Source organism: Episyrphus balteatus, chromosome 1 (assembly GCF_945859705.1).
Source record: "Episyrphus balteatus chromosome 1, idEpiBalt1.1, whole genome shotgun sequence".
Classification (NCBI taxonomy): domain Eukaryota; kingdom Metazoa; phylum Arthropoda; class Insecta; order Diptera; family Syrphidae; genus Episyrphus; species Episyrphus balteatus.
In genome coordinates this window covers 83,201,501-83,345,679 of record NC_079134.1, presented here as the reverse complement: position 1 = coordinate 83,345,679, position 144,179 = coordinate 83,201,501, and the positions used below count along the sequence as shown (strand labels likewise).

The window sequence follows — 144,179 nt, the reverse complement described above, 5'->3', positions numbered from 1 at the left end:
CTGATTAATACCTGAAAACGGACGAATTCCAAAATATCGCCAAAATTATTTTTTTTGTCTTTACTATTTTAATAGAGGTATTTTAAATTCCCATACAATTTTAAAACAAAATTTAAAAAAAAATATATTTTCAATGCAATTTTTTTTACAAAACTTTGCAATTCGTTTGCCTGAGGTTAGGAAGACTTAATTCAAAAGTTATTAAGTAAAAACGATTTTTATTTTAACTTTCTGGATTAGCGGAAAACAATGAACAGTTGTTTTAAGGCAAATTATTCAATCGAAGTACTCGTACAGTACATTTTATTTTTAGGAGAGGATAGCCTCAATTGGTCAAAATTAAAGCCTAGTGCGCTGCTGATAAGAAACGAAAAATCCCATACAAAAATGAAACAACGAAATGGTAAACCAAAAATTTCGTTCAACTTTTCGTTCTGTAGTACGCTGTTCGGCACAACGAAATTGAAAGTCTAAACTTCTTTTTCGCACACAAACAATTGCCGGGGACATTCATTGTGTGTGGAAAAATGACATTTTGAGTTTTTACTTGCTCTATAGGGCAAGTATTGGTTTCGTGTCGAAAAAAAAATTTGAGGTTTTAATCAAAACCAACATTACGATGATGGAGAATTCCACAAAAGTGGGTCTCGCCATTCCGTCCGTGCTTCTGTACGTCTGTGCGTCTGTGCGTCCGTGCGTCCGTGCGTCCGTGCGTCCATCTGTACACATTTCCACAGCCTAAACGGGTGGACGGTTTTTTTTCAAATTTGGTACAGACGATTTTTATGGAATTCTGAAAGTTGGTTTTTTTTTTGTTTTTTTGTATCTCCCTTAGAAAGTGTACCTCCCATAAAAATTTTTCAATTCAAACCAAATAACTCGAAAACGGCTCTAACGATTTTGATTAAACTTTGCAGACGTAATATTCGAAGCAATTGCAACAAAACTGCATTTTTAGTTTTTCTCAAAAAAGTCAAAAAATTGTACCTCCCATACAAATTTTTCAATTCAAACCAAATAACTCGAAACCGCCTCTAACGATTTTGATTAAACTTTGCAGACGTAATATTCAAAGCAATTGCTATAAAACTGCATTTTTAGTTTTTCTCAAAAAAGTCAAAAAAGGTACACAAGTTTTTCAAATTGTACCAAATAACTCGAAAACGGCTCTAACGATTTTGATTAAACTTTGCAAACGTAATATTCAAAGCAATTGCAATAAAACTGCATCTCTATTTTTTTTTTTTTTTTCAAAAAAGTCAAATAAAAAAAACATTTTTTTTTTCATTTAACAAAATTTTGCCCTAAATGTCGGCTCTTCCCCAACGTCAACAAAATTTCTTTAATTTTATATAGAGGCAGCTTTTAAAATCTACAAGTAAACCAACATAAAAGTGTTTTAAACTGCAAGAGCAAGTACGTGCGACCCCAGTCGTGCATTTTATTTTGTTTGTTTTTGTTGTTCATTTTGTCATTGCATGTCTTTCTGCGATGCGTGTTTGCTTTTTTTCATTTATGTTTTGCAATTTTTGAGTATTTTTCGGTCCAGATTTCGCAAGCATTTCGTTGTCCTCATGGAGACCGACGAAAAATTTCGTTTCACATCAGCAGCGTTCTAGGCTTTAAGGTTTAACGCTAAACTTAAACGAATCTTATACCGTTTTTGTTTGGTTATTTTTAGAACTATACATTCGGAACTTTTCGATTCGAAATGCAAGACGCACAAATTTTAATGTTTATTAATTCAAAAAGCCCATTTTCAGGTTTATGCTTGCTATCAAAACTTTTGATAAAAAAAAATTGGCATGACTCCCCCCAAGAAGCAAACCTGTATACGCCCCTGGTGTCAGCAACAATGTAATGTGATAATACTATTGGTCATATGGTTACTTAAAATGTTATTTAAAATGTTTACTTAACAAGGTATGTTACGGAAGTGGTAGATTCGAGGATTTGAAGGTAAGCGTTTACGGGAAAAAGACTGGCATTTGTTAACATTAAGCTTCAGAAAATTTTTGCTACACCAGGTAAGAAAAGAATCAAGTTCAAGTTGAAGCAGTGAAGCATCATGAGGGGATGTGATAACTTGAATGATTTTAATGTCATCTGCGTAGATAGATAGGTCAGAGAAAGAAATGCTTTCACTGACGTCGTTTATGGCAAGGACGAATAAAAGTGGACCGACGTTTCTCGAGGTAAGATTCGATCCACTTGATGAACGAAGGTGGAAAACCATAGGCTTTTAACTTTGTGTTGATAATTTGATGAATGATTTTGTCGAATGCTTTACTCAAATCAGTAGTTATGACTAGAGATGCCGCGAACATTCGGCCACTATTCGGTATTCGGCCTATTTTTCTGGTATTCGGCCGAATAGTTTAACTAGACATAAATTATTATACATGTGTGTTTTATTAAAATATTGTAATTTTAGTACTTATAATCTAATAAGGCAGTTATGGTGAATGAAAACTATTTGTTCCGCATTTGTTGGTAGTAAACGATTACGTTTATCTTCGTAGACTATTCCTCCTTCGGAAAATAGTCTTTTACTGTAAACACTTGTCCCAGGTGACGAAAGGTAGACTTTAGCAAATGTTGTCAAAATTGGAAATTTTGTAGTATGTGTTGACCACCACTTGTATGGGTCCATGGTATAAAAAGAGAAGTTATGATCATTAGAAAAAACTCTGTATCGAGAACTGTCAAAACTTGAAAATGGCTACTTAAGTTTTTGAAATTGTTATTGTAAACATATTTGTCTTGGAAATTGTTGTTGCTTTTGACTTTGCCAAATTAAACGTCAAAAACTTATAACTCCATTTTGTAAAATGGCGACTCTAAGGCCGTGTGTGAATTGTGTTAAATAGTTAACACCGTGTTAAATTCTTGACACTATTGAGGTGAATAAAAAAAGTTTACGTGCTAAAAATTTAATGGGCTCTGGGACCTGGTTAAATTAGGTTAATTTTTTTTGCAGATGGTTTTGTTTTGATTTTTTTTTTAGTAAAAAGGAGTTTCATGGCAAAAAAGAGGCAGAGAAAAATACTAAACAGTAAGCCATACAGCTGAAATTTGTTTGTTCACCTCAATAGTGTAAAAAATTTTACACGGTGTTAACTATTTAACGCAATTCACACACGGCCTAAATGATTATACCTTGTCTTCTTATACCATGGTATGGGTCCGCCGTTCGACCTTGGCGAACAGTCTTCATATACAATTCGATTTCAGATGTCTACCTTTGCAGTAGTAGGTAGTGTGTTCAGACATTTATCTTAAAAGTAGTTCAGTTATTCATCGTTACAATACGATGTTGTTGGGAATTTTTTAAGCCACATATTTTCTTATACAAAGTATGCCTACAGTTTTTGATATTACCAACGTTTTTTTCTGAGTGTCCTTGGCCGAATATTCGGCGGCCGAATATTCGGTATTTGGCCGAGGAGCGTGGCCGAATATTCGGTATTCGGCCAAACCAATGTTCGCGGCATCACTAGTTATGACATCAACATCGTAACCTTTTTCCATTGCTTAGAGTGTCGTGGAGACAAACTGGGTAAGATTACCCTTTAAAAACCCGTGTTGAAGCGGAGAAACAATTGATTAAGAGTGGAAATAAAGGGAATCATACACTATACATTCAAAAAGCTTGGGGATAACGGAGAGCCTAGCAATCGGTCGATATTTTGAAACTTGGTTCTTACAACCCTTTTTGAAAATTCGAAAAATAAAGAATTCTTTCCAAAGATAAGGAAAGACAGACTGCGAAACCGAGAGTTGGAAAAGATTAGTGAGGGGTTCGTAGAGTGCAATAGCGCATTTCTTAAGGAAGATTGCGGGGATACCGTCGGGGCCAGGAGAAAAGTCATCATTCAGTGAGTCAGTGCCGGTTTTGTGAAATATTATGCAGGTTCCCAAAAGAAGAATGTTCTTAATAAAAAGAATATTTATAATAATATAAACAGGAACAATGTTTATTGAGCAAAAGTATTTGATTGAATGAAAAAATATTAATTACAAAATTAATAAAACATAATTATCAGAAACACTATACATAAATTTAGTACAGTAAATATATCAAAGTAAATAATTATTGTAAACGTATATATTGTTAAAGACCAATATTTAACACGCCCTCTCAATACAAACGTTAACAATAATGAAATTAACTTAGTTTTCTTAACCCAAGTGCTTCAGTACATTTCGAGTGAACTTCACGACTCAACGCACTGTGGGCTAGAAAGCTATTTTAGCTGGAATTAATTAAAAATGTCAACTTCTTCCAAAATTGATAATTTTGGTCTCATTCGATAGATAAATGTACTAGCTATAATTTCTCATTCAAAGTTGAGGTCAAAACATTCATTGGCTACATAAAAAACACAATCGAAAGCCATTTTTCGAAAAAAAAACCAAAAAAGGCCACATTTTCCTCTATCCAGATATTCGTTTACTAAGTTTGTTTTAACGGATTGATTGTGAAAATTTTGCTAGTTTATGAATGAGTGATGTGTCCAAATATAGTATTTGCTAATAAATTGTTATTATATTTAACTTTTGTATATAAATCTTAAAGTAAAGTATGTTACTAGCACCGATTTTATATAAAACGAATGTTCCTAAGCTTTAAAAAAAAGGCACGCGTAGGCACACTCTAAAAATAATTTTAAAAAGTAGCTAGTCTATATGGCTTTATGTTTTATATAAAACTATGTCCTACAAGAGCAAACTTTTTTCGCTGTAACTCCGAAAGTATAGGGAGCAAAATATTCAGAAAACCCACTTAAGATTAAAAGAAAACGAGTTGAATGTTATCATATAACGGTTTTTTTATTTGCATTAACATTTTACATTCCATATCAAGTAAAAACAACTTTTGTTCAATGACACCATTTTCAAATTTGGTGCGTTCAAACTAAGACCCCATTTTTTTTGTTATTTTAGACCAAAAATATGTGTTGTAAATTTGAAAAGCTTATTTTACATCATAATTCGTTTTTTTTTTGTTGTTCTTCTTATCATTAGTGTCTGTTGTGCCATAAAATTATCATTATAATATCATTCGACATCATTTTAATGCCTTTAATTGCAATTTTAGACTATTTCGAGAATTTCTATAATTAATTCCAGCTAAAATAGCGTTCTAGCCCACAGTGCAACGGCTTGATAAGAATATCTGCAGTCATCTGATCAGTTGGTATATGTTGCAACACAAACATCCCAGCAACAACAGACTCTCGAACAAAGTGATGTTTGATGTCGATATGCTTAGTGCGTGCATGAAAAACATGATCATTTGCCAAACGCAGTGCACCACGATTATCAACAAAAATTTTTGTTTTAGCAAAGTCCAAAAATCCAAGCTCCAGCAATATACTTCTCAAGTAAATTGCTTCCTTCGAAGCTTCAGATAAACTTACGTATTCAGCCTCTGTAGTGGAAAGGGCCACAGTTCTTTGTTTTGTTGATTTCCAAGAAATTGCTGCACCACTGAGTAAGAACACATACCCAGTATACGATCGACGATCTATGAGACAATTTCCCCAATCAGCATCAGTGTATCCACATAAGGCTTCTTTCTTTTTTGTATACACAAGCCCAAGACTTGCACTTCCAGCCAGATACCTTAGCACACGTTTCGCTGCTAACCAATGACATTTATTTGAATTGCAAGTAAATTGTCCCAATCTTGAGACAGTATTTGCAATATCTGGCCTTGTCGCCACAGAAAGATACATCAAGGCACCAATAAGCTCTCGATAAGGAAATGTTTCCTGTGAATCATTAACTGGTGGATTGTCAAAACTTACATTCTTTTCGGAAGGTGTCGCAACTGGATTGCACTTCTCCATTCCATATTGTTTGAGAAGACTAAGTGTATATCCCTTTTGACACAGTTCAATTTTCCCAGCTTCTTCTTGATTGATTTCCAGACCGAGACAATATTTCGCCAAACCAAGATCTTTAATTTCGAAATCTTTTTCCAAAAATTTCTTAAGTTGTGATGATCTTTTGGCATCTTTCGAAGCAACTAATATGTCGTCAACATATATTAGTACGAAGATTCTTTCGCCCTCAGAATCATCTTGAAAAAGACACGGCTCATTGACTGTAGGCTTCAATCCAAAACTCAGTAACTTTTCTGTGAGTTTGAGATACCATTGACGACCAGCCTGTTTAAGTCCATAAATAGCCTTTTTCAACCTACAAGCATTGCCTCCATTTTGAAAACGGTTCAGCATCTTCTTCGCTTGCTCTCCAAAGTTCGATTTTTCCCCTTGTTTAGAAATAATTCTTTGCAATATCTCATGCAACATTTCAGGTATGCCGTCACAACATCAAATTGCCATACTTTTAGATCAAACTGTACAGCAAGAGCCAATAGCAAACGTAAAGTTTCTAGTCTTGCAACTGGAGCAAATGTTTGATGGTAGTTTACTCCATGCTTCTGACTATATCCTTTCGCTACGAGTCGAGCTTTTCGTCTTTCGACCTGACCATCAGAGTTATGTTTGTTGGTCAAAACCCAACGGCACCCAACGACATCACTTTTCTTGTTGACCTCAACTATTTCCATGGTATCATTCTTGAGCCAACTCATCACTTCGGACTCCATGGCATCCATCCATTCCACGCTTTCATCACTGCTCATAGCATCAGCGACACTGATCTCAACAACACCAGCGAACTCTTCACTTTCGATTTCTGTTTCAGCTAGTATTTGAAGGTTTTCTTCTTCGTTTTCTTCCTTCGATTCTGTTGTTTGAAAAAGTTTTCTTGGACGCCCTCTGCTTCCAGTGCGAAGTAAACGTGGCCTTCCAGGAGCTCTTTTAAGATCAGTAAGTGAATTTGGTTCATTTGATTCAGGTTTTTCTTCAGAAATAATTTCATCTATCAATTGACTCTGCTCTGCCTCAACTTGACTTCGTTCGGGCTTTCCATTTTGCCACAAAATGAACAACTCATCTACTTCAGCAGGACAATCATTCGGAAGTTCTTGTGATTTCTCTTCAACGAATTTCAGATCACGACTATGCACAATTTGACGTTTACTCGGTACCCATACGCGATATCCTTTACTTTCTCGCGGATACCCAACAAAAATTCCTTCAACAGATCTTGCCGCTAGCTTATCCTTGCCTGGAGTTTTGTTCAAAATGTGCACCTTCGAACCAAATGTCTTCAGATATTTTAATCGAGGAATCTCTTTATTCCACTTAGCAAAAGGAATTTCACCATTAAGACCACTAGTAGGACAACGATTTCGGATATGAGTTGCTGTTGCTACTGCTTCGGACCAAAATCCAGCACTCAGACCAGACTGTATCATCAAGCATCTAGCCATGTCCATGAGCGTTCGGTTCATCCTCTCGGCTAAACCATTTTGTTGTGGAGTATGAGGAATCGTCAACCTTCTTTTTATGCCTTTATCTGAAAGATATTTACACTTCAGAAATTTCCGATGTAGTGAGCTTAGAGCAAGCTGCAATCTACAATCAGAGGCTCATCATAAGTGCATGTGTTAGTGGTTAGTAAATAACACATGCACAAAAATATATACTACGATACAAAGCTAACAATTAACATATATTACATTATAAAATTAATACAGACATTGAAAAACAATTACGATAGTGGTGCACTGGTCCGAAAACTTGTTTTCAATCCCACCTTACTTATATTAAAGTCGATATAAGATGTGTTTAAGTTAAAAAGTTTACACATACGATTAAGAGGTTCATGTATGCCATAGTTTGTTCTATGAAAGTCAACGTGTAAAAGTTCAAATCTTCGAAGGTGGTGAGACCCTCCGCGATAATTAATCCCGATACAGGCTAACAAGGTTGGAGCATCAATGTATCCATTAAGAAGTTGATGGAGAAATATTAGGTCATTATTAACTCGTCTTTGATATAGAGTTTGAATCTGAAGAAGTTGGATCCTTTGTTCATATGGAGGCAGGTTATAAGGATCAGACCAAGGAAGTCCCTTTAGAGCAAATCTTATGAAATTATGTTGAATTGATTCAATACGGCTTTTGTGAATTTCATAAAATGGAGTCCAAACTTGCGAAGCATATTCGAGATGGGGTCGAACGTAACAATTATATAAGGAAAGTGTAACATAGGGGTCATTAAATTCCTTTGCCCAACGTTTAATAAAACCGAGCATAGAGTTAGCTTTATTTATAATGTAATTGATGTGTTCAGTGAATTCTAAATTTGAGCTAAAGTGAACACCCAAGTCCCTGAAACGGTCAACTCGACAAAGTTGCTGTTGCAAAATGCAATAATCAAAAACACTCGGAAATCGTTTCCTAGAAAAAGTAATTGTCTGGCATTTAACTGGGTTAAGTGTTAGACCATTTTTTTCACACCAAACACTAAAACTATTAATATCGTTCTGTAAAAGAACGTGATCATCGTTAGATTTAATTATTTTGAATATCTTCATGTCGTCAGCAAATATTAAAATTTCACTCGAACGCGTGCATGATGTTACATCATTTATAGCGAGAATGAATAAAAAAGGGCCCAGGTGGCTTCCTTGAGGAACACCTGAGTGAGCAATGAAAGAATCTGAAAGACAGTTTCTAAATTTTACCTGATAGGACCTATTAATAAGTTATGATTCTACCCACGCTATGAAAAATGGCGGAAACCCAAAAGCTTTAAGTTTAAAAATGATGACTTTATGACTAAGCTGATCAAATGCCTTTGAGAAGTCTGTGTATACGCAGTCTAATGTCTTATCACCTTTTTTAAAAATTGGAGTTAGAAATGATTTCTTCCATAGACACGGAAATTTCCCTGATTTGAGGGACAGCTCGAACAAAAAGAGAAGGGGCTGAACTAATGTGTTCCTACACTTTTTTAAAAGAATTGGGGGAATGGCATCTGGACCAGATGAATAATCATCTTTTAGCGATGAAAGAAGATCTAAAACTGTGTCATGCTGCACAGGAATATTGTTACAACTCGTTTGGGCATAGGTATGTAGACATTTAAAATAATCTTCATCAACATCAAAATATCGATCAAAATTAGCATTACAATACTCACCACCATTATCTGATTGTAGATATTTTATTTTTGCACCAGTTTGCCTTTCAACATAATTTTGATACATTTTGAATGCATCAAAAACGCCACTTTTTTGTTTCAGAAAGTAAGCCTCGCACCATCTAGTACTTTCATCGATAAATGTGACAAAATATTTTGCACCACAGATTGATTCCTTTCGAAATGGACCAACAACATCAGAATGTACTACTTTTAAAATCTCTTCGCAAGATTCTCGAGATTTTGGAAATGGTGTTGCCACCATCTTTCCTTTAAAGCACACATCGCACTCAAGTTTTGCATGGTTTTTCGTATTAAAAGCAGGAATTCCACCGATTTGAATCAGCTTTAAAATGTCTTTGCTGTTCAAATGACCCAACCTTTCATGCCACTTCAACAGTTCGGAGCAATCAGGTCGGACAACCACTTTTGCGCAATTGAGCTGTTCTCTTACTATGTAAAGATCACCTCTTCTATCGGCAATCATAGAAATTGTACCATCTTTAGCTTGAACAATAGCTAATTCCTTACCAAACTTTACTTCATGTCCCTTATTAGTAAGTCTTGCTACTGAAATTAAATTTGTTCGCAACTCCGGGACAAATAAAGTGTCCTTGAACTCAATCAAGCGAGGACCTTTATCGCTAGCCACAGTTATATGCACAATACCTCTGCCTTTGACTTCGGCTGTTGCATTGCTAGCAAGGTTCAGCTTTACCTTAGGTGATTCATGTAAGGATTGGAAAAGAACTTCATCACCGCACAAATGAGATGTGCAACCACTGTCAAGAATCCATTCCCTATTCGTCCTTGCATAGCACATATTACTTTCGTGAGCATTCGTAAGATAATTTACAGCAAACGAATCATCTGTATTATGCGCATATTGCTTTGACTTCTTTTTGGGAAATTCAGACCTCTTAGTTTGACACACATTCGCCTTGTGACCTGTAATACCACATTTAAAACATTTTACCTTTTTATCGAGAGGTTTCTGCGATAATTCTCCAGACCTATGTTGAGTCTTAAACGAACCTCTTGAATTCTTTACTGGCATTGCAATAACTGCACTCTCAGTTGATTGCTTTCTTGCTTCGCATTCTTCAATAATTTTGACTTTCAATGCTTCAGCAGAAGGAACATCATCGCGAGATTCGATCGCACATCGGAAATTTTCGAAAGAAGGCGGAAGGCTATACAAAAGCATTATTGACAATAAATCACCATTTATGGTCACTTTCATGCTTTCAAGCTTATCCACCGCATCGAAAAAATTTGCCACATGCTCCCTCACATCACCGCTATCATCTAGCTTTTGAAGCATTAACTGTTTCAACAGCGATGCTTCCCTAGCAAGACCTTTAGAAGCGTAAATTGACTCTAACTTGAGCCATACACTTCGTGATGTTTCGCATCCACGAATCTGCTTAAGTTCCAATGGATGAATGGACAAAATCAGGTCAGCTCTGGCCTTTCGATCTTGTTTACACCATTCTTGAACTGCAGCAGGAGGTTCAGTTGGCTTTACAGATGCCCCCGAGACATATTCCCACAAATCATTTTTTGTAAGGAGTGCTTCAGCTTGCATGCTCCACGTATCATAATTTTCTTTTGAAAGTAATTCCAGCCTTGAGGAACTATATGTGGGAACATTGCCAGCCATTTCAATTGTATGTGGATTTTCAAATTCAAATTAAAATAATTGAAAATTCTTGCCCTTAAAATATTCTTCAATTGGAAATAATCGCAATAATTTTATTTCTATGGAACTCTTGGTCCTGGGCCCATAACCTGTGAAATATTATGCAGGTTCCCAAAAGAAGAATGTTCTTAATAAAAAGAATATTTATAATTATATAAACAGGAACAATGTTTATTGAGCAAAAGTATTTGATTGAATGAAAAAATATTAATTACAAAATTAATAAAACATAATTATCAGAAACACTATACAAAAATTTAGTACAGTAAATACAGGGTGGCTGATGAATATCGCTACATTAAAAAATTCAAATAACTTTTTTTTCAGTGTATGAAATTTATTTTTCTTTTATTCATGTTAAAGCGCATTCAATTTTATTAAATATAGCTTTATTAGTTTTAAAAATAATGGATTTTAAATGCCTCCCCTGGTCGTTAATGCATGTGGGGTGCCTTAAAAAAAGTTGTTTTTTGAAGATTTGAGACAGGAACAAATGCAAATATTTCTCGATTGGATTGTTTTCTTTCATTCAAATTTGTTGATTCTGCTTTGCGGCCTTCCTGTTTACAATAAATTCAAAAGAAAAAGTCGGATGCAGTAAGTGAAAGCGATTTGGGATTTTGACGGAATGGTAAAATCGTGCATATGAGCTTATCGGAAAATTTTCGTAGGAATTCTACGAAAACATTATCCATTTTCTATTATGCATTTTTGTTAAATCTAAAAACCAATCTGTAAAATAAAAAAAAAATTAACCAGATTCATTAAGTAGAAAAAAAGTTATTAAAGTTTTTTTTGGTAGCGGCTTTCATCAGCCACCCTGTATGTATATCAAAGTAAATAATTATTGTAAACGTATATATTGTTAAAGACCAATATTTAACAGGTTTAAGCACTACAGGCGCACGGTTGTCCAAAATGACTTATCTCGTTGCAAAAAAAATAACTTTTGAGCGGATTGAGGTAGCTTTACGCTTTTTTTTTAATTTGAAGGAAATTTCCAGGACTGTTACACCAATGAATTTCAAGAAAATTGTTTCACAGGGTGTTTAGGAATCATCGGCCGAAAACAGATTTTCTTAAAAAAAAATGTTTAAATTAAAATTGGTATGCCATTTTGTAGAAATCACTAAACCACATCTAAAAACAAAATTTCAAAAAACTACAGTGTCCCGTTATACAAAATTTTATTTTTCAAAAAAAATTTTCAAATTTTTTTTAAAAATCCAATAAATTATTTGTTTTTGAAATTTTATTTTTGGTTTATATTTGAATTACATAAGTGCTTCTTCACAAAAAGATTCGTTGAAATCGAATAAGCCGTATCGGATTTTAAAAAAACCGTTCTATGGCAGGTACCGTTAATAATGATTTTCAAAAAAAAAAATTTTTCATTTAAAAATAGACCTCGTTTTAAAACTTACATTTGAATTTTTTAAACAAAATCGTTGGAGCCATTTTTGAGCAATTACAACTTTACTGAAATTGGTGTATGACAAGTACCTACCGTTATTTTTGGCCAAAAAAAAAATTAATTCCAAAAACCCCTCTGGAGAGTGTCCAAAAAATGCTACATACCAAATTTGAAGTCAATCGGTCCATCCGTTTAGGCTGTAGATCCTTATACAGACAGACAGACAGACGGACTTCCGGGACCAACTCTTTTGGCATTCTCTACTATCGTAATATCATGGAAAAATGTTATCTCAACTTTTTTGTTTGTTGGAGTGCATAACTTGATATACACTCCGCTTCAACTGGATGTGCAGACAAATTTTCAAAGATATTTTGTCCATTTTTTCCTAAGATTGAGCATTCATGAATCATTTGATGATGCTTACCGTTAGCTTGTGATGTTGAGAAAACAAATCAGAAAGGATATTCACAAAGTACCGCTATTTTTTTTCGTGTTCTCTTACAAAGCGTCCCATATGGAAAAAAGCAGTTTTTTTTTGCGTCAGCTGAATAGACACACGGTCATTAAAGGTCAATATCTTCGTTGTTTGTGAGAGTTTTGTAGTGATTGGCATACCAAATCAAAGGTTGAAATGTTCTTAGTATACTGAGATTTTGTCATTTAATTAAAATTTAAAAAAAAGTAGTAGATTAAAAGCTTTGAATACTGTCGACAGATCTAAAATTAATTTGTTAAAAGAACAAGTACTAACCGGGTCTGCTATAGCTACCAAAATTGATCGGAGTTTTAGTGTGTTGCCTATTCATACCTCAGAAATAAAAGTTCGTACAGGAAAAATATGAATTGAGGTAAAAAACGGCAAAAATAGCAGTTAATCGACGAGAAAATTTGAGATCTGCCTCCAATTCATTTGACTCTGGGCAAAAATCAAACAAAAAGCTGGTGTTACTGCAAGTGTTTCAACACTCCGGAGAGTAATAAACCGCACGGATCATTTTAACCCATTAAAAGTTAAAAAACAACCACCTCTAAGCAAGCAACGAAAAGGTTTTCGTTTTGAATTTTCTAGGGTTCATATGAGCTGTGAAAATGAGTGGCGCAAAGTGGTTTTTCTGATGAAAAAAGTTCAATTTTGATGGCCCGGGCCAGAGTCAAATGAATTGGAGGCAGATCTCAAAATTTCTCGTCCATTAACTGCTATTTTTGACGTTTTTTACCTCAATTCATATTTTTCCTGTACGAACTTATATATCTGAGGTATGAATAGGCAACACACTAAAACTCCGATCAATTTTGTTAGCTATAGCAGACCCGGTTTTTTTAGATCTGTCGACAGTATTCAAAGCTTTTAATCTACTACTTTTTTTTTAAATTTTAATTAAATGACAAAGTCTCACTAAGAACATTTCAACCTTTGATTTGGTATGCCAATCACTTCCAAACTCTCACAAACAACGAAGATATTGACCTTTAATGACCGTATGTCTATTCAGCTAACGCAAAAATAAAAAAATGCATCTTTCAAACAAGTGGATCTGATGATATGGACAGCATATTAAATAAATCTTCATTTTGTGTTCAAATTTGTCAAAAATTATCACGGACAAGAACAACGGAACATCCTTCAAAAAATAATATCTGACCAATAAAAATAGATAAAAAAAATTGTAAACGCAGTTACAATGGATAATATTTCTTCTAAAAACTAAAACCTGAAAACCGTTGCTACCATTACTATTAACAGAGATCTAAGCGCTTACGTGGGTCAAGGTATGCAGTGCCGGATTAGCCTCAAGGCAAACTAGGCAGTGGCCTAGGGGCCCCACTTCAGCTAGGGGCCCCTCACCCTGACAACGAACAAACAAAATTTCTTGGAAAAGTACCTTCAACAAAAACAGCATTACATTTGTATTTGAAAAAATAAGAAAAAAGAACAACAAAAAAAATATATCACGTTTTAATACCAAAAGTTCTTTTTACAAAATCAAAATTCATCATATTTATACAAATATATAACAAATTAAAAAAAAATACTTCCTCCCATGTGCTTCAACCTTAATATTTAAACTGTATTACTATAACTAGTGTGTTCGAATATTATTCCAACGACATCGAACCACAGTTTAGTAACGAGATGGTACCATTCAAGATCTTCATGTTGCAATCAGAGAATACGTCAGCCGCACGCGACTAAAGTGACAATCCCCATACTAGAGTCCTAGTCGACTTTAGCCGTGAGACATATCATGTGGCTAAAATCGACTCGTGAAAGGTCGGCATATTAATGTTTTCTAATAACTTATCGTTAATCGAAATTATCTGTGAAGCATCAAGCTTAGACTAGGCCAAAAAAATAAAATATTTTTTTTTTTGAAAGTTACTTCGAAAATCTTGTTCAGGATGATGAAAAAAAAATTTGGTGAAAATTTGAGCCGTTAAAAAAAATTTTAAGAGGTCTATCATCGGTGTTTTTTATTTTTATACATGATATGATGTTTTACAACAGAACTGCTAGACGATCAAAGTAAAAAAAAATTCTGTTCATTTTTTCTTATATAAAATTAAATTTCCTACAAAAAAGATCTAATTGAAAATTTTCGTCAGACGAGCCGTATTCGAGCAATTAAGCTTTTTAAATCGAAGTGTTTTTTCAATTTGCCTGTTTCACTTTGGAATTTTGTGATGAGCTAATAAGTGAATAGAAAAATAAAACCACGACAGATTCTTATAGGAAATTTAATTCTCTACAAAAAAGGTCTCGTAGTAATTTTCCCTAAATTGAGTTTTGAAGAAGTTATTCACGATTTAAATCGAGAAAAAAATTAAAAAATCAATTTTCAATTTCAAAATTTTCTAATTCACTGAAAATTCAATATTTTTAAATTAGCAAGATGTTTTCTTGTAGGGAATTAAACGTTCTATAAAAAGTTCCTTGGCAGCAAATTAATTGCTTTAACCGTTTAGAAGATAATCGTATTCAAATCGCAAATGCATACTTGTCATAAGAAAACTATTGAAATCAGTGGGCATTGGTTTTGATACGAATGTTAATGGAAAAAACGAGATCGGGAAGGCTCCGAAAAATGCACATTTTCGCAAAAATTCAGATTTTTTAAATTGTATAAAATCCCACCCAGAACAAATTTCTTTTACAACTTGTTTGTATTTGCTATATTTGTGAGAACCTCATTGAACCTTATAAGCTATGGAGCACTCAAACTGAGAACTTTTCTGTAATATTGACGTCATTTATGGGGGATTTAAGAAAATGCTACTTTGACATCCCCTGACCCATTTCAATAGAATTTTAAACTCTAATACTACACTTAAAACTTCGTTAATAAATTTAATTTTTATATATAACACTAACCTTTGTAACTGCGTTTAATTTATGTCGATATCTTAGTTCAATCCATAGATATTTGACATTTAGGTGTTTCCATAATTCTTGCCTATACTATTTTCTTGCCCATGCTAAATTTTTATTTCGAAGTCAAAATGGCGTAATAATTATACCGTTTAACGATTTATTTTTATGAATTTAACAATATTAGAAACAAAAGTTTGTGGAAAACAAAAGATTGTATGGTATTTAAGAAAACCGTCTGCAGGTAAAGTTAAAAAAAAATTAAGCATGGGCAAGAATTATGGAAACACCTAAATGTCAAATATCTAAGGATTGAACTAAGATATCGACATAAATTAAACGCAGTTACAAAGGTTAGTGTTATATATAAAAATTAAATTTATTAACGAAGTTTTAAGTGTAGTATTAGAGTTTAAAATTCTATTGAAATGGGTCAGGGGATGTCAAAGTAGCATTTTCTTAAATCCCCCATAAATGACGTCAATATTACAGAAAAGTTCTCAGTTTGAGTGCTCCATAGCTTATAAGGTTCAATGAGGTTCTCACAAATATAGCAAATACAAACAAGTTGTAAAAGAAATTTGTTCTGGGTGGGATTTTATACAATTTAAAAAATCTGAATTTTTGCGAAAATGTGCATTTTTCGGAGCCTTCCCGATTTCGTTTTTTCCATTAACGACTCAAAATAGGGGTTCAGATCTGGTACTAGAGATCACTCAGCATAAGTTATGAGCAGTTGGTAGTGAAATGAAAAAGATTAAGTCAATTCAGATGGGTTCTAACGCCTCATAAAATATCGATTTTCGTGAAATACGAGCAATCTTCAGAGGCTTCCCGATTTTTATTTTTCCATTGTCGAATAAAAAAAAAGTTTCAGAATATGTTCAGAAGAGCACAAGGCATAAACCATGAGTTGCACGCAGTGATCTGAAAGAAAAGTCCAAAACGGTCCACTCTAGTACACATATGTACCCTATTCGGCTGAATGCATGAACTCGAATGGATTATTAACGGTACCTGCCATAGAACCGTTTTTTTTTTAAATCCGATATTCTCCGAAACGGCTCATTCGATTTCAACGAAACTTTTTGTGAAGAAGCACTTATATAACTCAAATATAAGCCAAAAATAAAATTTCAAAAAAATAATTTTTGGATTTTTAAAAAAATTTTGAAAATATTTTTTGAAAAATAAAATTTTCGAAAACGGGACATTGTATTTTTTTGAAATTTTGTTTTTAGATGTAGATTAGTGATTTCTACGAAGTGGCATACCAATATAAATTTAAACATTTTTTTTTTAGAAAATCTGTTTTCGGCCGAAGATTCCTAAACACCCTGTGAAACAATTTTCTTAAAATTCATTGGTGTAACAGCCCTAGAAATTTCCTTCAAAATAAAAAAAAAACTGTACCGCTACCTCAATTCGTTCAAAAGTTATGATTTTTGCAACGAGATAAGTCATTTTGGACAACCGTGCGGCGCCCCTGGGCAAGATTGCAAGTGGCGCCCCTTCATTTGAAAACAATTTTTTTTAAATCACGAAAAAAAGCAATAGCAGATTATGCCTTACCTCTCATATACTTGTTAATGCATTTATTAACAATGTGCTTGTGCAGTTTATTAAAGTACATAAGGTTAAATCAAAGATTATAGAATACAAAGATGTCGCATCCCATAGAAGTTATCGAAACCAAAAAGGACCATGGGCATTTTGGGCCCACTTACAACATTGCTCAACAGTGATGAAACGCATATCAAATGAAAGGTCTTGAAGAGTACTTTAATTTATTATATGGGTGTAAAGTCGAAATCGAGCGCAAAAGTGGTGTTTTTGACCATTTTATAAAATAGCACTTAAAATGAAAAAAAAATATATTAAAAAAAGTGGCAACACTAACTATGAAGTGTTTCACCTTTTTCAAAAGCTAGACATCCCACCTTTAATCTAGTATTAAAATAAAGTTTTTTCTATTATTAGTTTTCGAAAAAAATGATTTATTAATAAAAAAATGTAAAAAATAAGGTAAAATCGAAATATTTAGTACTACTTTTTTTCACTTTTTGTGAAATAAAGCTCTAAAATGACTTTTTTAATTCACTGCAATATCAATTAATCAAACACTGAAAACCAAATAGTTTTATCTCTTCTAGTTTTTGAGAAAATCGAAAATTACTAAAACTTCATTTTTTTCCATACGATTTTTTATGCTGAGTATTTACGCTTACTTATCTTGAAGTTAACGAAAGAAGAATATATTAAGTTTGAATAAGTGACACCGAAGTCTTCTAGTTTGTTCAATTATTCAATCTGTGAAAATAGACCCAATCCTAATACTTACGGTGATAAAATCAATGGCATATGGTTTGTTCTAGTGCCAGTATCAATAATATCGTTTCTCGTTACTTTCGTATGTTTCGTATTTTTAGTATATTTGGAGCTTTTAGTTTTGGTATGGTACGATGTACGTTTGGTAGGTACTTAAAATATTTTATTTTATTTTATTTTATTTAGTTATTTTTGCATAGTTTGGACTAGAATTATAATGGAATGAAAACAGTAAAACACAGCCCAGATTTCTTAAATATCTTGAGGACAACGAATAGGTATATCGACGGTTAAACTGCAAAACCTCGTGAGTCGTTTTTGACTCTTTGTTTAAAAATCGAAAAACAATTAAAAACATGAAGAAAATAAAATAATTGTTTATTTAATTACTCAAATCAACTATTTTTTTAGTTCTTTAATTTTTTTTAAATTGTTTAAGAGGATTTTTTCGATTTCTAAACAAAGAGACAAAAACGACTCACGAGGTTTTGCAGTTTAACCGTCGATATACCTATTCGTTGTCCTCAAGATATTTAAGAAATCTGGGCTGTGTTTTACTGTTTTCATTCCATTATAATTCTAGTCCAAACTATGCAAAAATAACTAAATAAAATAAAATAAAATAAAATATTTTAAGTACCTACCAAACGTACATCGTACCATACCAAAACTAAAAGCTCCAAATATACTAAAAATACGAAACATACGAAAGTAACGAGAAACGATATTATTGATACTGGCACTAGAACAAACCATATGCCATTGATTTTATCACCGTAAGTATTAGGATTGGGTCTATTTCACAGATTGAATAATTGAACAAACTAGAAGACTTCGGTGTCACTTATTCAAACTTAATATATTCTTCTTTCGTTAACTTCAAGATAAGTAAGCGTAAATACTCAGCATAAAAAATCGTATGGAAAAAAATGAAGTTTTAGTAATTTTCGATTTTCTCAAAAACTAGAAGAGATAAAACTATTTGGTTTTCAGTGTTTGATTAATTGATATTGCAGTGAATTAAAAAAGTCATTTTAGAGCTTTATTTCACAAAAAGTGAAAAAAAGTAGTACTAAATATTTCGATTTTACCTTATTTTTTACATTTTTTTATTAATAAATCATTTTTTTCGAAAACTAATAATAGAAAAAACTTTATTTTAATACTAGATTAAAGGTGGGATTTCTAGCTTTTGAAAAAGGTGAAACACTTTATAGTTAGTGTTGCCACTTTTTTTTAATATATTTTTTTTTCATTTTAAGTACTATTTTATAAAATGGTCAAAAACACCACTTTTGCGCTCGATTTCGACTTTACCCCCATATAATAAATTAAGGTACTCTTCAAGACCTTTCATTTAATATACGTTTCATCACTGTTGAGCAATGTTGTAAGTGGGCCCAAAGTCCATACAAAAGTGCCCATGGTCCTTTGAAGTGTCGTATGTGATCAACATGTTGCTAGCTGCAAAATGTTGCGAGAGCGAGGGAATTCCTTAAAAAAATGGAATCTCTTTCGTTGTATTTCTTCTGTTTTTTTATTTTGTTTTGCTTCTTACGGCAACGGTGCCGATGACGATCACTGTGGTGGAGTTTTTTTTTTTCTTACTTTTTGCCAGTTCGTCTACCCAGATCTTCCCTCTTGTGAAAGGATTTTTTGCATTCCCGTTTTTTCCTTTTTTTAGATTATTTTTTTTTTAATATGAAGACTTTAAGAATTATATATTTTGTAGAATATTTTTAAGCCGAGGGTGGTTTCTGCTTCTTATTTTTTTGTTCTCTTTTTTATAAGATGACAACGCACAGGTGCATTGGTTTCAGGTGTGTCTGTGTATGTATCTTTTTTTCGTTTGCTAAGGCAATCGTCCTTGAAATTGTTTTTTTTTTGTGGTGGAGGATAATTATATAAATTTTTGTTCTTGTTTGATTGCGTCTGGCAAAATCTTTTCTTTTGTAAGGATTTTCTTCATTCCAGTTTTTTTTCCTTTTTTAGATATTTGTATATTTTTCGTGTTGAAGATTTTGTGGAATATTTTTTTGCCAAGGGTAGGTTTTGTTTTTATTTTTTGAGCTCTTTTAGTGCTATTGCACAGATGCATTGCTTTCAGGTGTACACACATAGACTAGCTCAAAAATTTAAAGGAACAACAAAAAAAAAAGTGATTTTTTAGTGATTTTCGATAGGCTGTATTTCAGTAAAAAATTATCGTAGGTATTATGACAAAACAAAAACATGTGAAAGCTATATTCTTCTTGTTTAGGGATTTTAGTACCTACCAAATGTTTTATTTCAAAAGGTAAAATAGCTAAATCATAGGAACTGTGTAAAAACCAAAATTTTTCAATTTTTTTTGTTTTTTTTTCTAAGAAAGTGGGAACATTTTTATTTATAAAATGATTTATTACTATTACAGGTAAAATAAGTTTTAAAAAAAAATTGTTACACTCATGAAACTTTGCAAAAAGTTTGCTTTTGGGATAAGGACCAAGGACAAAAAAAGTCTATAAAAAAAGTTGGGTGGAAGGGTGTTTTTTCGCGGACAAAAGGAAGGTCAAAAAAATACTGAACAAAAATTTTTGTCGAATATGTATCATCATATTTATTAAATATTTAAAATGAAAATAGATTTACTGTTTGTTTTAATAAATTTAATATTTTATTTTTATTTTTATTTTTAAAAATATGTCTTGCATTGAATTTTAGGTTAAAATTTATGATAAAAAAGTAGCGGAAAGGTGCGAACAGTCAGACATTTATTTTTTAATTGTAATGTTTCAGAAAGCTTCTAAGCTATCTTAACCAAACTTTGAAGACATTTTAAGACATATTTTATCATTATATTGCAACGAAAGTTATAATTATAGAATGAATGAGAGCATCACATTAAACTAAAATGTAGAAAAGGTCAAAACGTCTCACTGTTTGCAAAAGGTGTGATCAGTGAGATAGGCTAAGACGAACAGTGAGACGGACGAATAAAACAGAAACAAATCTCCCAAAACGTCAAATAAGTAAGTAAACTTATATAACTATGTTGTTTTAACCCATTTCTTCAAAAAAGTTACAAGAAAACAGAAAAAATTAACAAAAGGAAAAACACTACAAAATCAAACTGAAACCTTTTTCATTTCATAGATTTCTGTAAATGTACATACATATGTCTCACATAGCTTAATCATTTTAACTGTTCAAAAACCAAAATTTTACATTTTTTTTATTTTATTTTTCTCTTAAAAATTGGGGATTTGTTTTCTGATAAAATGATGATTAATTTTACAAAGACTATTTATTTAGCTTCAAGATTCTTTTTGTTTCAAACTTTTAAGATATTTTTTAGACTGCAAAATAAGTCATCAAACCAAAAGCCAACTCTTGACTTTTACTATCTATACCTCAGCAACGGATCACTTTACAGAAAATTCAAGTATACATTTAAAAACTTTATTCAATTTTCTACTTTATTTTTTATTTAAAATTATAACTGTTTTTGGATAGTTTTCCTTATTTTGAAAATTATTGATTTCTCATTGGTTTATGTAGAGTTTAAACCTTAAACGATATTTATTAATACAAAAAAAAACAATATTTCCATTATTGTCATTTAATTTATTGTAACAAGATAATTTTCTTCAAAATCTATGGATTAGTTATAAGGACATGACCATTTTTGTAACGATCAATATTTTCGACTGTTTTTGTTACTTTTTTGTTCTTGCCTGAAACTTGAAAAGCAAATCGAATTTGAAAATTTTTATTGAGTAGTTTTTTGTAGATAGTTAAATTTCTATCGATATGCATCCTTTTAAAAACTTTTACAATTAAAACATTGTAAAATACTTAAGAAAAACTATTCAAAGAAGAGATAAAAAACATTTTTGACGTTTTTACTGAATAGTAGGTATATTTTTATGCTTTGAGCATTTAAAGAGATTGAACATGTAAAGGAGAAAAGAAGGTACTTTCTTTTTCGACACAATGGTCACAAAAATTTAATACAGCTAAAATCAAATACTTCCAAAATCTAGTATTTTTGGTCTTTTGACTAGTGAATTGAACAAGGCAATCGAATTTTTCTGCCTTGTTCGATTTCACTAGTCAAAAAGTTTTTGTTAAAGAAATCAATGTATATTTTTCTAATGTTTTTTTGTGCGCTGGGCTCGAATCTGAAGTCACAAAAACTCTATAACATCATGTTTTAGAGATATTACCATTACAAAACATCACAAAAATAGTGTTTTGGGCGTTCAAAATTCAATATCTCAAAAACTTTGCACGTAGAGCTATTTTAATGCTAGATTCAAATTAAGAGTGTCTAAGGCCATTAGAAGAATATAGTTTGGTTTCTATGGAATTTTATTTTACGCCAATATTACTGTCATTTACGGAAAAATCGATCTTAAAAATTTTTTTTTTTCAACTTTTCTCAATATTTTCTAAAACAAAAGTTTAATTTTCCCACACAATCTTAAATAAAAGGTTTTTATCTAAATGACTGCATTCCAAACTTTTTAAAAAGTATAGAATTTTTTCGCATTTTTTTCAATATTTTTGAGGCTATATAAAAAAATGGTTGGAGTAAAAGTTTTAGACACTTTTACAATCTACCTACAACTTTTGCATTTAACTTTTTTAGATAGGAGGCCTACTTTTGACCGAAATCGTAAAAACACGATTTTTGGCACCCACCCCACTTTTTGGCCCACCCACCCTCTTTCCCCAAATTTGTTTGTGAGCAATTTATTTTTCCCCTTTTATACATATACCATTTATCCTTAATTTTCCAACCACCCATGTGCTGCTAATAATTTTTTTATTTTCAAGATTTACTACTACTTTCACAAAAAAATCATAGAAAAATTTCCATTTTGGTACCTACCTACGTACATTAAATAATTTTTGATACCTTTCCTACCCTTACCACCCGCACTTAAAAACTTTTTAATACCTTTCCTACCCATACCATCCGCACTAAATACTTTTTTAAACCTTTCCTACCCTTACGATCCGCACTAAATAATTCCTTCAATACCTTTTCTTCCCTTCCAAAGTAAAAATACCAAAGCTCACAACAAACCAACAAAATATGTATACCTATTTCAACAAAAAAAATTCAGCTTGCAATTCCAAGGAAGATTGCCGTAGCAAACGAAAAAAAAAATACCTATGTATTATGTGTGTACACCTGAAAGCGATGCGCCTGTGCATCACGATCATGCAGAAAGAGAAAACAAAATTGTAAATAAAAATTAAAACAGAAAACTACCCTCGACTTTTGTAAAAAGTCTTCAACGCAAAGTTTACAAAAAAAATCAAAACAAGGGAAAAAACTACAAAATAAATAAAATCCTTAGAATAGGAAATACTTCAGCAGAAGAACAGAAAAAAGACAAAAAAATACCATCACCTCTGCCACAAGGAGCATTCGCTTCTTCATAAAACAACACATAAGAACAAAAAAAGAAATAAACCGAAGAAGGTCAAACGTCAAAGTAATTTTTTTAAGAGATTCCAGTTTTTTAAGGAATTCCCTTGCTCTCGCAACATTTTCGTACTAGCAACATGTTGTGGTACGCCATATCACGTACCACCCGAAAAATTTGGGGTTCCGATAATTTGTATGGGATGCGACATCTTTGTATTCTATAATCTTTGCTTTTATAGAACAAATTTAAACCTTACTGAAAAAATAAATAAATTGTTTGCTTTTAGTAGGTACTAAGTTGTATGGAGAACAAAATTTTAAAACGCGTTTTTCTCGAAATGAGTTGGAATGGACTAGTGTTGTTATTCCCCTGGACCCTTCAAATATTTTATAAAAGAGAAGAACGGAACAAACTTGAGAGTTTGCTTCAGGTTTTTTTCAATTTTTCTGTCAAAATTTTGTTTGCAGTTAGATATTGTGTTAACGAATTAATATTCCAAAGCAAATAAAAATCGAAAAAGCAAACAAAAACCGAAAAATAAAACACAAAATAGTGTACAAATATGCCATCGATGTGACAGATTCAAATTTTAATTTAAATAAATGACAGTTTTTGTTTCATATTTCATAAACTTCCCAGGGATATTTTTCAAACTTGAAGTTGACCAACTTTAGATCTTCAACTGGAGAGTTGAGAAAATAATTAGTGAATAAAAAGAAATTGCAACTTGCGTTTGAACTCTCGAGTTAAAGTCAACTCTCAAGTTGGCAAAAGTTTGCTTGAAGTTGAGCAATAGTGAAAAAGTGGCCCTTAGTCTAGTCATCTTATGTATATATTTTAAACCCCAATCTGCGGAAAAGTTCCTGGTGGGCTGAATTTTGGTACCTATGTATATATATACAGTAAGCACCTTTATTACGGCACCGTAATGAAGATGTGAAAAATCGACATTGATATCGTGTCGGCTAAATAATTATAAGGGTCAAATGGTCACGGAAATCAGTTTTTCACAGATATCTCACGACGTATTGCTCGGAGGTCATCAGAGAAAGTTTAACATTTCTTTGTAAAATAAACCGTTTTGGGTTTAGAGCACAGAGAAGTTGAACTAGATTGCACTCACTATGTTGTTCAATTTTTGAGGTTCTTATCGAAGCAGCTTACATTTTTTTGGTCTCACTTATACTTTTGATTATTATATGGATGGTCTAAAAGAAAGTGCAATAATGTAGAATTCCACTTTTAAGTCAGCCAAATTGTGTGATGAGTAAAATAGCTAACTTCATTATTCCCAAAGAATTCCTGCTAAATCCATCAAAACTTCTTAAATCAACAGTTATCTCATTAATAAGGATTGGGGACAAAATCGCGATTACCGAAATCCCGAAAACCCAAAATCCCGAAAAAGCAAAATCCCGAAAACCCAAAATCCCGAAAACCCGAAAACCCAAAATCCAGAATGGGATCCCGAAATCCCGAAAAATTATATAAAATGAAAAATTTGCGCAAATTTTTCATTTTATATAATTTTTCGGGATTTCGGTTTCGAAAACAATCCTAAGTGTGAAATTAGGGTGTTATTACGTAAAAAAACAATATAAGTTTATGATTTCATTAAAATCTCTTTTTTACATGATTTCAAGTTCTTATTGTGATTTCAGCAGTGTTTTGTAATAATTGAGTTAAGTTGGAAAATCGTTGAACTAAAATCAAAAGAATTATGAGTTTTAATATTTAACTTATAATAATTGTATGTTTAAATTGTTTTTAATTGGTTTTAATTTTAAGTTTCAGTTAAAATTTCAGTGAAACACAGTTTTGAAGAGTTTTTTATTTTTTCTGTTTTTTTTTTCGGGATTTCGGCCTTTCTGGATTTTGGATTTTCGGGATTTTGGTTTTTCGGGATTCTGGGTTTTCGGGATTTAGGGTTTTCGGGATTTTGGGTTTTCGGGATTTTGGGTTTTTGGGATCTTGGGTTTTCGGGATTTTGGGTTTTCGGGATTTAGGGTTTTCTGGATTTTGGTCTTTCTGGATTTTGGATTTCGGGATTCTGTCCGTCTCCCCATTAATAAATATGAAATAAGAGTACCTATTCTCATAATATGTAAGAACAACTGCATTCTTGATTACATCTTTGATCGTTGGCCTTCAAATCACCTGAAGTTAACATGAAGCTGAGAGAGATGATGAAAAAAAAACCAATGCAAAAAAGTCCGTCTGAATAAGTACCACATTATGTACCCAGTTTTTAAGAAATTGAGTATATTGATATCTAGACTCGAAATTTGAATTACTATTGTTAGCTGAAATTGGTTGATTATAAGTTTGAGGGTATGGTTATTGAATTCAAAATAAGTATAAAACTATTTTTTGGAAATTTTTCTTACGTTTTCTAAGGAAATGAGTATATTGATATCTAGATGTTGATTTCAACTTAAGATTTATTGAAGAAGAAAAAAGATATTAACAAGATTTAAACGGATTTAGAAAGACAAAACTTAGTTCTTTTATAAACCGCTTTAAATTTAATTTTAAAAAATTAACAAACGCTAATAATGGTTTTGGTTTTGAAAACAGAAAACAAAGGTACATACTCAAATTTTATTCAAGAAACAGCTTATTTTTCTATGATTTTCTTCAAACAGATCGAACACACCCATCTTTGTATCCATTACCAAAAAAGAGGACATGGACTACACATTTGTTTAAAAACAAAGAACTCCAGAAAAGTAGCCACAGGATCGTTGACGGTACCAAATTTTGCGGCGTGCTTGACATCAGCATACTTTTTCATTTAACACATCCCACATTGATATGTAAAATGACCATCAACATCCAAAGTTAAGTTAAATTAAGTTCCGAAGTGCTTAAGCAATTTTAATCAATAAGTTAAAACAAACAAACAAACAAAAATAAAAAACAACAAATCATTGAATCCAATATCAGAAAAACGAGTTATAGTTTATTTATTTTTCGAAGTAATGTTGTCAAAAAAACAAATAAAATTAAATGAAAAAATGGTGGCGGCACCAGACTAGTCCTATTTCGTCCGTCCGTCCTTCAGTCTGCATCAACCTTGAAGCTCTTTTCTTAAAACTTTGTAGTTATGACCTTTGTTAAAATTCCTGTAGGAAATGGTGAAACTCCCTAAAGAACAGAAACAGTTCTTATAAAAACCGTTACGATTGATGTTTAAAAAAATTTATCCGACATCGATCGATACTCGAGTATCGAATATGTTTGACATTTCTAGCAAAACAAAAAACTCTGTTTATCAATTTTGTTCACTGAAATTGTTTTTTTTTTATTTAAATGTTTTTTAGAACAAGAAATTACAATAAATACAATATTAAAATAAATATTAAATAAAATAAAATTTTTTATCTGTTGTTGCTCCTGTTGTTTGTGCACTTTTGGATGTCCAGTATTCCCTCCACTTAGTGAATTTCAGTCTCATCGACTGCTTACCCCCACACACAATATGCATTGAGTTTTCATCAATTTTAATTATCGTATCTTCACTTGGTATGCTTATCGTTAATACACCTCCAATTCGTTCTGATATCTGTTATTCCATCTTGGGCCAATATGGAATCTATATCGACTCCTCCATATTCATATTTAACTTTCTTTAGAACTTCTTCACGTTTAGGTGGATGTAGAGTTGTGCCAGCACTTGTATTTGCTTTACTATCCGATTCATCATCACATGGAGCAATATTATGTACTTTATCTTTGACTTCAAGAATTTGACAAACAACGACACGAGCCCTTCAAGCAAACAGGTTCGACCTCGGTCCGAATCCGCTCCGCCTGAGGCGGAGCTGAGTCCGATTTCAGATCAGAAACTGGTCCGAAGGCGACTCAAATTAGTATGGAAATTATAATCACCGCGAAGTCGATTGCATATGTATTAGTGTGGTGAAAATCTCCATTCCGAGAAATCGGAGCCGAAGTCGGAACAAATGACGTCCGGCATTTTGACATCGATCGATACTCGAGTATCGAATATGTTTGACATTCCTAGCAAAACAAAAAACTCTGTTTATCAATTTTGTTTACTGAAATTGTTTTTTTTTATTTTAATATTTTTTAGAACAAGAAATTACAATAAATACAATTAAAATAAATATTAAATAAAATAAATCTTTTTATTTGTTGTTGCTGCTGTTGTTTGTGCACTTTTGGATGTCCAGTATTCCCACCAATTAGTGAATACACGGTGGATTCCTTTGTTGATATCTCCTGCTGATTCGTTATGCTCTAGAAAAATATTGATTTAAAAATAAATGATCAGGAGATATATTAATGTTATTAAATACCTGCTGTCGATTCCCAGTCATTCGCATCACATCCGGATGCATTGGTGTACCTTCGGGTAAAGGGGTTGTTTTTTTTCCCAATGTAAATTGGGTTTGCATGTGGTGCACTCGGCCGGGTGGTTTTTGAGAATGTGCAGATTGTTGCTGCACATTCTATCCGATTCTATTTACTATCCGATTCATCATCACATGGAGCAATATTATGTACTTTATCTTTGACTTCAAGAATTTGACAAACAACGACACGAGACACGACGCGACCAAACACTTCAACAAAAAATAACAAAATGACGCTTTGGCTCTTGTTGGCCTTGTCTTTCTTTTCCTTTTCTCATTTTTCACCACAATTCTCGTTCGACTTTTGTGTTCATACACAAAAAGTTGCAAGTGTGTGAGTGCAACCCCGATTTTCGCGGTCTGAGTTTCTTTGTTGAACTCAGTTTTCTTGCTTGAAGGGAAACACGACGCGACCAAACACTTCAACAAAAAATAACAAAATGACGCTTTGGCTCTTGTTGGCCTTAAGGCAATTGTCTTTCTTTTCCTTTTCTCATTTTTCACCACGATTCTCGTTCGACTTTTGTGTTCATACACAAAAAGTTGCAAGTGTGTGAGTGCAACCCCGATTTTCGCGGTCTGAGGTCGGAGTTTCTTTGTTGAACTCAGTTTTCTTGCTTGAAGGGACGCTATCCTGCACTATAAAAGTGATATATGTACACTAGGGCGTTCGTTATTTTTAGATCAAGTTCCTAAGTGGAAAAACTGTTTCTAAATACAAAAAAAAACGACCCATAAATTTTTTCAGATTTTTATTTTGACACTAGATGGCGCCCCAAGAGGGTTAAAGTTTTTTAACATTTGAAATAGGTATGGTATAGAAAAAGGTATAGATCATTTTTCTAGGACCAGGGGTTTAGTCAGGGCATGCATTTGGATTTATAAAACCAAGCATATTTTACGAAAACAAGCATATGAGTAGCATGAAAAATAATATAAAATCCAACAAAGCCATGCATGCCCTGACTAAACCCCTGGTCCTAGAAAAATGATCTATACCTTTTTGAAAACGTTGTTTAACGTAGACAAGGACCTCATCAAAAAATTTTGATTAAAGTCTATATCTAAAAAAAATACCTATACCATACCTATTTCAAATGTTAAAAAACTTTAACCCTCTTGGGGCGCCATCTAGTGTCAAAATAAAAATCTGAAAAATTTATGGGTCTTTTTTTTTTGTATTTAGAAACAGTTTTTCCACTTAGGAACTTGATTCTCGAAAAAAACCTAAATAACGAACGCCCTAATGTACACCCATTCCTGTACTTCTTATTCTTAGACTTTTCTTATCGAAAATTTTAATTTCAGAGAAAAAAAAATAGAACTGTCAAAATAAAAGAAACTCACCTCGTTTTTCACCTCATCACTTTGTTGTTGCTTTTCACATTTATTCACAGACACGGTTCAAATTACAAAAACAATTTTAGGAAAATGGGTTTTGGGGGGTAAAACGTACTAAAGTTTCCCATCTCCTTTGTGTATTTCTGCTAAGAGACCAAGTGTTTATGGATAGAGTTACAGTACTGTTTCACGGATACCAATCCGATAATCAGAATCCTTTATTCCATTTGTGTGTGGTGCTTAGTCTAGTAATTTTTCATTTAATTTGAAAATTTGTGACGGAAAAAGTTTTTCAAATTAAGGGGTAATAACACCTTGTAAACCATGAAATCGAGCGTCATATTCATCAGCGTATAAAACAAAGAAGAAATATTATTTTCTTTTGGTGTTTGTTTAGTTTAATTAAGTATATTAATAGGTAACAGAATAGGCTAATGTTAAATTTTTTAATGATGTGAAATTTTTTAAATGGCGGTGTAGTTCAGCATGATAGTAAAATCCTGTGCTCCCATCGGGCGACCTACTAACTCCTACAGTTTTTAACCGATTGGGCTGAACTAGAGAATAGTTATTGTGGAGCTTACAATAACTATTCTCTAGTGAAGTACGTAGGATTTTTTTGAAATATTAAAATTTAACGATTTTATGGTCTTTTTTTCAACGAATTTTGTTTTTGGAATGAAATAATTTTTTCAAACTAATGCCATTTCTTTAAAAATTAATATTTCAAAAAAATCCTACGTACTTCACTAGAGAATAGTATTTTTAAGCTCCACACAAAGTTTCAGCCCAATCGGTTAAAAACTGTAGGAGTTAGTAGGTCGCCCGATGGGAGCACAGGATTTTACTATCATGCTGAACTACACCGCCATTTAAAAAATTTCACATCATTAAAAAATTTAACATTTGCCTATTCTGTTACCTATTAATATACTCAATTAAACTAAACAAATACCAAAAGAAAATAATATTTCTTCTTTGTTTTATACGCTGATGAATATGACGCTTGATTTCATGGTTTACAAGGTGTTATTACCCCTTAAATAAAAAATTACTAGACTAAGCACACACACAATAAAGGAATAAACGAGTCTGATGATCGGATTGGTATAGTACTGTAACTCTAGCCATAAACACTTGGTGGTAGCACCTTCAAGATTTTGTTGTTGTTCAAAAAACTATAATTTTTTTGTTAAATTTTTTTTTATGTTAAAAATTTTTTTCTTGTTTTTTTTTATTTTACTTACTGAATTTAATGTTTTTTTAGTGAGCCCAAATGCAATAGGTTCGACAAAAAAATTTTTTGAAAATCTTAACAAACATTTAAAATAAGCATAACTTTAAAATTAGTACGAAATTACCCCCAAAATGTGGAATACTTAAATATTTCAAAAAATAGAGCTCCTAGAAATAAATGAATGTGATTTTTAAATTAACTGACCCTTAATATTAATACATTAAGGTTAATATAAATTTTTCTGGAAAATTCGAATAAACGCTCAAAATAAGGAAAACTGAAAAATTAGTACCTACCTATGAATATTCCCCAAATATGAAAAAATTAAAAATTTAAAAAACTAGAGCTGCTAGGAAGAAACCAATATAATTTGATCTATAAAATTAATATTGTAATGTTTTATTCCGGGTTCAAAATAAAACTTATTTTTGTTTATTTAATTTCCACTTATCTTTCCGTTCAAATAAGAACACACTTTATTTCAACTCAATTAACTTTTATTATTCGCTCAAAGAAACACACTTTTAAATCACTTTATTTACTACTAACAATTTCCAACATTTTATTTCACTTTGTACTGCACTCTTTCACTTTATAAATCAAACTGTATCCGGTCGGTGTCTACGTTGCCCTTTTATACCGGAATCTCGAGACTCGAGAACGTCCTCGAAGGCTCTCGTCCCTGCCTCTCGAAACTTCCTTTCCAGGAAGGGCACTTCATACTTCCAGTCTAGTGGGATATTTTTAGATGTGTTCAGTGGGATATTTTTAGATGTGTTCAGTGGGATATTTTGAGATGTGTTCAGTGGGATATTTTCTTAATTACTAAAGGTCCGTTCACATTTCTACCTTTGCAGTAGTAGGTAGTGTGTTCAGACTTTTATCTTAAAAGTAGTTCAGTAATTCATCGTTACAATATAAATCTTTCTGGAAAATTTTGAAAAGTTGCAAATTTATGGCCAGTGTTATTTATTCTTCTTTTATAATGGAATTATTAACCCCTTGTAGCCCCATGTGACATTTCTGTAACAAACCGAAAAAGATCGCCCAAAAGCTGTGAAAAACATATTTTTATTCTTTTAAAGCTTCTTACATAATCTTTAAGAATTGCTTTATCGAAATAATGCACCATATTTCTAATAAATAGCACCAATAGTTTTTAATTGGCAGTTAATGTTGAAAGTTTGGCTTTTTTGGAAAACAAGCAAATTTATGTAAAAACTACGAAATTCAGAAAAAATATTTTTCGTGCATAAACTAACGGGGTTTTATTTTTGGATTTTAGGAATGCGCCTAAAAATAAATATTAGATAGCTTTTTGTTTGAATTTTTGCATTTATATACAAAAATAAATTATTTAAACTTTTTTTTTTACTGCGTAAATTTCGAAATAACTAAGCAAATAATGAGTTTATTGAATTTTTAAAAAATACACGTTTTATTATAGCTAAAGCTCTTTCGATTGACATTATTAATTTTAAAATTTACGATGTTGGGTTACAAGGGGTTAAAAGCTTGAAGTAGGTAAGTGTAATAATAAGAATCAAAACGAAAAGTAAATTTTTTAAAGCGAATTTGTTGTTTGTGGTATTCTTGCAAATAATTAAAACGCAATTGGCTGTATTTTTACTAGAGATGCCGCGATCATTTATTTGGCCGAATACCGAATATTCGGCCACGCTCCTCGGCCGAATACCAAATATTCGGCCGCCGAATATTCGGCCAAGGACACTCAGAAAAAAACATTGGTAATTTCAAAAATTTTATACTTTGTCTCAAGAATAGATGTGACTTAAAAAAATCCCAACAACATCGTATTGTAACGATGAATAACTGAACTACTTTTAAGATAAATGTCTGAACACACTACCTACTACTGCAAAGAAGGTAGACATCTAAAATCGAATTGTATATGAGGACTAGAGTGACCGCAAGAAATCGATTTTCGAAATTTGGTAGGGGGAACCCCATAAAATGTTCCGCCTTTGCAGATTTTTAGATAGCCAAAATTTCAGCTTGATTGGATAAAGCCTTAACTACAGTGGCTCAAAAAGTGAAAAAGTACAAAAGTGAAAATTTTCAAACGCATTTCCGTATAGTTTTTCGGGATGAACAATTAAAATAAATGATGCAGAAAGCTTATTTTTTTTCTCTAAAAAACAATTTGTACACTCTTTATCAAAAAACAATTGCGATAGCTAGAATAAAAATCTTTACACTTTTTTACTTTTTCAAAAAGTGGTGTATGTAGTTATGCCTTAAGTCTAAATGGTGCCGACACTCGCTCAAAGTATCAAAAATCTCTGTTTTTTCACTGTTTTTCGAAGAAAATTAGCTCTAGCTCCCAAACAGATGGGGTTATTTTCACTTTTTATATATTAAATTAAGGGTAGTGTTGTTACACATAATTCAGATGCTTAATTTGTTTAGTTTTACTAAAAAAAAAAGATATTGTCATCAATTTAAATTTTTAGTACTTACTTCAAAAAGAGCAAACTCGATTTAAAATGACATTTTTTTTTTACTGTTAAAAAAATACGAAACATCCAACAGATTTTTTAAAAAACAAAATATTTAACATCTTGTTACATTTGTTATACATAATTAATGAAGTAAATACTAAAAAAATTTCAAGAGATTTACTTAAAGTAGTTTTATAAGCATCAGGATACAATTCTCGGCACTCACTGACTGGTAAAGTTGGGTCAAAGAACGCCAGACCTAGCAGCTCTGAACTCAAATACCATAAATTGTTTGAGAATTAAGCAAGAGTCTTCTCTAAAATGTCTTTGTCAATCTTGCGGTATTCAATGCAAGATCAAAATTTTGTTTAGGAGCCACATAAGCTCTTCGGGCATTAAACCAAGCCTTGCAGTAAATTTTTACGATGAAAACGCAGATATCACCGAGAGAATTTCGTTCCTCGTTACTTATTTTAAACTGGCTTCAAAACATGAATATTTTTAAACTATAAATAGCTTTGGCCATCCACCTAGCATGATGAGTGGCTCCTGGTGTTCTGAATCCAACTACGCTTCCATCTAGAACTCCAACAAAAACCAAAACCAACTGAAGAAATTCCTTATAATCATTTCTAGGCTGACATTCTTGTAGTTTTTCCTTTAATTCACCTGATATCTGGGTTATAACTTCAGGGGTTAGGTGTTTATTTACATTTTTATCACTGATACCCGTGTGATATATTTTTGAATCTATTTTTGACCATTCATTTTGAAACCTTTTAAAAATATCTGGTTGAGGTCCAGTTGAACCCAACTTACAATGAAAAATACCTCTTAGCAAAACTTCAAGAATATGGTGACGACAGGCCAGGTACAGCAACTCTTCATCCAACATTTAATGCAAAATGTTGCAAGATCCTTTCACTCTTCCAGTGTTTGAAGCAGTGGTGTCAAAACACATTGCTTTTACAGCATTCGAAACTCCCCATTGTTCCATCATTTCATACACAGCTGCTGCCTGCTCTTCATCAGTACTATTTTCTATAACTAGTACTACTAGAAGTTTGTCTTGTCAATTTGTCAATTTTACTCTGTGATTCTATTGTTGATATAATTATTATACAGGGTGTCCGGTAGAAAATGGATAAGCCTGAAATGGTTGATAGGTGCACTTTTTACTGTTCTGAAACCGAATAGAAAAAGTTTCTATCGCAACCAGTTTAGAAAATATTAGCTTTTTTTCGTTCAGTGTACTTTAAATTTCATCATCTTACGTTTTATTTAACCACAACCACGAATGAATGAATTTTATAAATTTCTTATTTTTATAATTTTCTACAACAATTGGCTCACTACATAAGAAGTTAAAAAATTTTAAAACTATTGCATCTTTTCTTTAAAAAAATTTTGAAATTTGTTTTTCAATGCAAAATGTGAATAAAAATTTTTATGAAAATTTTCAAACACCTGTGGTATAAAAAAAATCCATAGGAACGTAGGTGGCCAACTTTTTTAAAAATATGCGCGTCCAAGGGGGATTGCAGAATGGTAAAATTTTTTATCAAACCTAGAGTTACTAGGAAGTTATTAGTACCTAAGTGCAAAAAAAGCCTATTAATTTAATAAATTATTTTAACTGTAAGATCTTAAGTTTTTCACATTGCTGCCACAAATGCATGGATTCCATCAGTTTTTTTAATCAGTCATATTTTACAATAATTCTTCTTACACATAACTATTAAAAAAGCGTTAGAACCGTTGAACAATGGCTACAAAAAAATAATTTAACTTTTTTTTAATGCAAAGTAGAAAAAAATATTTGTTTGTTAATTTGCTAATAACCAGTTTAAAAGATAAAATAAGAAGTGGCTCACAATATTAACTGTAAATTAAATTGCATCTAACAAATATTGGACGTTTTTCGTAGCCCAATAAGATTGGGAATTGAACACAAATTCGAAAACATTGCAACATTTTTAATGAGGTTGCATTGGGCCGAAAATCTCAATTTTTCTTTAAAACGAGATCATTAAGAAGTCAAAACTCAAAACAAGCTGTCCCGATGCACAATTGCATTCCCATGCTCAAACTGAGCAAACAAATATTTTTTTCTACCTCGCATTAAAAAAAAAGTTAAATTATTTTTTTTATAGCCATTGTCCAACGGTTATAACGCTTTTTTAATAGTTATGTGTAAGAAGAATTATTGTAAAATATGACTGATTAAAAAAACTGATGGAATCCATGCATTTGTGGCAGCAATGTGAAAAACTTAAGATCTTACAGTTAAAATAATTTATTAAATTAATAAGCTATTTTTGCACTTTGGTACCAATAACTTCCTAGTAACTCTAGATTTGATAAAAAATTTTAACCATTCTGCAATCCTCCTTGGACGTGCATATTTTTAAAAAAGTTGGCCACCTACGTTCCTATGGATTTTTTTTATACCACAGGTGTTTGAAAATTTTCATAAAAATTTTTTTTTCACATTTTGCATTGAAAAACAAATTTCAAAAATTTTTTAAAGAAAAGATGCAACAGTTTTAAAATTTTTTAACTTCTTATGTAGTGAGCCAATTGTTGTAGAAAATTATAAAAATAAGAAATTTATAAAATTCATTCATTCGTGGTTGTGGTTAAATAAAACGTAAGATGATGAAATTTAAAGTACACTGAACGAAAAAAAGCTAATATTTTCTAAACTGGTTGCGATAGAAACTTTTTCTATTCGGTTTCAGAACAGTAAAAAGTGCACCTATCAACCATTTCAGGCTTATCCATTTTCTACCGGACACCCTGTATATTTTTATATATTATACGACAAGCATTTCGATTAGGTACCTTACATCAATCTATAACATAGAAAGTTTCATTTTAAATCGAGTTTGCACTTCAGCGCTTTTTGAGGTAAGTACTGAAAATTTAAATTGATGACAATATTTTTTTTCTTTAGTGAAACTAAACAAATTTAGCGTCTGAATTATGTGTAACAACACATAATTTAATATATAATATATAAAAATATATAAAAAGTGAAAATAACCCCATCTGTTTGGGAGCTAGAGCTAATTTTCTTCGAAAAACAGTGAAAAAACAGAGATTTTTGATACTTTGAGCGAGTGTCGGCACCATTTAGACCTATCCAATCGAGCTGAAATTTTGGCTATCTAAAAATCTGCAAAGGCAGAACATTTTATGGGGTTCCCCCGAAAAAAATTCGACAAAAATTTTTTTCTATGGGAGTTGCGGTCACTCTTATTAGGCCTGTTCGCCAAGATCGAACGGCGAACCCATACAAGTGGTGGTCAACACATACTACAAAATTTCATATTTTGACAACATTTGCTAAAGTCTACCTTTCTTCTCCTGGGAAAAGTGTTTACAGCGAAAGACTATTTTTCGAAGCAGGAATAGTCTACGAAAATAAACGTAATCGTTTACTACCAACAAATGCGGAACAAATAGTTTTCATTCACCACAACTTGCCTTTAGTAGATTATAGGTAAGTACTAAAATTATAATTTTTTAATAAAACACACATTTTGGTATAATAGGTGTGTTTTTTATTACAACCGGTGTTAATTGGACAAAAAAAACGTAGTCTGGGCTAAACAATTTACATGTTAAATACAACAACACCTTAGCCCCTTGGGCTTAGTTGTTTAGCCCGGAGATTTCTCTGGGCTTAACTTTTTGAACAGTTTTAAATCTGTGCTACCAAAGAAATTTTTTCATAAATTGTTTAGAATTTGTTAACAAACGTGAAAAATGACTTTCGAAATGACAAAATGTATTTAACTAGTTAACATTTTTGTATCTCTTTGTCAAACAAACATGAAAAATACAAGAAAAACCCGAAAGCGAAAAATATGACAACTCTTAGTTTTTGTTGTGTCTGCTGTTTTCGGAACATTCAATGGACAGTGCTGCCAAGATTTTAGGTTAAGCCCCGATGCGTTTTTTTTGTCCAGTTAAGCCCGGTGGTAATAAAAAACACACCTAATAATAATTTATGACTTTTTTCTCCTCCATTTGGTATTCGGTATTCGGCCGAATAGTTAAACTATTCGGCCGAATACCAGAAAAATAGGCCGAATACCGAATAGTGGCCGAATGTTCGCGGCATCTCTAATTTTTACTGTATAGAAGGCAAATTAATCAATCAATTTGCAAACTTTCTCATAAAAAGGTTCTGTGTCATTTTTTTAAAATGCTTATAAAATCCTTTTTTGTGGTGAAATTAATGTTTTTTCATGGTTTTATGACTTTTTTAGGGTCATTTATAAGATTGCATCAATACTTTACTGCCATGTAACTATTTTATCCAAAAACCAGCCTTAAAAAACTTTGAAATCGATTTTCTCAAAAAACAAAGGGGAGTTGACATAAAACCCTATAATTCTCAGCCAGCGAAAAACAAGAAATGAAAAATATTAAAAACTGTTGTTATTGAAACACTTTTTTTATTATTTTGTTTATAAAATATTAATTTTTTTTGAGTATTACACCACTAAACGAAATAAATAAAAAAAAAACAAGAAAAAAACCACATCGCCATGTTGAAAAAAGTAGAAATATTTCTGTTTTAGGCAGTACCCAAACAGACCTATTCTTTGCTCTTAGTAAAAGCAGACACACAATTACGCTTTTCCAGACGCGTCGTCGCGTTACGTTGAGAAATCCTCCCCTTCAAGCAAACGAGTCCGACCTCGGTCAGAATCCGCTCTGCCTCAGGCGGAGCTGAGTTCCACTCCGACTACGAAACGGGTCCTAAGGCGGCTCAAATTAGTATGGAAATTATAATAACCGCGGAGCCGATTTTATATGTATTGGTTTTTTCACCACGATTTCTCCTTCGACTTTGTGTTCATACACAAAAAGTTTGCAAGTGTGTGAGTGCAACCCCGTTTTTCTCGGTCGGGGGTGTCTTTTCTGAACTCCGTTTTCTTGCTTGAAAGGCTATGTCTGATGAAAGTCAGAAAGCGAGCAAAAGTTGAGTCTGGTTGAACTTTTGCTCGCTTTCTTACGTTTGTCAAAAAAGCGAACGTAGAAAAAGCTTCATTGTGAGAGGTTAGACAGATTTCGTATGGTTGAAACTTTGGCAGTTTTCAAAATCGACGGCAAAGCGTGATTGTGTTTCTGCTTTAAAGTGATCATCAAAACCATACAAGTGCAGAGATTTCGATGAGTATTCGACTCACACGTCACATGGGGAAGACCGAGGTTCGATCCCAACCGGTGCCAAAAAAAAACAATTTTGTTTTTTTTTTTTTTTTTTCTTACGTTTGTCAAAAAAGCGAACGTAGAAAAAGCTTCATTGTGAGAGGTTAGACAGATTTCGTATGGTTGAAACTTTGGCAGTTTTCAAAATCGACGGCAAAGCGTGATTGTGTTTCTGCTTTGAAGTGATCATCAAAACCATACAAGTGCAGAGATTTCGATGAGTATTCGACTCACACGTCACATGGGGAAGACCGAGGTTCGATCCCAACCGGTGCCAAAAAAAACCAATTTTGTTTTTTTTTTTATTTATTTATTTCTTAATAAATATTAAATATTTTATATTTTCTCTTCACAAGAAACCATATTTTACTCAACGAACTAAAATGTTGGTATTATTTTTTAATATAATGGAGTTCGCCTTTGAGGATTGCAATACAAATAGAAAGTGACACATAAATACCTGTCACCCACAGTCCATAACAAAAAGTTGATCGTCACTTTGATAATCACCTTACGTGGAGCAAAAGTACTTATTGTGATGATCAACAATCACCTTAGCCGATTCCACCCTGAAAAGCTTTTAAAAATTGCAAAATTGTATGTTTCGACTATACATTAAATCATATGACAAAAAAAAGGCTTTACAAGTTAACAATTTGAAGAAAGTGGCGTTTTTTATTTAATTCTTTTATAGTACTTTTACAAGATATTTTACTAAACATTAAAAAAATACAAATATATTGAATCTCTAAGAGAACATCATAAAACAGGTTTGAATAATTAAAATCACATTGTGAAAGTATAAAATTGAGTACAATCAAAATAAAAATAATAAGTGCTTGTTTCTGAATTAATGATTTCCTTTCAAGTAGTTTAATTTGAAGTTAATTTCAACAAGAAAAAACAACAAAAACAAATTTTTTTTGTAGCTTAAAGCATTAGCAATCACGCTTTGCCAGACGCGTCGTCGCGTTACGTTGAGAAATCCTCAAGGCGCGCTACTGTCACTTTGACTTCGAACAGGTGATTGAAACATGAAATCCGCTGTCACATAAAAAAACACAGTCACTTACAAATTATTGGGCCAAGTCTTTATCTTGATTTAAATATGGAAAAATGAAGAAGGATATTATTGTGTTTAAAAAATACGAAGAAATTTGTTTATTCTTTAATCCTATAGTTATAAAAACAAAACCAATCAAAATAAATTGGTTTTTAAACAGAACAAACATTAAAACTCTGTCTAAAACATCATTAAATTATTGTTGTTTTTAATACGTAAATAGAGAAACAAAAAAACACACCTAGTTTTGTAATAATTTATTTTTTTTTATTCACATTTGGCCCAATAATTATGTGGGTGACTGTTACTATGTTTGATGAATGTCACACCTCATGGTATAAAAAGACAAGCTATGATCATTAGAGCCGCCATCTTACAAAATGGGGTAATAAGGTTTTGACGTTTGGCATTTGGCAAAGTCAAAAGCAACAGCAATTTCCAAGACAAATTTGTTTACAACAACAATTTCAATAGACTGGGCTGTCAAAACCTTAAGTAGCCATAAGTTTTGACATTTCTCGATACTGAGTTTTTTGTAATGATCATACCTTCTCTTTTTATACCATGGTCACACCCCGCCTCCACAGGAGATATTTTTCTCTAACTCAATGTCTAACATCTACAACATAACCATTTTTTTTTCTTGGCTGGGCAAATTTTGTTCGGACAGTTCATTTCATATGCTTCGTTCGCCAGAGGATGATGTATGTTTTTTTGCGGACAAAATTTATTTTATATGGGGTAAAGGCACCAGTATCCGGACAGTGTTAGTATCCGGACACTTTGTGATATTTTTGCGTATAATAGGTAAATCATCCTAAAAACTTCAAATATAACCACAAATATACTTTCTCTGATGTATTTCACATATAAATGCAAAGTTTCAAGCAGATTACCTGACGGGTTTAAGAGATATACTTCAGTTAAGTGTCCGACATCAGGGTTGAGATTGTGAAAATGATTTTTTGTAAGAAAAAATTAGTGGAAGCATTTGCAAAAACTAAGAAAACTCGGACATGTTTATTAATTTTATTATAAAAGGAAATTGTTTGTTTTGAGTAAATATGATACATTTTGATAATTTATTAATAAAATAGTCAAAAAGTTTTTTTATTATTATATTTTTTAGTGTCCGGATACTAAAACTAATATTTAAGACTTTTTTTAGTTCCCGGACACAGTGTCCGGATACTGAAAATATAAGGAAAAAGGAAAAATCGCTTATTTAGGCTTTTAAATTGTAGTTTCGAACATATTTTGGGTTTTAATGCAAAAGAATTGCATTTCTCTCTCAATGTTTCAGTATTCCGACAGGGTTTCCTAAGTTAAAATATGTGTGTCCGGATACTGAAAAACTAGATTCAGTTTCCGGACACCCTTGTTTTTAATGTAATTTTAAGTGTTTTTGTACTTTTAAACTTGCTATCTTATAAGGAATTAATTCAAAAAACATATCAAAGACCATAGAGGATACAAGGATTTATATAAATCCAATTCTAGCTTTGAGAGAAGCTGAAAACATTAGTAGGCAAGGAACAGCAGTTTTTAGACAAGAGAGCATTATAAAATAGTTTGAATAGCTCTAAAATTATTTGAAAAGTATTGACCAGGAACATATTTCCATTTATGACTCGAGTATGATATTAAATGGCGATGAAACCAGTTTTTGTGTCTATCCAAAGACTAGCAAAATTATATCACGGAGAAAACATAACGCCAGGGAAAACTTTAATTCTGGTTTATTTAATCATAATATAGTTAATTATATTAGAAACTAGTTAAATGTACCAGAAATAAAGTTAAATATACCAGAAATAAAGTTAAATATACCAGAAGTTAAGTTATCCCTTCGTTATTTTCTCTGTGTAGCCTCCTTAGGCTGAGTAGCGAAACCTTTTTCAATTATGTTGCAAACTGCGGACACAAACGCTTGCTTGATGAAAAAGTGGAACATCGTGTGATGGACATAAGTCACATTTAACACTAAAGTTGGGTGAATTTTGTTCCAAAAATCTAGTTTTTTTGTACGCATTGCCACCGAACACAACTCACATCATGCTGTCAATGTTAGTGTCTTTAAACCCCCCCTAATCTGTTTGAGAGATAACAATAATTCATGATTGGATTTAGTTCAAGCACTTCCGAACTGAATTTTTCACCACTTTCACCAAATGAAGCAATGTGATGTTATTGAGGAATTAGGACCCCTAAATTTTGTTGTCACCTTCAGTAAATATGAATTCTGGAAATATTTGTTCCGTGCTTCAATCTATCTCCAAGCCTACCAATTTTGACAATTCCTTCGGTTCCGAACGAAGTTTCAATTTCATCCCAAGAACCTCGTTTTAACATAAACGTCCTTATTTATAATTGTTTTAACGAAAAGTTTATAAAGAAAAGTGGATTGTTACCCTTATTATAAGAACTAATTTTCGTTTGTTTTGTAGGTACCCAATAAAAAAAGTTCTTATAGGATTTTTTTTTAAACTAAAATGAATTATTAATTCTTTTAACAAATATAAGCTGTAAGTGTATCCTTTTTGTTGATTTCTTAGTGATAACTTTTATTAAAAACAATTTTACTCTTTAAAAGTACCTACCAAACAGTTTTCTTTCAACAATTAATTTGTTTAATAAATTTTTTTGTATATTAAAGTTATATGTTCATATTTTTTTCAAAAACAAAAGATGTTTTATTTCATAAAAAAGAAAAAAGAACCATAAATTCATACAAAATTATCGTGTCCGGATACTGAAATAAATTTGTCCGGAAACTAAATTTTGCGTCCGGACACTAGTGCAAATCGAACTTTTTTTTTTTATTTTTATTTTTAAATATTAAAATGTTTTATTTAAAAATTATGTGAATGTAACATTATTACAAAAATGCCAAACTTTAAGAAAATACCAAAATATTTGCTATAGCTTGAACAGCAATAAAACTATTCGACGTCAAAGTTCAAAAGTACCTTAACTGTCCGGATACTAGTGCCTTTACTGGTCAATTTTGTATGAATACTTCTTTTTTTTAATTTTTTTAAATTTATACATGTACCCATTGCTTGGTGTGTTTTTTATTTGCCTTCCAAAAAATTAACAATTTATTTTTATAAAAATCAAATAAATTCAACATAAATAAATAAATTCAAAAAGTATATACCATTTCATGAAATCTAATTCATTTCAACATAAAACATGCAAAAATTCGCAAAACAAACAAATATATTTTGTCGTCCGCTACTACGGAGACAACCTTCTTCATGAGAGGACAAAAAATAATGAAAAAACTGCAGTTCCAAAAGAAAAAAACACATCTGTCAAATTCAATGTTAGACAATCGTGTTCAGACAAAATCGAAGACACGGTTGTCTAACATTGAATCATAACAAGAAATGGCGAGCCTCCACAAGACATTTCTTGTTAAGACACGTCAACATGACAAAAATTATCTCTTGTGGAGGCGGCCTGTCAGAAAGCGAGCAAAAGTTGAGTCTGGTTGAACTTTTGCTTGCTTTCTTTAAAGACCGCCTCCACAGGAGATAATTTTTGTCATGTTGACGTGTCTTAGCAAGGAATGTCTTGTGGAGGCTCGCCATAAAGGCCGCCTCCACAGGAGATAATTTTTGTCATGTTGACGTGTCTTAACAAGGAATGTCTTGTGGAGGCTCGCCATTTCTTGTTATGATTCAATGTTATGTCGTTTTCTATTGACGAATCTCAGAATGAGATTTGTGAATTTGACAGCTGAAAGGTCAAAAGTCAATAGAAAACGACATAATGTCGTTTTTGTGTAAAATTCTCAGATTTTCCACTGCAAATAGAATATGAAATCTAGTTTTGTAATTGTGTGCGAAATCTGTGCGTATAAAAAAAATAAAACAACAACAAATGTTCAGACAAATGTCAAACAGAGGAGTGTGTGTGAAAGTGCGTGTGTTTGTATGCGTGAATCTTGATAAAAATCCAGAATCAGATTCTTGAATCTCAGATTCATTTTTTTGTCTTTTTTTTGGAATCTCAAGACGCAAATAGATCATGAAATCTGAGATTTGTCCACTATTTCCCCTCTTCACCCCCCCCCCCCCTTTCAGCTGTCAAATTCAAAAATCTCATTCTGAGATTCGTCAATAGAAAACGACATTAGACAACCGTGTCTTCGATTTTGTCTGAACACGATTGTCTAACATTGAATTTGACAGATGTGTTTTTTTTCTTTTGGAAGTGCAGTTTTTTCATTATTTTTTGTCCTCTCATGAAGAAGGTTGTCTCCGTAGTAGCGGACGACAAAATATATTGGCTTACTTTGAGAATTTTGCATGTTTTATGTTGAATTGAATTAGATTTCATGAAATTGTATTATACTTTTTGAATTTATTTATTTATTGTAAATTTATTTAACAGGTATTATAATTGATTTTGTAAAATAAAGCTTGTTTATTTCCTAGAATGAAAGAAAAAAACAAACCAAGCTATAGGTACATGCATAGTTTGTCGATGAGTGCATGTATAAACTGAAAAAAATTGACAAAAAGAAGTATTTATACAAAATTGACGGCATATAAAATAAATTTTGTAGGCAAAAAATCATACATCATCATCTGGCGAACGAGGCATATGAAATGAAATGTCCGAACAAAATTTGCCCAGCCAAGAAAATGAAAATTGTTATGTTGTAGATTGAGTTAGAGAAAAATTTCTACTGTGGAGGCGGCCTGTTACGTTTGTCAAAAAAAGCGAACGTAGAAAAAGCGTCATTGTGAGAGGTTAGACAGATTTCGTATGGTTGAAACTTTGGCAGTTTTCAAAATCGACGGCAAAGCGTGATTGTGTTTCTGCTTTAAAGTGATCACCAAAACCATACAAGTGCAGATATTTCGATGAGTATTCGACTCACACGTCACACGGGGAAGACCGAGGTTCGATCCCTACCGGTGCCCAATTTTTTTTTTTTTTTTTTTTATTTCTTAATAAATATTAAATATTTTATATTTTTTCTTCACAAGAAACCATATTTTACTCAACGGACTAAAATGTTGTTATTATTTTATTACGTCTTCGGTTATAACTTATTAAGCATTAAACAGCACTAAAAAAGGTAAGTTTTAAAAATTTTTCAGAAGGCAATTGGAGAGCGATGAATGAAATGGGAGTACACATACTTCCTGATACCAATATATTTATATTAATAAATTGAAGAGCCTAATAGAAAAACGGCGAGTCCCCTTTTTATAGTTCTCCAAGTATTTATTGAGTATTTATTGATGACATTCCAACCTTTGAAAATTACTGGCCGTTTCAACGCAAACCATCTGAACTTAATATATTTCTCCTTCACTCCACTGAAATTGCTGTTTTACATATGGAGGGCTAAGAGCTGAATTGAACCAAGTCACAAAAAGTGAATTAAGGGCCCAACCCATAGAATCCGTTGCGTCCGTTCCGTCGAAGTTTTCAACTGACAGCTCCATAAAATACACACGTTCTTATGAGAAGCGACCCATAAGCGACGGATCGGACGGAGACGGACGTATTCGACGGAAGAAGTTGCCCAACTTTCTACTTTTTCATCCGTCGTATGCTTTGACATTGGTTGTCAACAATAGATCTGTTCAATTTTCTGTTTTAAAGTGCACACCGGGGAATTTCAGAACTAAGAACTGTGTTCTTTTCTTCTCCGATTTCATGAATTGTGAACTTTAATAGTTTATTTGTGAAGAAAATGTAATAAAAGTAACATTTAATGATATATCTAATAAATTATATCAATTAAATACTATAATTCTGTTGTCGAGTTCAATTTTACTATGCCAAAGTCATATCTACAAATGATAATCTGTTATTAAAAATTTCTTGCATCAGAGCTTCCTTAGTGCACATTCAGCGATAAAATATCGAACACACCTCGGAATTTAAAGTGAGCTGTCAAAAAGCAAGCCGTCGTACGAAGTATCCTATGGGTCACCCCTTTCTGTCCCAAACTTCAACTTCAACGGATGGATTGGCGGAACGGACGCAACGGATTCTATGGGTTGGGGCCTTTAGAAGTTAAAGTAAATACGCTACCATTGAACAAAAAATGACAATTTGAAACGAAACACTTTTTGACCAAACTTATGACTGATTTTAATAGAGTTAAACCTTGCGCAAGTTTTGGTACTACATTTGATTTTTTTAATTTTTTTTATTTGGTCCGGTACAGCTATGAGACCTCCATATATTATTTTCACCTTTTAAGGTTATGGGTCCGGTCCTTTTGACTCATGAATTCTTTTAAAGCGATTTTAAGGGAACGCACTTTGAACGGAATCAATGCAATTCCGATATACTTGTTTGGAAGAACACGGGTAGATCTAGCAATAAATGTTTTGAATATTCTAATTCTATTTGTTTTCTTCATCCAATGAAACGTGGCTATTAGTAACTTATATTTGGAATCAAATTTATATTTAGGTTTTAGTGGACTTATGCTGTTTTCCCTAGTTAAATGTTAATAAAATGTCTCAATTACTATTTTTCTATTGTTTAAATTGCTTGATTTAAATTGTTGCAGGTAGTAGAAATTGAAAGAGCTTCTGAATTATCAACCAAATTTGCGTTGTAAGGGGGTGGCTCTAGTTGGGAAATGGAAATACATGCATTGACAGGTGTGCCAACAGCATTATTGCTTTCATTTTGTGTAAAATTCTCGTAAATGTTAGATATGGCTACCTGATAAGAGGGTGGTGGTACTTGTTTAATATACTGGGCGATTGCCTCATCATAGTTTGGCAAAATAGTTGTGTAAGCAGCTTCACCGACATCCATATTGGCAGATACATCATGCATAACACATGGCATTAAAGATCCCATAGTATGTTGTCTCAAAGTCAAGTATTTATAGCAACGCCATACAATTCCAATTGCGTATGCTTTTATAAAAACAATGCTAACAAAAGTTACAAAAACCAGCAAAATAAGAGAATTTGGCGACAGTTCCAAAAGTTTCTCCCTCCATGGAAGGCGGTGGCTTTCAGCAATAAGACGATGTACGGATTGCAAATAACATAAATAGCCAGCTGCCGTGAGGCTGAAAGAAAATAAAAAAAATGTATAATGTGTTTTGCAAAATGTACCAATAGTCCCGTTACTTTGGAGTTGGTTAACTACTCTTGAGTACGTTATAAGCGATTTTAAATGGAACGCACATTCAACGGAATCAATAAGATGCATTAGATGTGTAAGCAAAAGATCCACTCGATGAGTAATTTACAACCTACAATGGAACGAGACTATTGACATTCAGTCAATGGTGTTTGATTAGTTTGAAATGGAAAGAAACGAGAATTAATGGCTGAATAAAATGGTGCAAATGTAGCTGTCCCTTCAAGCAAACGAGTCCGACCTCGGTCCGAATCGGCGTTGAAGTGAGTCAGAGCTCGACTACCAAACGGGTCCCACGGCGGCTCAAATTAGTATGGAAATTATAATCACCGCGGAGCCGATTGCATATGTATTGGTATTTTCACCACGATTTTGTGTTCATACACAAAAAGTTGAGAGCTCCGTTTTCTTTCTTCAAGGGGTCCCTTCAAGCAAACAAGTCGGACCTCGGTCCGAATCCGCTCCGCCTCGGGCGGAGCTGAGTCCCACTTCGGCCCAGAAACGGGTCCGAAGGCGGCTCAAATCAGTATGGAAATTATAATCACCGCGGAGCCGATTTTATATGTATTGGTTTTTTCACCACGATTTCTCCTTCGACTTTGTGTTCATACACAAAAAGTTGCAAGTGTGTGAGTGTAACCCCGCTTTTCTCGGGCGGAGGTCGGAGTGTCTTTTCTGAACTCCGTTTTCTTGCTTGAAGGGGTTGCTTTTAGTATACTGTCAAAATTTGATTGAGGAAAAATATAAAAGTAGGCTGACTTTAAAAGCGAATGAAACAGAATTAACAATAACAAACTTTACCCTTCAAGCAAACGAGTCCGACCTCGGTCCGAATCCGCTCCGCCTCAGGCGACCTCGACCTCGGCTCAGAAACGGGTCCGAAGGCGGCTCAAGTTAGTATGGAAATTATAATCACCGCGAAGCCGATTTTATATGTATTGGTTTTTTCACCACGATTTCTCCTTCGACAAAAAGTTGCAAGTGTGTGAGTGCAACCCCGTTTTTCTCGGTCGGAGTGTCTTTTCTAAACTCCGTTTTCTTGCTTGAAGGGTAGTAGTCTAGTGAAAAAGCTAGCCGGTTCAAGTTAATTAGATAAATAAGAAAATTGTTTAAGAATTTATCAAGTGACAGCGTGGGTTCAACTCGTAGTGCGTCGACCGCCTAATCGCTAGGTGATTTGCTCAAATCCAGCTTATGTGTGGAATTTTTTCAAGTTAATTGAACAAAAAACGGCATAGTACAATTAAAAAGGAGTCTGATGATCAGGTTGCCCCGTTAAATAACTATAACATCAGACCGTAAACTTGTTGGTTATATACACAATTTGTTGTTCGTTCACAACCTACAAAAACAAAATAATTTGACAATCATGTAAAGAGTAAATGGCCGTTGTATGACCAATCTTTTACTTTTACGAACAAAAAAATCTCCATAAAGAAAAATCTAAAAACAAGTAAGAAACAACCTTTGACAGTTGGTAGTCTGAAATAGTAAAAAATATGTTAATACAGTTTAACTTTATCTTACGTTGTTATGGCGAAATCGAAAAGTTGTAAGCAAAAGAATGGTAATATCTGGGAAGGTTTACTTTTTAATGTGCCGTATATCATCATTAATGTTATCGTGATCATACACAGGCAAACCAAACCACCCATATCAAAGTTTTCTGGAAAAAAAATTATGTGAACGTTAATGAAAAGTTATAGTAAAATACAAAAAAAAAGTTAAAGCGCATTCATTTCAAACTTACGATAATTTAATGAGTGATCTCGATAAGGATATGGGGAGTCTATCTTGCTTAATGGTGTCGGCAACGCTGGGGCGTTCAAGTCAATAGAATAATCATAACTGTTTTCAAGCTCTTCAACCATTTTCGGATTGTGCCATATTACAGCCAAAAAGCTTAGAGCAAGAAAGTTTAGAAACTAGAAAAAAAACTTGTGGTTAATACATTTTGTTACAAACAAGAATTGTTTATAAGTTTAAGTTAATGGTTTATGTTTATTATATTAATTTGCATATCAAAATAGCTGCACGGGTGGTTGTTGTTGAAATCGTGTAGTTACTGACCGGAAACGTGGTGACACTAATTGGTGACCACAACCTTTTCTCACTGATCTCTATAATACATTGAATAGTATATACACTACACTCGATTAGAAAATGGTTTACAGTAAAAATTTTATTTATTAAACTCGAAATAACATTTTTATTAAAATATTTTTATTTGAAATACAACATTTTTTAATGCAAGTATTTTTTATTTCAACAGCAATTTTTGATAACGTGACGTTATCTCCCCTTCCGTCCGAAATTTTTAACAGTGTGACATAAGTTGCAATTAAAAATAAAATACTAGAGATACAAAAATCTTCTATATCTTATTTGAAAGGTTATAACCTAAAAAAAACGGTATTGCAAAAAATGTGGCTATTTTCTAAACACGTAGTTAAAGAGAGTTGATTTTTTTTAAATCGATAGATAAATTAATTTATAGGCTGACAAAGGTATTGTAGGGTAGGGGAAATTTGTTAGAGAAATTTGAGTTATACCTGAATAATTCTCAAACGAAATAGCAAAACACAAAACAAAACATTCCATTCTGAATATAAGAAACGAAATGTTTTATTGATGTAAATTTAAACTACATTACAGCTATGTCTTATGTCTAACGTACTTCTACAGATAAGAATATGTACATAACATCCCTATGGTCATAAAATATTATCTATATTTAAACTTTAGTATAATGATGTATAAATAGATAATTAAACATACTCCCGCCATTGACATCATTATAAATGTGTCAATAAAAATGGTGTTCGGGTTATGCTGACCTGCAGAAATGTCGTCGTTGGAGATTGGCAAAAGTGTTGTGGTAGGTTCCATAAAACTGATGAGTGGTAGCTATGATCGTAACTTTTTAAATCCTTTGTACCATAGTGTAGGCAGCTATTGAATTGTACACTCTGGAGTCCATGTTATTTCGAAGACCCATTAGTTAACGCTCTATGTATGTGTGGATCGTTGGAGATTCATAGTGAATTTTTGATCTTTATAAAGAGACGAAAATCAATTTTCAATAATTTGCTGCTAAGACGAATTTTATTGCAAGATGCACGGTAAAATGAAACTCTCATTTTCCTGGATAAAACGCAGCTTCGAGTTATAAAAAGAAAAACAGCTTGGCTTCATACTTTTTCTTTGTCATTGATCAGACCAATATTTCTTCCATCAGTCAGTGTTTAAGACTTAAAATTATTTAATATTTGTTGTAATAATGTTGCTTTTGTTCATAATTTAAATTGTCCTTATTTTGTTTTTTTTTGCTTTTGTTACTCTTATACTCTTTTGTTTTATTCTTGTTTACAATACTGTAATATAATTTTCTGCATGATTTATAATATTTATTTGTAATGGTAAAAGGTGTGGTGAGTTTCTTAAATTACTTTCTCGCTGCAAATTTCTGCATAATCTCTGCAACAACAGCGATGATAAGAGATTATGCAGTCATGAACAAGATTTTTCTTATCAATCGTTCATTTGGATCGAGACCACACCATCAACCACACCTTTGGCCAGCAGCTCAACCGTACATTGGATAAGTACCAATAAAATTATTTGTACATTGATTAAACCTGGTATATTTATTTGTGTGATTTATAAATGATTTTTTTTTGATGACTTTTGTTTGTGGTACGATCTCAAACATATTTGGTCCTTCGAATCGCCGTATTCTAATTGAATTAAGCGAAAATTAATATTTATTGACTGTGGGAATAACTATTGAAAAAGAAAAAAAATTGTCCAATCGTGTTTTTTTTGTGACTTTGGAATATTGAAAAAACCTCGTGTGAAAACCAATTAATTGTGCGGTACTTTGTGGGATAACGCTATTTGTTCTGGAACAGTTAGAACATTTTGTGAAATTCTTTCTATTGTAACACGGTGTTACAATTTGTTAAGATTCTTTGTTGCGTTTGAGGCAACGCATATTACCGTGGTTTTTTCTTGAACATTTTATTCCTCGATTAAGATTTTTTGTTTTGTATTTTTTCTTTTCTGTACAATGAATGTACTAAAACAAAAAAGTGGTAATGCGAAGGCATGTTTAACTCGTGCGGTAGATTACGTAGCCGCAATCGATACTTCTACAACAATTGAGATGCTGGAAATTCGTCTAAGCAGGGTTGTACAAGCTTGGGGAGAATTTTCAACGCTTCATTACGAATGCCTCAAACATTTGGAAGAGGCTGATAATGTTCAGGAATTTTATGATGATTTCGGCACTTAGGAAGCAAAATACTCCGAAGCTCATGCGGGGCTTAAAAAGGCTATTCGCGAAAGACAATTAGTTGAAAATTTAGAGCCTGATAACCACGCCGCTGTTCTAGAACACGTGGCTCATCAACAAAGTGACATTTTTAAGGTTCTAGATTCGTCGACTAGAGATACAGAGAAAATCAGATTACCTCCGATAACAATTCCCAAATTTTCAGGCGACTATAAGGACTGGCCATACTTTCGCGATTTGTTTTTGGGTTCGGTCGACAATAAGCCGAATCTATCGCCAACTCAGAAGTTTCACTATCTGAAATCGGTCTTGGGTGGAACAGCAGATGATCTTATTCAGCATATAAAAATTTCTGATGCCAATTATACTGAGGCCTAGGATAGACTCGAAAGGCGATTTGACCGCGTTCAATCGTTTGTGCAATGTTCATATCGCTTCCGTGTGTAGGAACATAAAATACCCAGAGTTTACGTAAGGTTACCGACGGTGCCGACGAAGTGGTTCGTGGCTTAAACGCTTTAAATAAAACAGGTCGCGATCCATGGCTTATCTATATCTTACTCAATAAGCTGGACAATGATTCGAAACAAGCGTGGTCAGAGGAGATCGGTTCTCGTGAAGACCCTTCCATTAACGAACTTATTGAATTTCATGAAATTCGCTGCGATGCATTAGAAGCTTGCCAATCTCTCAATCGTGCGACCACATCGCGTGGAAAACAATCGGGTCCTATTCGAGCTCACGTTGCTGAGTCTTCGAATGTTAAGTCACAATGTCCAATCCCAATGTGCAAAGATTCTCACCAATTATATCAGTGTTCAAAGTTTGTAGGATTAGACATTCCATCGCGTAGACTTTTTACAAAAGACAATTCATTATGTTTCTGCTGTTTACGGTCAGGTCATGCGTCAAACAAATGTCGGTCGTCTTTTCGCTGTCGCGTTTGCAAGGCTCGTCATCACCATCTTGTCCATCAAGATGAGGTGAACAATACCTCAGCTGCAGGTTCTTCTACATCTTCAAGTTCATTAACCCCGATTTTGTCATTGAACCCTAAAACAGCTGATCCATTAATCAATAATCATTCAATGAAACTTAATCTTCGTGTGCAGACTATTCTGCCAACAATTCTCGCTAAACTTAAAAATAAAAGGGATGAGGATGTTGTTGTGCGTATTCTGTTAGACACAGGTTCACAATCTTCTTTTATGACTGAGTCATTCGCTCAAGAACTTGAGTTACCTCGCGTTTATGCCCGTATTCCAGTGATGGGACTATCGTCTAAGGATGCTGGATATACGAACGGATGTATATCTATAAATCTCTATTCTCGTGTATCGTCTTCAACCTTATCAGTCGATGTTTTCGTGCTCACTAAACTAACGTCAAACCTACCCTCCAGATCTTTCGACAAATCAACTTGGGAATATATTAGGAATCTAGACTTATCCGATCCTTCCTTCAACATAAATGGTCCTATTGATATAATTCTTGGTGCAGATAAGGTCTGGTCGGTTTTAGGACCAGATAAGGTTCTTGGACCACCTGGGAAACCTATTGCCCAAAATACTTCTTTTGGTTGGGTAATCTCGGGTGAACTATTGGATGTAGATAGTCATGATTTTCGCGTATCGAGTTTTGTATCGTCGGTTGGTTTAGATGCTCTTTTACAAAGGTTCTGGGAACTAGAAACGGTAGATCCTCATTCATCCTCAATTTCCTTTAATGATCCAGCTGAAGAACATTTTCGAAAAACATTCTCGCGAGATTTGGATCGCAAATACATTGTGTCTTTACCGTTTAAAACATCTAAACTGCAATTTGTAGGAACCTTAAGGGACGCGATGTCGCGATTGTATTCGATGGAACGTCGGTTTAAAGGTGACTCCGAATTGCAAGAAAAATACTCCCAATTTATGCAAGAGTATATCAATTTGGGGCATATGGAAGTGGTACCTCGCGATGAAATTTATAAGGACACTTCACATCAATTCTACCTTCCACATCACGCGATATTGAAACCAGATAGTTCAACTACGAAACTACGTGTAGTTTTTGATTGCTCGGTGAAAGACTTCAACGGAAATTCTTTAAACAGCCATTTGTTAATCGGTGCTCCAATACAACGTGATCTGATCGGTGTGTGCTTGCGTTTTCGCGAACATCGTTACGTGTTTACGGCCGATATAGTAAAAATGTTCCGAGAAATTTGGATGTCTGAACATGACGTAGACTATCAACGCATCGTTTGGCGTCAGTCTCCTAGTGATAAAATACAACATTATCGATTGAAAACAGTAACGTACGGTACTGCATCGGCCCCATTTTTATCGGTTCGCGTCTTGCAACAGATTGCTACTGATTACAAGTCGACTTATCCAAACGCTTCACGGGTGTTGCTAAACGATTTCTATGTAGACGATGTTATGACTGGAGCGAGCTCCACTCAGGATTTATTAAATTTACAATCTGAATTCATTGCGTTACTGTCAGAAGCCGGTCCCCAACTTAAAAAATGGAGTTCAAATTGTTGGTCTTTACTTGCGCAAAAAAATCCGGCCGATTGTGAATATAATTTTGTTGATCCCGAAAGGTCTCAGTCAATGGTCAAGGTATTAGGAATGTTCTGGAATCTTTCTTCCGACGTCTTTTCCTATCGAATAACCTTACCAGAATCTCCTCCTGCTATCACAAGAAGAACTTTGCTATCGGAAATAGCAATAATCTTCGACCCACTCGGCCTTCTTGCTCCTTCAGTGGTTTTGTTTAAAATTATGTTTCAAAAACTTTGGTCTTCGGAATTAAAACTGGGTTGGAACGATTCCCTTCCATTGGAACTTGCTAATGGATGGCTAATTTATAGGGAACAACTGTCGTGTTTCGAACAGATTCAAGTTTCGCGAAATATCTTTTCATCCGAAGATGAAGTCGAACTCCACGGGTTTTCCGATGCCTCGACGCATGCTTACTCTGCCGTAGTTTATGCTGTTTCCAAAATCTCTTGTAAAAAGGTTAAAATTACAATCGTTGCTGCAAAAACTAAAGTGGCCCCTATAAAACCTGTCTCTATTCCCCGCGTCTTGAACTTTGCGGTGCCCTTTTATTGTCTCGGTTAATAACTCTTGTAAAATCGTCAATAAATACTAAAATCTATCGAACCTTCGCGTGGTGCGACTCCGAAATCATGCTCCATTGGCTCTCGTCGCCCCCACGTCGCTGGACAACCTTTTTGGCGAACCGCACGGCCGCAATCTTAGAGGTTTTACCAAGAAACTGTTGGCACTATGTTCCTTCATATTCGAACCCAGCAGATTGTGCCTCTAGAGGTGTTTCACCTTCGGTTCTCTTTCAGCATCCAATTTGGTGGACTGTCCAAGCTGGCTCGCGGAACCTAATTTACATTGGCCTCAATCTGATTTATCGGCAAATGTATTTAATAACGAGTTGCTGGAAGAAAGGATGCTCCCGAGGCTTGTACTGGTTTCGGTGGTTGATAATAAGCTTTTCGAGGAACTCATTAACAAATTCTCGTCGTGGTTTCGTTTACTAAAGGTTACTGCTTATGTTCTAAGTTTTGTGACAAATGTAAGAACTAAAAAACCTGATCGAGTGAAAAATGGACTGAAATATGCAGAAATCCGAGATGCCAAACTATCGATTTTGAATAATAAGCTTTTCGAGGAACTCATTAACAAATTCTCGTCGTGGTTTCGTTTACTAAAGGTTACTGCTTATGTTCTAAGAATTGTGACAAATGTAAGAACTAAAAAACCTGATCGAGTGAAAAATGGACTGAAATACGCAGAAATCCGAGATGCCAAACTATCGATTTTGAAGTATATTCAGTGGAACGCTTATCCAGATGATATTCAACATCTAATTTCAACAAATCAGCTTCCTTCAAAATCTCAATTATTGCGATATTCAGCCTTTCTCGATAATGATGGATTGCTTCGAGTGGGGGGACGAATTAAATCAGCTTGTGTTTCATTTAATATAAATCATTCTACCTAAAAATAACCTAGTTTCTAATCTCATCAATACAGATATTCACCAGCGGTACATGCACTCAGGGGTATCTGAAACTTTCGCCTTTGTCCGACAAGAATTTTGGATAATGGGCAGCCGAAACATCATTCGAAAAACTATCCATCAATGCCATCAATGTTTTATGCAGAGAAAAATTACTAGCCAACAGATAATGGGAGATTTGCCATCTTATCGCATACAACCGAACCGGCCATTCACTAATACAGGCTTAGATTATGCTGGCCCACTGACGATAAGGTTATCCCGCTGTCGCAATGCTAAAACATCCAAAGCATACATAGCATATTTGTGTGCATGACTACGAAGGCTATACATTTGGAGTTGGTGAATGATCTCACCACAGATGCCTTCATTGCAGCTTTTCGCAGATTTGTCTCTCGCTCTAATGTATACAGCGACAATGGGACAAATTTCCAAGGCGCTAGGCGGTGCCTTACTAAGATGCACAAACTGGTTATGGAGCAATCTCACAATGATGTTATCACTGACGCTCTCGCCAAGGATGGTATAGCTTGGCACTTCATCCCTCCGTCAAGTCCACACTTTGGCGGATTGTGGGAGGCGGGCGTTAAGTCAGTTAAACTGCACTTACGTCGTGTTATCGGCAAATCAATTTTAACTTTTGAAGAATTATGTACCCTTTTGTGTCAAGTAGAAGCTATTCTTAATTCTCGTCCTTTGTGTTCTATGTCCGACGGTGATTTAAACCCTCTAACCCCAGCTCACTTTCTTGTAGGTCAACCAATGACAGCTGTTCCAGAGCCGAGCCATTTGGATACCCCCATCAACAGACTATCCCATTGGAATCATATCCAAAACATGGTCCAGGGATTCTGGAAGAGATGGCACACAGAATACCTGACAACGCGCCAAGAGCGACCAAAGTGGCAACGAAGTACACCAAACTTCAAATCTGGGGACTAAGTGGTAATCAAAGAACCAAATTTACCACCCACTTAATGGATTTTGGGCAGAGTCGTTTCTGTTCATTCGGGCACAGACCAACAAGTACGAGTCGTTACCGTAAAAACAGCAGCCGGAACATTTATCCGCCCTATAGCGAAACTTGCGCTCTTACCGACGTCCTGAAACTGGTTCCAGGGGGGGCGGGATGTTTAAGACTTAAAATTGTTTAATATTTGTTGTAATAATGTTGCTTTTGTTCATAATATAAATTATCCTTATTTTGTTTTTTGTTGCTTTTGTTACTCTTATACTCTTTTGTTTTATTCTTGTTAACAATACTGTAATATAATTTTTTGCATGATTTATAATATTTATTTGTAATGGTAAAAGGTGTGGTGAGTTTCTTAAATTACTTTCTCGCTGCAAATTTATGCATAATCTCTGGAACAACAGCGATGATAAGAGATTATGCAGTCATGAACAAGATTTTTCTTATCACTCGTTCATTTGGATCGAGACCACACCATCAACCACACCTTTGGCCAGCAGCTCAACCGTACATTGGATAAGTACCAATAAAATTATTTGTACATTGATTAAACCTGGTATATTTATTTGTGTGATTTATAAATGATTTTTTTTGATGACTTTTGTTTGTGGTACGATCTCAAACAGTCAGTATTTCCATCACCATTCACGACGATTACGTTTTTGATGTAAGTAAGGAATAACACCAGCATCCATCAAATTGATCCCGATAGAAAATATTATTTGCAGGATTTTTCTATTTGAATTCAAAGATTTGTGTCACATCAGTCGGTATCTGCAATACAATTTAACTTGCAAGTTTGTTGGTCGAGTCCTTAAATGCATTCCTTGGATACTCATGAAAAGTCGACTAAGTTGAATTGAAATTGTTTGAAGTTCATTCGATAATTCCACAGTCCATAGTGCATACATCAACGTGTCCAATATTGGTTCCATCATAACAATTCTCAGAAGTTTACCAAATCCTTTTTCCCAATCAAATTCCATATAGCATCTTCATCGCCTTAAAATTACCATTTAATTAACTTTAACAAAAGTTTTGTATATAATATGCAATTAAAGTTATGAATAATAAATTCTCTTGAATATGTTAGTTGATATAAAAAAATACCATAAAGTTTAAATTATAAAGATGATTAAGACAATATTTTTTACTAGATCAATTTAATTTTTGAACATTAATGTATCATTTATTTTGTTTCATTATTAATTTTTTTTAAAGAAATAAGCATATAAACAAAAACGATTAATCTATTTTGAAGACTATATTTAAGTGCCTAAATAAGTAAACTAATTTTAGATAGTCATATATCTTACTTCTATGCAATTTAAATTTAATAAAACTAGGAAAAGGACGACCAATGTAAAACAACTTTATCGAAATCCTATTGCTTGTCCTTGCGTCTAGTACGCGATAAAGGCCAATTTTGCCAAAGATTTTTGATACCCTGCCACTTTCCCAGGGCATAGGTATACATAAATTTTTTGAAATGAATTAGTTTCATTTAAATAAAACGACAAGGTGTCATTAATTTTTTTAAAATTAAAGATTCTTTTTAAATCCTTTGAAATCAGACTTAACCATCTTGATTTGTGATGGTTCATAATTAAATAATATTTAATCATAGTTACCTTACATCCTCAGTAAGGTAACTATGAACTTTCCTGTTTCAAGTTCAATGCTTCTACACTGCAGTTGGGATCCTGAAAAGTAGAAATTTTTGGGCGGCCTACAAAACCAAGAGTGTAGAGTACAAAATATGTGATACTCTCTGCAAGGTACTTGCTTGATGAAGGCGAAGTCACTGCTATGAACATCTAAAGGAAACTGCCAACGCATGAAACATAGTTGTGGAGCGAGTCAAAGCAGTGATATCAAGGAAAAAGGCCGCTTTCCAAGCTTGGTCCAAATGCCCCCCTCATAATAGAGATTAAAAAGCACGACTCGAAGTGGACTACAAACGCTAAAAGAAAGAAGTAAAGAAAAAATGCGCCCAGCATAAAGCAGAGAGTACGGAAAGCATGTATCGCGGGGTTGGGGAAATATCTGATCCAGCTGCTGATGCAAACCAGGCTCTCCAGGAGCTGCGACATACCAAGCTGAACAAGGGTTCAAAAATTGCCGCTCAAATGAGGAATGCGCAGGAAGTTCGTTCACCAATGTTCATAAGCGATGCTCAAGGCCAACTACTTGTGGATGACGGCAAAATTATTCACAAGTGGCGACAGTATTGTGAAGAGCTTTTAAATGAGCAATTTCTCAGGATATACTTTCCAACAGCCGAACCTAATGTAGACGAAGTACCCGAAAAACTCCAAGACAGGAAAGGCGATTGGTTCAGACGAAATACCCCCTGAGTTCTGGAAGAAGATGGGAGACATCGGGTATAAATGACTCAAGATTCTCATCACAAAACTCATCAGCGGTGAACAAATGCCAAATCAGTGGAGATAAATTTTCCTTCTCCCAATCTACAAAGGAAAGGGGAACACACGAGACTGTGATAACTACTGATCGATTAAGCTGATGTCACACACCATGAAGATCGTTGTTGGCTGTCCATTTCCTGACCCAGACGGCCCTATTTCGGACATTTACCTGAATGGAACAACACTTCCCAAGTGCGAAAAGTTCTAATATCTTGGCTCTATGATCAACAACCAAGCTTCTTGTGATAACGACATCAACCACCGAATAAGTGTAGGGTGAAGTGGTGCCCAAACTCTGCCATCTTCTGTGACCGAAAAATGCCCCCTAAACTGAAAGGAAAGCTCTATACTGCAGTTGTTCGCCCAGCACTTACATACGGTTCACAATGTTGGACAATGTACAGAACGTATGAGAGTAAACTGACAGCAGCTGAGATGAAGATGCTTCGTATGACAGCAGGAGTAACAAAGCTTGATCGAATCAGAAGCAAGAAAATCCGAGGAAGCCTTCACGTCAAAAACACCATCTTGGATAAAATACAGCATGGCCGTTTAAGCTGGTACTGTCATGTATAAAGACGAAACGCTGCGAACCCAGTTCAAAAGGCGATCGCTTACGACGTTCCAACGCAATCGCGAAGAAGAGACAGGCCTAAGAACTCATGGAGAAGACAAATGCAACGACAACTGCATTCAGTTGGCCTTAGACATGGAACAATTCAAAATCGAGAAGCCTGCCGACGTTTCCTGAGGTCCACCCGGCGAACCCCACATGCGGAGCCGTAGTGTGAAGCAGTAGAGTGGGAGAGTTGTGACCCCATCCGAGATCATGACTATCGTCGATAATGGAGAAAAAGAAGAAATTAAATTTCCTATGACATATTTTTTTTAGAACTCTTAGGCTTGCCATCATAGCCGTATTTAAGGGGGGCGTATTTTTCAGAAAATCAAAAGATATAGTATAAAAAAATACCTACAAGTCTAATATTTGCAACACTAAATGGTTTGTTTTTGTATTTTAGTAATTTAATTACCTATCTGAAAATCTCCCTTAAAGTCTCTACCAATTTCGTATCGTTAAAGAAGCTGTCGGTGAAGTTTTTATAAGGAAAAACAACAATTTTGTGGTCCATTACAACGTTTGGTAAGGGATTTTCAAAAAACTAGTTTTTACCTCTTTGATCATTTCCTAAAGCACTATGTGTAGTGAAATGAAACACGCTTGAGGTTTGGATGAGAACTCATTTAATGCAAGAACTTATAAAATGACATTATTTGAAGATAAAGAGAATGAGAGATGATAAGAATGATACTAATGATCATTAACTTTCTACATCTCCCCATCAAATTTTTTTAATTCAATATAAATTTCAAAATTAAAATGGAATAAATCAAAATATAAGCATATCAAAAATCGGTATTATCGTTGCGAGTTCTCAAATATCTTGAATTTCTTCTCAGTGTGCTTCCATTTTCGAGTTCTATTTTGTATGACCTAGGTGTTCTTTCTTTTGCAACTACCTTCGCCTTAATCCATTTTTTATTATCAAAATACCATATATTCTGCCCTACACAGAAATCCCTTTCCTCTTTGGCTCTTCTATCATAATAAAGTTTATTGATTCTATTGTTTTTATTCTGAACTGGTTCTAAATATTTTGAATAGGAATTTTGCAAAAATATTTCTTTTTCAGGTATCAAAGTCCTTGAACGTCTACCAAAAAGCAACTGAGCTGGTGTTAAAATGGACACTTTAATCGGTGTATTTCTTAAGTTTAAAAGGCCCTTCCATAAATCCTCACCACACTTATTCATCAATTTCTTTGCTATACCAACAAATCGTTCCGCTAATCCATTCGCCTGAGGATAATTTGGACTTGTAGTCGTTAAATTAATTTCATTATCCGTACAAAATTTCCTAAAATCGTAAGACCCAAAAGGCATATTATCGGCAACGATTTCCTTTGGAATGCAATGAGTTGCAAATAAATTTTTTATCTTGGAAATAATTTCGTTTGCCGTTTTATTACTTATAGACCGAGAGCCCACAGCAAATTTTGGGAGTGGAGGTATAACCAAAATGTGAGTATGCAGTTTTATAGCCTTGTACATTCTAAAAACGAAGTCAAAAGTCTGGCAGCTTTAAATCGCGGCATTATATGGTTTTTAGGGAGTTAAATATCGCGAGTTTTCCAATTATTGTAAAAAGGCTAAATTACCACAAAAACACATTCTAAAAATAAGGACCGATGCTCTGCCATTTTACCTAGACCTGAAGACATCAATCTTGACGATGCGATCAATAGAACTCAAGATATTAGCTTTTTAAGCGGCTTTGTTTTGGAGAGTTTTCTGTTTTATTTTTTGTTTGTTGTTTTGAATTCAGAACTCTCCAAGAATAGAGCCGATATGGTAAGTTAAAAAAGCTTATATCTTAAGTTCTATTTGTCGCATCACCAAGTTTGAGGTATTCAGGCTTAGGGGAAATGACAGAGCATCAGCTCTTATTTTTAGAATGTGATTTTGTGCTAATTTAGCATACTCACAATAATTGGAAAACTCGCGATATTTAACATCCTAAAAACCATATAATGCCGCGATTTAAAGCTGCCAGACTTTTGAATTCGTTTTGAGAATGTACAAGGCTAAAAGACTGCATACTCACATTTTGGTTATACCTCCACTCCCAAAATTTGCTTTGGGCTCTTAGACTATTAGTTTTAATATGTCGAAATATTTTGAAAAGTAATCAGCTACTACTATATATGGTTTCCCTTTGAATTCTAAAACATCCATACCAATTTTTTGATATGGACAACTGGGCACATTATGCGAAATCAGTGGCTCTTTTACTTTGGAATCACGTAACTCTTGGCAAATGTTACATGAACTTATTAATTTTTCAATTTTGTCGTTCATACCAGGCCAATATAATGAAGTTCTAGCTCTGGCTTTGGTTTTCTCAATTCCAAAATGGGATTCGTGCAATCTTTTCAACATGTAAGCTCTTTGAGAATGAGGTATAAAAATTCTGGAATTGAAAAATACCAACCCCTGGTCTAAAAATAGTTCACCCCTATGTTTCCAAAAGTATTTCACATTTTCTGGTATTTGGCCTTTATTTATCGGCCATCCGTTTTTAATTAAATCGATTAAGTTTTTAAGCACAGAGTTGTTTTTCTTGAACAAGTATCTCTTTTTCTCATCACTAGCGCTTATGGTATGAACTACTTCATTTATATCTTTTATTTCAGGATTGACGAAATCAGCAATAAACATATCTTTACCTGGCAAGTAGTGAACTTCTAAATCATACCTCAGAAGTCGTATTCTCATACGTTGAAGCCTTGGCGAAGGAATTTCCCCAATTTCTTTTTTCATAATCCCCAGCAAAGGTTTATGATCGGTAATTACACGTACCTTTCTTCCATATATATATTGATGGTACTTTGTTCATGCAAAAACTATTGATAACAGCTCTTTTTCAATCTGCGCGTAATTGACTTCAGCGGGGCCTAATGCTCTGGATGCAAAACTAACGACCTTATTTTCCTGGAGTAAACAACAACCTAGACCTGACTTTGAAGCATCAGCTTGAATAACTGTATCCTTGTTGGATTGGAAAGGCTGAAGAGCAGTTGCGTTTGCAATTATATTTTTAATTTTATCCAAACAATCATCATGTGCCGATAGCCAGCAAAAGGTTTTGTTCTTTTTAAGAATTTCTCTAAGCGGCTGTAAATGTTCCGATAAATTTGGTATGAAAGAACGGACATAACCATTCCCATTAGACGCTGAAGTTCCACTTAACTACTAGGGGCATGTACTTCTCTAATAGCCTTAACTCTATCCGGGTCAATTTCAATGCCATTTGAACTAATTATATGAACCAAATAAGTAACCCTCTGTTTTCTAAACTGTATTTTCTCAGAGTTGAACCTAATATTTTCCTTCCGTGCCCTGTCTACTATTTTTTTCAAAGCGTTATCCTGTTCTTCTAGCGTTTTGCCAAAAATTATGATGTCATCTATGTATATTAGACTGATTCAAAAAATTTTTTTTTTGTTTTTGTTCAAAGCATTGTTGAAAATATTGTTGGAAATGACGACAAAAAATACTGTAAAAGTTTCAGCCCTTAATGTTAACATTTAGTACCGCCGCATCGCAATTTTCTATTTCCCATACGATTTGTATGGGAAAGATTGTGTATTTGTGTTTAGAATTTTGTATCTAATGTATATAGCCGTTCCCTCTATGTCTTTAAAATTATTTTCATTTAATTGCTGAAAAGCTTCTGCGGCTGGTTTGATTCCGAATGGAAGACGCAGGAACCTATAACACCCAAAAGGCGTTGAAAATGTGCAAAGTTTGCTAGACTCTGCATCAATGGGCCTTTTTTAAGGTCCAGAATTGTGAAATACTTCATGTTTGCTAATTTGGGAAATATTTCTTCAACAGTGGGTATGAGATGTGCTTCTTCTACTATTGCTTCGTTAAGGTATTTAGGATCTAGACATAAACGCAAGCTTCCATCTTTTTTTTCAACTATGACCAAATTGGAAACCCATTCACTGGTTTCTTTGGTGCTTTCAATTACTTCTAACTTAGTCAATGCTGTGAGCTCGTCCTCTAATCTTTTCATTAACGAGAATGGTACTCGCCTTGCAGCTCTTACAGCCGATTTGGCATTGCTTTTCAATTTTATTTTGTATTTTTCTTTAAATTCTCCTTATCCTTCGAAAATATCTGAATTTTCTTTTATAAAATCTTCTTTTTCTTCATATGAAAATATGTTATCTATTCTAGCTAACAAACCTAAATAAATGCATGATTTAAATCCTAAAATTGGAACCGAGTTCTCTTCAACGACAACAAAATCCTGTGTATAAACTGTTCCATTAATTTCGCATTCTAAATTAGTCTCTCCTTTTGAGTTTAATTTATATCCCCCATATATTTCAGCTTTTTTAATTTGGTTAAAAACATTATATGGAAGTACATTTACCTCCGCACCAGTGTCCAGTTTGAAATTAATAACAATATTGTTCACCTTGATTTTTTTGTACCATGCGGTCTGACCGCTTTGCGACTTGCATGAAACTGTGTCTATGTAGAACTCATTGCCAGCACTGTCTTGACTATCTTGAACAATCTCTTGTACACCTCTTTGAAAGCACACTGAAGCAAAGTGATTTTTTTTACCGCACTTGGTACATGTTTTCCCGTAAGCTGTGCACCGACCTCTCATATGCTGATAACCACAAAATACACAAGCTCGTTCTTTTACATTTCTGGAATTGGAATTAAATTTAGGTTGTGTATGTTTTTCTGAATTATAATTTTTTGTTTGAAACTTTCAATTGCTTTGTTAGAATTCAAACCTTCTGTCTCTAATAATTTCTTTTGGAGATTTTTATCATTTACTCCAAGAACGATTCTATCTCGTAGCATCCTATCAGAGTTTTCAAACTCACATGGTTTTATTAGTTTTTTCAGATCCATTAAAAAACTGTCGAAAGGTTCCGATGTGGCCTGATAACGTGTATGAAATAAGAAACTCGAGTACACTTGATTCTTTTTTGGGCTGCAAAAATCATCGAAAGCTTTGACTACTTCGCTGTATTTTTCTTTGCCAGCCTCGCTCAAAGCAAATGTGTTGAATAATTCCACAGCTTCTGGTCCAACCTAATTGAGAAATATTGCTGCCTGAACGTTGTCTGCTTTTTCATTTAGTTCTGCCGCAGTATAAAAGAAATCAAAGTTTTGCTTAAACACGCGCCAATTTTCAGCCATATTTCCATCAAGGTTAAGCGCATGTGGCTTTGTAAGATAATCCATATTTCTCTCTATGTTGTATACTATTGGTTGATATTTAGCTGGCCTCCCACGAGCTCTTTTTATATCAAATTTTCTTTTGGGCTTCGTGATTCCCATAAATTATTTAAACAATTTTGTATGTACTGATATACCCGTGTTTTTAAATACTTTATTATTTATTATTTTTTTACAAAATACGAGTATTAATAATTTGTTTTAAATAACTTTTTACTTTTTAATATCCTCGTCGCCATGTAGTGAAATGAAACACGCTTGAGGTTTGGATGAGAACTCATTTAATGCAAGAACTTATAAAATGACATTATTTGAAGATAAAGAGAATGAGAGATGATAAGAATGATACTAATGATACTAACTTTCTACACTATGTAAACACCTTAAAATGTTTTTTTAAGAACCCTTTAAATAACACAAGTATTTATCTACAAGGTTTTTGGTGTCGAGGCTAAACTATACTTTTTCAAAGGGTTGCTGAACTCGAATCCGAAGATAAAAATATTCGATCACATCTCGGTTTTGAAATATTACCGTTAAATCGTGTTTTTTCTACAACTCAATAGCTACTCATTTTTTATTTTATTCGAAAAACAATAAAGGCTTGGCCACACCGAAGGGTACATGCGGTAGCGGTACGGATAATTGTATGAAAAAAATTCCACATCTGAACGTTGATATGTCAGGCATATTGGTAGGCAACCCATGTGCAATTTATTTTCTTAAACACTACCTTTCAGAAAATATAACTCTCAACTGGTATAATCATGAGGGAAGGTCTTCCTATGGCGGGATCTCCTTCTATAATAAAAATCTGATAAAAAAGTAGTTTTCCTATTTTTCAAATATCTCGAAAACTAGATGGCATAGGAACATATGGATTTCAGCGTTTGATAAGGAATTAATTTAGGCAGTTTATTTTATAAGAAAATTTTGAATTTAGATCCACAGTCTTTATTCAATGTAATTTTTTAAACTTTTTTTTCACAAATTTTGACTTTGAAATCAGTTATTTCAAAAACTATTGATTGAAATAACTTGATTTAAAAATTAAAATTAAGTGTACAATTCTGGCTTTTGAAAATTGTCTGGCAAGGTGTTGCAACCGTCAAAACTGTGTGGCTCTTGAGGTAACATCTTTTTCAAGTAACATATATAAAATTAAGCTTTTATACCATGACGAAAGTACAATCATAATTTTTTTCAAGTTTAGAAGTGTCTGGCGGGGGGAATCAACCGTCACACGGTGGGCTAGAACGCTATTTTAGCTGAAATTAATTATAGAAATTTTTGAAATAATCTAAAATTGCAATTAAAGGCATTAAAATCATGTCGAATGATATAATAATGATAATTTTATGGCACAACAGACACTAATGATAAGAACAACAACTAAAATAAGCGAATTATTATGTAAAATGAGATTTTCAAATTTACAACACATATTATTAGTCTAAAAAACAAAAAAAATGGGGTCTTTGAAGTTTGAACGCATCAAATTCGAAAATGGTATCATTGAAGCGAACAAAAGTTGTTTTTACTTAATATGGAACGTAAAATGTTAATGCAAATAAAAAAAACCGTTGTGTGAAAACATTCAACTTGTTTTCTTTTAATCGTAAGTGATTTTCTGAATATTTTGCTCCTTAAACTTTCGGAGTTACAGCGAAAAAAGTTTGCTCTTGTAGGACATAGTTTTATATAAAACATAAAGCCATATAGGCTAGCTACTTTTTAAAATTATTTCTAGAGTGTGCCTACGCGTGCCCTTTTTTTAAAGCTTAGGAACATTCGTTTTATATAAAATCGGTGCTAGTAACATACTTTACTTTAAAATTCATACACAAAAGTTAAATATAATAACAATTTATTAGCAAATACTATATTTGGACATATCACTTATTGATAAACTAGTAAAATTTTCACAATCAATCCGTTAAAACAAACTCGGTAAACGAATATCTGGATAGAGGAAAAAGTGGCCTTTTTTGTTTTTTTTTTTTTTCGAAAAATTGCTTTCGATTGTGTTTTTTATGTAGCCAATGAATGTTTTGGCCTCAACTTTAAATGAGAAATTATAGCTAGTTCATTTATCTATCAAATGAGACCAAAATTATCAATTTTGGAAGAAGTTGACATTTTTAATTAATTCCAGCTAAAATAGCTTTCTAGCCCACAGTGCGTCATAGGTGTCTGGCAATGGACGACGAGATTTCTGAAGCTATCCTTAAAAAAATATAAAAAAAATTGAGCTTTATACTTTAACGAAAGTAAGGTACTATTTTTTACATTTTTAGTACCGTTTACCTGCCAAAGCAACCAGAACCCAGAACTAAAAAGTCCCTGGTCGTTCTTACCTCTATGGGGGGCAAGCACAGATAAACTTTCAGCTTTGTTATAAAATAATGAAGGTCTGGCCGTCGTGGGCTCTTGCTCTAACAGATTTTATGTAGCAAAAAGAACCAGAATAAAAACACACAGTTTTCTTTCAAATGATTGTAACAGGTTTAATTTTGGTACTTATCTGTTTGCAGGTCGAAATCTAAGTGAACTAGAGAATGAACAAAAGAGAAACTTTTGCACAAATTGTTATTATTGTTTGAATTTACATTATACAAATGCATACATACATAGTCTAGCAAAAAAAACAGTTTAGGCCGTGTGTGTTAACCCCGTGTAAAATTTTGGACGCTACTGAGGTGAATAAAAAAATTTCAACTGTATGGCTAATTGTTTAATATTTTGCTCTGCCTCTTTTCTGCCATGAAACTCCTTTTTAATTAAAAAAAAAAAAAAACAAAAGAAAACCATCTGCAAAAAAATGTAACCTAATTTAACTAGGTATCAGAGCCCATAAAATTTTTAACAGCTGAAAGTTTTTTATTCACCTATATAGTATCAAAAATTTTACACGTGGTTAACTATTTAACGCATTTCACACACGGCCTTAGAGAATTGAGTGAAAATTAAGAAATTAAATTACTAAGAATTCATAGGTTAAATTGTTTAAGTTTGGCAATTTATAACATTTTATTATTATTATTATATTCATAGTACTTCGTACATAAATGTACGAAGTACTGACACATTAGAAGCGCGGCAACTGAGGCCATTTGGATGCGACAGCACAAGACAATGACACAAGAAAGAGAGAGAGAGAGAGAGACAGATAGACACAAGGAAAGAATATATACGTGGCACAGAGGTGGAGACATAGTTGAAAATTGTCTCATATTATCGCACAGGTGGCTTCAGTTAAGCTGGCGATTTTAGAAAAAAACTTATGAACCGACCGCTGGGTTTGAACCCACGATGTCTGACTCTGAAGTCATCTACCTATTCCTCTGTGCCATGGCCACCTGCAAAAATTTATAACAAAAAATGAGTTGCAAAGCAATTCAAATGATTTTATGATAAATATTCTTAAATAATATTTAATGAAAAATTTTAAACACCTGTGGTATAAAAAAATCTATAATAACGTAGGCATCCCTACGGTACCAAAGTGCAAAAAGCCTATTAATTTAATAAATTATTTTATTTGTTTAATCTTAAGTTTTATCACATTACTGCCACAAAGGCATGGATTCCATCAGTTTTTTTGATCAGTCATATTTTTACAATAATTTTTCTGATACATTACCATTAAAAAAATGTTTTAACCTTTGAGTGGTGGCTATAAAAAATTTATTTTTTTTTTTAAATGCAAAGTAGAATAAAAAAACAATGGTTTGCTCAGTTTAAGCATGGACATTAGAGCCATTTAGGTTATTTAGGTTTTTTTTTCGAGAATCAAGTTTCTAAGTGGAAAAACTGTTTCTTGTGATGCTTTTTTGCTTATGCTTAGGCAAGCTCGGGGGGGGTTCCAGGATTCTTCCCAAAGAAGCAACAAAACTTGGGTTTTGAAAGTTCCAAACTCAAGGAAACAGCCTTTTTTTATCCTTTAATTTCTATTGGTTTTATTTATTGTTCTTGCTTATTACTAATTTACATCGATATTTTGATCTAACAAGTCTAACAAGTTATTTCATATAATTCGTGTCCCCGGCACGCAATCCGGAGAGAAGTCTGGTCGGAACTCACTATGAGAACCTATGTCCAATGAGCTAAGGAACTCAAAGGATAAGTCTTTGGACACCGAATGGAATCCTATGTCCCCACAATACCGAGAAAAGTCTGGTCGGAACTCGGCAGGAGAACCTATGTCCAACGAGAGACTCGATGGAATAGTCTGTGGGATCCTAATGGAAACCCTTATGTCCCCAGTACACAACCTGGAGAGGATTCTGGACGGAAATCGCTAAGAGAACCTATGTCCAATGAGCTAAGAAACTCAAAGGATAAGTCTATGGAATCCTATGTCCCCACAATACGGGGGGCCTGGTCGGAACTCAGCAGGAGAACCTATGTCCAACGAAAAGCTCGAAGGAGTAGTCTGTGGGGTCCTAATGGAAACCTTTATGTCCCCAGTACACAACCTGGAGAGGATTCTGGACGGAACTCGCTAAGAGAACCTATGTATGTCCAATGAGCTAAGAAACTCAAAGGATAAGTCTATGGAATCCAAATGGAATCCTATGTCCCCACAATACGGAGAGAAGTCTGGTCGGAACTCGGCAGGAGAACCTATGTCCAACGAGAAGCTCGAAGGAGTAGTCTGTGGGATCCTAATGGAAACTCTTATGTCCCCAGTACACAACCTAGAGAGGATTCTGGACGGAACTCGCTAGGAGTTCTTGAAACCCACCTTTAACTTTCTGTGCGATCATTGGTTGCTGAGATATCGATAATCAAACACAAAAGGATCCTTTTCCATTTGAAGACCGATTCTCGGCGAGAAGTGGACGTATCGAGGTGTTCAAAAAACCGAATTAAAGCTAAATGAACAAAGTATCCGATCCTTATAGTGGTTAAGTTAAAAAAATTTTTTCCACGCCCGTAGACAAAAAAAAAACTAAAAAAATTTTTTAAAATTTTTTTGTTGCTGGTTTTTCTACGATTACTCAAAAACCGCAGAGGTTAAAAATTTTTATAGTTCTAATCCAAAAACTAGACACTTGGAGCTACAATTTCCTTCTTTATCGATTTCTTGTACGACCATTTCTTTTGAAGTTACGGCCTGTTGAAATTTGCCCAAAAATTTGGAATTTTTTTTTTGATCCCTTAATTTTTTCCAGTAGTGTACTTGTAACTTAATATTATTTTAATAGATATTATTTTAGGAACTTCGACGCTTCGTCACAGTCCCCCCTACTTTAATAAACGAGAACCTTCTCGTTTTAAATTAATTAATTAATAATTAATTAATAAAAATATTTTTTTTGTTTTTGATTTTGTTTTTGGTGTTTTTTTTTTTGTTTGTTTGTTTTTTTTTTTTTTGTTTTTTTTTTGTTTATTTAAATAATATATTTAATTTCAACATAAACACTTCTTTGCTTACAAAAAAATAAATAAAAAATAAAAAAAAATGACTTTATTTTAATTTCAACATAAATAAAAAAATGACTTAAAACTAATAATTATAGGGTTAAAGTAATACCCTTACTGAAACCTTTTAGTCTCAACCACTTTGAATTGGTCCCGGAATTTCATGGTGGCCTTGTCTCCTTTTTTATTAAATCTGACCGATATGTTGCCAAAAGGTCTTTTTATTAAAAATGCCCGTTGGTGGTTCCCCTTTCTTAGTGTGATGCCCTGGAAGGGATTTTTGGGGGTAGGGACCCCGAATGGTGTTCTCTTGGTTGGCAAGGTTCCTCTTGTTGCGTTAATACTTGCTCTAACTGAAGCGGTTGAGCTGCTTGCTTTGTCTAGAGTATTTGTCACATCAGCGGCTGGTACTGCTGCGTGTTTCTGCTCGACGGCGGTGGCTATTTTCGATGACGTGTCTGGACTTCCTATCTTTTGAGTACCAGACTCACTGTTGTTACGTGCTTCGGGATTCTTTATTGTGACCTTGCGGTTGGTCACAATAATTGGTATTTTGCGACACTCTGCTTCGGTCTCCGACTGATCCGTTGCTGTGTCCGGTTTTGTCTCTTCGGAACCACGGATCAAAGAGATACGCCGCTTTCGGCTTCCGGAAGTGTGCTCGACTTCGGAAAGCGCTTTTCCCAATAAAGAAGTTGAGAACGTTCTCGTCAGCACCTTTGGACGATGCTTGCGCCCTTTCTATGGCAACACGCTTTGAGGATGGTGGCAGATCTTCGGCTCTGACGGCAGCTACGATAGGCACAGCCCATTTTTCGTCAGCCTCCTTTTTAGGCCTGCGGATCTCCGCCATCTGCTCTTCTATCGGCCTCGGCTTCTGAACTGGCAATATATCTCGAGATGATGTTGAAGGGCCTTCTGGCTTAATTTCGAAGAAAACTGGATTGGCTTCTCGGGTCGGCGGCTTCATTTTATTCGGAAGAGATAGTCGTCTCTTGCAGGGAGTTTCTCCTTCAACCTTCTTCATCGTGACTTTGCGAACCTTTTTCTCCGGTGTTCGTGGTTGTCTGCCTGCCTGACTCTTCTTCTTAAGGTCCGTCAAGCTGGGTACGCCACAACCAAAAATCCAAAATCTGAGTATGCAGGAATTTGTTGCTAATTTGTTACCCCAATCTCGAATTTGTTGCTCCTGCCCTTACCCCTTAAATCTGTGGCGTACCCAGCTTGATGTCAAGCTGGGTACGCCACAAATTAAAATTCAAAATTTCAAAAATGTAAGTATGCAGGAATTTTGCTATTTTGTTGCTAATTTGTTACCCTAATCTAGAATTTGTTGCTCCACGTTTTGCCCTTCAAATGCACATTAACAGATTATGCAAAAAAGCTAAATCGCCCAAAAATTATCGCACAGTAAAAAAAGTGGTATCAATAGAAAGAGGTCCTTGAAACCTTTTCAAAAAGGTCCATATCAAGTTTTTATTCCAATCCCTTCATGTCCAAAATGCCTTGTGGAGCTTGAATGCATTTGTGGAACATATGTATGTGGATGAAACGAAAAAACGCAAACACGTAATACTCAAAATTTCAAAAAAATAAGTATACAGTAATTTGTTGCTAATTTGTTACCCCAATCCCGAATTTGTTGCTCCCCCCTTTACCCCTTAAATCTGTGGCGTACCCAGCGTACGAAGCTGGGTACGCCACAACGCAAATTTGAAAATCTAAGTATGCAGGAAATTGAGGCTATTTCCCGAATAGCACACATGGGTTTTAATTTAGCAGATGTAACTCCAGTTAAACAATCTAATTGTTTTCCATTAATTTCAGAAACATATTCTTATACAATATTGTAACCCGAACAGCCGCATTTCCCCTCTTGATTTGCAACAAATTTGTGGCAATTCTGTTTAATAAAGGTTAAATTTTGTTATTTCTTGGTCTTATTTGTGTTTTTTGAACTAAAAACTGTTTCATGAAAGTTAACCTAATAAGTGTGCAACTAAGAATGAAGTCGAACATCAGCTTTACTTATGTTGTAGAAATGTTAAAGAAAGTAGTGACTTTTATTATTTTTGCTAGGATTTGTTATAATTAAATGAAGTGTTTGTTTTCGAAAACATCTAAAAAGTTTCCCAAAAGTTATTATTCTAATTCTCATAAAATGTTTATGTCTTATGATGTTATAAAAAAGATAAAAGTCTAAAGTACTAAATCAATATAATACGTATAATAATTATGATTGAAAATGAAAGTTTTAGTCGTTTATGAACGGAAATTGTAATGCGATTACTATTTTTATCATAAAGATTAATGTTTTTCCTCTATAAAACTCACGCGCCACATAAATTATTGAAATTAGGGAAATAAATTGAAAATTAACAAATAATAATTTTTTGTATTTAGGTATAAAAGATGGAAAAACACTGGGTAATGTTAGAAAATGGAATAAACATCCCTTTCCACTGAAATTTAATATGAAACAGCAACAAGAATATGAAAAATCATTTTAAAATTCATCACGTTAAATCATTTCGAATTTTGATGGAAGTCAAAATGGCGCTTGTTGCAAGAAACCAAACTAAAACAAGAGAATTTCAAATTAAAACTTTCATGTTATTAAACATATAACTTGAACAAAATAGAAACTTAATGTTGTAAAACAATCCCTTTCAACCATATAACAATTTTGGTGCAACAGAAAAATATGCTAGTTTATAGTTTATACTTTGTCAGGCTTGCCATGGGTATTTTTTGTTTACATTTTTCCTATTTTCCACTTTAAGTGTGTTTTTATTTTAAGTCACATTAAACCTTCAAATGCTAATTGCCATCTTTTTTAAAAACACAATAAATATGAAATTAATAAAAATAAAAATGGCTGCAATCACTTTCGATTAAAAAAACATCTGACTTTCTAGACATCTATTGAAATATGGAACGAATTGTTAAAAAAATATCAAAATTAGATATGACTTTTATATGTGAAAATTTAATTTTTTATTATGTTGGTATTTGTAATAATATTAAAATATTTTTGTTTTTCCATCCAGAAATCTACAATTTTTGTTTTCTGGCCTGTAAATTTGTTTTACTGTCTTAGGCAACTCTGGCATATAATAACACTTCGTTTTGCTTCCATGGATGGATTTAAGCATCATCTGTCAAAATGGAATTAACAAAAACTATAATTCGGAGCTCCAGAAACATAATTATAATATCATTTGGAACTCGTTGTTGTTTCAACTTCAATACATAAAAAAATGTTGTAATTCTAGTTCTATATTTGTTAAACCAAACTTTCAAAAACTTAAGTGTAATATAAACTCTTGAACGAAAAAAAAAACAGTTGAGCTACAGTCAGTGTCAGTAAAAAGTTAACAGTTTACATTTAAAATTCTTTTTTGTCTAGATTTGTCCATTAATTTTATTTTAATAGTTTGGAAGTTTTATTCATGTGTTCCTACTTAATGATTTTTTTAACATTAAGCCGGTTAAATATTTGTATGAAAACGTGCTAAATAATTTCGCATGATAATAATTATTATTATAATAGTCTTAGATTTGAGAGGAATTGCTCTGCAATATGTTTTTTTTTTTATGTTTTGAACAAATATGATAAAATAAATTCATATACGTACCAATAATAATTGAAATAGCTAGGAAGGTTTTTTTTTTCTTTGAAAACCAATTAGGTAATGTGAAACTTTCATTAGACGCTGACTGTATATCTTAATGTTGTAGATGAAAAAAAAATGGTTCCTTGACAGTTTGGTTTCACCAAACTGTTAATAAACCAGAATAAAACAAAAAACACTGGGTAAAGAAGAAGACAACAAAACATATGTAGAATCGACTGAGTTACATTGATGTTTGATTCTTGTATCTGAAAACTTTTCTTAGTTTGACATTTGCTAAGCAAAACTATTGAAAAACAGAAACATCCCTGAATGACAAAGATACAAAATCATATTTACTATTAAGTTACATTGATGTTTGAATGTTATATTTGAATCAGTTCTTGATTTGGCATATGTTTACTCAAACTATTGGTAAACAAAATCAAAATAAATACATTTAAACATGAAATGTATACACTACATATTATGTTATAACAACGATTAAGTGCTTAATTCTATGACCGTTTTTTTTTGTTGTATGTTGGTTGTTTTGTTTCATTAAACTGTGGAACAATAACTAAAATAAAACAAAAACACCACTTAAGAAGGGATATGCCTGTATACTAGGGTGGATCGATTTTGTTTTTAATATTTTGATATAAACCATTGATAGAATGTTATCAAAAAGGTATGTCTAACTGAGTGAAAAATAAAAAAAAAAAACAATCAACTTTTAAATACTTTTTTGTTAACAAATTTAATTTGTCTTTTACCAACTACTTGAACCATTCCAATGTTATTTAAATATTTTGTTCCATCCTTAAATATTCTAATTAGTATCATAGTTTGAGTGATGTTGTTAAATCGTTTTTTATGTATTTAAAATTATTCAAAACTAAAGATTTTAATTGAGTTACTCACTTGTTATAAGAGAATGCTGCATAAAGGTTTTATCAACATTTTAGTTGAAAGAAATCAAAATCGAAATTGAATAAGAGTAAATATAACTTTTTGACAACTTTTAACTTGGAGACTTGTTTATAATATCTAAACAACATCTGATTTTTTAAAGAAACAAGTTTGAACTTAATTAAAACCTATAAACAGCATTTCGAATAAAAAAGTTTCAAACAATTTTTTGGGTACAAAAATAAAACTGAGTTACAACGGCATTCGTTTCAGATAACCTCAGTATGATACAAATGCAACAAAAATCTTGTTGCAAATCGTATTTTGTGCTATTCGGGTTTGTTGCTGTTTTGTTACCCCAATCGAATTTGTTGCTCCCCCCTTTACCCCTTAAATCTGTGGCGTACCCAGCGTACGTCAAGCTGGGTACGCCACAACGCAAATTTGAAAATCTAAGTATGCAGGAAATTGAGGCTATTTTGTTGCTGTTTTGTTACCCCAATCTTGAATTTGTTGCACCACGATTTGACCTTCAAATCGACTGCAACAGATGCAATTTTGTGGAGACTTTTTATCTATACGTTTTTCAAAAAACTAAAAACGCCAAATTATAGACAGAATTTGTTGCTCTGCAAAAAGCTATTTTTAAATTTTCCATCATTACCTAATCCCATATTACAGGAGGAAAACTAATTTTTCGATGACGTCATCCAACAACGCAAAAAATCGTAATATTCAAAATTTCAAAAAAAAACAGTATGCAGTAATTTGTTGCTAGTTTGTTGCTAATTTGTTACCCCAATCCCAAATTTGTTGCTCCCCCCCTTACCCCTTAAATCTGTGGCGTATCCAGCTTGAAGTCAAGCTGTGTACGCCACAACGCAAATTTGAAAATCTAAGTATGCAGGATTTTGGGGCTATTTTGTTGTTAATTTGTTACCCTAATCTTGAATTTGTTGCTCCACGATTTGACCTTCAAATCGACTGCAACAGATGCAATTTTGTGTAGACTTTTTATGTATACGCTTTTTCAAAAAACGAAAAACACCAAATTTGTTGCTCTGCAAAAAGTTATTTTTAAATTTTCTATCACCACCCAATCCCATCTTACAGGAGATAAACTAATTTTTCGATGACGTCATACATCAAGCTGGGTACGCCACAACGCAAATTTGGAAATCTAAGTACGCAGGAATCTTAAGCTATTTTTTTGCTAATTTGTTACCCTTATCTCGAATTTGTTGCTCCACGATTTGACCTTTAAATTGGCTGAAACAGATGCATGATTTTGAAACTTAATGATATACAAAGTTAACAATGCATAGATTTAATACTCTTTGCAGATTAATGCTCAAATCTTGAATTTGATGTAAAAACTACCTTAATATACTGTTAAAAACTTCCAAAAAGAGAATATAACGCACTTAAACCAACTGGCTGCAGGTAATTCAATGCTCTTTAAAGGCTACGTCATTTCCAATAAATACATAGATATACATACATATCTACCCTTACCCTTTCATATTTAAAAACCTTTAAAGCATGGACCTATCTTCAACCTACTTTACTCCCTTCAATAAAACGCAATGTAAAATTCAACACTCCAACTTGATTTTTATGGATGCTCCTCAATTCTTTGTTTAATAAGTGTTAGGTACTGCTACCCATTTAATTCCTATATTGCCAACAGCTTTTTTGTTCTATTTTTCCCAGAAGTTAGGTTCATCAATTTCAAAAATAAATTGAGTTCAACGTATTTTTGCATCTTCCTATTTTAAACATATTTACTATATAGGTAACTTCTTCAATATCCTAGAAAAACCCTTAGACAGCTTTTGAAAATGCCCCCAATTTTTTTTCCATCGCCTCATTTAAACTTTAAGTTTATCTCTATAGCCCTAGTTTTGGAGAGATGCATTTCATTTACTACCACACTAACGACCTAAGACCTCAACTCAATTTATGTTATGTACTTACTATTCATCCAATCAGATTATTGCGATTTGTGACTTATTTTTATATTATAAAAACAAACATAAAAATATGTACCTACATTATACTAAATAAAAATAAAATGCACGACTGGGTCGCACGAACTTGCTCTTGTAGTTATAAGTATCTTTATCTTAAATATCTTTTGGAAATTTTAGATTTTTTTAGGTGTCGAGAAAAAAAATATAGAAAGTTAAAAAAATTCAATTTAAATTTTTTTTCAAAAACTTTTTTTAAAACTTTTTTTTAACATTTTACAGATCAAAATGATGACTGTAAATTTTGAATAAAATTGACTTATGCTTTGATAAAATAAATGAATCTTAAAATATGTCAATTTTTGAAAAACGGTAACGCCATATTTCCGTTCTCCGCATTTTTTGAGAAAAACTAAAAACGCAGTTTTGTTAGAATCAATTAGACTATTACGCACACCAAATTTAATCAAAATCGTTAGAGCCGTTTTCAAGAAATTTGCAATACCTCGAAAACGTTGTATGGGAGATATGCGTTAAAAAGGAGATATTAAAAAAATAAAAAAAACGGTCCTAGGAAATTACGTAAACATCGTCTGTACCAAGTTTCAAGCAAATCCATCCATCCGTTTAGGCCCTAGCTCGATGTACAGATGGACGCACAGACGCACACACGCACAGACCGACGCACAGTGTGGGATTTCGCGAATTTAGCGGATTTTAATTCGAAAAATGACTTGTCTTGTTTGATGCCAAAACCGGTTTTTCTTAAAGCTAATAGATTGTAGAAAGTCATAACAAAAGTATTGATAGGTGGGGATCATGTAAACAAAAAAAAAATAGCTTCGAAGTTGCAGTTGGCGATTTTTTTTTCTCTTTATTAGGTGAAAGAGGTTACTTTGCTCTTAATTTTTTTCTCGTGCGTTTGGTGTGTGTTTTAATAAAAGTTTTATTTTTTTTATATTTTTTAAATATCAAGGTATAATTATGTAAGTAATTTTTTATTTCACAGGGTGTTTTACATTTTTGTTTTGGTGATTGAAGTTAAAAAAACGTGTTTTTTTTTCGATTTTTGTACCTTTGTTAGAGCAAAACTTTAGTTATTCCGCGTTATTCAGCTTAGAGACAATATTCAATGCAAAGCTTGATTTATTATCTATCAAGAATCACTAAAATTTGGCACCCCAATTTTGTTATGATATTTTTTTTTTTTTTTTTCTAAATGACTATCAAAAAAAAAATGATGGCATACCGTCAAAATCGAATAACTTTTTGGGATTTTGTTAGAAGAAGAATGTTATAGAATTAGAAACTTTTTTATTTCACAGGGTGTTCAAAAAATTTGTGAATTTGATTTTAAAATAGTTTTAATAAAAATACAGGGTGTTCAAATTCAAAGTTAACAGTAAGAAAAAAAAATAGAATTAAATTATTTAAAAAAATTAAAACGGAAACTATCAATTAATAAAAAAACAAAATCCAGCTCCTTCTTCAGCAAGATATTGTCACCCCATCAAGCTTCTATTTGCTAAGGAAACAACAGACTTGATCAAAAGAGAAGTTGATCAAGTTGTTGAGCAAATCAACGCATTGCCAGCTGTAGAAATTCATGAAGGAGAAATCGATGTTGCCGTGAAGTCAATATTCTTGCTTTCTATGGTCGATGGTAAGGTTTGTACTGCCTTATCACCCGTTACGTCTTCTTCCCAAAGTTATTATATTTGCGGTGCAAAGCCATCGGAAATGAATAACAGGAGAAGTATTTCAACCAAGATTGAGAATCCGTTGGCCATGTCCTTTGGTTTGTCTCCACTTCATTCTTGGATTAGGTTTATGGAATGTATCCTTCACATTGCCTATAGACTTGAAGTAAAGGTTTGGCAAGTAAAGGATCAACAACATAAGGAGAATTTTAAGGCCAGGAAAAAAAACATTCAAGATCAATATAAAAGAGAAACTGGCCTACTCATTGACATGCCAACACAACAATCTGGTAAAACTAATGACGGCAATAAGGCAAGATGGTTCTTCAGAGATGAACAAAGAACTGCTCAAATAACTGGTGTTGATATAGATCTGATAAAAGGGTTCCATATTACTTTAGAAGCTGTGTCCTCAGGGTTTCCTATTAATTTAGATGCCTTTGATAGACATGTTACAAGAACCAGAGACCTTTACATTGAAAAATACGGATGGTACTATATGCCAGTGAGTGTCCATAAAGTTTTATTTCATGGTAAACATGTAATTTCTTCTTGTATTATTCCAATCGGCCAGTTGTCGGAGGAAGCTCAAGAAGCCAGAAATAAAGAAAACCGAAAATATAGAGAGTTATTCCCTCGAAAAACTTCACGGGTTGACACAATGACTGATCTTCTGCATAGGTTGCTTATTACTTCAAGTCCTTATTTAGCAAGCCTAAGGAGTATTGCTAAAAGAAAACGAAGTAACTTAGAGCCTGAGGTTCTTGAAATTTTGGATATTGTAAACTAATTTAAAATGTAAATAAAATGTGTTATATATTATGTATGTTGAATGTAGCTATAGTAAAGGTGAAATTGTTTACAATAAAAACAAAACATATAGTAAAAACAATTAAATAAATTCAAATTGGCTTTTTATTTTACAAGAATAACACGATTGGTAAATACAAATTGTCTATTCCAGTTAAACTGATTTTTTTTTCGACAGGGAGTTTACGGTTCTTTTCATTTTTGGTATCCTTGATGATGTATGGCAGAAAAATTTCGTGATAGAACACTTACCAATTAAAAAAAAAACATTGATTTTCCATAAATAAAGCTACATAATTTAAAACATCCTATGAAATAGTATCTTGTACGTTTTAGTAGCCTTTTAGAGAATAGTTTCTTTAGTTCATAAACAACGTCATTGACATATCGGTTTGCAAAAAACCTAGTCAATTCTGAAAATAATTAACTTTTTTCTTTATTTTATTCATATTTGTCATAAAATTAAACAATAAATCATTCCTCAAAAGATTTTTTTGTAAATTATGATTTTCAAAAAAAAAGTACTTTTTGGTGAAAATAACCTGTCACTTCAAAGCTCATTTTACAAAAACTAAAATAAAATATCACCAAAATGTGAGTTACATTTGATTGTATATAGGCTATTGATTATGTCGAAAAAAACAAGGTAATAAGGAACTAAGACGTTCACGGGTTTTTATTGCAGGAATCGTTCAATGGGTTATAAAAGAAGATAAAACCGCGGAGTGCTATTAAATGAGAGGGTGGAAACTGAAGATAGGGGTGCAAAAGCCCCCTTTTTGGTTTTTTCAATATACCTCGTAAACCAAGCAAAATTTTGATATATTGTCTACACAACTTTTAGTAGAGAATTAAATTTCAAATTGGAATAATGTTTTTTAAAAATTGAAAAAAAAATTTCCATACCAAAATAGTCGAAACAATCATAAAAAAAATATCAAAAAAATCGATTTTTTGAGTTTTTTTGCTTTTTTAGTTGTACATTTTTTTTGGGTTGAGATAGACATAAACATTGCTCCAAAGAAAAAAAGAAGATTAAATTTCCTTCAAAATGCTGTACTCACTAAATTTTTTCATTGAAATTGACCAAAGTATGGCCATTTTAATAAATCGTTTTTCGCATTTTTAGTTTTACTTAAGTAAAACAGAAACATTTGAGGGGAAAGTACGATTACTTAAGCACCAAGAACTGATAATGAGACTTTGTAGAGGGGTTAAATACAATCATTGTTTACTATGGGAGGGAGGGTCAATGTCCCCCCGTTTTGGAGGGAGGGGCAATTTTCTAAAAAAAAATACTTAAAATTAAAAAAAATTATTAAAAAACAACGGCAACACTTACAGTTTTGATTGATTCTTTTTTCAAAAGCTAGAATTATAATCTTAATATTAATTTTAAAATTAAGTTATTTTAATCAATTCTTTTTGAAATAAACGAGTGATTCCGATAAAGAAAGTATTTTGTCTATTTTTCAATTTTCTCAAAAAGTAGAAGGCATAGGAACATTATGATTTTCATGATTTGATAAGAAATCAATTAAGGCAGTTTACTTTGTCGTATTGAAGTCCACAGTCTTTGTGAAAATTGTACTCAATGTGCTTTTTAAACATTTTTTTTTACAAGTTTTGACTTTGAAATCGGGTATTTCAAAAAGAATTGATTAAAATATCTTCATTTTAAAATTAATATTAAGTTTATAATTCTAGCTTTTGAAAAAAGTATCAACCAAAACTGTAAGTGTTGCCGTTGTTTTTTAATAATTTTTTTTAATTTTAAGTATTTTTTTTAGAAAATTGCCCCTCCCTCCAAAACGGGGGGACATTGACCCTCCCTCAAATAGTAAACGTCAAGCTGGGTACGCCACAGATTTAAGGGGTAAGGGGGGAGCAACAAATTCGGGATTGGGGTAACAAATTAGCAACAAACTAGCAACAAATTACTGCATACTGGTTTTTTTGAAATTTTGAATATTACGATTTTTTGCGTTGTTGGATGACGTCATCGAAAAATTAGTTTTCCTCCTGTAAGATGGGATTAGGTAATGATGGAAGATGGGATTAGGTAATGATGGAAAATTTAAAAATAGCTTTTTGCAGAGCAACAAATTCTGTCAAAAATTTGGCGTTTTTAGTTTTTTGAAAAAGCGTATAGATAAAAAGTCTCCACAAAATTGCATCTGTTGCAGTCGATTTGAAGGTCAAATCGTGGTGCAACAAATTCAAGATTGGGGTAACAAAACAGCAACAAAATAGCCTCAATTTCCTGCATACCTAGATTTTCAAATTTGCGTTGTGGCGTACCCAGCTTGACGTCAAGCTGGGTACGCCACAGATTTAAGGGGTAAGGGCAGGAGCAACAAATTCGAGATTGGGGTAACAAATTAGCAACAAATCCTGCATACTCAGATTTTGAATTTTCGGTTGTGGCGTACCCAGCTTGACGGACCTTTCTTCTTAGAGGATATTATATATGAAGTGCTTGTGGTGTTAGTTCCGTGAAGCTTTTATAGAGGGCTCTAGTTTCTCTAAGTTTTTCGATGAGTGCATGCCTCCATTTTATTTTCATTTTATGGCTGTCATCAACAAGAGTGTTTATTTACAGCTGCGGAACCGGACTTCTCATTGAAAAACGAAGAAAGAAAAAGATGAGAAAATCAGAGTCGGCAGCGACCCCTATCCATGCATATGGCGTTACAATGTATTAGGTATAGGAACAAGTACTCCATATATTATATCCTCTAAGCTCTTCTTGCGGGGGCTGCGGCCACAGTGGGACGACTCATGGTAATAATTAAAAAATACAACTATTCTAGCGGTACTTTAAATTAATTGGTAAGTGATCCCTAATATATGAAAGCTTAAAATGCATTAAAATTTTTTGCATTTATCTATTGGTTAAAAAGTTATAGACACGTGAACATAGCCTTTTTTCCGTTTTTTTTTTTTAAGAGTTATACGGTGATTTTTTGTGTTACATGTAAGTGCTCTGCAAATATATTATGCGTGTGAATAAATTAATAATGAATAAATTAATAATGGAGAATATTAATAATCAAGGTATTTATAATAATATAATTTTTTAAAAAGGAAGTGGACTTTTCAAATTACGGTCAAATACGGTTGTTGGGTTTATTTTTGTTTTATCATAAGCTATGTGTCTATTAATCGAATCACGAAAAAAATCTTGCGCAAGTCCGCGCCATTAGATAAATGACTTTTCTAGGTTCAACTGCGTTCATCAAGAATGGTGACTTATTCACAATATGGCTCGATAGTGCACATAACAGGAAGATTTCAAACGTTTTCAAAAAAATTAAGCAGTTGTTTGCATTGGAAGAGCTTAACGAAATAGAGAATGCGAAATTGGAAGAAACTTCGAGACTTTTTTGTGTCAGTTTAAAGAGCAAATGGCAGAATTGCCAGAAAAAGAAGGACAGGTTTATGAAGGATAACCAACGATGGCTTAACCTTAATTTTTCATTACCAGACGAATTATTAAATTCGGTAAGTAATAAAACAACCCTTTATTCGGAAATTACACTTCTAAAATCTAAATTATTTGCATATTGTTATACTTAAAATAATGAGATTAAGATTTGTTTGATAAGACAGTGCTATTTTCGAGTTCAGTTGAAAAATCATTCCAAATTCTAAAGCAAACTTTTTCTGTGTAGTTAACTCACAATACTCCGGGAACTAGCAATGTTGGAAGGCCTCATAAAAGCTTTGAAGAATGCGGTGAGCGAACTAAAAAAAGACGTGTTCAAGAACTAGTGTCGCAACACACCCCAGATGAACTAAGCTATGCTGCTAAAATCGCGACTTCAAAGTCTCCGAAAAGAAGTGAAAAGGTCTTGTCTTTGCAACAAAGCTTGGCATTATTCCTGACTGATTGTCAAAGCGGAAGTACAGTTTGCTCAGAACTGTCGTCAACAGTGTAAGCAAGGACTGTTTTCCCAGCTACTACCAGCTTAAAAAATATAAAGCAGAACTTTTGCCTGAAGTGACTTCTGTATCGGAGACTGTTGCTGAAGTTAATGTTCAATCCCTTTTGAATAAGACAGCGCAAAGCATTGTCAAAATATCAAAAGAAAATCAGTGCTCAAACTGGTTAGAGAACTCGGGACATTCTTTTGATCTTATTTGCAAGTGGGGATTCGATGGTAGTTCTGGCCACAGCAATTATAAGCAAACTTTTTTCACCAGGGAAACTACCGACAGCTTTTTGTTTGTGACAGCTCTTGTTCCTTTGAAGCTTGTTGATACTTCAAAGAACCGCGAAGTCTGGGTTAATTAAAGACCAGGTTCAACGTTTTACTGCACATTTCATACAGAATTCCATTTAAAACTTGGCAAGTTCGTAGACCAGAACATAAGCTTTTGTTTGATGAAAGGAAACAAATTATTCAACAGAACTTCTGGTGGACATACCCAAACCTGGTTATGGCACAACAAATGATGGGAATACTGCGCGACGTTTTTTTTCGAATCGAAAATTGAGTTCCGAAATAACTGGTATAGATAAGGATCTTATCTTTAAATTTGGACTAATTCTGAGAATACTTGCTGCCGGTCGAAAAATAAATATGGACACATTTGGAGAGCTAATTCTTGAAACAGAAGACCTTTACCTCTCAATGTACAGCTCGTACTATATGCCTAGCAGTGTACATAAACTTTAGCACCATGCAAAAGACATAATAAGGTTTTTCGATCTACCTATGGGTGTTCTTTCGGAAGAAGCATTGGAAGCGAGGCAAAAAGAAATAAGGAAAGCTAGGTTGGATCATACTCGAAAGAGTTCCAGAGTAAACTCAATTACCGACTTGATCAACCATTTGCTAATAACGTCAGATCCTTATATTTCGAGCATCCGATCTAGTGCTAAATTTCAATACTCAAAAAGTGACCCAAATATAGATCCTTACCTAGTTAACAATAGTGAAGTTGCAGGAATACCCATGGAGCTATTTCTAAGAAATATGGAAAATTCTTCGGAAAGTGAAAGTGATTAATTTATGTATATAAGTGTATATTAGTTTAACTATTTATTTAGCTATTAAAATTATGTAATATAAATAGCAAATCATAAGCAAACAATCATAAATAAAAATTAAAATAAAATCGAGTTCGCTGCTCAGCTCTTTTATATAAAATATCCTAGATTTATATGTTTTAGTGCACCATTTTTTTTTTTTTTTTTTAGGTTACAATCATAGATATAAGTGCTTAAATACTAGTTCAAGAATATTTGGTTGAGTTTTTTATTTTATTCCCAAGATATTAATTTTGCCGTTTTTCCCATACACTCGTTCCACCGCGGCGGCTACCTGCTTGCTCAGAAGAAGACTTCGGTTGACGGTCGGCCATCCTCTGGTGTCGTAAAATAGAATCGGGGTAGTTTTTATTTCTTCGGTTGGTGGTCTTCTTGGGCGATCTGTCTGCTACGGCTGCCGGTATTGGAATGATTTCTTTGTCAAAATGTCGTATAATGCGCGCATTCGTTCCTGGCGGTTACTCATACTCTCATTCGGATGTTCAGATGATATTGGAACACGAACTTCGTGGGGAGCACGTAGTTCTCATCCGAAATTCAGCACAGCTGGAGAAAATCCGGTGGAATCGTGTCGGTTAGTATTGATCGCGAATGTAAACTCTGGAATATGCTCGCCCCAATGCTTTGGTTTTCTTGGAAATATTGCCCAATCATTGTTTTGAGAACTCTATTGACCCTCTCCGTCGGGTTCCGTCGGGATTTTGAAGCGGTTACAGGTTTCACATTTTCTTACATAGGTGCTTATATCACGGAACGTACCAGGCCAGTAATAATTCTTTGCCATACGGGAAGTAGTCTTAGCAATTCCCAAATGTTCGGCGGTAGGAGCGTCATGATTCTCGTACAATAACTGGTTTCGGTCAGCTAGAGGAACACATAACTTCCATTCATGCTGCTGTGGGTTGGCTAATGGCTGGATATGTTTAATTTTTGGTCTACGACAATCTGGAGCAAAGATATTAGCTTAGAAGTAAAATATCCCAAAAAATGCATTTTTGTGAATAACTCCGCTAAAAAGAATGATCAGGTGGTGAGAAATTGGGTTTAAGCCTTTTAAATATACCCCTATCGATCCATAAAATAAAAACAGACAGTGCCTCTCAGCGCAAGGTCAAATAACGCTTTGACTGGAGTACCAGTCTGGCTTGGAGTCTCGTACCGAAGCAATTCCATCGATTTCGGTGATGGGCAGGGGGTCGCGTGATAAAGTGTCTGCTACGACGTTCATTGCCCCCTTCCTGTACTGGATCTCGAAGTCATACTGCTGCATTTCCAATGCCAAACGGGCTAAGCGACCGGACGGATTTTCAAGTGAGTGCAGCCATTTTAAAGAATGATGGTCTGTCACAACTTTAAAGTGGTAATCTTCTAGGTAGGGTCGCATTTTACGAATTCCCCAAAGTATTGCGAGGCACTCTTTTTCGGTGGTGGCGTATTTTTGCTCAAGGTCTGTATGGGTACGGCTTGCATACGCAATGTCCCTTTCGTGACCTTCTTTTACCTGAGTCAACACTATTCCTAAGCCAAATTGGCTCGCATCCGTTTGGAGGGTGAACTGCAGATCGAAATCTGGGCAGGCGAGAACAGGGCTTCGGTCAGTTTTGTTTTAAGCAAGTCAAACGCAGCCTGTTGCTCGGGTCCAAATTTAAATTTAACTTTCTTCTTTAATAGCCTGGTCAGGGGAGCGCCGACGGTGGAATAATCTGTGATAAAGCGACGGTACCAGGAGCAAATTCTTAATACTCGTCGGAGTTCTTTACTATTCTTTGGGGCATTCAGGTCTCGAACGGCGGCAATCTTATCTGGATCGGTATGGATACCATCTTTACAGACCACGTGTCCCAAGTATTTTAGACTTTCACGACAGAAATTACACTTCTCAATGTTTATTTTTAAGTTAGCGGCTCTTAGGTAGGTGAACACTTCTTTTAGATGCTGGAGATGTTCTTCGAAGGTACGGCTAATTATGATGATATCGTCTAGATAAGGGATGGCGAACCAATGGCACGCGTACCATTGGTGGCACGGAGGGCCGTCTTTAACTATCCTGGGGCCCTTGGGCACACAAGAATTTGGGGGCGCTTTTGGAAAGTAAAATAAGAACAATGGTTATCTTAAAGGCAATAAATATAAAGTACCTAGTGTCTTTATTATTGACAGGGGGTGCCAATAATACGTGCATTGAGACATCAATCGTTGCCACTGCCAATAATTGTATACTTTTTATACTGCCAATAATAATTATACCCTGGTATCCGTTATAAGTTTCAGTTTGAAGAATTGGAAAAAAGCTCAAACGGATTGATAAATTTGCTAAAAACTTGGTACAGACGATATGTACGTAATTTCCAAAAGCCGTTTTTTAAATTTTATTTTAATATCTCCTTTTCAACAAATATCTCTAATATAAAGTTTTCGAGATATTGCAATTTTCTCAAAAACGGATAACGATTTTGCTTTGAAAAAAAAAACATGTAATGCTGCTCAGAAGGCCGCACTTTTTTTTAAATTGTAGATAATTTAAAGGACTACAATAATATTTTATTTTAATAGCCAATACTTGCACCGTTTGCAAAATAATAAGGCAAGAGTTTGCTAAACAAAGAAACGAATTTGACTTAATATTACTTATTTTTTATTTGTTTCAACAAAAAGAATGTGCACTATATTGATAGAAAATGTTGTAACGAACAATTCATTGCTTTATTTTTTGCCGTAGGACATTCTGAAGTCGAGTTATTCCAAAAAAACGATATTTTTGGGTGTTTTCGCACCGGTTTTGCATGCGTTCATTTATCAATAGCTCGGCCATCTTTGGTAAAGAGCTCATTTTTTCTTTAAAATGCAGGACATGAACAGGGCTACAAAATAGGTTAGAAAAATGTCAATCATGACATAAGCTTTTTTCGAAATAATGACAAAAATGTGTTTTTTAACAACAAGAATTTGACTTTAAATGGCTGCCATTTTATATTTACTCACTCAAATACAATGAAATTACATACAACGATAGAAAATATTATAAGGAAGAGAATGTATGTTAAATTTTTGGTCTACGACAATCTGGAGCAAAGATATTAGCTTAGAAGTAAAATATCCCAAAAAATGCATTTTTGTGAATAACTCCGCTAAAAAGAATGATCAGGTGGTGAGAAATTGGGTTTAAGCCTTTTAAATATACCCCTATCGATCCATAAAATAAAAACAGACAGTGCCTCTCAGCGCAAGGTCAAATAACGCTTTGACTGGAGTACCAGTCTGGCTTGGAGTCTCGTACCGAAGCAATTCCATCGATTTCGGTGATGGGCAGGGGGTCGCGTGATAAAGTGTCTGCTACGACGTTCATTGCCCCCTTCCTGTACTGGATCTCGAAGTCATACTGCTGCATTTCCAATGCCAAACGGGCTAAGCGACCGGACGGATTTTCAAGTGAGTGCAGCCATTTTAAAGAATGATGGTCTGTCACAACTTTAAAGTGGTAATCTTCTAGGTAGGGTCGCATTTTACGAATTCCCCAAAGTATTGCGAGGCACTCTTTTTCGGTGGTTGCGTATTTTTGCTCAAGGTCTGTATGGGTACGGCTTGCATACGCAATGTCCCTTTCGTGACCTTCTTTTACCTGAGTCAACACTATTCCTAAGCCAAATTGGCTCGCATCCGTTTGGAGGGTGAACTGCAGATCGAAATCTGGGCAGGCGAGAACAGGGCTTCGGTCAGTTTTGTTTTAAGCAAGTCAAACGCAGCCTGTTGCTCGGGTCCAAATTTAAATTTAACTTTCTTCTTTAATAGCCTGGTCAGGGGAGCGCCGACGGTGGAATAATCTGTGATAAAGCGACGGTACCAGGAGCAAATTCTTAATACTCGTCGGAGTTCTTTACTATTCTTTGGGGCATTCAGGTCTCGAACGGCGGCAATCTTATCTGGATCGGTATGGATACCATCTTTACAGACCACGTGTCCCAAGTATTTTAGACTTTCACGACAGAAATTACACTTCTCAATGTTTATTTTTAAGTTAGCGGCTCTTAGGTAGGTGAACACTTCTTTTAGATGCTGGAGATGTTCTTCGAAGGTACGGCTAATTATGATGATATCGTCTAGATCAGGGATGGCGAACCAATGGCACGCGTACCATTGGTGGCACGGAGGGCCGTCTTTAACTATCCTGGGGCCCTTGGGCACACAAGAATTTGGGGGCGCTTTTGGAAAGTAAAATAAGAACAATGGTTATCTTAAAGGCAATAAATATAAAGTACCTAGTGTCTTTATTATTGACAGGGGGTGCCAATAATACGTGCATTGAGACATCAATCGTTGCCACTGCCAATAATTGTATACTTTTTATACTGCCAATAATAATTATACCCTGGTATCCGTTATAAGTTTCAGTTTGAAGAATTGGAAAAAAGCTCAAACGGATTGATAAATTTGCTAAAAACTTGGTACAGACGATATGTACGTAATTTCCAAAAGCCGTTTTTTAAATTTTATTTTAATATCTCCTTTTCAACAAATATCTCTAATATAAAGTTTTCGAGATATTGCAATTTTCTCAAAAACGGATAACGATTTTGCTTTGAAAAAAAAAACATGTAATGCTGCTCAGAAGGCCGCACTTTTGAAATAAGAAAAATATTTTTTGGACCGTTATTAACGGTACCTACTTGCCATAAAACCGATTTCTTAATGTAAAATTAAAATTAAGAAAACTTAAAAAAAAATTATTTTTGGATTACAAAAAAAAATTAATTCTTTTTTGAAAAACAATTTTTTTTAAAGTTACTTATTTTAAATACGAGAGCAATTCGCAATGCAAATTAAAAAATGTTTGGATGTGCCAACCGTTGTACAATGGCGTTTTCCATTGAACCAAAACATTGATGTACCGTCGACGAGCCGGCAATAGTTTTTTCTTAAACGTTTTCCAACGGAAAAAGTATTGATGTTTTTTTGCCGACGAATTGATTCTCTTTTCGTCTTTTAATACGATTCTACATATTATTTTTCCACTGATTTTAACACGCACTACAAATTTGACAGTTTTGAGAATTCGTTGTTTGTATTAATAAATAATAAATAATCTTACCTACAGTGGAAAAAAAAAGATATATTTCTTGTTTTTTGAAAATATTATTGTCTAATTTGTTTTGAAAATTGAATTTGGGTTTGGTCGTTTGGATTTAAAATTTTGTCCGCATACAACGCCATTTAATTTTTCTTTTTGAAAACATATTTTTTCCGTATATGTGTAGAAATAAATTTATTTGATTGTTTGGTTGCCATATAAAAACAAAATTTTTTTGGTAGATGGTCTGCCCGACAAAAATTCTTTGAGAATAAATGTGTGAGAGAAACTTTCGTTCCTTCGGGCCCCCCCTGAGAATGGGGGCCCTGGGCACGGGCCCCGTGTGCCCTTATGGTAAAGACGGCATTGGCTGGTACGCCATAAAATATTTCCGGCACGCCACCAATTAAGTAATTCGATTGCCATTTGAGCGGCATTCAACGGTTTTTCCAGTAAATTTTTTCTTGAGATTTTGTAAAACTGTAAAAATCTCTCCTTCTCAGAAGATACTGACGTTCCGAAGAACGGATTGAATTTACATGAAAAACCAGACGAAGTAAAATAAACTGAACATTTTTTTATCGGTAGGTAATTAGGTTTTCACAAGTTAAGGAATTATCGAAAATGCAAGGTCTACTATGAACCCTGATACGACATCCTTTGATAAACTTAACATGTCTAAATTTTACTGGTAGGAAATTGAAGAAATTGAAATGTAGCTGAACAAATTTGTCCGATATCGACTCAAAAATTAGTCGAAACGAGGAAAGAGTTGGAATCAATCAAACTAGAGAGGGTGGAGGGCAATACGACGAACAATTCTAAACAAATGGAAACATGAAATTGGAAAAGTTGGAGATCTTGAAAATATTTTCACCTACTTACGCCTGTGAGTCATAATTTGTCCAAATGAATAACATTAAAGATTCGCTTTTCAGCCTTTCAGTTCAGCCTGCATTTTGCTTAAAGTGACGAAACGTAGCCCTGATATAAACTACTTGGCATCGAGTTCACAACAAGAAAAGTCATACTACAATATTTCTTTCACTTTTTATTTTTTATTTCTTTGTTTTATTTTGTTGAGGTTCATCTAAAAATTGAAAAGTGAAAAATTTCAAATTCATTTTTTTCAAACTCAGTTTTTCCAAACGTAAAATTTGAAACAATGATGCAGAAAGCTTATTTTTTGGTTCCAAAAACAATTTTTGTAGTTTTTTTCAAAAGCAAATAGCGCTATAAAGATATAATAATTTTGTAAATCTCCCACTTTTTACAAAAAGTGGCAATTTTTTTTATTAAAACGAACTACAATAATAATCTGTTATTTTCAAATTTAAATTAATAGGTGTGTTTACAAATAAAACGCTGCGTAGTTTAAAATTAATTATTTTTGCTTCTAGTGGTAACAAAAAAAACTAGATCAAAACTGTATGGCACGCCGAAGGCACCTCAAATAAATATTTTTTTTTAAATGGCACGAGGCTCTAAAAAGGTTCGCCATCCCTGGTCTAGATAGACGAAGACGTGGTCGAAAACACTGGGGTCAAATATGGAATACATCGCTCTCTGGAACGTGGCTCCTGCCGAGTGTAACCCGCAAGTCATAACGTTCCATTCGAACAACCCTCTGCCTGGCACAGTAAATGCTGTATACGGTCGGCAGTTTTGGTCCAGAGCAACTTGCCAATAACCCTGTTTGAGATCGATCGTTGTTATGAATTTTGCTCCTCTCAGCTTGTCTAGTATGGAGTTTATATAGGGTAACGGATAAGCGTCTTTAATGGACAGGTCGTTGAGTTGCTGGTAATCTACGCATACCCTCCAGGAACCTGCTTTCTTGCGAATTAATACTATGGGTGAGCTATACGGGCTTTTTGATGGTCTGATGTTTCCGGTCTTTAGTAAATCGTCTATCTCGTTGTCGATAACTTTTTGCATGGCAGGATTCCTGGGATAATAGCGTTGTTTAAATGGTTGGTCTGACTTAAGGCGAATTTGATGCGGAACTTTAGCGACTCCCTTGATTTCGTCAAACAAAGGTAATTCTGCTCGCAAGAAACGGTTCAACTGCTCGGATTGCTCAGCAGGTAGATGTTTTCTGGCTGAACAGGTAGTAACGCATCTTATAGGTCCTGCAACCTTTCTCCCTTTAATCTCTCTGCCTCTCACAAATATATGCAAGTCTACTTCGCCGAGTAAATCCATCCCTATAATCGCGTCTTCTTCTAATCCTGGCAAGTACTTCGCCGGTAGTAGGTGTCTCATCTAGGTAAAAATTCGCTGTGTAATGCTCGGATGTGGTGGCTATGTTCCCATTTGCCATATGAATGGATCTAGTATATTCTCGCATCGGTATCTGCAGTTGTCGAAATTCGGCGCGCATTGCATCTCCCACAAAGGTTTTGGTTGAGCCAGTATCCACTAGAGCTTGGAAAACATGCTGATTGAGTTTGATGGACACAAAGAACCTAGGATTGTTACAACACATTATTGTTGTTAGCATGAAGTACCGCCTTTGCCTATTATTTTTATATTTTACTTTATATAAGTTTGAAATCAATGTCGCCTTTAACTATATTATTATTATTTATATTTTTTCTAAATTTTCAAAGCCTCCTATTTTTTAAATAATTTATCAATGTATTCTTGCTATATAAGGAGAGCCAAAATTAGAATTAAATCACTTTCGACTTGACCAGGAAAGAGTCAAGATATTACAGAGGTAACACTTACCGCTTCTTTTCTGAAAGTATTATTACAGTGTTTCCTTACGCCTTCTGTAATAACTGCGGAACACCAACCGCATAATAGCAAAGGGTAGGAACACCATAATAATACTCTTTCAATAGAAGTAGTACCAAACTTTGTAAATCATTTAATCCTCGTTTGTTCAATAAAACTACTATTTAAAATATCATTTTGTGTCTGAGTTTTGCTTGGAAGATACCACAACACGACAACCGACTGAACAAGCTGTTACATTGGAGCCCCACCTAGTGGCCCGAGAAAACCGAAGACACCGCACTGGATATTCAATGCCGAAGTGAACTACTTTATCAATATTTTTAAAGAAAGCTAGATCATGGCACTTACAGAAGACCAGCTCCAAGAACTTTTGTTGGAAAACTCCGAAACAAATGGTATTTGCGATCATTACAATGAGGGTTTCCGAGGGCAGAGAAACCTACCCAACTTGGAAGGTTTCATCGCTACAAGGAGATTGAGCCCATTAGTGATGCCGATGCTTTCAAGCCATTCCTTTGTCTCTTAAGGGAAATAAATTATTACACGTGCAAGGTTCCAAGATTAGTCCGCTACAACTGCCCTAATCTGCGAAAAGAACTAGCACCAATTTCATTTAACTGCACAACAATTGGCAACAATCTTCATTATATTAAACTGAAGACCATTTTGGACCTAATCCACCTTATGGAACAGACCGTTCAAATCAAAATGGCAGCACTTATTCATACCGAGATATTTTGGTCCAGGGGGAGAAAAGCGTCTATCTCCGAAAAGTGAGAATGGGTATTTACTGAAGTACCCAAATAAAACACAGGAAGAAGAAAAAGAAGACCTTTCAATAATCCTGTCGCATTGCCGAGCCGACTTCAGCTCCAGAGGGGGAGAATGTAACAACACATTATTGTTGTTAGCATGAAGTACCGCCTTTTTTTGAGAATTCGTTGTTTGTATTAATAAATAACACTGTGCAAGTCGAAATTCTTGACAGGCGCGCGAATAACTGTTTCGCCATATTTCGGACCCGAGAAATCCATTGGCATCATTAGTTTTTCGATTTATCGGTACGACTTCGAACAAAATTTTTTTTTGAAAGTTTTTTCAATTATTTTGAGAATTTTCCACTGTTTTTAGTCATTTTTCAATCAAAAACATTGTTTATATTGCTAATAATTCTGCTCAAACGTTATTTGCTACCAGTAGAAAGACATTTTAAACAATTTTGAACAATTTATTTGAAAGTTTAGTAATTTTTTTTGAAAAAATTTAAAAAAATTCGAAATTTTTTACATTGTTATCGCTTTTTCGCTGTTTTTGTTCTCTTTTGCACAAATACATAGCATGTTTTCCATTAAAAATTAATTTAACTGTTAATTTAGTGTTGGTTAAACTTTGACATACTATCGATAGCATCGATAACAAAAAAATATCGAGTATATCGATACTTCACAAAACTATCGATAGTTTCAATACTTCCAAATTATTTTACCACAAGGCTACCGATATTATCGATAGCTTTGAAATTAATTAAACACAACTTGAACTACAAATTAAGTTTTCGTTTGACATTGGATGTAAACAACGAATTAACATAGTGTTTGGTAGATATCGATAATTTCCATTGTCGATTGTATCGATAGTTTTAAGAAAAAACTATCGATAATATCGGTAGCCTTGTGGTATAATAATTTGGAAGTATTGAAACTATCGATAGTTTTGTGAAGTATCGATATACTCGTTATTTTTTTGTTATCGATGCTATCGATAGTATGTCAAAGTTTAACCAACACTAAATTAACAGTTAAATTAATTTTTAATGGAAAACATGCTATGTATTTGTGCAAAAGAGAACAAAAACAGCGAAAAAAACGATAACAATGTAAAAAATTCCGATTTTTTAAAAAAATTTTCAAAAAAAATCACTAAACTTTCAAATAAATTGTTCAAAATTGTTTACAATGCACAGTGGGTCCCGCCATAGGTCAAAAATAAAAAAAGTAAATGTCAATTTTTTAAATCCAATGATTAAACAACGTTCTACAATCTCCCATCGAACCAAAACCAAAAAAAATTTGACGGTTACCCTTTTTTTCATTTCTTAATAGCCATTCAAAGTCGGTATATAAAAAAAAGGTACAGTTTTTTAATCGCTGCAGTTATAAGGTGTGAACTTGCGATTGTGATAGCGGGTGTTAAAAATTGTGAACAGTATTAAATTGGTTTGGATATTAAACGAGAAGGTTAATACTTTCTAAAAACATAAATTATATCGTTAAATAACATTAAGGCTAATTGTAATGGGGCTCGTTAGCGAAGCAATTTTAACCATTTTTTTTTAGCTCAATTTTCATTAAATTAGAGATTTAGTTGGTTTGCCTTCGAGTGCCCTCTACAATTTAAGTTCTCAAATGAAGAATACCGTCCTACCTTTCAAAATAATAGCGCCGTTTTTTCCCCTTTTCGAGTAATACGAGTTTAAATGACGATACACGGAGAAAAAAAATTACAACGTAAAACTAAAAAAATTCCTTTTTTTCACTATTATTTTTATAAAAGACTGAACTAGAGGGTAAGGGTAAAGTGCTCGACTGACAGGCAGGTCCATTTCCGGCATTAACCATTTTTTTTTATATTTTCAAAAAAAAAAATTTTTTTTACCTTTTTTTATTTTTCTTGAAAATAACCAAAATTTTAAAAAACTGACTTGATGCATTTTTTTGCAATAATAAATCATATAAAATGATAATACAGGTGTTTCATTAAAAAAAAAATGGTCATTATATTTTTGACCGCACTTTGTATGGGAGGTGACCCACAGTGCAATGTAGCAAATAACGTTCGAGCAGAATTATTAGCAATATAAACATTGTTTTTGATTGAAAAATGACTAAAAACAGTGGAAAAATCTCAAAATAATTGAAAAAACTTTAAAAAAAATTTTGTTCGAAGTCGTACCGATAAATCGAAAAACTAATGATGCCAATGGATTTCTCGGGTCCGAAATAGGGCAAAACAGTTAATCGCGCGCCTGTCTCAAAAATTTTTTTCAAAAAACTTGCACAGTGTAATAAATAATCTTACCTACAGTGGAAAAAAAAAGATATATTTCTTGTTTTTTGAAAATATTATTGTCTAATTTGTTTTGAAAATTGAATTTGGGTTTGGTCGTTTGGATTTAAAATTTTGTCCGCATACAACGCCATTTAATTTTTCTTTTTGAAAACATATTTTTTCCGTATATGTGTAGAAATAAATTTATTTGATTGTTTGGTTGCCATATAAAAACAAAATTTTTTTGGTAGATGGTCTGCCCGACAAAAATTCTTTGAGAATAAATGTGTGAGAGAAACTTTCGTTCCTTCGGGCCCCCCCTGAGAATGGGGGCCCTGGGCACGGGCCCCGTGTGCCCTTATGGTAAAGACGGCATTGGTGGTACGCCATAAAATATTTCCGGCACGCCACCAATTAAGTAATTCGATTGCCATTTGAGCGGCATTCAACGGTTTTTCCAGTAAATTTTTTCTTGAGATTTTGTAAAACTGTAAAAATCTCTCCTTCTCAGAAGATACTGACGTTCCGAAGAACGGATTGAATTTACATGAAAAACCAGACGAAGTAAAATAAACTGAACATTTTTTTATCGGTAGGTAATTAGGTTTTCACAAGTTAAGGAATTATCGAAAATGCAAGGTCTACTATGAACCCTGATACGACATCCTTTGATAAACTTAACATGTCTAAATTTTACTGGTAGGAAATTGAAGAAATTGAAATGTAGCTGAACAAATTTGTCCGATATCGACTCAAAAATTAGTCGAAACGAGGAAAGAGTTGGAATCAATCAAACTAGAGAGGGTGGAGGGCAATACGACGAACAATTCTAAACAAATGGAAACATGAAATTGGAAAAGTTGGAGATCTTGAAAATATTTTCACCTACTTACGCCTGTGAGTCATAATTTGTCCAAATGAATAACATTAAAGATTCGCTTTTCAGCCTTTCAGTTCAGCCTGCATTTTGCTTAAAGTGACGAAACGTAGCCCTGATATAAACTACTTGGCATCGAGTTCACAACAAGAAAAGTCATACTACAATATTTCTTTCACTTTTTATTTTTTATTTCTTTGTTTTATTTTGTTGAGGTTCATCTAAAAATTGAAAAGTGAAAAATTTCAAATTCATTTTTTTCAAACTCAGTTTTTCCAAACGTAAAATTTGAAACAATGATGCAGAAAGCTTATTTTTTGGTTCCAAAAACAATTTTTGTAGTTTTTTTCAAAAGCAAATAGCGCTATAAAGATATAATAATTTTGTAAATCTCCCACTTTTTACAAAAAGTGGCAATTTTTTTTATTAAAACGAACTACAATAATAATCTGTTATTTTCAAATTTAAATTAATAGGTGTGTTTACAAATAGAACGCTGAGTAGTTTAAAATTAATTATTTTTGCTTCTAGTGGTAACAAAAAAAAACTAGATCAAAACTGTATGGCACGCCGAAGGCACCTCAAATAAATATTTTTTTTTAAATGGCACGAGGCTCTAAAAAGGTTCGCCATCCCTGGTCTAGATAGACGAAGACGTGGTCGAAAACACTGGGGTCAAATATGGAATACATCGCTCTCTGGAACGTGGCTCCTGCCGAGTGTAACCCGCAAGTCATAACGTTCCATTCGAACAACCCTCTGCCTGGCACAGTAAATGCTGTATACGGCTTCCTTGGCTTCTTTTCTGAAAGTATTATTACAGTGTTTCCTTACGCCTTCTGTAATAACTGCGGAACACCAACCGCATAATAGCAAAGGGTAGGAACACCATAATAATACTCTTTCAATAGAAGTAGTACCAAACTTTGTAAATCATTTAATCCTCGTTTGTTCAATAAAACTACTATTAAAAATATCCTTTTGTGTCTGAGTTTTGCTTGGAAGATACCACAACACGACAACCGACTGAACAAGCTGTTACATTGGCGCCCCACCTAGTGGCCCGAGAAAACCGAAGACACCGCACTGGATATTCAATGCCGAAGTGAACTACTTTATCAATATTTTTAAAGAAAGCTAGATCATGGCACTTACAGACTTCAGCTCCAGAGGGGGAGAATGTAACAACACATTATTGTTGTTAGCATGAAGTACCGCCTTTGCCTATTATTTTTATATTTTATTTTATATAAGCGACATTGATCGCCTTTGACAATATTATTATTATTTATATTTTTTCTAAATTTCAAAGCCTCCTATTTTTAAATAATTTATCAATGTTTTTTTGCTATATAAGGAGAGCCAAAATTAGAATTAAATCACTTTCGACTTGACCAGGAAAGAGTCAAGATATTACCGAGGTAACACTTACCGCTTCTTATCCTTGGCTTCTTTTTTGAAAGTATTATTACAGTGTTTCCTTACGCCTTCTGTAATAACTGCGGAACACCAACCGCATAATAGCAAAGGGTAGGAACAACATAATAATACTCTTTCAATAGAAGTAATACCAAAGTTTGTAAATCATTTAATCTTCGGAAGATACCACAACACGACAACCGACTGAACAAGCTGTTACAGGATCACTGGTGGGAGGGCTATTGAGGACGGCGACTTGAGGTCTATGACAGTGACAATCTTTCGTCAATAATCCGTCTTGGCCACAGTGCGAGCAGAATAACCGGAAGGGTTGATGACAGTTGTCTTTGTTGTGTCCTCTTTGTTTACAATTCCAACAATGTGTCTGCCGGTCATCGGAGACTGCGGCTGGTGTTGGTCCTTCTGTGGAGACTGGGAGTGGTCGTGTTTGTATGGGTCGGCGTTTATGGTCGTTATTTCTATTGGGTGCGAAGTTAGCGTTTTGCGGTCTATTCGAGGAATTCAGGTGAGAAGTTACGGGGGCTGGACGATGGTTTCGTTCATCGTTTCTAATCGCTTCGAATTCTTCCGCTAGCATCATTAGCTCATCTAAAGTCGAGAAATCGCTACGCCTTACATAATATCGATACTGCGGGCGAAAATTTTCGTATATAAGCTCTATGCAATCTGCTACGGTCATACGAGGATGCTGGCGGATGAGGTATCGAAGAGCCATAATAAAATCTTTTGCCTTCTCTTTAGGACCCTGATGTCTACGATATATTTTGTCCTCTAGACGGAACACATAGCGTGCTGGCAAGAAATGCTGCAGGAACAGCCTACGGAACTCGTCCCAAGTCGTCAGCTCATCTTTTTTAATCCGTAGCCATTCCAGGGCGGTCCCGCGAAATATTTCAGGAAGCGGTCGTATCATATCGTTCGGTGGTATATTATAACAGCTCCTCGATCTTTTCTAAAAATTCCAATGGGTTTCCTGAGGAGTCAAATCTCAGACCCCATTTACGAACCGTATTTATAACTTCGGCTTCGGAACTAAGATTGAGTCGAGGAGTCGCTATCTGCATCTGGTTGACTACTGGTGGTCGTTGATCAGGTTGACGGTATGAGCTGGATCCGGAGGCTGACTGGTGCGAAAAAATGGGTGGCTGGTTTGACTGGACGTACATCGGCATCGGTTGGTAAATTGTTTTTGGAGTAGTAAATGGTTTTCGAAAATCAGGAACTGACAAGAATAGAGGATTTTTTGGTGGTGGCGGAGGAAAAGCGATGTTGACATAGCTAGTAAACGGCTGTTTACCAGCGGAGTTATCTTCTTCTTCGGGAGGTTCCGTGTTGTTCCTCTCCTCGACTAAACGTTCCCATTCCTCGCACAAATTTTTTTGTTGATCTATGAGTACGGAGGTCTTTAAAGTGCTGGCTTAAACGTTTCCTGAGTTCTTGCATATTGCCACTAGTGTCAAGGCTCCCAGAACTTCGATGAGTTCTGCCTTTTTGAGGAAGTAAATAAATCCGAGGTTTTTGTACGGATTATACTCTTCCAACGGTTGTTCTTCTTCCAAATTGTCGGGCATGGTGAAGCTGGTTATGAATCGGTATTTTATACTGGACGGTGAAGCTTTCTGAAGGCTCTTGAATAATCGGTAGTCTGGATCAGGTGAATCTTAAAAGGACTTATCGGGTAAAACGGCGGCGGTCGGTGTTGCCTTTAAGATTCCAGGTCGGTCGGTGTTCGGATGAACCTTCAAGAAAGTCCCTGCTCGGGCGCAATTTGTGATGCTTTTTTGCTTATGCTGTAGTAAGCTCAGGGGGGTTCCAGGATTCTTCCCAAAGAAGCAACAAAGCTTGGGTTTTGAAAGTTCCAAACTCAAGGAAACAGCCTTTTTTTATCCTTTAATTTCTATTGGTTTTATTTATTGTTCTTGCTTATTACTAATTTACATCGATATTTTGATCTAACAAGTTATTTCATATAATTCGTGTCCCCGGCACGCAATCCGGAGAGAAGTCTGGTCGGAACTCACTATGAGAACCTATGTCCAATGAGCTAAGGAACTCAAAGGAAAAGTCTTTGGAATCCGAATGGAATCCTATGTCCCCACAATACGGAGAGAAGTCTGGTCGGAACTCGGCAGGAGAACCTATGTCCAACGAGAGACTCGATGGAATAGTCTGTGGGATCCTAATGGAAACACTTATGTCCCCAGTACACAACCTGGAGAGGACTATGGACGGAAATCGCTAAGAGAACCTATGACCAATGAGCTAAGAAAGGATAAGTCTATGGAATCCGAATGGAGTCCTATGTCCACACAATACGGAGAGAAGTCTGGTTGGAACTCAGTAGGAGAACCTTTGTCCAACGAGAAGCTCGATGGAGTAGTCTGTGGGAATCCCAATGGAAACCCTTATGTCCCCAAAATATGGAGATAATTCCGGTATAATTTGTTAGTATAATAATAATTTCCTGTTCTAAATTCTATTGTAAACTACCTGGGTTAATTTCTGATTCCCTAATACAACTAGCTACTTATTTACTATTTAGGACTAGGGATGGGCCGATATTTCAGTAACAGGTATTGAATAACAGGTATTGGAAAGTAGCAATAACAACTTGCTACTCATCAGGGAAAATACCTGTTACTGAAATAACAGTTAATATTTTCAGTATCTAAATAAATTTAAATTAAATTATTTTTTTTTGCAATCCTAGAAAATTTTCGGTAATAAGAAGGTTAATAAAATGAAAAATACCTACTAATTATCTAAACAACTTTCTCTTACCCTACACAAAAAATTAATTTTATCGGTAATAATCTGTAATACCTGTTACTCGGATCAAAATTATCTGCTTAAGCCTGGTACGCTGCTCGCGCTAAATTTTAGCTGAGATAAAATTCCCATACAAGTTATCGATAACTTGTATGGGATCCATTTTATCTCCGCTAAAAATTTTCGATAATTTGTATGGGAGCTAAAATTTAGCGCGAGCAGCGAACCAGGCTTTAGTCAAAATTATCAAGGAATTTATAATACCTGTTACTTTTGATAAAATTCATCTTTGATACTTTCCGTTCAGGCGAATAATCTGTTAAAAACACAAACGCTCCTATAATACCTGTTATTCGGATCAAAATGATCTCCTTACTCAAAATTATCAAAGAATTTATAAAACCTGTTACTTTTGATAAAATTCATCTTTGATACTTTCAGTTCAGGCAAATAATCTGTTAAAAACACAAACGCTCCTATAGTGTCTGTTATTCGGATCAAAATGATCTCCTTACTCAAAATTATCAAGGAATTTATAATACCTGTTTCTTTTGATAAAATTCATCTTTGATACTTTCAGTTCAGGCAAATAATCTGTTAAAAACACAAACGCTCCTATAGTACCTGTTATTCGGATCAAAATGATCTCCTTACTCAAAATTATCAAGGAATTTTTAATACCTGTTACTTTTGATAAAATTCATCTTTGATACTTTCAGTTCAGGCAAATAATCTGTTAAAAACACAAACGCTCCTATAGTACCTGTTATTCGGATCAAAATGATCTCCTTACTCAAAATTATCAAGGAATTTTTAATACCTGTTACTTTTGATAAAATTCATCTTTGATACTTTCAGTTCAGGCAAATAATCTGTTAAAAACACAAACGCTCCTATAGTGTCTGTTATTCGGATCAAAATGATCTCCTTACTCAAAATTATCAAGGAATTTATAATACCTGTTTCTTTTGATAAAATTCATCTTTGATACTTTTAGTTCAGGCGAATAATCTGTTAAAAACACAAATGCTCATATAATACCTGTTACTCGGAAATTATCTGCTTACTCAAAATTATCAAGGAACTATAATAATTTTTTTTTTGCTCTAAAACTTATTTTCTGATGTTTTTCTTGAATTTTTTTATTTGTATTTTTATTATTTTTAATTTGCTCTATTACCCGATGGTATTTTTTCGTTAACGTGTTCGCTTTTGAGATTGGAGACTTCAAAATTTTTTGTTTCGCTTCAGCTGCGTACTAGGCTTAAAGCTTAAGCCAAACACAACTCTGCTAATATTCTGAAAAACATTTAAACGCGGCTTAATTTTGGAGAGAATTTTGTATGCTAGCTTAAATTTAGTTCGTTCTGCGTACTTGGCTTAAATCAAGAATTTAGTTCATAATTGAGGAGTGACTTTTCAAAAGGGGATAAAATCACTTTACACTTTTTTAAAACTAAGTATGTAGATGTAGATCTCTTCTTTACATTCAAATGCTTTGCTTAGTTTAATCACCAAGTTAACACAAAAGACAGGCAAAATCTGAAAATCGTATGAAAAATCACAATTTATCATTTAGTTTTTTTTTTCGATTTTTTGATATATCAGATTTGAGAAATGACAAAAAGTGTTTGTATCCGGTTTTGAAAAGTCGCTCCTCAATTATTACCGACGTTCCTTTGTGGGCATTTACTGCTTATATAATAAACTGCTCTCTGCTAGTACTTAAAGTTGCTTTCAGATACTTTTACTGTATTGAAAAAGTAGTTCAATAAATGTTTCCAAAGGAACGCAGCTATTTTATGATCTTGGTTTGTTTTTTTCACCAACTTAGAAATTAGAAAGAGAAAAGAAAAAGACAGTCTCAAAAAGAGCCCAATTTTGTTGATCCCGCCTTTATTTCTGTCAAATTAGAGCAATTAAAAAGTATCGTTATTTTACCGTTTGTCAGCAACAGCATTCAGCACCTAAGCAACCAATAAGAAGATGAACTTTTTTAAAAGAGCTTCGCCAAATTTTTCAAAAAAGATAAGCACTTTAAACAACAAACCAGGATTGTTGTAATTTTTCATTTTGTATGTTTTATTTACCCTAGGATTCATATTTATTGATAACGAAAACCTAAGAGCGATAAACTTGTTTCTTTGAAAATGATGTCAAGAAGATATAGTAAATATTAAACAGTCGGAAGAGGAGAAGAGTCAAAAAACTTGACTCTACCAAATATGTAAGTCATTCATCACTTTTTTAAAGCATAATACTAATCAAATCTCTTTAATAATTTCGTCGTTCTCCCCAATACCTGTTACTGTAAGAAATATTTCTATACCTGTTATTTTTGGTATAATTTTACATACGAAAAATGAGAAAATGTAAAATTAATACCAAAATTTCGTCGTTTTCCCCAATACCTGTTACTGTAAGAAATATTTCTATACCTGTTATTTTTGGTATAATTTTACATACGAAAAATGAGAAAATGTAAAATTAATACCAAAATTTCGTCGTTTTCCCCAAAACCTGTTACTGTAAGAAATATTTCTATACCTGTAATTTTGGGTATCCATAATTAATGGTTTCATTATAATTACAGAAAAAAAACAATTTCAGGTTTTAGTTATATTTTGCATAAGATACGCATTTTATAACTACTTAAATTGCCACAATTTCAGATAATTTTCTGCTCTTATTAAATATCATTCTCAATTTAATGAGATTGCACTCTCGTTCTTTAGTGAAAATTGTATTACTAACTGTTATTTGGTATTTATACCTGTTATTGGAAAGTAGCAATAACAGGTAGTAACGGTTATCCAAAAGTAGCAGTTAAGCCCATCCCTATTTAGGACCAAAAATTCAAGAAAGGACAGTTTTAATTACCAAGTCTTTTCTGGGTCTACTTGCCTCTGTGTCTTTACTCTAATTGAATAGGTACTTGATATCAGAGATGCGCAAGATCGACAATTTGGTCTCAATTTTTGCTTCGTCTTATGTTATTCATGGTAAAAACTCACTGTGAAGTATAACACAGTCGAACGCGAAAAGTTCATGCAAACTAAAAATACTTTTTTCTTGTAGGATGACGTTGATTTCGTGCACTACACACGACTGGCGACTTTGTTTCATTTTTTTTTGTTTTTTTTTTTTTTTTTTTGTCGTCGGCTTGGCGATCACCCATTGTCTTGTGGGTATGCTGATTTCGTTTATTCTTCGATATTGATGCTTTCTTTGTTTTGTTTTGGTTTGTTTTTTTTTTTTTTTTTTTTAATAAAAAGAGTGTTAGTATTATTTCTTATACTTGTAACTTAATATTATTTTAATAGATATTATTTTAGGAATTGTGACGCTTCGTCACAAAGAAGAGGGTTAAATAAAAATAAAGTTTTTGGAGTGTTCTTTTGGTCATCCTGAACTGTCTCGAGGAGTTCCGATTAATTCTGAGATTATTCGTTTGTCTAGCACAAAATCAGTGATTTTATAAATACATACATATTAATAATTTAAATTTTAAAGTTTAAATTTTATCATTAAACAATGTTGTTTGATATATGGAATAAGATTGTTATTTAATGACATAGTTAAATAAAATTTAAAAAAACAAAATGGTAATCTATGTTAAAAAAAAGTGTAATTTGTGTAAAATAAATTATTTCTTTATCCATATTGACCAATGTCGTAATATTTGACATTTTTCTTATGCAATTATTAAAATTTGTTCGTTTCGCATTTCGAATCGGGCCTTTTCTGAGAGTTCTTAGAATTATACCAAACGAAAACGGTATGTAGGTATGTGATTTAGTTTAGCCAATCCTGTTCTTAAACTTACATTTTACGTCGTCGATGGAATAATCTATATTTAAAGTTAAAACTCAGCATTGTTTTCCACTAGCCGAAAATTATTTGTAAAAGCTATAATAAAAATTTCGTATTTAATTATAGTTGTAACTCTTAAATTTAAAGTACTTCTAACCTGTTGCATACGAATAAGAAAGTTTCGTAAAAAAATTGCATTTGAAAATTAAATTTTTTAAATTTATGAGAATATTATTATTTCAATGACGTAGGGATAGAAATTTGTCAGATGCTTTTCACTCGTTATTTAAAACTTAAAAAAAAAATTTCTCAGATTCCTGCAGTCTTCGGGTATTTATCAGCGGCTTACAAAATTAAACAAATTCAGTTATATTTTAGATATTCATAAATTGGTTTTCAAAGATTGTTTAGTTACAAAAAGCTAGCTTAAATATTAATTGCTTAAATTCTTAATTATAATAAAAATATTGCTAGTTGTTTCGAAAAAATGTAACAGATTTAAATAATCTAGTAGAGAATTGGTACCTATACCTACTATTATATATGTACATACAAATGTGTATAGAAAAAGTTCATAATTCATAAAATTTTTCAAGGAAAAGCATTTATGTACTATTTTGTATGCATATTCCACCCATAATCCCAATTTTTCATGCTATAATCTGCGTTGTTCTTTTGGGAAAAATAAGCATATTCAGATTCACTCTAAAAAACTTCATAATCCAGTATAACGTTCGCTAAAAGTTTGAGCACAATTTTTTAAAATATGGTAAAATAGTTGGTTTGAAATTCAAAAAAATTTGTTACTTTTAAGGAGTTATATCTAGTTGTAAGTGCAAAAAAACCTTCTTTTTTGTGAAGAGGCATTTAATTATATAAACATGAAGAATACATATCCATATAGCAAATTTAATATAATAAAATAATTCGCTGTGTATTTAAAAAAATATTGGGTTCCGTTATTTTTGTAGTAGATCTCCTAGACGACCTCCAAAAAAAAGGTGTTTGGTGGTGAGCAAGATATCTCTGATCCAAGTCACTTAAAATTAAAAAAAAAACAAAAGATTCATTTTCAGGATAGACGAATGCAGGTAATGAACAAAGGAATAGTCAAAATTTTGATTTTTGACAAAATGGCGACTTCCCAAAGAAAAAAATCGTTGTTTTTCACGAAAATTAATACTTTAAAGTGGCTTAAAAAATCGAATTATTGTCAAAAACCTTTTTCCTTCGTTAATTACCTGACAAAATTGTGTACAAATTTCAAGCCGATTACTTAAGCCGTTGCGGAGAAATTTTGCTCACGGCCAGACACCTTTTTTTTGGAGGTCGTCTAGGAGATCTACTACAAAAATAACGGAACCCAATATTTTTTTAAATACACAGCGAATTATTTTATTATAATAAATTTTTTATATGGATATGTATTCTTTATGTTTATATAATTAAGGGGGGAAAACCCTCTGGACGACAGCTTTTTCAATAATTTTTTATGAAAAACTGAAAGCACTTATTAAAATTTTTTAAAGAACAAGATATTACTGACATTATTAAGTATTCATACAAATTTTTTCAAATCAAAAAATAACAAAATGGCATCTCTAGAGCCCTTCAAAGTTGGCGCCTCTAGTTTGCGCCGTGCAACGCACAGGTCCAGGAAACCATCTTGTATCAAAGGGGAAATTTTTTTCCGTTAGATGATATTAATACGCATTGCATGAACCTAAAATTATTTTTTAAAAATGAAAAATAAAAATTAGAAATCAAAAAAATGAAAAAAAAGGTGTTTTACTTACAAAGAAATAGTTAAAAAAAATATTTACTGTACAAATTAAACTCAACTTTTAGGTTCATGCAATGGCCAATGATTCATGGAGTAATTTGCTTCAAATTTCAAGTCGATAGCTTCATTAGTTTTTGAGTTACGTTGCACGGCGCGGAAAAAAATGTGTTTCAAGAAAAATGCGTTTATAGTTTTCGTTTTTGTACTGTGGTAGGTTTGGAACGCATGGGTTTCGGGACTTTCTGGGGTCTTTTGAGGCTCCAATCAAGGCTTAGATCAACAAAATTGTTTCTTCGGTTGATAAATTAAATGTTTAGGGAAAAAAATAATAATGCAAAAATTAAAAAATTCCAGAGGGTTTTCCTCCCTTAAATACCTCTTCACAAAAAATCCACAAAAAGGAAGGTTTTTTTTTTGCATTTACAACTAGATATAACCCCTTAATTTTCGTTCATGTTCTAAAACTTCAACATTTTGAAAATCTTCTCACATAATAAAATTTTACCTGTTATTTTTGGTATAATTTTACATACGAAAAATGAGAAAATGTAAAATTAATACCAAAATTTCGTCGTTTTCCCCAATACCTGTTACTGTAAGAAATATTTCTATACCTGTTATTTTTGGTATAATTTTACATACGAAAAATGAGAAAATGTAAAATTAATACCAAAATTTCGTCGTTTTCCCCAAAACCTGTTACTGTAAGAAATATTTCTATACCTGTAATTTTGGGTATCCATAATTAATGGTTTCATTATAATTACAGAAAAAAAACAATTTCAGGTTTTAGTTATATTTTGCATAAGATACGCATTTTATAACTACTTAAATTGCCACAATTTCAGATAATTTTCTGCTCTTATTAAATATCATTCTCAATTTAATGAGATTGCACTCTCGTTCTTTAGTGAAAATTGTATTACTAACTGTTATTTGGTATTTATACCTGTTATTGGAAAGTAGCAATAACAGGTAGTAACGGTTATCCAAAAGTAGCAGTTAAGCCCATCCCTATTTAGGACCAAAAATTCAAGAAAGGACAGTTTTAATTACCAAGTCTTTTCTGGGTCTACTTGCCTCTGTGTCTTTACTCTAATTGAATAGGTACTTGATATCAGAGATGCGCAAGATCGACAATTTGGTCTCAATTTTTGCTTCGTCTTATGTTATTCATGGTAAAAACTCACTGTGAAGTATAACACAGTCGAACGCGAAAAGTTCATGCAAACTAAAAATACTTTTTTCTTGTAGGATGACGTTGATTTCGTGCACTACACACGACTGGCGACTTTGTTTCATTTTTTTTTGTTTTTTTTTTTTTTTTTTTTGTCGTCGGCTTGGCGATCACCCATTGTCTTGTGGGTATGCTGATTTCGTTTATTCTTCGATATTGATGCTTTCTTTGTTTTGTTTTGGTTTGTTTTTTTTTTTTTTTTTTAATAAAAAGAGTGTTAGTATTATTTCTTATACTTGTAACTTAATATTATTTTAATAGATATTATTTTAGGAATTGTGACGCTTCGTCACAAAGAAGAGGGTTAAATAAAAATAAAGTTTTTGGAGTGTTCTTTTGGTCATCCTGAACTGTCTCGAGGAGTTCCGATTAATTCTGAGATTATTCGTTTGTCTAGCACAAAATCAGTGATTTTATAAATACATACATATTAATAATTTAAATTTTAAAGTTTAAATTTTATCATTAAACAATGTTGTTTGATATATGGAATAAGATTGTTATTTAATGACATAGTTAAATAAAATTTAAAAAAACAAAATGGTAATCTATGTTAAAAAAAAGTGTAATTTGTGTAAAATAAATTATTTCTTTATCCATATTGACCAATGTCGTAATATTTGACATTTTTCTTATGCAATTATTAAAATTTGTTCGTTTCGCATTTCGAATCGGGCCTTTTCTGAGAGTTCTTAGAATTATACCAAACGAAAACGGTATGTAGGTATGTGATTTAGTTTAGCCAATCCTGTTCTTAAACTTACATTTTACGTCGTCGATGGAATAATCTATATTTAAAGTTAAAACTCAGCATTGTTTTCCACTAGCCGAAAATTATTTGTAAAAGCTATAATAAAAATTTCGTATTTAATTATAGTTGTAACTCTTAAATTTAAAGTACTTCTAACCTGTTGCATACGAATAAGAAAGTTTCGTAAAAAAATTGCATTTGAAAATTAAATTTTTTAAATTTATGAGAATATTATTATTTCAATGACGTAGGGATAGAAATTTGTCAGATGCTTTTCACTCGTTATTTAAAACTTAAAAAAAAAATTTCTCAGATTCCTGCAGTCTTCGGGTATTTATCAGCGGCTTACAAAATTAAACAAATTCAGTTATATTTTAGATATTCATAAATTGGTTTTCAAAGATTGTTTAGTTACAAAAAGCTAGCTTAAATATTAATTGCTTAAATTCTTAATTATAATAAAAATATTGCTAGTTGTTTCGAAAAAATGTAACAGATTTAAATAATCTAGTAGAGAATTGGTACCTATACCTACTATTATATATGTACATACAAATGTGTATAGAAAAAGTTCATAATTCATAAAATTTTTCAAGGAAAAGCATTTATGTACTATTTTGTATGCATATTCCACCCATAATCCCAATTTTTCATGCTATAATCTGCGTTGTTCTTTTGGGAAAAATAAGCATATTCAGATTCACTCTAAAAAACTTCATAATCCAGTATAACGTTCGCTAAAAGTTTGAGCACAATTTTTTAAAATATGGTAAAATAGTTGGTTTGAAATTCAAAAAAATTTGTTACTTTTAAGGAGTTATATCTAGTTGTAAGTGCAAAAAAACCTTCTTTTTTGTGAAGAGGCATTTAATTATATAAACATGAAGAATACATATCCATATAGCAAATTTAATATAATAAAATAATTCGCTGTGTATTTAAAAAAATATTGGGTTCCGTTATTTTTGTAGTAGATCTCCTAGACGACCTCCAAAAAAAAGGTGTTTGGTGGTGAGCAAGATATCTCTGATCCAAGTCACTTAAAATTAAAAAAAAAACAAAAGATTCATTTTCAGGATAGACGAATGCAGGTAATGAACAAAGGAATAGTCAAAATTTTGATTTTTGACAAAATGGCGACTTCCCAAAGAAAAAAATCGTTGTTTTTCACGAAAATTAATACTTTAAAGTGGCTTAAAAAATCGAATTATTGTCAAAAACCTTTTTCCTTCGTTAATTACCTGACAAAATTGTGTACAAATTTCAAGCCGATTACTTAAGCCGTTGCGGAGAAATTTTGCTCACGGCCAGACACCTTTTTTTTGGAGGTCGTCTAGGAGATCTACTACAAAAATAACGGAACCCAATATTTTTTTAAATACACAGCGAATTATTTTATTATAATAAATTTTTTATATGGATATGTATTCTTTATGTTTATATAATTAAGGGGGGAAAACCCTCTGGACGACAGCTTTTTCAATAATTTTTTATGAAAAACTGAAAGCACTTATTAAAATTTTTTAAAGAACAAGATATTACTGACATTATTAAGTATTCATACAAATTTTTTCAAATCAAAAAATAACAAAATGGCATCTCTAGAGCCCTTCAAAGTTGGCGCCTCTAGTTTGCGCCGTGCAATGCACAGGTCCAGGAAACCATCTTGTATCAAAGGGGAAATTTTTTTCCGTTAGATGATATTAATACGCATTGCATGAACCTAAAATTATTTTTTAAAAATGAAAAATAAAAATTAGAAATCAAAAAAATGAAAAAAAAGGTGTTTTACTTACAAAGAAATAGTTAAAAAAAATATTTACTGTACAAATTAAACTCAACTTTTAGGTTCATGCAATGGCCAATGATTCATGGAGTAATTTGCTTCAAATTTCAAGTCGATAGCTTCATTAGTTTTTGAGTTACGTTGCACGGCGCGGAAAAAAATGTGTTTCAAGAAAAATGCGTTTATAGTTTTCGTTTTTGTACTGTGGTAGGTTTGGAACGCATGGGTTTCGGGACTTTCTGGGGTCTTTTGAGGCTCCAATCAAGGCTTAGATCAACAAAATTGTTTCTTCGGTTGATAAATTAAATGTTTAGGGAAAAAAATAATAATGCAAAAATTAAAAAATTCCAGATGGTTTTCCTCCCTTAAATACCTCTTCACAAAAAATCCACAAAAAGGAAGGTTTTTTTTTTGCATTTACAACTAGATATAACCCCTTAATTTTCGTTCATGTTCTAAAACTTCAACATTTTGAAAATCTTCTCACATAATAAAATTTAGTATACCTAATATACAATTTTCTTGTTTAAGTTTTGATTTCTGGGGGGGTCATGAACCCGTGACTCCCCCCTTGTATACGACGTTGATTGTAGGAATACTCATTATCAGGGATCTTATGGACCCAAAAAACTTAAAAAAGGCAAAATAAAACTCCCAAAAATGCATAAAAAGGCATTTATTGAGAAAAAGAATGTAATATTATATAAATTTATTGTTGTAATTTTGAACAATCATGAGTTAAATTTTCAGGTAACAAGCGCCTGCGATTGTCCTTTAATGGTTCCCAACACGAGTCGATTTTTGCCGTGCAGTGAAGCTTTTTGACTCGTGTGAACGTAAGCTGCAGGTGACTAAAGTGTTGTCACTTTTGAAAAATCCTAGTCGATTCAAGTCGTGCGACATATCGACACTCGACATCACCCACTTCAACATTTGCCGGGAGCTCTTGATTTGTGTCCCGAATTGTTACTCAATTAACTTGTTCAACTCTCTCGTGTCCCTTATTTGCCAAAAAAAAAACTGAATTGTACTTCTCAACAACATCTTTTGCGACTGCCCCTTTCGCGGCTTCGAAATCTCTCTGGATTGTCAAAATTTGGATAACTTCTCCAATCGAATATTGTAAATTGAGTATGTTAGCTTTTGAACCCTGATACGTATCGGTTGCCGGCCGCCTAATAGAACATAGAAGGCAATAAATGGTAGCAATAGCAGACAAACAAGTTGCATAGGTAGATCAATTCACTCGAATTTTGTTTGTGTGGGGTAATTAGTGAATCCTTAATATAGATATATTGAGTAAGTTATATATTGAGTAAGTTAGCTTTTTGTTTGTATTTGAGATTTTTTTAAAACATAGAAAAAGGCAATGACAAGAGAAAAGGCAAAAAAGGCAATAACGAAAGAAAAGGCAAAATAAAATACATACAGCTATGGACAAAGAAATAGCACTTTTGATTTTTCTTATAAAAATTGGATTTATTTGGGACCTTTTAGCTTATATCTTCGCCCTAGAATTGGGTTGTCGTATAGGCTAGTGAAAACCTATGTATATATGGCAACCCAATTCTAGGGCGACGATATATTATAACTTTTATATCAGGGCATGCATTACCTTATGGGGATTCATAAAATTAATAATTAGAAATTATTTCGTTTCAATTCAATTTTTAAAAATTATTATTATATTCATAGTACAGTCCCTCGGCGGGGCTGTACACCTTGTCGCGGTGCGGAGGCTTAGTAGAGGTCAATGACTCTTGGGACTTAAACATTCCCTATGAGGAGATTCGAAGCTAAGATGCAGCCATCCCCTCCCCTCCTCTACCCCTCCCCCCTTCTTTCCTATTTCCCTACTCAACTTACCTTCCCTTACCCTCCACAAACAAAAATTCCCAAGTCAAGGTAGTTGGAATACGTGCCGAGGACTGAATGGTGCAGGGAACAAAACATGTGCATCGCGAACGTACTGTCCCTATGCGATACCGGGCGACCTCGCATAGTAACTAGCCTTACGTCTACATGGGAGCTCTGTAGATAGTTGACCTTATATTTCTCGCCATACTCGTGGGATTCAAATGGAAACAAACAAACAAAAAAACACAAACCAAAATAAAACAAAAAACAAAAATCATTTACTGGTTGACAACGCAATAACGGAGTCAGATGAAGAAGCTCTACTCCGCTCACCAGGGACTGATATGGACGTGGATTTCGTCGAACCACCGCCATATACAGGAGCCGTGCCCGTTCCCAATGCAAAGGGCAATCTAGATGCTCAGGCACCACAAGGTCCAAGCTCTATGATTGAGGGTAACGAACACGTCAACAAGCCCCAGCAGAAAGATTATTTCACTGGGGCTCAGAAGCGACGTATAGCTGCGCAGATAAGAGACGGCATTGAGCCCGAAGAAGCCAGGCGCAGAGAAAAGGCTAGATATGCTAAAATACTAGCAGACAAGCAGGCTGGCACATCGGTGCAGCCAACAAACAAGGGCAAAAGGGAACGGTCAGCTGACAACTCCCCTGCAGGAGCAGCCTCGAAGAAGCATCGTGCTCACGAGAAGACCAGATTCAGCCCTAATACCAGCAAAGACAAGCCCAGCAGTGCCGCCAAAACTGGATCCAACCATGGAAAAGAAGGTAATCAATCACGACCAAGCACATCAGGGGGCTCCTATCGGGATGCCACAGCCCAATGTAAGGTCGCGATTATGCACTTTCTCCATCCTTTACAAACACTTACGGAGCGCGAAACCAAACTGGTCAGAAAAAGCGTTCTGGAAGAAATGGACAAAGCAGACAAAAACTGCCCAGCAATTAAGTTTGTAGCCGTCTCGGACAGAGACGGATGGCTCTCGTTTACCTGTCACGACACAGAGACCAAAAAATGGCTCATGTCTACGGCAGAAAAAATAAAGCCATGGAAGGACGCAAAACTACGTGTCACTCAGGGCAACGATATACCCAAGCAACACGTTTGCGTTACTTATGTCCCGGAAGATGAAAATCTCACCAAAGACATTTTTCTAAATCGGCTTGGAAAACAAAACACCGATTTAAACACCAAAGGATGGAGAGTCCTCAGGATCATCAAAGAAAAAAGTGGCGGTCATCACGTCACTTTCTCTGTCGATGAGAAATCCAAGGACTCCATTCTGAAGTCAAAGTGCAAACTGTTCTTGAATTTCTCTCAAATCCAAATTAGGATCAAGGCAAACTCAAGACAGGAAGGCACTGGCACGCAAGGAAACAACAAGGGCGATAGTTCTAAGGACCTTGCAACAACAGAGGAAGCAAAAACAGATGCTCCTACAATCAGTGGGTCAACGGTAGAAGTTGCCAACCCCAGGAAGTCTAAGACGTCTGAAGACTTATCTCAGACCGACGAGACCCCTGGGGATAACTCTATCGCGGCACCTGGAACTGATACTGGCGCTCCTGCTCAACAATAACATGGGATTGAGGTGTATCCAAATTAATCTGCAGCATGCGAAGGCTGCCTCGGCAGTACTAAGCCACAGATTCAATAAGGAACACCTTGATATAGCCTTTATCCAGGAACCTTACATAGTGAAAGACCAGATAAAAGGCCTATCAGGTGAGCTAATTTATGATTCTAGTAGTGAAGGTAGACCTAGAGCTTGCATTATGATAAATAAATCTATAATAACCATTCCTATTCCACAGTACACCAACAAGGACATGGTAGCAGCTATCATCCAGCTGCAGACCTCGGAGGGTAGGTCAGAAGCAGTCATCTGCTCAGCCTACCTGGCAGGGGATTCTGCCGACCTAAGCTTCACACCACTGCAGGATCTTATAGACTACTGTGGCAGAACAGGCCGGCAAATCATCATTAGTTGTGATGCTAACGCCCATCACACTGTATGGGGCAGCTCCAACATAAACAAAAGGGGTGAGTACCTTCTAGAATTCATTTTTAAAAATAATCTTGAAATCTTAAACTATGGGAATAGCCCTACCTTCATGAACAGAATCAGGGAAGAAGTCCTTGATCTCACCCTATCCACTTCATTCATAGGTAATGCTATACAAAACTGGCATGTTTCGACTGAAACATCAATGTCAGATCACCGGCAAATTTGCTTTGATATATGTATAGAATCAAAACTCCCCTTAACGTACAGACAACCGAGAGCGACGAACTGGGACGACTACTGCCTAGAAATCTCGCAAACGATCAGAAACTGTCCAAACAGCATCAGAGACATTGACAGCCTAGAAATAAGCTGCAACAGTCTTAATGCAACAATCACTACTGCCTACCATAACGCATGCCCAGAGAAAACGAAATCAGGCACACGAAAAACACCATGGTGGAATGCCAAGCTCTCAAAGCTAAGAACGCTGACCAGAAAACTATTCAACAAAGCCAAGCGCAATGGAGACTGGACCTCATACCGCACTTCTCTTACCAACTACAATACAGAGATTAGAAGAGCCAAAAGAGAATCATGGAAAAAGTTCTGCAATGATCTATCTGATATACAAAGCAGCGCTCGCATCCACAGAATTCTCGCTAAAGAGCACACTAATCATATTGGTCTCTTAAAAAACACGGATGGCACGCGTGCGGAAAATGGTCCAGATACGTTACAAATCCTTACGGACACTCACTTTCCAAACTCTGTAGTCATACCCTCAGATCTATCTAGTCCTTCTCCCCAGTTCAGGCTTACCAGACCAAACAGAGAGGATTGGAAAAGAGCAAGGGATATGTTCTATGAGGGAAATATAAAATGGGCAATAAATTCCTTCGACCCATATAAATCTCCCGGAGAAGATGGAATCTTTCCAGCACTCCTTCAGAAAGGAAATGAGTTAATTACACCTATGCTAATAAACATATTTAGAACAAGCTACGCATGGGGTTACTTACCAACAAGCTGGAAAGAAGTAACGGTCAAATTCATTCCTAAATCAGGACGAAGACCAACTGACCAAGCCAAATCCTTCAGACCAATTAGTCTTACCTCATTCTTCCTAAAAACAATGGAAAAGATACTAGACAGGCATATCAGGGACGGGCCATTGAAAACAACACCTCTTCACAACAACCAATATGCCTACCAGCCAGGAAAATCAACCACGCTTGCTCTTCAGGAATTAACAATGCGGATTGATAAATCCCTTAACGACAAAGAGACTGCAATAGGTTGCTTCCTAGACATTGAGGGTGCTTTCGATAACACTGATTATGCTCAAATACAACGCTGCATCCTCAGCACAGGGGTAGATCCTACCACATACAGATGGATTCAACATATGCTCAGTCACAGAAAAATTAATGCCACATTGGGCAATGACAAAATCAGAATCACAGCTGCAAAAGGATGCCCTCAAGGCGGGGTTCTCTCCCCACTTCTGTGGTCCATTGTAGTTAATGAACTGATTGTCATACTTAGCAATGCTGGATTTTATGTTCAGGGATATGCTGACGACATTGTGATCCTCATTAAAGGTAAATTCGAAGACACGATCTCGAATCTTCTACAAAGAGCACTCAATATAGTCGCAAACTGGTGCCTAAAAGTTGGACTTAATGTCAACCCTAAAAAAAGTACCATAGTCGCCTTCACCAGAAAAAGAAATAAACACAAACTTATAAAGCCTACTCTTTTCGGTGAAGCGATAGAATTCTCAAAGGAAGTTAAATATCTAGGGGTTACCCTAGACGAAAAACTCAACTGGAACTCTCATATACAGAAAACCATTGACAAAGCCAGGACTGCCTTATGGACCAGCAAATGTCTAACTGGTAAAAACTGGGGTGCCAACCCCAAAATCTCTCGCTGGCTCTATACAGCCATTGCCAGACCAATTATAACATACGCTGCACCGGTCTGGTGGCATAAAACAAAACAAAAAACAGTACAAGCCAAGCTCAATAAACTACAAAGACTAGCTTGTATAAATATTACAGGAGCAATGAGAACAGCCCCCACAGCAGCGTTAGAAGTTATCACAGATCTACCACCACTCCATCTCCTACTAAAGAAAGAAGCCATGGTCAACGGCTACAGGCTCATCGCAGAAGATAACTCTAGTTCCAAGATAATCCACTCTGATATTCTCACTGAATTAAATAGGGAAGAATTACTTAAAATATGTCTAGTAGACAATTGTCTCCCAAGATATAACTTCACCCAAAACTATAAGGTCACATTCCCCTCACGACATGAATGGGAACAGAACAGACCCATCTTCAATAGCGAGTCTCATGTATGGTACACAGATGGCTCCAAAACAAATGAAGGTGTTGGGGCCGGAGTATTCGGAATGAACACCAAAACTTATCTGCACCAGAGCATGGACAGCTTCAATTCCGTATTCCAAGCAGAGATATTCGCAATTGAACTCTGCCTCAGAGAAAACTTAAACAGAGCTGTAATAAACAAAAAAATTTATATTCTCTCTGACAGCAAGGCGGCACTCCAAGCTCTTAGGAGCAATGAAGTCACCTCAAAGCTGGTATGGGACTGTATACAACTTCTACACCAGCTTGCCAGTACAAACAGAGTTCAACTCATTTGGATACCTGGTCACAGCGGTCACGTTGGGAATGAAATAGCAGACACACTAGCCAGAAAAGGTTCCGCATCTACATTCATGATGCCAAGACCATTCTGTGGCATACCAACAAGCACTGCAAAACATTACATTAATAAATGGCTAAGAGATATGGCTAATCATTACTGGACGCATACGGAAGGTAACAGACAAGCCAAAAAATTTATACCAAACATCTCCCACGCCAGAACGAAACAACTCCTCACACTCACCAGGAGTCAGATTCGTATAACCACAGGCTTCCTTACTGGACACTGCTCAGTAAACAAACATCTCAAGACCATGGGCATTACACAAGACGATACCTGCAGAATGTGTAACGAAGACGAAGAAACAGCAGAACACATATTGTGTCACTGTAATTGCTTAATCAATACACGTCGACGTCACCTCGGAGGGTATTATCTCGAAGCGGAAAACATTGCCGCTAGTTCACCCAAAAACATACTAAGTTTTCTAAACTCAGGATTTCTACGTGAACTCTAAAAAGAGGACATCACAATAGGCCCATCAGAGGCCGCAGTGATAAGGCGAATTATTCCCACCTCTCACCCTAATCTTAATCTCTTAATCTTAGTACTTCGTACATAAATGTACGAAGTACTGACACTTAACAGACAGCGCGGCAACTGAGGCCATTTGGCTGCGACAGCACAAGACAATGACAGAAGAAAGAGACAGATAGACACAAAGAAAGAACATATAACATAGAACTACGTGGTACAGAGGAGGAGACATAGTTGAAAATTTTCTCATATTATCGCACAGGTGGCTTCAGTTAAGCTGGCGATTTAGAAAAAACTTCTGAGCCGCCCGTTGGCCTCGAACCCACGATGTCTGGCTCTGAAGTCATCTACCCATTCCTCTGTGCCATGGCCACCTGCGTTAAAAATTATGATTTGTAGAGAATACCCATTTTCTTGTGGACAAGGAAATAACATACATTCAGAAAATCATAAAAATATTCACTTCAAAGCAAAAATTCTTACAATTTCCAATAAATTCAATAATACTAAGTTAGTAACTTGTTAGTAGACCACGGTTTTTCAAAGTTCCTTAGCACCTCTTTGGTAAACTTCCAACTAAAGTCTGGTATTAACTTTGTGAAGTACGGTACCACGCTTCTTTGATTCTGGCCCAAAGATCGTTCGAAGTTTCGAATTTGGTTTCCTCAAGCTTAACCTTGACATCAATTTATAAATTTGCTATGGGGTTCAGATCGTGAATTTGAGATGGCTAGGTGCAAACATCGATTTTTTCGTCCGAAAACCTGTCTGTCTTTTGATGCATATTTGGGTCATTGTCATGTATGAATATCTAATTAACTGGCGAGAAATATGGTTCTTTGGTATTCTTATGTAATATTAAGACAAAAGAATTTATCAATTCTGCCATCCACCTAACCAATGGGTCCTTAACATGCCAGTAAACTGCGTCCCAGACCATCAAATCCTATCCTCCTAGTTTCATTGTCTTGAGATAATACTTTGGCTTGTCCTTTTTACATTAAGTGCGATGGACAAATGTTCTGTCATCGGTTGCAATGCGGTTAAGCTTTATTTCTTCACTCCAAAAGACTCTCATTCAAAACTGCATGTTTTTATTCAGATGTTTTTTAGCTAATTTTAGGCGATCTTTGATGTGGTTTTTTATATCATTGGATTTTTCTTGCTTACCCGTCTATACAACTCAGCATCATTAAGTGTCCTTGACACTTTTTTCACCGAATTCTATATTTACTTCGAGCAAAATCGTGCGAAATGATTTAAAAGGCCACATTTGCGCTTCTTTGGGATCGCTCTATCCACTCGTATGGAAGTTTTGCGGGGAAGAAGTTAACGTAATTTAATTTCTGAGTTTAAATTTCTATTTGCTCTTTCTAAATAAATGGCTTTATCTACCATTTAATCGAAAAATTTAGAGTTTAAGCTAATTGGGAAGGATTTTTTCCTTGACTATGAAGATCGAAAGTAATTCTCCCGTTTTTGGAAGTTTAATGATTTTGTTCTGCCTATTTTTTTCAAAAACACTTGTTAATTAAGTAGTAGCAATAAAATACATGCATTTTCGTTTACAACTTTTGAACGCGGAATAAAAATTTAACGGTTAAACAAATGTGTGCTATTTCTGTGTCCACTAGCGAAAGAGACAGGAAAAGCATTATAATGCTAGTGCAAATAAATATAGAAAATAACGGTACTTTTAAGATATATTTGTCTCTATCACTTTATTTCGACAATATACCATAAGAAAAAAAAATTATAAAAAGCATTCCTAATATCTAAAATTCGATTCGCATAATTTTTCTCAATAGTATGCTATTTCTTTGTCCATGGCTGTATATTTGGCACGAGGGGGACGTGAAGCGTGTTTGTTTTTAGTCTATAATGTCGTACGATTGAGGAAGGAAAGAAAAAAGGCAAATTCCACAACATATTCAAAAGCATCCGGAAACATTCCGGACGACCAATCGAAAACGGCATACTAAAACAAAAGTTTTCAATTCAATTTCAATTTAGTTTATTGAACTTGTTATTTACAATTGACTTAAAATTAACTTATTTCTAAGATACATTGGTTGATATAAAATTTTGTTGGCACAGAAGGGGCCTAACCTTAAACAATGACTAAGTTATAAAATATAGATAAATATTATACATGGATAATAGGGTGGGTCAAAAAAATCGAAATTCTTTTTTTTGAATTGGTACTCCGAAAAATCGATTGCTAGACCCCTCTAGAATATACACACCAAATATGAGCTCTTTATATTAATGGGAAGGTCCTCCGCTTTGCAATTTTCCATTTTTACATCAAGCTTCTACTAAAAAAAAAATAATTTTTTTATTAATTGACTTTTTAGCAAATTTCTTTTCATATTCTTGTAGGAAATTGAACGCTCTACAAAAAAGGCCTTAAACACTTTTTTCGTTTATCTAACCGTTGAATAGATATTTGAGGTCCAAATATCGAGAAAATCTTTAAAAATTCGTTTTTTGTTCTTAATTTTGTAACAAATTGAAAAATTATAATGATCAAACGCGCAAGACATATTCTTTTTGGAAATTGATTGTTCCACAAAAAAGGTCTTATTAACTTTTTTCATTAATCTAACCATTCTAAAGATATTCGAGGTCAAAGTTAAAAAAAAATATAAAAACATTTTATATTTTTAAAAAATTTCTAATTCACTGAAACTTTATTATTTTCAAATTAGTAAGATATATTCTTGTAGGGGCTTAAACGTTCTACAAAAAATTCCTTGGCAGCAAATTAATTGTTTTAACCGTTTAGAAGATATTCGTATCCAAATCGCAATGCATACGGGTCATAAGAAAACTATTGAAATCAGTGAGCATTGGTTTGGATACAAATATCTTCTAAACGGCTAAAGCAATCAATTTCATTCCAAGGAATTTTTTGTAGAGAATATATCTTACTAATTTGAAAATAATAAAGTTTCAGTGAATTAGAAATTTTTTAAAAATATAAAATGTTTTTATATTTTTTTTTAACTTTGACCTCGAATATCTTTAGAATGGTTAGATTAATGAAAAAAGTTAATAAGACCTTTTTTGTGGAGCAATCAATTTCCAACAAGAATATGTCTTGCGCGTTTGATCATTATAATTTTTCAATTTGTTACAAAATTAAGAACAAAAAACGAATTTTTAAAGATTTTCTCGATATTTGGACCTCAAATATCTATTCAACGGTTAGTTAAACGAAAAAAGTGTTTAAGGCCTTTTTTGTAGAGCGTTCAATTTCCTACAAGAATATGAAAAGAAATTTGCTAAAAAGTCAATTAATAAAAAAATTATTTTTTTTTTAGTAGAAGCTTGATGTAAAAATGGAAAATTGCAAAGCGGAGGACCTTCCCATTAATATAAAGAGCTCATATTTGGTGTGTATATTCTAGAGGGGTCTAGCAATCGATTTTTCGGAGTACCAATTCAAAAAAAAGAATTTCGATTTTTTTGACCCACCCTAATGGATAAACTTAATTTAAAAAGTCTGCTGACTAGGTTGTCCTCGGGGTGTTCAGACCCGGATGTCCAGTTGTGGGGTTGGTTGAGTACTAAAACAAAAGTATTCCTTTGCTTTGGTTTAAAACAAAAGTATTCCTTTGTTTTGGTTTACGGACAAAAGTTTGTCTTAACTTTTCTTTTTTGACGTTATTAAAACAAAGGGTTATTTTATTAATAATAAATTAAAGCAATCGTTTGTTATTGGGTAAATTCACAAACGTCAAAATTTTGTTAGTGATTAGGCATCACTGCTTTTTTGCGATGCTGATCGTTGCTCAGCTGATGCGATGATTGATTACGATGCGATGCTGATTGGATGCGTTCACGTACGCACAGATACCCTATCCAAGATACCTAAGTATCCGATACGTTTGTGAACACGAATCAGCTGTTCATCAAATCTCCCATAAGATACACGAGAATCCAGAAATTTGAAGGATACCTTTGGATTTTTTTGCTTGTCAACACATGTTTACGATCAGCTGAGATTTTATATGGGATTACAACAACACAAAGGTATCCGGATACCCTTGGATCAGTACGTGAACGCACCCATTGACAAAAAGTTTTACGTTTAAAAACAATTTTTGCTTGATGAGGGACGTGATACTATGAAAAACTCTTTCTTGTAATTAAAATCTGGAGCCACATATTTTATCTCCTCCAGTACTTTCCTCCACAATATTGACTTCGATTTTCTGCCTGCAATAAATTCACCTTCATATTTTAATTTGGTTTCTATCAGTAGTTTAATTTGTGCGCTGGTAAAATATTCCCTGAATTTCATCAAATTAATATATAAACAATTTAGAATTTGAGTAAATACTTTTCATTGTCCTTTTCCTCCATTTTTACTCCAAATTGCGTCGGCATCAACAACTTATCAAGAAAATTTTGATAAGAAAATTCTTTGATATTTGCGCATCAGTTTATACAACTTTGCAATAATGAACCATTGACATTTTAAGTGATGCTAATTATTTGCGTTTATGAACGTGCTACAGGAATGATCGCAAATCATCTATGCAGTGATTCGCTTGTGAATTTACCTTATGTCGTTTTCTATTGACTTTTGAGATTTTTGTGTAAAATTCTCAGATTTTCCACTGCAAATAGAATATGAAATCTAGTTTTGTAATTGTGTGCGAAATCTGTGCGTATAAAAAAAATAAAACAACAACAAATGTTCAGCCAAATGTCAAACAGAGGAGTGTGTGTGAAAGTGGGTGTGTTTGTATGCGTGAATCTTGATAAAAATCCAGAATCAGATTCTTGAATCTCAGATTCATTTTTTTGTCATTTTTTACTTGCTCTATAGGGCAAGTATTGGTTTCGTGTAGAAAAAAAAATTGAGGTTTTAATCAAAACCTACATTACGATGATGGAGAAGATCAAAAAAGTGGTTTTCGTCATGCCGTCCGTCGGTCCGTGCGTCTGTGCGTGTGTGCGTGTGTGCGTCTGTACATCGATCTAGGGCCTAAACGGATGGATGGATTTGCTTGAAACTTGGTGCAGATGATTTTTATGCAATTCCCTAGACCCGTTTTTTTTTATTTTTTTAATATCTTGAATTTAACGCATATCTCCCATATAACGTTTTCGAGGTATTTCAAATTTCTCGAAAACGGCTCTAACGGTTTCGTTTAAATTTGGTGTGCGAAGTACTCTTATTGATTCTAACAAAACTGCGTTTTTAGTTTTTCTCAAAAAATGCCGAGAGCGGAAATATGGCGTTGCCATTTTTCAAAAATTGACATGTTATTTCATCAAAGCATAAGTCAATTTTATTCAAAATTTACAGACATCATAGGGATTGAAGTGTAAAATGTAAAAAAAATTAAAAATTAAAAAAAATTTTTCAAAAATTGACATGTTATTTCATCAAAGCATAAGTCAATTTTATTCAAAATTTACAGACATCATAGGGATTGAAGTGTAAAATGTAAAAAAAATTAAAAAAAAAAGTTTTTCAAAAAATATTTTAAAAATTGAATTTTTTTAACTTTCGATTTTTTTTTTTTTGTTTTTATTTTTTTTTTCTCCACAAAATCTTAAATTTCCAATAGATATTTAAGATAAAGATACTTTGAACTACAATAGCAAGTACGTGCGACCCAGTCGTGCATTTTATTTGAATCTCAAGACGCAAATAGATCATGGAATCTGAGATTTGTCCACTATTTCCCCTCTTCACCCCCCCTTTCAGCTGTCAAATTCACAAATATCATTCTGAGATTCGTCAATAGAAAACGACATTAGAGGATATAATATATGGAGTGCTTGTTCCTATACCTAATACATTGTAACAGGCCGCCTCCTCAGGAGATATTTTTCTCTAACTCAATGTCTAACATCTACAACATAACAATTTTCATTTTCTTGGCTGGGCAAATTTTGTTCGGACATTTCATTTCATATGCCTCGTTCGCCAGAGGATGATGTATGATTTTTTGCCTACAAAATTTATTTTATATGCCGTCAATTTTGTATGAATACTTCTTTTTGTCAAATTTTTTCAATTTATACATGCACTCATCGACAAACTATGCATGTACGTATAGCTTGGTTTGTTTTTTCTTTCATTCTAGGAAATAAACAAGCTTTATTTTACAAAATCAATTATAATACCTGTTAAATAAATTTACAATAAATAAATAAATTCAAAAAATATAATACAATTTCATGAAATCTAATTCAATTCAACATAAAACATGCAAAAATTCTCAAAGTAAGCCAATATATTTTGTCGTCCGCTACTACGGAGACAACCTTCTTCATGAGAGGACAAAAAATAATGAAAAAACTGCACTTCCAAAAGAAAAAAAACACATCTGTCAAATTCAATGTTAGACAATCGTGTTCAGACAAAATCGAAGACACGGTTGTCTAATGTCGTTTTCTATTGACTTTTGAGATTTTTGTGAAAAATTCTCTGATTTTCCACTGCAAATAGAATATGAAATTTAGTTTTGTAATTGTGTGCGAAATCTGTGCGTATAAAAAAAATAAAACAACAACAAATTTTCAGACAAATGTCAAACAGAGGAGTGTGTGTGAAAGTGCGTGTGTTTGTATCCGTGAATCTTGATAAAAATCCAGAATCAGATTCTTGAATCTCAGATTCATTTTTTTGTCATTTTTTTGAATCTCAGGACGCAAATAGATCATGAAATCTGAGATTTGTCCACTATTTCCCCTCTTCACCCCACCTTTCAGCTGTCAAATTCACAAATCTCATTCTGTGATTCGTCAATAGAAAACGACATAACATTGAATCATAACAAGAAATGGCGAGCCATTTTCCTTGTTAAGACACGTCAACATGACAAAAATTATCTCCTGTGGAGGCGGCCTGTAACGCCATATGTATGGATAGGGGTCGCTGCCCTTCAAGCAAACAGGTCCGACCTCGGTCCGAATCCGCTGCGCCTGAGGCGGAGCTGAGTCCGACTTCGGATCAGAAACTGGTCCGAAGGCGGCTCAAATTAGTATGGAAATTATAATCACCGCGAAGTCGATTGCATATGTATGGGTGTGGTGAAAATCTCCATTCCGAGAAAACGGAGCCGAAGGCGGACCTGAGCCGGAGCAGCGAAAACCTACCAGAAAGAGGAATAAGAAAGGGATGACATTTCGCATTTGCGACCAAAAAAAGAACAAGATTTATTTTTTTTTTCACTGAAACTGTTTTATTTTTTATTTTATTTTGGCAAACGAAATTTTCACAATAAATACAATATAAAATACAATACATTTTTTTTCATTTTATTTCATTTGATGCTGCTGCTGTTGTTGGTGTTTTTTTAGATACCCAATCGCATGTTTCACCTTCTAGATTTTTCTTCATCATTAGAGATTACATCTACAACACAAGAAGAAACAACATTTTAACCCAAACACTTTGAGCGATATATAAAACATACCTTTTTTGTTTTCCATATTGTTTATAATTTAATAAAATTGTTTATAATTAATAAACTAACATTATACAAACAACGACACGAGACACGACGCGACCAAACACTTCAACAAAAAATAACAAAATGACGCTTTTGCTGTTGTTGGCTATGTCTGTCTACTTTTTTTTTCTTTTTCTCAGTTTTCACCACGATTCTCTTAGACTTTGTGTTCATACACAAAAAGTTGCAAGTGTGTGAGTGCAAGCCCGATTTTCGCGGTCTGAGGTCGGAGTTTCTTTGTTGAACTCAGTTTTCTTGCTTGAAGGGTGCCTTCGTTTTTCAGTTAGGGATGCAACATCGTTAAAAAAACATCGAGTTTGAATACATCGATGTTTTATTTACAACATCGATGTTAAAAAAACATCGGTTCTATCTTCGATACATCGATGTTTTCGCGATGTATTTTTGTTGGACATAAATACGTTCTACTGTATCTAAAGAACAAAATATATATGTCTTATGTGTTTAAAACCCAAAAACCTAAGTTGAATTTAATTTTTAGGTACCACAAAACAGACAAATTTATCAACAAAATGAAACATATTTTCTTAATACGATTTTTGTTTTTATTTATATATAAATACCATCAATTCTAATCAAATAGAATCAATTTTTCTAACGTCCAGAGCTCTGAACGGAACTCACAAGCATCTCAATAATGGTCGCCATAAGCGTGCACACCATTGGGCCAAGCGGGGCGGTGCCTTGGGGCCCCAACTGACGCTAGGGCCCTGACTGGAGACAATGCAGAGAAGAAAACTGTTATTATAAATAAAGTAGAAAAAATATTATAGACCGAGAGCCAGCGACCTAAAGTTTGCAGGTAATTGCTTAGTATTCAGAGTCATACCAATTTATAGTCTTCACCGACTTATATAAGAAACCGCTGGTCTGCCTGGCCGTATACGTGGCGAACATGTGTAAAATTTGTCATGAAGGTGAAAAAAAATTAAAATTTGGAAATCGACCTTAAATCAAAAAAAAATTATTTTAGGACAACAGAAAATCCTACGAAAATAAACGATAGCTTTTTTTAAAGATTAAAACTCAAACTACTTGCTGATTTTTAAATACATTTTTTTTGGTCAATAGTTTTTGAAAAAAAAATTTTCAAACACAAAATTTTGAAAAAAAATTCAAAAAAAGTTCAAACAGTTCAAAAAATATACCCAATAAAGTATTATTTTTTTTTAATTTTAATTTCTTTTATATATTTTGAGTCAAACACCGAAAACTAGAAGTCAAAATCTCTTTTACTTTTTGAGAAAACTGAAAATTACCAAACCTTCTATTTTTTCACCAACGCCAAAATTACGACTATTAATTATGTCTTTCAGAAAGGAAGTAAGATGTTCACGTTTTTTATTGCAGGAATCGTTCAATGGGTTATAAAAAAGATAAAACCGCGGAGTTCTATTAAATGAGAGGGTGCGAACTGGAGATAGGGGTGCAAAAGCCCCCTTTTTGGTTTTTTCAATATATCTCGTAAACAAAGCATACACTCCGCTTCAACTGAATAAGCACACAAATTTTCAAAGGTATTTTGTCCATTTATTCCTAAGATTGAGCTTTCATGTAACATTTTATGATGTTTACCGTTAGCTTGTGATGTTGAGAAACCAAATCAGAAAGAATAATTCTCAAAGTACCGCTATTTTTTTTCGTGTTCTCTTACAAAGCGTCCCATATGAAAAAATGCAGTTTTTTTTTGCGTCAACTGAATAGACACACGGTCTTTAAAGGTCAATATCTTCGTTGTTTGTGAGAGTTTTGAGGTGATTTACATACCAAATGAAAGGTTGAAATGTTCTTAGTGAGATTTTGTCATTTAATTAAAATTTTAAAAAAAGTAGTAGATTAAAAGCTTTGAATACTGTCGACAGAGCTAAAATTAATTTCTTAACGGAAAAAGTACTGACCGGGTCTGTACTAACAAAATTGATCGGAGTTTTAGTGTGTTGCCTATTCGTACCTCACAAATAAAAGTTCGTGCAGGAAAAATATGAATTGAGGTAAAAAACGGCAAAAATAGCAGTTAATCGACGAGAAATTTTGAGATCTGGCTCCAATTCATTTGACTCTGGGGCAAAAATCAAACAAAAAGCTGGTGTTTCTGCAAGTGTTTCAACACTCCGCAGAGTAATTAACAGCACGGATCATTTTAACTCATTGAAAGTCCAAAAGAAACCACCTTTAAACAAGCAACAAAAAAGTATTCGTTTAGAATTTTCTAGATTCCATATGAGCTAGAAAAATGAGTTACGCAAAGTGGTTTTTTTTCATTTGAAAAAGGTCAATTTTGATGGATCCGATGATTTCAATTATGAATCCATCAAAATTGACCTTTTTCAAATGAAAAAAACCACTTTGCGAAACTCATTTTTCTAGCTCATATGGAATCTAGAAAATTCTAAACGAATACTTTTTTGTTTCGAAAACTATTCATCAAAAAACATTTATATAAAAACCAGAAAGTAGTATAACTTTTTACCTTTAAAAAAAGGTATCGTTTAATTTTGTTAGTGTTGCCGTCCTCTTTAAATATTTTTTTTTTGATTTAAGGTCGAGTTCTTAATTTAAAATTTTTTTCACATTCAAGTGCTTGGCAGACCGTTTTTGCCACGGCTGACTAGACTTTTTTTTTGCAGTAACATGCCTGGGGATGTCCTTAAACATATTTCATATGAGTGAATACTAAGCAATGACCTGCAATAGTTTGTAATTTTTTACACCTTCATGACAATTTTTTTACATGTTCGCCACATATACGGCCGCGGTTTTTTATATAACTCGGTGAAGACTATAAATTGGTATGACTCTGAATACTAAGCAATTACCTGCAAACTTTATTTCGCTGGACACAACCAAAAAAGTAAAAAAACTAAAAAAATTGATTTTTTTTGATTTTTTTTTGTTTGTTTTGACTGTTTTGGTAAGGAAATTTTTTTTATCAATTTTTAAAAAACATTATTATTATAGGAAATTTAATTCTCTACAAAATTTATTAAGAACAATATCTCAAAATTATGCTTTGTTTACGAGATATATTGAAAAAACCAAAAAGGGGGCTTTTGCACCCCTTTCTCCAGTTCGAACCCTCTCATTTAATAGAACTCCGCGGTTTTATCTTTTTTATAACCCATTGAACGATTCCTGCAATAAAAAACGTGAACATCTTACTTCCTTTCTGAAAGACATAATTAATAGTCGTAATTTTGGCGTTGGTGAAAAAATAGAAGGTTTGGTAATTTTCAGTTTTCTCAAAAAGTAAAAGAGATTTTGACTTCTAGTTTTCGGTGTTTGACTCAAAATATACAAAAGAAATTAAAATAAAAAAAAAATAATACTTTATTGGGTATATTTTTTGAAAAAAAAAAAACTGTTTGAACTTTTTTTGAATTTTTTTTCAAAATTTTGTGTTTGAAAATTTTTTTCAAAAACTATTGATCAAAAAAAATTTATTTAAAAATCAGCAAGTAGTTTGAGTTTTAATCTTTAAAAAAAGCTATCGTTTATTTTCGTAGGATTTTCTGTTGTCCTAAAATATTTTTTTTTTGATTTAAGGTCGATTTCCAAATTTAAATTTTTTTTCACCTTCATGACAAATTTTACACATGTTCGCCACGTATACGGCCAGGCAGACCAGCGGTTTCTTATATAACTCGGTGAAGACTATAAATTGGTATGACTCTGAATACTAAGCAATTACCTGCAAACTTTAGGTCGCTGGCTCTTAGACTATTACCTCAGGGACCTCAAAAAATGCTACGAAAGTAACACTGGTCAACAAGGTTTTTGCCACAAGAACCAAAATATACTTTTCTATATGTTTTTGATGTGCTGAACTCGAATCTGAAGTCAGAAAATTTTTATTGGCCTCCGTTTTTGAAATATTACCGTTAGAAAATGCCGAAAAACGTAATTTTGGCTGTTTTCGAGGTTATGTTTTTATGTGGGGTAGTTCATTATGAAAAAAATTGTAACTGTGCCTATAAGAACCAAAAATGTTTTAATCTTTCCGATATCTCTATTACTGCCCGAAATATTTAAAATTTAAGGAGTGGTCTTTGACTCAGAAACAGCACTGGCCAACCAAATTAAACTTTTTTTGCCACAAGAACCAAAATATACTTTTCTAGAGGTTTTTGGGTTGCTGAACTCGAATCCGGAATCAGAAAAAATCTATTGGCCTCTGTTCTTGAAATATTTCCGATATTAAATGCAAAAAAAGTTTTTGTTTATAACGGTTGTTAAAAAAATTTGCTTGTAATAAATTACCCCACATAAAAACAGAAGCTCGAAAACAGCCAAAATGACGTTTTTTAGCATTTTAAAACGGTAATATCTCAAAAACGGAGGCCAATCAAATTTTTCTGACAGATTAGAGTTCAGCACATCAAAAACCTCTAGAAAAGTATATCTTGGTTCTTGTGACAAAAAAAAAAAGTTTAATTTTGTTGACCAGTGTAATCTAAGCGACCAACAAATAATACTTCTGGGCCCCAAAAAAAGAGAAAGGCGTATACATATCCTTTTTAAAAAAATGTCGATATCGAAATGGCCCCTTAAAATTAATATTGTCTCGGGGCCTCGGCAACTCAACGTACGCCTCTGATGGTCGCGTGAATTAACACATTGTTTACAGATTAGTGTAAAAATAAACAAGAACATTAAAACACGGCTTACGGCTATCATTTACTTTATTTTGGCTGCAAAAAGAGGAGAACGTCCAAGTTTCTCATCGTAATACCACGGCATGATCGTTGAACTTGAGTCGACCGTTCGACTCGCGAGTCACAATATGGCCCTACTTATTAAGGAAGTGGTCATTTAATGAATAAAAATGTATTCAATTTCGTATAGTATATAAGTTTAAAAATTGATAAAATAACCTCACCAGGTGCCATAGACCAATGAGTATTGTGACGGTATGAACATGTAATCCAAAACAACAAGTCCACTCCTTTCTGGCATGAACTCGTTTAAGTCTAATTCTTAACATTTCATCAATTTGTTTCTAAATATTTTGATTTTATTCTTTTCAAATACAATAATTAAACGGAAAAAATATTTATTGCAAATGTTTACTCGCTAGCAGAGTAGTTGTTTTAAAATCTTAATATTAATTTACATCAATCAAGCAAAATAAATACTGTCCTAACTTTTATCATTTTATCCATCGACAAACTATACCAAGACGGGACACTTTCGTACGTCTCTCCCACCCTTCAAGCAAGAAAACGGAGCTCAGCAAAGACACTCCGATCTCAAAACGCGAGTTGCACTCACAAACTTACAACTTTTTTGCTTAAAGGGAAGCAAACAAGTCTGACCTCGGTCCGAATCCGCTCCGCCTCAGGCGGAGCTGAGTCCGACTTCGAGGCAGAAACTGGTCCGAAGGCGGCTCAAATTAGTATGTAAATTAGAATCACCGCGGAGCTGATTTTATATGTATTGGTTTTTTCACCACGATTTCTCCTTCGACTTTGTGTTCATATACAAAAAGTTGCAAGTGTGTGAGTGCAACCCTGTCTTTCGCGGTCGGAGGTCGGAGTGTCTTTTCTGAACTACGTTTTCTTGCTTGAAGGGATGAGTCATTTAGGGGTTCTGGATCAGCTTGAGTCGATGATGGAACGTTCAATGAGTCATGAACATTCTGATTTTCAGTAAGTGGTCTCGGATTGTCTTGAATCGATAATGGTTTATCTTGAAATAAATCCATCAGATGAAGGAAGGTGTTGTTTGCTGGTTTTTTTTTAATATTTCCACGCCTCTTTCCCCCCCCAGATACCGCACGCGCTGGGGTCCATTTTCATCGAGTACGAAGTCATTTGCGGATGATTATCGTATCGGCACTTTTTAGTGTTTTTTGAAGGTAAAAACAAATTAAAAAGAATTAAATAAGTAAAGAGAATGGTGATACGAATATCAAAGGAAGGTCAAAGATTGGGACTGCTTAGTACAAGCATTTATTATATCTATACAAAATAAAAAAAAATTTTAAGTTAACAAAAAAAAAATAAATTTAATATTTCATGTTTAATTTTCAGAAAGTGTCAAAATTTTAAAACAAAAATGTTTTAATAGTCAAGAGTGTTGAGAAAAAAATAACTCAGTATACATATGTACATAAAATTAGGTATATAGATATAGACATTAAATGAGAAAAGAATCAGTAAACATTAAACATAAATACAAAAAAAGTTTATGAGCGTGGTACACTGGTTTTTAGTATTTTTTTCAGACTAGTTTTATTAATATTAAAATCAAACAGATTAGTATTCAAATTTACAAGCTTACACATGCGAGTTAAGGGCTCATGCATACCATAATTAGTACGGTGTTGGGGTAATTTTATTAAATCTAAGCTACGAAAGTTATAAGCACCTCTCCGGTAGTTAAAATTAATAGAATTAAGCAGATCCGGGCCATCAATTACACCCGTTATAAGTTGATGAATAAATACAAGGTCGTTATTTACTCTCCTTTGAGACAGGGTTTGGATCTGCAGTAGGTTGATTCGATGCTCATAGGAAGGAAGGTTAAAAGGGTCCGTCCATGGTAAGCCTTTTAAGGCAAAACGAATAAAATTACGTTGGACTGATTCTATTCTTTCTATATGGATGCTGTAAAAAGGTGTCCAAACTTGAGATGCGTATTCTAAGTGGGGGCGAACTAAGCAGTTGTAAAGAGCTAATGTAACGTAAGGGTCCCTAAACTCTTTCGACCAACGCTTGACAAAACCTAACATAGAATTGGCCTTGTTTACAATCAGGTTTATGTGCTCTGTGAAATCGAGATTGGAGTTAAAGTTAACACCAAAGTCTTTAAAGCTATGCACACGGAGTAAAGTGTGATGAGATATCTTATAATCATACAGACTAGGAGTTTTTTTCCATATTGTTTATAATTTAATAAAATTGTTTATAATTAATAAACTAACATTATACAAACAACGACACGAGACACGACGCGACCAAACACTTCAACAAAAAATAACAAAATGACGCTTTTGCTGTTGTTGGCTATGTCTGTCTACTTTTTTTTTCTTTTTCTCAGTTTTCACCACGATTCTCTTAGACTTTGTGTTCATACACAAAAAGTTGCAAGTGTGTGAGTGCAAGCCCGATTTTCGCGGTCTGAGGTCGGAGTTTCTTTGTTGAACTCAGTTTTCTTGCTTGAAGGGTGCCTTCGTTTTTCAGTTAGGGATGCAACATCGTTAAAAAAACATCGAGTTTGAATACATCGATGTTTTATTTACAACATCGATGTTAAAAAAACATCGGTTCTATCTTCGATACATCGATGTTTTCGCGATGTATTTTTGTTGGACATAAATACGTTCTACTGTATCTAAAGAACAAAATATATATGTCTTATGTGTTTAAAACCCAAAAACCTAAGTTGAATTTAATTTTTAGGTACCACAAAACAGACAAATTTATCAACAAAATGAAACATATTTTCTTAATACGATTTTTGTTTTTATTTATATATAAATACCATCAATTCTAATCAAATAGAATCAATTTTTCTAACGTCCAGAGCTCTGAACGGAACTCACAAGCATCTCAATAATGGTCGCCATAAGCGTGCACACCATTGGGCCAAGCGGGGCGGTGCCTTGGGGCCCCAACTGACGCTAGGGCCCTGACTGGAGACAATGCAGAGAAGAAAACTGTTATTATAAATAAAGTAGAAAAAATATTATAGACCGAGAGCCAGCGACCTAAAGTTTGCAGGTAATTGCTTAGTATTCAGAGTCATACCAATTTATAGTCTTCACCGACTTATATAAGAAACCGCTGGTCTGCCTGGCCGTATACGTGGCGAACATGTGTAAAATTTGTCATGAAGGTGAAAAAAAATTAAAATTTGGAAATCGACCTTAAATCAAAAAAAAATTATTTTAGGACAACAGAAAATCCTACGAAAATAAACGATAGCTTTTTTTAAAGATTAAAACTCAAACTACTTGCTGATTTTTAAATACATTTTTTTTGGTCAATAGTTTTTGAAAAAAAAATTTTCAAACACAAAATTTTGAAAAAAAATTCAAAAAAAGTTCAAACAGTTCAAAAAATATACCCAATAAAGTATTATTTTTTTTTTATTTTAATTTCTTTTGTATATTTTGAGTCAAACACCGAAAACTAGAAGTCAAAATCTCTTTTACTTTTTGAGAAAACTGAAAATTACCAAACCTTCTATTTTTTCACCAACGCCAAAATTACGACTATTAATTATGTCTTTCAGAAAGGAAGTAAGATGTTCACGTTTTTTATTGCAGGAATCGTTCAATGGGTTATAAAAAAGATAAAACCGCGGAGTTCTATTAAATGAGAGGGTTCGAACTGGAGAAAGGGGTGCAAAAGCCCCCTTTTTGGTTTTTTCAATATATCTCGTAAACAAAGCATAATTTTGAGATATTGTTCTTAATAAATTTTGTAGAGAATTAAATTTCCTATAATAATAATGTTTTTTAAAAATTGATAAAAAAAATTTCCTTACCAAAACAGTCAAAACAAACAAAAAAAAATCAAAAAAAATCAATTTTTTTAGTTTTTTTACTTTTTTGGTTGTGTCCAGCGAAATAAAGTTTGCAGGTAATTGCTTAGTATTCAGAGTCATACCAATTTATAGTCTTCACCGAGTTATATAAAAAACCGCGGCCGTATATGTGGCGAACATGTAAAAAAATTGTCATGAAGGTGTAAAAAATTACAAACTATTGCAGGTCATTGCTTAGTATTCACTCATATGAAATATGTTTAAGGACATCCCCAGGCATGTTACTGCAAAAAAAAAGTCTAGTCAGCCGTGGCAAAAACGGTCTGCCAAGCACTTGAATGTGAAAAAAATTTTAAATTAAGAACTCGACCTTAAATCAAAAAAAAAATAACACGAAAGTAACACTGGTCAACAAGGTTTTTGCCACAAGAACCAAAATATACTTTTCTATATGTTTTTGATGTGCTGAACTCGAATCTGAAGTCAGAAAATTTTTATTGGCCTCCGTTTTTGAAATATTACCGTTAGAAAATGCCGAAAAACGTAATTTTGGCTGTTTTCGAGGTTATGTTTTTATGTGGGGTAGTTCATTATGAAAAAAATTGTAACTGTGCCTATAAGAACCAAAAATGTTTTAATCTTTCCGATATCTCTATTACTGCCCGAAATATTTAAAATTTAAGGAGTGGTCTTTGACTCAGAAACAGCACTGGCCAACCAAATTAAACTTTTTTTATCACAAGAACCAAAATATACTTTTCTAGAGGTTTTTGGGTTGCTGAACTCGAATCCGGAATCAGAAAAAATCTATTGGCCTCTGTTCTTGAAATATTTCCGATATTAAATGCAAAAAAAGTTTTTGTTTATAACGGTTGTTAAAAAAATTTGCTTGTAATAAATTACCCCACATAAAAACAGAAGCTCGAAAACAGCCAAAATGACGTTTTTTAGCATTTTAAAACGGTAATATCTCAAAAACGGAGGCCAATCAAATTTTTCTGACAGATTAGAGTTCAGCACATCAAAAACCTCTAGAAAAGTATATCTTGGTTCTTGTGACAAAAAAAAAAAGTTTAATTTTGTTGACCAGTGTAATCTAAGCGACCAACAAATAATACTTCTGGGCCCCAAAAAAAGAGAAAGGCGTATACATATCCTTTTTAAAAAAATGTCGATATCGAAATGGCCCCTTAAAATTAATATTGTCTCGGGGCCTCGGCAACTCAACGTACGCCTCTGATGGTCGCGTGAATTAACACATTGTTTACAGATTAGTGTAAAAATAAACAAGAACATTAAAACACGGCTTACGGCTATCATTTACTTTATTTTGGCTGCAAAAAGAGGAGAACGTCCAAGTTTCTCATCGTAATACCACGGCATGATCGTTGAACTTGAGTCGACCGTTCGACTCGCGAGTCACAATATGGCCCTACTTATTAAGGAAGTGGTCATTTAATGAATAAAAATGTATTCAATTTCGTATAGTATATAAGTTTAAAAATTGATAAAATAACCTCACCAGGTGCCATAGACCAATGAGTATTGTGACGGTATGAACATGTAATCCAAAACAACAAGTCCACTCCTTTCTGGCATGAACTCGTTTAAGTCTAATTCTTAACATTTCATCAATTTGTTTCTAAATATTTTGATTTTATTCTTTTCAAATACAATAATTAAACGGAAAAAATATTTATTGCAAATGTTTACTCGCTAGCAGAGTAGTTGTTTTAAAATCTTAATATTAATTTACATCAATCAAGCAAAATAAATACTGTCCTAACTTTTATCATTTTATCCATCGACAAACTATACCAAGACGGGACACTTTCGTACGTCTCTCCCACCCTTCAAGCAAGAAAACGGAGCTCAGCAAAGACACTCCGATCTCAAAACGCGAGTTGCACTCACAAACTTACAACTTTTTTGCTTAAAGGGAAGCAAACAAGTCTGACCTCGGTCCGAATCCGCTCCGCCTCAGGCGGAGCTGAGTCCGACTTCGAGGCAGAAACTGGTCCGAAGGCGGCTCAAATTAGTATGTAAATTAGAATCACCGCGGAGCTGATTTTATATGTATTGGTTTTTTCACCACGATTTCTCCTTCGACTTTGTGTTCATATACAAAAAGTTGCAAGTGTGTGAGTGCAACCCTGTCTTTCGCGGTCGGAGGTCGGAGTGTCTTTTCTGAACTACGTTTTCTTGCTTGAAGGGATGAGTCATTTAGGGGTTCTGGATCAGCTTGAGTCGATGATGGAACGTTCAATGAGTCATGAACATTCTGATTTTCAGTAAGTGGTCTCGGATTGTCTTGAATCGATAATGGTTTATCTTGAAATAAATCCATCAGATGAAGGAAGGTGTTGTTTGCTGGTTTTTTTTTTAATATTTCCACGCCTCTTTCCCCCCCCAGATACCGCACGCGCTGGGGTCCATTTTCATCGAGTACGAAGTCATTTGCGGATGATTATCGTATCGGCACTTTTTAGTGTTTTTTGAAGGTAAAAACAAATTAAAAAGAATTAAATAAGTAAAGAGAATGGTGATACGAATATCAAAGGAAGGTCAAAGATTGGGACTGCTTAGTACAAGCATTTATTATATCTATACAAAATAAAAAAAAATTTTAAGTTAACAAAAAAAAAATAAATTTAATATTTCATGTTTAATTTTCAGAAAGTGTCAAAATTTTAAAACAAAAATGTTTTAATAGTCAAGAGTGTTGAGAAAAAAATAACTCAGTATACATATGTACATAAAATTAGGTATATAGATATAGACATTAAATGAGAAAAGAATCAGTAAACATTAAACATAAATACAAAAAAAGTTTATGAGCGTGGTACACTGGTTTTTAGTATTTTTTTCAGACTAGTTTTATTAATATTAAAATCAAACAGATTAGTATTCAAATTTACAAGCTTACACATGCGAGTTAAGGGCTCATGCATACCATAATTAGTACGGTGTTGGGGTAATTTTATTAAATCTAAGCTACGAAAGTTATAAGCACCTCTCCGGTAGTTAAAATTAATAGAATTAAGCAGATCCGGGCCATCAATTACACCCGTTATAAGTTGATGAATAAATACAAGGTCGTTATTTACTCTCCTTTGAGACAGGGTTTGGATCTGCAGTAGGTTGATTCGATGCTCATAGGAAGGAAGGTTAAAAGGGTCCGTCCATGGTAAGCCTTTTAAGGCAAAACGAATAAAATTACGTTGGACTGATTCTATTCTTTCTATATGGATGCTGTAAAAAGGTGTCCAAACTTGAGATGCGTATTCTAAGTGGGGGCGAACTAAGCAGTTGTAAAGAGCTAATGTAACGTAAGGGTCCCTAAACTCTTTCGACCAACGCTTGACAAAACCTAACATAGAATTGGCCTTGTTTACAATCAGGTTTATGTGCTCTGTGAAATCGAGATTGGAGTTAAAGTTAACACCAAAGTCTTTAAAGCTATGCACACGGAGTAAAGTGTGATGAGATATCTTATAATCATACAGACTAGGAGTTTTTTTCCATATTGTTTATAATTTAATAAAATTGTTTATAATTAATAAACTAACATTATACAAACAACGACACGAGACACGACGCGACCAAACACTTCAACAAAAAATAACAAAATGACGCTTTTGCTGTTGTTGGCTATGTCTGTCTACTTTTTTTTTCTTTTTCTCAGTTTTCACCACGATTCTCTTAGACTTTGTGTTCATACACAAAAAGTTGCAAGTGTGTGAGTGCAAGCCCGATTTTCGCGGTCTGAGGTCGGAGTTTCTTTGTTGAACTCAGTTTTCTTGCTTGAAGGGTGCCTTCGTTTTTCAGTTAGGGATGCAACATCGTTAAAAAAACATCGAGTTTGAATACATCGATGTTTTATTTACAACATCGATGTTAAAAAAACATCGGTTCTATCTTCGATACATCGATGTTTTCGCGATGTATTTTTGTTGGACATAAATACGTTCTACTGTATCTAAAGAACAAAATATATATGTCTTATGTGTTTAAAACCCAAAAACCTAAGTTGAATTTAATTTTTAGGTACCACAAAACAGACAAATTTATCAACAAAATGAAACATATTTTCTTAATACGATTTTTGTTTTTATTTATATATAAATACCATCAATTCTAATCAAATAGAATCAATTTTTCTAACGTCCAGAGCTCTGAACGGAACTCACAAGCATCTCAATAATGGTCGCCATAAGCGTGCACACCATTGGGCCAAGCGGGGCGGTGCCTTGGGGCCCCAACTGACGCTAGGGCCCTGACTGGAGACAATGCAGAGAAGAAAACTGTTATTATAAATAAAGTAGAAAAAATATTATAGACCGAGAGCCAGCGACCTAAAGTTTGCAGGTAATTGCTTAGTATTCAGAGTCATACCAATTTATAGTCTTCACCGACTTATATAAGAAACCGCTGGTCTGCCTGGCCGTATACGTGGCGAACATGTGTAAAATTTGTCATGAAGGTGAAAAAAAATTAAAATTTGGAAATCGACCTTAAATCAAAAAAAAATTATTTTAGGACAACAGAAAATCCTACGAAAATAAACGATAGCTTTTTTTAAAGATTAAAACTCAAACTACTTGCTGATTTTTAAATACATTTTTTTTGGTCAATAGTTTTTGAAAAAAAAATTTTCAAACACAAAATTTTGAAAAAAAATTCAAAAAAAGTTCAAACAGTTCAAAAAATATACCCAATAAAGTATTATTTTTTTTTTATTTTAATTTCTTTTGTATATTTTGAGTCAAACACCGAAAACTAGAAGTCAAAATCTCTTTTACTTTTTGAGAAAACTGAAAATTACCAAACCTTCTATTTTTTCACCAACGCCAAAATTACGACTATTAATTATGTCTTTCAGAAAGGAAGTAAGATGTTCACGTTTTTTATTGCAGGAATCGTTCAATGGGTTATAAAAAAGATAAAACCGCGGAGTTCTATTAAATGAGAGGGTTCGAACTGGAGAAAGGGGTGCAAAAGCCCCCTTTTTGGTTTTTTCAATATATCTCGTAAACAAAGCATAATTTTGAGATATTGTTCTTAATAAATTTTGTAGAGAATTAAATTTCCTATAATAATAATGTTTTTTAAAAATTGATAAAAAAAATTTCCTTACCAAAACAGTCAAAACAAACAAAAAAAAATCAAAAAAAATCAATTTTTTTAGTTTTTTTACTTTTTTGGTTGTGTCCAGCGAAATAAAGTTTGCAGGTAATTGCTTAGTATTCAGAGTCATACCAATTTATAGTCTTCACCGAGTTATATAAAAAACCGCGGCCGTATATGTGGCGAACATGTAAAAAAATTGTCATGAAGGTGTAAAAAATTACAAACTATTGCAGGTCATTGCTTAGTATTCACTCATATGAAATATGTTTAAGGACATCCCCAGGCATGTTACTGCAAAAAAAAAGTCTAGTCAGCCGTGGCAAAAACGGTCTGCCAAGCACTTGAATGTGAAAAAAATTTTAAATTAAGAACTCGACCTTAAATCAAAAAAAAAATAACACGAAAGTAACACTGGTCAACAAGGTTTTTGCCACAAGAACCAAAATATACTTTTCTATATGTTTTTGATGTGCTGAACTCGAATCTGAAGTCAGAAAATTTTTATTGGCCTCCGTTTTTGAAATATTACCGTTAGAAAATGCCGAAAAACGTAATTTTGGCTGTTTTCGAGGTTATGTTTTTATGTGGGGTAGTTCATTATGAAAAAAATTGTAACTGTGCCTATAAGAACCAAAAATGTTTTAATCTTTCCGATATCTCTATTACTGCCCGAAATATTTAAAATTTAAGGAGTGGTCTTTGACTCAGAAACAGCACTGGCCAACCAAATTAAACTTTTTTTATCACAAGAACCAAAATATACTTTTCTAGAGGTTTTTGGGTTGCTGAACTCGAATCCGGAATCAGAAAAAATCTATTGGCCTCTGTTCTTGAAATATTTCCGATATTAAATGCAAAAAAAGTTTTTGTTTATAACGGTTGTTAAAAAAATTTGCTTGTAATAAATTACCCCACATAAAAACAGAAGCTCGAAAACAGCCAAAATGACGTTTTTTAGCATTTTAAAACGGTAATATCTCAAAAACGGAGGCCAATCAAATTTTTCTGACAGATTAGAGTTCAGCACATCAAAAACCTCTAGAAAAGTATATCTTGGTTCTTGTGACAAAAAAAAAAGTTTAATTTTGTTGACCAGTGTAATCTAAGCGACCAACAAATAATACTTCTGGGCCCCAAAAAAAGAGAAAGGCGTATACATATCCTTTTTAAAAAAATGTCGATATCGAAATGGCCCCTTAAAATTAATATTGTCTCGGGGCCTCGGCAACTCAACGTACGCCTCTGATGGTCGCGTGAATTAACACATTGTTTACAGATTAGTGTAAAAATAAACAAGAACATTAAAACACGGCTTACGGCTATCATTTACTTTATTTTGGCTGCAAAAAGAGGAGAACGTCCAAGTTTCTCATCGTAATACCACGGCATGATCGTTGAACTTGAGTCGACCGTTCGACTCGCGAGTCACAATATGGCCCTACTTATTAAGGAAGTGGTCATTTAATGAATAAAAATGTATTCAATTTTGTATAGTATATAAGTTTAAAAATTGATAAAATAACCTCACCAGGTGCCATAGACCAATGAGTATTGTGACGGTATGAACATGTAATCCAAAACAACAAGTCCACTCCTTTCTGGCATGAACTCGTTTAAGTCTAATTCTTAACATTTCATCAATTTGTTTCTAAATATTTTGATTTTATTCTTTTCAAATACAATAATTAAACGGAAAAAATATTTATTGCAAATGTTTACTCGCTAGCAGAGTAGTTGTTTTAAAATCTTAATATTAATTTACATCAATCAAGCAAAATAAATACTGTCCTAACTTTTATCATTTTATCCATCGACAAACTATACCAAGACGGGACACTTTCGTACGTCTCTCCCACCCTTCAAGTAAGAAAACGGAGCTCAGCAAAGACACTCCGATCTCAAAACGCGAGTTGCACTCACAAACTTACAACTTTTTTGCTTAAAGGGAAGCAAACAAGTCTGACCTCGGTCCGAATCCGCTCCGCCTCAGGCGGAGCTGAGTCCGACTTCGAGGCAGAAACTGGTCCGAAGGCGGCTCAAATTAGTATGTAAATTAGAATCACCGCGGAGCTGATTTTATATGTATTGGTTTTTTCACCACGATTTCTCCTTCGACTTTGTGTTCATATACAAAAAGTTGCAAGTGTGTGAGTGCAACCCTGTCTTTCGCGGTCGGAGGTCGGAGTGTCTTTTCTGAACTACGTTTTCTTGCTTGAAGGGATGAGTCATTTAGGGGTTCTGGATCAGCTTGAGTCGATGATGGAACGTTCAATGAGTCATGAACATTCTGATTTGCAGTAAGTGGTCTCGGATTGTCTTGAATCGATAATGGTTTATCTTGAAATAAATCCATCAGATGAAGGAAGGTGTTGTTTGCTGTTTTTTTTTTTAATATTTCCACGCCTCTTTCCCCCCCCAGATACCGCACGCGCTGGGGTCCATTTTCATCGAGTACGAAGTCATTTGCGGATGATTATCGTATCGGCACTTTTTAGTGTTTTTTGAAGGTAAAAACAAATTAAAAAGAATTAAATAAGTAAAGAGAATGGTGATACGAATATCAAAGGAAGGTCAAAGATTGGGACTGCTTAGTACAAGCATTTATTATATCTATGCAAAATAAAAAAAAATTTTAAGTTAACAAAAAAAAAATAAATTTAATATTTCATGTTTAATTTTCAGAAAGTGTCAAAATTTTAAAACAAAAATGTTTTAATAGTCAAGAGTGTTGAGAAAAAAATAACTCAGTATACATATGTACATAAAATTAGGTATATAGAAATAGACATTAAATGAGAAAAGAATCAGTAAACATTAAACATAAATACAAAAAAAGTTTATGAGCGTGGTACACTGGTTTTTAGTATTTTTTTCAGACTAGTTTTATTAATATTAAAATCAAACAGATTAGTATTCAAATTTACAAGCTTACACATGCGAGTTAAGGGCTCATGCATACCATAATTAGTACGGTGTTGGGGTAATTTTATTAAATCTAAGCTACGAAAGTTATAAGCACCTCTCCGGTAGTTAAAATTAATAGAATTAAGCAGATCCGGGCCATCAATTACACCCGTTATAAGTTGATGAATAAATACAAGGTCGTTATTTACTCTCCTTTGAGACAGGGTTTGGATCTGCAGTAGGTTGATTCGATGCTCATAGGAAGGAAGGTTAAAAGGGTCCGTCCATGGTAAGCCTTTTAAGGCAAAACGAATAAAATTACGTTGGACTGATTCTATTCTTTCTATATGGATGCTGTAAAAAGGTGTCCAAACTTGAGATGCGTATTCTAAGTGGGGGCGAACTAAGCAGTTGTAAAGAGCTAATGTAACGTAAGGGTCCCTAAACTCTTTCGACCAACGCTTGACAAAACCTAACATAGAATTGGCCTTGTTTACAATCAGGTTTATGTGCTCTGTGAAATCGAGATTGGAGTTAAAGTTAACACCAAAGTCTTTAAAGCTATGCACACGGAGTAAAGTGTGATGAGATATCTTATAATCATACAGACTAGGAGTTTTTTTCTTTGAAAAGGTCATCGTCTGACACTTAGTCGGGTTGAGATTTAAACCGTTCTTTGTACACCAAATAGCAAATCTATCAAGATCATCTTGCAAGGATATGCGGTCATTCACAGAGCTTATGCTTTTGTAAATTTTCATATCATCTGCGAAAATAAGAATTTCACTCTTCCGTAAACATAACGGTACGTCATTAATAGCTAAAATAAAAAGAAGAGGTCCCAGGTGGCTACCTTGCGGGACGCCCGATTTGGCAATGAAGGATTTAGAGAAGGTCCCTCTGAATTTCACCTGATATGACCTATTTATAAGGTAAGAAGAAATCCAAGTGATAAAACTTATAGGAAAACCAAACATTTTTAATTTAAACTTTATGATGTCATGAGAAAGTTGATCGTTGGTTTCTGACAATCTAGATCTTATTTGGTTCGTATCAGAACGAATAAGTCTACTCTTGTTGTTGTCGTTGACAAGAATGTTGTAATCTACGGTTCCAATTTTCTCGATGACTGTGCCTGGAATCCAATAATTCTTGTTTCTTCGATAAATTTTTGCATATACCTTCTCACCCGCTGTAAAACTCCGTTCCTTGCACGGACAAAAATGAATCTAGTATTTTATATTCCATATGACTAGTAAATATTAAAGTAAAAAGCCCTAGATTTTAAGTAAAATTTACCTTACGTACTGAACATTTCTTGGCTCCGTAAAGTAATTTTTACAAGACAATTATGGTAAACAAAATAAAGTAGTATATACCTTACGAGTAGCAATATTTTCCCCATATCTTAATTGCTGTCGTTGAAAAATCTGCCATTTTGTTTTGCATTTGTTTTGGATATTTTTTTTTGTCGAAGCTTTTAGGTGTCCGGTTGCGGAATAATTTTATTTAGAAAAATGTCATCAATAAAAATGAAATTGACTTTATTTGATCCAATCTGTAACTAAATTATATAACTTCCATAGAGAAGTTCAATTTACTTTAAAAATCAGTTTTTTCAGCTTTATAGTAAGGTAAAATATGGACCTAACTTTCTAGTAATTTCTATTACAAATTCATACAAAAATAGGCTTTACTGTAAAGTTAATCATAAGCTATAAATTTACTAGAAAAGTAAGGTAAATTCCATTTTATTGGGGAGTCATCCCTATTTGAACTTTACATTAAAGTTAAATATACCAGAAATAAGGTGGTTCATACCTTATTTTTTCTCCGTGTGGCACCATGATGTTTTTTAATTTGCAGATTCTGCTTCTCGTTTACATAGACCGGTTTTTGTTGTTTTGGCTTTAGTAAGTCTTTTTGCAGATGAATAACTCTGCTGGTGACTTAAAATCGGGAACATTGCGGTTGGGTGTAGAGTAGACCGATAGGTTTGCAAAAATGTTTGTAGGTTTTCTGTACTGGTTCCTTCCTGTTTGAGTTTTTTAAGCGTTCTTTTAAGTGTATCCACAAATCGCTCTGCCTGTCCGTTGAACTGGGGGTGGTATGGGGCTGTCCGTAGATGCTGGATACCTCGATTCTCTAAGAAACGTTGAAATTCGGCGCTGGTGAACTGTGTCCCATTATCCGAGGCAAGCTGTTCACAATCACCGTAGCGAGAAAAGAAACCCGTCAGTTTGTTGATTATTGTTGATGATGACAAGTTGAAAAGATGCAAGACTTCCAACCATTTTGAAAAGGAGTCAACAATGACAAAGTAATGCACTCCGTCACAAGGTCCTGCGATGTCAATATGGATTCGTTCTAGCACTCATGTTGTTAACGGCCATGACTGAAGTGTTGTCTTAACTGGAGCCTTTGCAGCGAGAGCGCAAGCTTGATATTATTTAACAAAAAGTGTAACGTCTTCATCGATATTGGGCCAGTAAACATGGCACCTGTCGATGGTTTTCATCCTGTCTATGCCTGGACGACCTCGATGGAGCTGCTTAAGAATTCGTTTTCGATAACACTCGGGAACTACGATGCCGTCGTTAAACATTAAAACTGCTATGGTATGGAGACAAATCAGGTGAAAGCGGATGCTTCCATCCGGAATTCATGGACTTGACAACTGACTGCAGAATTTTGTTGCTTTTTGTAGCGTGCTGTACCATTTTGAAGTTGACTGGAAGCACTTTGATTGTTTTAAGCATATGAGATGAAAAATCTTTTTCGAATCTCAAGCAGGCTATGACTGTTTCTTCATTCAATTTTGATTTTGCATCAAAACATCGACAAAACCAAAATCTTTTGTTGATATATACTGTATGTTGAAATCATACATCATCAAAATTAGTGCCCATCGCTGAAGTCTATTTGCCGTGTACACTGGAATTCCTTTTTTGTTGCCAAAAATGGAAACGAGCGGTTTATGGTCAGTGAAAAGAAAAAATTTTCTACCAAAACTCATTCGGTGAAATTTCTTCACGGCGAAAATGAGTGCTGCAGCTTCTTTTTCTATCTGTCTATAACCAGTCTCGGCTGACGTCGTCAGTGATCTGGCTGCATGGGCGATGACATTTTCTTTACAATCCAGAAAAATGTGCATGATACATGCACCTAGCCCAACATTGGATGCGTCAGCTGCTATTTTTATCGGTAAATTTGGATTGTAATGAGTGAGCAAAAGGTCTGATGCGAGAATGCTTTTAAATTTCTGGAAGGATTGTTGACATTCCTCCGACCATTCGAATTTAGCATTTTCCAGAAGTAAATTGCCCAATGGAGTTCGGAGTTCTCGTATTTGCTTTACAAACTTACCGTAATAGTTCACTGCTCCGAGGAATGATCGGACTTCGGACTTCAGTAATGTTGGTTGGTGCTGGCATCGTGATTATCTTGTCAATTTTGGCTGGATCTGGGCGTAAACCATTTTGGTCTATGATGTGACCAAGATACTTCACTTCGTGCACAAAAAATGAAGACTTCTCAATTTTTATTCGAAAATTATACTCCTTCAGACGTTGCAACACTGTGTTTAAATTGTTCAAGTGGTCTTGCCAGTCTTTCCCACTTACGATGATGTCATCAAGGTATGCTGCAACACCGTCGACACCTGCAAGCATTGCATCCATTAGCTGCTGGAATCTCTTGTACAGACTAAACTCCAGGTGCAAGTGTGTTAAAGGTGAACAATCTCTTGTGCGTGTTGATTGTAAGGAGTTTTCTTGATTCCGGTGAAACTGCTATTTGATGATACGCATCTGCCAAATCGATGTGCGTATATAAAGCGCTGTTTGCTATTCTGGCGAAGATATCTTCTGGCAATGGAAGCGGATATTGATGCGGCTCTAATGATTCGTTGAGCCCTGAAGAGTAGTCTCCACAAATGCGAACTCCTCCTGATGCTTTTCAGACGACTACAATGGGGGCTGCCCAATCTGAGTAGTCTACTGGAGTGATGATGTCGCGATCTTGGAAACGTTTTAATTCTGCTTCGATGAGCGAGAGTACCGCGTATGAAACAGGACGCTTTGCTCTAAAGATAGGCTTGCTGGCAGGCTTAAGATGGAGTTCAATTTCTGTTTTGGTACAGAATAATGGATCGGCTTTGAACAGTTCGACGTATTTTTCTTGAATGCTGGCAATGGCTGCATTTCGCTCGTCGGTAGTCGGTTGAATGATGCGACTACATACCTTGTTCATTGGCTGATTCCATAACCCGAAGGTCTCACACATGTCTGTACCTAAAACATTGAGAGCGTTAATATTAGATACAAACAGAGTACACATTTCTTCCTGGTTAAGTTGAATTTCACAGTCAAATTTAGCTAGTAAAATTATTTTTTCCATTGAAGCACTTGCTGCTTTCGTGCCCTTCAAAGATATACCCGGCTGTCCTAGCTTCCGCCAGGTTGTGAAGTCAATCAAACTGATGTCTGACCCAGTATCAATTTGGAGTTTGATTGGATGCGACTCACGTTGAGGATGGATG

General features: G+C 33.8%; 1 protein-coding gene across 1 annotated transcript; it reads right to left on the bottom strand.

Annotated features, from left to right (window-relative positions):
* Nucleotides 1–26,229: 26,229 nt before the first annotated feature.
* On the bottom strand, nucleotides 26,230–139,361 carry LOC129905161 (lysosomal-associated transmembrane protein 4B). Its single transcript, XM_055980569.1, has 4 exons — nucleotides 127,992–139,361; nucleotides 47,901–48,075; nucleotides 47,678–47,816; nucleotides 26,230–46,076 (listed from the first exon to the last, which is right to left on the bottom strand). Exons 1-4 carry the CDS (start codon nucleotides 128,094–128,096, stop codon nucleotides 45,533–45,535), a joined length of 963 nt encoding a protein of 320 aa, XP_055836544.1. The 5' UTR covers nucleotides 128,097–139,361; the 3' UTR covers nucleotides 26,230–45,532.
* Between the last annotated feature and the right edge of the window lie 4,818 nt (nucleotides 139,362–144,179).

Bases quoted from the DNA above. Each gene is read 5' to 3' on its own strand.
- LOC129905161 (XM_055980569.1), bottom strand. From the start codon at position 128,096: ATGTTAAGAATTAGACTTAAACGAGTTCATGCCAGAAAGGAGTGGACT. The intron at 48,076-127,991 runs GTGAGGTTATTT...TTTTTTTTCTAG, and splicing joins TCATTGGTCTATGGCACCTG to TTTCTAAACTTTCTTGCTCT. The intron at 47,817-47,900 runs GTAAGTTTGAAA...TTTTTTTTCCAG, and splicing joins AGATCACTCATTAAATTATC to AAAACTTTGATATGGGTGGT.